Source organism: Lepisma saccharinum, chromosome 3 (assembly GCF_977018435.1).
Source record: "Lepisma saccharinum chromosome 3, izLepSacc3.1, whole genome shotgun sequence".
In the NCBI taxonomy this organism is placed as follows: Eukaryota; Metazoa; Arthropoda; class Insecta; order Zygentoma; family Lepismatidae; genus Lepisma; species Lepisma saccharinum.
The window spans coordinates 59,349,681-59,493,859 of record NC_139231.1 but is presented as its reverse complement, the minus strand read 5'-3'; the positions used below and the strand labels follow the sequence as shown (position 1 = coordinate 59,493,859).

Genomic DNA, 144,179 nt, shown 5'->3' with positions numbered 1-144,179 from the left:
ATTTTTTTCTGGATTATTTGAGTAATTTCTCCGATTCCGACATTCGCGTTGGAATTGCACATACTTGCAAACCAGAAAAGAAAGCATGGTGTACTTTAAGACTTTCGTATTGTCAATCTACAGTAGCTGGGAACGATCCAAATGGCATTCAGTTTGGTGTACTTTGTTCTCTATTTAGTCCGTTGAAGCAACGCAACCCACCTAAAGGAAATAGGTAAGGATGGAAAAGATTGGATCGATCTTGCCCAGAATAGGGACAGATGGAACGCTTGTGTTGCTGCAGCCATAAACCTTTGGGTTTAAGAAGGGTAGAGAGTCAGTTAAGGCCGAATTACACGGAACTGTAACTGTGGAACAGCCAATCAGAGCGAAGTTTGGCCATGTGAAGATAATCTGTGAGTTTGGCAAAGGAAAGTTTTTGTCTGTGGTTTCCGAGTGTTGCTTGATTTTGTTCCCTTCTCGATAAAAGAAAAAGTAACAGAGATTATTCGTATTCAGTTCATTAATATTTCTATACTCCGTCCAAGCTAACTGTGGAGCGGACAAGTCTCTACGCAAGTAGTGACGCGAGACGGTTCCACCAATGAACACTTGAGAGGAAAGGTGCTTTGCTTTGGCCAATAGATTTCCCTCGCTTCTCTGACGTTTTCCGCGGCCTTGCTCCACAGTTAGCTGGGACAGAGTATAGGTATTTATGCAAAGCGATGAGATTTGTACGTGACAAATATGATTAGCCGATAATGAAAATCATTATTATTACAAGTGTATTAAATGTTTGATAGGAACATATATTCAGTTGAACATTTTTTTTAATGAATGAATCCTGCGAATCCCATGTATGAATGTGCATACGCGAGTTCATTAAAAACCTTGTTCAGTATTTTGTTTCGAGTCAATTTCTAGTCCATGTTTTTCTTTTTGAATGTTTAATAACAGCAGTAATTCTCAACGTTCTTCAGATTGCTCGTCCATTACATTATCTCCTCTGCGCAATGTCTTGTGGGAACAGAAGTGTACCGACAAGTGTCGTGTGAGGCGAAAACTAACAGATGGATAGCCAGTCCAACGCCAAACTAGGGCATTCCCGTGGAAATCCAGATCCGTGTGTAACCCTGCCGTTTCGCTTTATATATCAATTCATAACTTAACATAAATTTCATTTACGGACTCGCTGTATGACATATGACTCGCTACATTAAGGTTTACGAACCGTAATTTTTATCACAGATTTTGGCGAGAAACTGCTTACATCGTTGAAAATAATGTTTGAATATAATAAGGGGAGAACCCCCGAAGTGAGCCTGCCTCCACCCGCATATATTGGAGGGTATGCGCACGTCAGTTGCTTGGAATTTAACCGCCTTTTTATGTCTTTTCTTATTTATTTATTATTTATAATACACAAAAAAACATAAAGGTGCGTGATAGAAGCAGTACAAAGTGTAGACCTATTCTGGAGCCCAGAACAGGCCTTGTGCGTGAGTTGATTAGTTTTAATATATTGAGAGTATGATAAAGATAAGTGTCTGTAGACTGTTATTGTAATTACACGTCCTTTTGGATATACTGATATTTTAGTGTTGCTTATCCATTTATTAACAAATATTCTGGGATCCAGAACAGTTGTTTAAACGTAATGACTTATGGAGTGTTGTGAGCATGAACGTCCGCATGAATTTTTCCAGGGAGGGGCAAGAAAGGTATTTTTTTCCAGGGGGGAGCAAACAAGGCACATTTCCCCCCAAAATAGTGCTGTTCACTAAAAAAACATTGCTTAAATTTGAATTTATGGTGTTCATGCAATAATTAACGCATATCATTGTGGCTAAAATGAAATTATATGTGTGAAATACATAACGTTTGGTTGACTTTCATTTTCCGGGGGGGGCCACGGTCCCCCCTTGCCCCCCTTCCGGACGCCCATGGTTGTGAGGTGAGTGAGTGCATGTTAGGACGGGATGAAATGTTGTTGTGGAAAAGTTGGATACGTTGAGATGTGATTTGACATCAGACGATCTGCATTCGCTTTGGATTCCAGAATAGCACACAACATTGCTCATCAATGTAAAGCTTAGGGCAACCAAATGACGAACGAAATAATTTTTGGATACAACTCTACTGGCGCAGCCACGGAGAATTTGCGCATTGGCAATATACCTCTTTCTACTTTACCCGCTGCGAAGTTGATTTAGTTCCAATTTTGGTCGCTGGTGGCTCTCTACAGTGCAAGATTTTTTGCAGTGCTTCCCTCTAGCGGAGAATTTAGGAACTACACGTGCAGATTTTCTGTCTCTTGTTCTTGATAGAGAAGGGAAAGTTCGGGGTATAGTCAATTTTTTTTATAGAGCTAAATAAAAGTTCATTTATCTTCACAATTTGGTCAACAAAGATTAATGATTGGAAAAGCATTTCATTCTATGTATTTATGTTACAAAATTGACGATAGACGCTCATGGATGTCCGGAAGGGATAGGGGGCACCGGGCACGGTATCCCACTGAAAAATCATGTCAACATAATTCACACATGTAATTTTATTTCAGGCACAGTAATTTATGCTAATTATTATAAGGGCGTTGCAAAAATATCATAACTTCAAGCTGAGGGGTGTCTTTTTGAGACGGCATCACTATTGTGGGGGTGGGGAGTTGAAAGAATACCTTGCTTGCCCATCCCTAGAAAAATCTTGTTGACCTCCATGTAAACGCTTTAGAGGAATTACATTTAGTTAGAGAAAAAGGTATATAACATTAGCCTAATTTCTTTTAAAAGCAAGTTTATGGAAGAAAGCTGATGGCGTAGATAACCAACAGATGGTAGGCAGATATACAGATGATAAAGTTAACATTAATGTGTGAGAAATATCAGATACCAATCTTGAAACATTGAAATGAGGTCGTCGAGGATGATATTCCATATGGATTTTAATGCCAAATTTTGGAAACATTTTAATCCAATAGAGATACGGAAGTTCAGTTGTATATTTCAATCTTATCAAAATACATTAATTCTGTATACTTGCTGTTATTATTGTTTCTCAAGCCGAAGGACACACAGTCGTACTCAGAAAACAATACGAACATTTTAGTAATTTTCAGGAATACAAGTCACAAAAATTTAGTCCACACTAAAATGTTGACTGTAAAAATGACCATAACCGTTTTTAAAGTATTGACGACCCATTATGTAGTTAAATTAATTAATGTGAATCTAAAGGTTGTTTTTAAAAATATATTTAAATTTGAAAGTTTTTTTTTCAAATTATGCGTCTCAATGCTCACTATAGACATTTATTTATACATGTATACATGAGCGTATGTCTGCATTTAATGTTCCGGGTTCGATGCCCGGTGGAAGAACATTGCACAGTGGTTCGGGTCCCACTTTAAACTGTAGGTCCAGACCAGATTAGCCTTTCTGCGCACAAAGTGGACTTTGAGAAAGTGGATTCCAGAATCCAGAATCTGCCACATATTCACTCCAGTTGACGGTTACAAATAAAATGCGAAACAAGCAAAATGGAATATTTCTTCCTAAAATCTCCCGCGTATTAACTTGTCCCCGTTGATGATTACGTCACCGTTATCATATGATTTTCGAGGTATGAATGACATTGCCTAAAGTTTTTAGTTCCTTTGTCCTTCCACCAAAAGTGTGCCAGCTATTTCGTAGTGAAATACTCAAGCAACGTTAGTTCTTATCTCGTAATTACATCACTATTTTGCAGTTCCCACGCCTTCCTAGTTCCTGAATCTAGTTTAGACACAATATGCTGAGTGAAGAGTGAGTAACATATCCGCCAAAGGCACGTCTGCGTAAAGCAAGGTACCTTTATTAAATAGGCTATTCCTACGAAGATTTTTTCCCATGATCCTCTGCGCGCTATGACGTCATGAAGAGGACAGAATCGAACTTACTTCGTTAGCGTACAAGGAAGTTTCAAATAAATGAGTTGATTTTTTATGTATACGCCTTTAGTAGTGTGATTTGACCTATAACCAGCACGAGAAATGATGAACCCCTCTCAGGCAGATTTGGCTACACTTAAAACTTGCTCAACATGCCCATATGAGCTTTTTGCTCAAGTGTGGAACCCTGTCTAATCCAAGATTTTTGTAAAAATGCCCTCGGGAAGTTCCTGTGAAATGATGAGCGCCCTCAGATTGATTTGTCCACACTTACAAAAGGCACTTCTGTCAGATTGTTTTCCATAAATTTGTTAAAAATATGCCCCTCTTGATATTTTTTTTGCCTACACTTAAAACTAATCCAAGATGCTCATAAAACCCACACCCACACCCACCCACACCCACCCATATTTACTTCTGGTTTAAGTTCAATTGGGCACCAGCCTCAACTTGCATATCTAGTACTAAAACAATGTAATTCTTCTAGAATTGCTCTGTGACTCTCTCATTTCTTACATCATAAACATATGATTTTTCACCTATGAGAATAACACTACATATGGTGTCATCAGGGAGTGTATCGTGGAATTCACAGATAATTTTAATGTTTGTCCTGTCATTAACCACAACTTGTTTCCTTTTTGAAGTGTTGATGACAAACATGGGTCTCTGTGCTTTGAATTCATCTGGTGTGTAATACATGTCAGTATTGCCAGTAGTGACCCTTTTGTATGCTGTAAATGCTTCATATAATTTGAGGAAATCATCCTTGGACATGTCTAAATTATAATTTTCTCTAGGGAATACCTCATTTCTGCCATTTTTAAGATATATGTTCTTGATGTTGCAGTTATCAAATCTACTTGAATTTTTTTCCTGATTATTGTGTCTTCCAGTCTGAAACAGTACCACCACAAAATCCGGCATGTCATATTGTATACTGGAGAATGAATTTGTAGCATCAAACTCATAATAAGTACCAGCGGCAGGCTTCTGTACACATTGATATGTATAAAATTGTAAAGGAATCTGTGGATTTTTTATTATATCTGCTTTGTATTTAAGAACATAACTGGCTTCATATTCAACAACTGGGATTCTTAGCTCCATAGTCTGAATAATGCATTTGCCTTCATCAGGTAGGGTATTGGGCAGAGCTTCCCCTGTAGAGTTTAATGTGCTGTACCTCATCAAAACATTATTATCATTGGCAGCTCTTCTAAATGAGATTCTTAAACCACCCTTCCACATAATGTCTTTGTAATCTGAGAAGAATCCTGGCAACAGGCGCATAGGGAACAGCACTGTGTGGCTCTTAGATGTAATTTTATCACCAGCTTCAAATCCACCTATTTTGTAGTATGATGCCTCGGTTTTGGATAATTTTAGTGTGGCCAAAGCTGTGGAGGTAATGCCGGGATAATCCACTCTGTTTATAACAACACCATGCTTTCTGATCTCAATTTCAGAGAACAGATGCGGCACAAAATTGTCTACCAATCTTATATTTGAATTTGCCGGATAATCTGTTCCATCGAGCTTTACAACATCAAATTTGATGTATAGATCTGCTCTGTGGGGGTGTATAAAGCCATCCCCTACATCAAGATCAACCTCAATCTCTGTGTTGGGTTGATTTAAATTTGCAAAGGTCCTCCTGTTTGGGGGGAATGATTGTAGCTCATAACTCTCAATATTTTCCATTTTTTTTTGTATGTATTTTTATTTAAATATTAATCTCTATGATTGCAGTTGTTGTGGCTCCAGCAAAATCAACTAATTCTTCTTTTTCATTAGTGACCATCAATTCAATGTTATCTATTCTGTTATGGCACACAGGAAAATATAATGTTGGGGATGGAGTGTAGATGATTGGCTCCATAAATTCAGAGTTAGGTTTGAATGTTGCAATGATGCCAGTTTGTTTGTGAGTGCCCATGCCATTTGATTTGGTGATCATACCCTCGGCCACATTACAGTGAATATTCAGAGTCTCTATGGCTAAGAATTTTGGTATATTAATAGCAGTGTGTTTGATGGCCGGTTCAAGTTTTGTGTTGTTCTCAAAGCCTAACAGCTCTCCTATAGTACCCAGATCCACTGTTTCTGTAGCAGATACAATCTCTACTCTGTGAGTGACAGAATTTTGAGTTAAAACTATACCTCTGGGTAATTGAGCATTTAAAGTGGACAGATTATATTGCCCTGGAGTGATGACAATTTTTTGATCCCCTACTGCAATTTTGTTGTTGTGGTGTGTAATATTAGGGATCAAGTACATGCCATAAAATGCTCTAAGAGCTATTGTTTTGGGATACACTATATCATCATGTAATTTGAGTTTCAATATTGAATTTTGGCTGGTGAGATGGAGTACCCCCATGATGTTTTAAATACCACAAGGCCTTTTGAAAATTTTCAATTGATGGTTTATTTATTTGAGACATATATCTGAGAACAGATAAACACAAATGTCCACAATTAACATCTTTGAAGTTTTGAACACGGGCATTATTGTAATAAAGATTAGCTGATTTTAGATATTTTATTAAATTTTCAGGTGGAACACCTCCAAATGAATCAAACACAAATGCCTCATTGTTTAAATATTTAAGATAACAAATCCAGTGAGTGCCCTGATTTTTGTACTTATCCAAGTTAACAATGCCACACTCTTTGTTGAGTGGTTGTTCTGGTAAAGAATCAGACATGCACACTCCTCTAAAATGTTTGATGCCCAGTGGCTTGATTAAAGCTTCAATATCTTGGTTTGTAAGCGGCTCTTGTTTTTTTTTAAACTTATTTATGGCTCTCTTAACACCTTTGCCTTGTTTCTCCATGGCCAGGTTATGGCGCTTTATTTCATCTAATTCTGCCCTATTTTTCTTGGCATCTATTACTGTTTTTGCTATGGCAGCTGATCCCCCAGCCAAGCTCCCAACAGCCCCAAGTGCTGCTAAGATGGCCGGGATAGTAAATATGAAACCCCCTGTATGCAATTTTTTTCTCGATTGTTGTAATTTTTTTAATTGGGGGGTACTAAGCAACAATTTCATACCATGGCCCTTGGCAATACAAGAGCTTTTTTTCTTGCGCTGCTTTTTGGTTAAAAGGCTATCAATAGTTTTAAGAGATTTAAGACCTGCATAAGGTATTTGATACATAACACCCTTGGCCTTCATTGTAGGTTTATTATATACATATTCACAGCCCCCACCCCAGTTTTTGTTTGGTGTTCATAGCTATGGTGGTTCCCAATGCTGCTATTTTTTCACTCAAAGAAGCATCTTTGCTTACAAATCTACCAAATGCAGCCTCTTCTAATTTTTTGTCTGCAACATGTCTCTTGTCAAGATCAGAATGTGTGTTGTATGCTATGTCATGGTCTCTACAATCAGCATCTAGGGGATTAACACCAGGATCACCTCTGTTTAATCTATGGTCCAATTTTGTGCCTGGACCACAATACTGATAGCCTGGAATGTGTAGTTCAAATGGCAGCTTGTTTATAATGTCATTAACCAACCCCCGACCCTCAGAAATATTGTTGTAATAAATTGCAATTGACCACCTACAGGTAATTGGTAATGATTTAAATTATTGTTAAATATGTACAATGTTTTACCTGTTTCATCATCAACATCTGTAAGTATGCTGTTCAGATGAATAATTAACAAAGCACTTAGTTTAGAGATTATATCAGAAGAGGGTTGTGGTGTTGGCAGGTCCATAATAGCCTGTTTTTTGAACCCAAATAAGTTCATAGGCATGTTTATTTATTTCAAATCATGCTCTGTAATTGGGCATTGATTACCACTTTTCAAATCACAATGACCCCATGGTAGAGTATGTATGCCACATGATAAAATGCATCTCTTATCATCATGTGGGTCCAGAGCCACTTTTCTTACAATATTGCTAGTCAACAAGTGATCCACACTCTGAATTCTGGATTCTGATGTTCTGATTGTGCTACATGATTTGAGGCAATTTTTGTAATCTTCAAATTCAAGCTCTTTGTCAACAATTACTCTGCCAATGCCCTTGGCCTTTTTGGCAACAGCGCCACTACATGTTTCAAAACTGTACATCTTGGCCCTTAACCCAGCAAATGCCACGATAACATCACCAAGTGTCTCATCTTTTAACTTGCCAGGCACCTTTTTGTTGTGGGGTTTAATTTTTGAATGTTCAGTGGTATCAAAATATTTAAACAATTCAGGCTGTGCTATATCTTGATAAACATCTTCTGTTTGAATATCAAGAACAAAACTATCTGTGTCCATGTACATCAGTTTTACACGATCCTTATAAAAAGGCTTCAACACATCATAATACAATTTTAACATGTGTAATTTGGCCAATTCCAATATCACAGCCCCTACATAAATAGGCTTATCAAACTTAATCTTTGTTTTTTTCATGTTGAAAAGTGCCATATTCTCATCATAAATTCTTCTGTAATTGAAGTTGGGCTTTGCAATCAATTTTTTGCTCCGGCTGGGGTCAGTAATTATTTTAACATCAATATGTTTTCTGACATTTTCAATTGTTTTGCCATACACAGAATTGACCATCAATTTAAACAAGGTCTTATCAAATTGGCTCATTGCAGATGTTCGAAGCTCTGTGTTTGTATCAATATATGGCTTCAACCATCTTGAGTGCCTGAACCTCAAAACTTTTCCAATTTTGGTCACTTGAACACCATGATGCATCAGGAACTGGAGGTTTTTGTAATATATGACATAATCCTGTTTCGGCTCCAGAGTCATCATCAATTTCTTCTGTTTAGAGCCAGGTGAACACTTAACCTCAGGAATTGGAGGCAGGTCAGAAAATGTGTTGTGTAAATCATCAGGAATTGTCAGATCAACCTCTAAGAACAGGCCATAGTTACTGTCATCAAAATCCTTAAGATCTTCAATATTGAAATCTTCAACCCACTCAAGCCCTGCATATGGCGATTTATCCATCATGGCATAACCATAGAGGCTGTTGGCATCTACATACAGTATATAATTTGATGGCAGTGCTGGATCATAATCAGGAATATATTTGTTATTTGCTCTGGCATATCTCTGAGAACATTGCACCATGCCTCCTCTTATACATTGTTCCATAAACAGATACATATCTTGATCCTGGATCAGATCCAATTGCATTTTAGTGTTTAAAAACATTGCAGACCATGCTAGGCCCGGAGCACTGTAAAAATACATTGGATCCAGCTTATAATTTTGCATGGAAGATTTTCTGAATGCCTGCAGTATATCAGCTAAGAGGGTAACATCAAGTTTTAAATATGCCTTGTGATAATCACCAAATGTCTGGCATTTTAAATTGTTCCACATTAATTGGGCATGGTGATAATCTTCATCAGTGATTCCAGATCCTCTGATTTTGCTGTAAAACTCTTGTTGTGGTGGCAGAGAACACTCATCAAATTTAGAAAAATATGTAACATAATCACATGGATATACACCCTTCCGCCTAATTAATTTCAGGTCCTGATTTGGAAACGAAGCACATGTGATTTTGAATTGATCATCAGATAATTGAGTGGCCAGTGTAGCCATGCTAGCCGATAAAATTCTGTATGAATCAAGAAATCTTAAGTGAATAGGAACACCATTAACTTTAATTATTTTGCTAATGGCAATATATTTCTCATTATTTTCAGCTAAAATATTTAAATTCTGCTTGTCAAACCCCTCGTACCTGATCAGATGATGAAAATCATAATTGGATGCACCATGGCAAAATATGGGGACAAATTTTGGTCTCTGGATCTTAATATTACAGCTATTACACAGGGCCATTAAGAATTTACCATCTGTATGGGAATGGTGATGAACCTTGATATTTGTATCTGAAAATTCAGAATCACATACCGGGCATTTTTCTGCATTGTTGAAATCTTCAATCTGTTTCTCTGTTAAAGGCAACATGGGTTTTGATTTTAATAAAACATTAGATGCTATGTCATGGCACTCATTTTCTATTCTTTGTGCAAATTTTTTGATGGCATCTGCTCCCATGTATAAATCTTCTTTACTAACAACACCATCCTGTACAACAACATAATAAAAACTAGAAGGTTCATGTAGCTGGTATGATGTAATTGAAGATTCCTCAGGATCTGGACTGCAGAATGCAAGGGGTTTGAGATTTGATTCAAAATCACAGACTATATATGCTGGGTGTTCCAACAAGGCTTCAAATTTTTTGAATTTGGCATTTTCACTTGGATTAGGCATCACCATATGAACAGGTTTATGGTTGCCACAGTATTTCAGATGCTCAATTAACTTGTTTTTAGCAATTTCTGCATTCTTTTCCCGAACCCCATTCACCATTTTTTGACCATCAAATACAGACAAACATCTTCTGCACAACTTGAATATTTTATGAGTTTTGTCTAGTTGTGTTCTGAGTAAAGCTTCAAGATTATGTATCAAAGTGTAATGATATGTGCCATCCTCTTCAATTAAGAGCAGATCAATCGGAACAGCAGAATCATCATCAAGTGTACTGATTCTGAGAGGATCTATCAAGCAATTGCCACGGCCAGTAGAACAAGTAAATACATTAATAGATAATTGTTTACCATTGATATTCCTGGCCTTTTTTCAAATTTATCAATATTCTGAACAGACATTGGATATTCTAAACCCTCCATTGCCTCATCAAAATCATTTTCATGTTGTTTATAATAAGTTATTCTATCAGGATTCCTTGAAACTGGATACAAAGCATATAAAATACACCACAAAAAGCATTTCTCATCATTATTTTTTATATTAACCACGGCTTGTTTGTTTTTAATATTGGCAGGTAATGGCAAATTTGTAGATCCTTGTAATGGGCTGAATTCAGAAATATTAACATAGAGCTTGTGTGGAGATCCGCATAGGCTCCATCCAGACTCTTTTGCAGCAAATTCAGAGTGTTTAATAATCAATTGATCTATCAAACTGCTTATTATTTTGTCTGAATTTGTATTTGAATATACAGGTACAGTTTCTGTTATGTGGGGCTGTGTAAATTTTGTGCCATTTGGCTTCTTATATTGTGTAAACAATTTGAGGGACAGCTTATAAGAGCCATTTTGTGCATTTAGAATTGCCTGCACATCTGGATTTATACTGTTCAAAAAATTCTTAATGTCACATTTTTGCTCTGATACAAACCGGTGATCCCTTAATTGGCCGTTAAAACTGCTATGGATGGGTTCATAGCGTGGCTGCTTTGCTGGTCCAGCATTAACAGGTGTTTCATGCTTCCTTTTCAGACCAGATGTAGATGGTTGTGGGGGCAATGTTGATGACTGTGCAGAGCAAGTACCTTTATGTTTATAAGTGAAGTATTCCATGCTATATTTTCTATGGCATTTAGGGCATATTTTTGTGGGAGTTCTGCATTTGTCTGGATTACAATTCCTTTGATGCCTGGCCCAATTGGGGCTGGTTATATTCTTATTGCATTGATTACAATATTTTTGATTTGGCATTTTTGTTGTTGTTTATTATATAAAATTTCCTGGGGTCCAAATCAAAATTCTATGCTTAATAAAAAATATCAGTTGGGTTCAGCAGTGTGATTTGTGTGTGTGTGTGTGTGTGTGTGTGTTAATATTTTTGGCTTTGGTATTTATATAAAATTTCTTGGGGTTCAAATCAAAACTCTATACTTAATAAACCTATGACAGGTTGTCAAAAATTCTGTCTATTAAATCAAATAGATTTGTAATTCAATTTATATAAATTTGCAATATTTTTGTGTTTAAAAAAATATGAGCAGCACTGCAACAACACACCCTTACTCTTCAACAACTCTCTCAATACTGGCTGATATGCAATGCAATATCTCTTTATATAGCCTAAGCACAGACCGCATTGAAAACATCTGAAACAATAAGCCAATCAGAATATAACACATCATCACATTATGTCATAACCAACCAATCAGAAAACAACACATGTCTAATAATTTGTTGCAAAACATAATGCAATATAAATAAACCAGAAATAGGCCACAAGTGGACCGGAAGTGGACCGGAAGTAGGCAAACCGGAGGTGGACCGGAAGTGGACCGGAAGTGAACCGGAAGTGGGTCGGAAGTGGACCTGAAGTGGACCGGAAGTAAATATGTGTGCGTGTGTGTGTGTGTGTGTGGGTAGCTCTTATGAGCATCTTGGCTTAGTTTTAGGTTTGGGCAAAAAAATATCAAGAGGGGCATATTTTTAACAAATTTATGGACAACAATCTCACAGAAGTGCCTTTTATAAGTGTAGGCAAATCAATCTGAGAGGGGTCATCATTTCACGGGAACTTCCCGAGGGCATTTTCACAAAAATCTTTGATTAGGCAGGGTTCCACACTTGAGCAAAAAGCTCATATGGGCATGTTGAGCCTGTTTTAAGTGTAGCCAAATCTGCCTGAGGGGGGTTCATCATTTCTCGCGCCAGTAATAGGTCAAATCACACTACTGCCTTTCTTGAATGCCGGTACAATGAGTACAAATCACCCTGTTTGTGCTATTGCCACGTGCAATAATAATATAAGATAATAGCCTTGAATAAAGTGATCATCGCTTCCCAAGAAACAAGTTGCCGTAGGACAAGCACGGAATTACGATGAGAGCGAAAGGGGCGATCACCCCTTCCAACTGCCATGCTTTTTGGATGTACTATTAAGTCTAATAATATTCAAGACTCATTCCTTCTGTATTTTTATTATCACGTTTAACAGGCTCGAGAAGTCCACTGTATGTTCATGATAGGCTAATTGGCGACTGGACCTACAGTTTAAATTTGGATTAGAACGAGTCTACAAGTTGCAGTAAAAGGAAATCAGACTTTCTTTATTCTTTTTACTCCTCATATCTGACCTTCAATTTACCGTGACAATAGGAGGAATTATGATAACAACAGAGGCGTAGCAAAGGGTGGACGAAGGGGCCTCGCGCCCCATGGGCTTATTATTTTTCTTTTAAAAATGTAATAAATAAAAGTGAGAATAATAGATGTAAAGGACTAATTTTTGTGGGCGGTAATACTACAACATTATGTATTTAACCGGTTATAATTTTCTAGTGAAACGTTACAATTTGAATGAATATGTCAACTACTTAGTATCAGGGGTGCCCACAGGGGGGACTATGGCGCAGACTGCGCCATCGAGATTTGTTTGGGGGGGATTTTTTCCCTCTCAATTAACATAAAATTCAACATTTATATATTTTTCTAAAATATATCTAAAAATTTTACATCTTAAATGCGCCATATTTAATCCATTAGATGAAGAAAAGAAAGTACTTAAGGGTATGGGTGCTCACAGGTGGGTTTGTGAACGCCCGTTGCGTCCACCCAATTTGGGGGGGAGGTTATGATAGAAATTTGACGTGAACAATATAGCATTGGACACAAGTTACCATTGCTGTTATATAAATAGTAATTTGTAGGCTTCCAAGGGAATTGTAATACGTATTATCGGGAGGGGAGATGGAAGGAAATATCCAACTCTTACATATTGACACGTGGATTCTGGGGGGATTCAGAATTAAACTTTTTGCGGGGGGGGGGGCAATATACAACTCTTGAAGATCAGTGTTATGTCTTAGATTATAGAGGATATTTTAGTTAGGGGGGGATTGAGCGTTAACTTGAGGGGATATCCAAATCTTGTATACTGTTGTAAAAATTCTGGGGACTGAGAATTAGGTTATCTTATCTGTGCAACATCCACTCTTCTACATAAACAGTAAGTATTAAATTTAGGGGGGGGATATGAAGCTCTTGATAAAATGTCAAATCTTAGATTGCCAATGGATTTCTGTAGTGGGGGAGAGTTCGAATATTATATTCAGGGGATTATTTCACAGATAAGATAACCTAACCTTATCTGTGATTATATTTAGCGCTATGGTATCCACACGTTTTTAGCGCCGAACGTGCGAAAAGAGAAGCTGGAAAAGAGTAAATATTGCGGGGTCATAAAAAAGTATTGACATTAAATTAATATTCTTGAAAGACTGCAAAGAAATGGCTGTAAAAATTTTCTTGCCTGCTTCGCTCGCAATACCCTGATACGAAATATCCCACCGCAAATTCTACCATACCCGACCTATGGTATTTAGTCCCCCCTCCACATTCATAGATACGCTTGTCTATCGCTAAGGGGGACGTTTTACATCATTGTACTTTATCCCTCCGAAAATTCTACCATACCCAACCAATTTATCTTGCCTGCAGTTATTGGCGATTTATCGTACTTCTATGACGAACTGTCATAAGGTATACTGGAAACTTAAGTTTCGTGTGTGTTTTGCTGGGGTAAAATAGCCCAACTCAGGTCCAAAGACGATGAACTCGTCTAGTGCAAAGAATTCACGATAGGTGGAATGCCTATGCAATATGAAAACTTTGTTGCTTTAATAGTTACGCGAAGAATCGCTAGATGGCTCTGACCGTTGTGCGCAGTTGAATTGTAAATTCCTTTGTTTGAGACCCGATTTTCTCGCGGTTTCCTTATGCACAAGGACATTTTGATGTGTCGGTCACTGCACGCATGGGCAATTCGCTGTTATGGCGCAAAATCATAAAATATACAGCGTTTTGGTCTAGATGCCTTTGGTTATTTATCAGCAAAAAGTTTATCTTATTGAGCATTACACTGGGTTCTTTAACGCATATACATATCTGTTATCGTGTGGTATTTAAATCATAAAAAATTGTTGTTTGGTAAAGACAAATGTGCTCTGCAAATATGACAAACAGTGATCGATAAGGGTGTGCAGGGGTGGAGAAGGACTTCCGGAAGAAAAACATGGAGTGAACAAAGCAATGTCACTACAGTGGAGAAAATCAGAATCGTTTCCGTGCTTTAGGGAGGAATCTTACATCGGCAGTTAGGACAAAACGGCAGTTAATGGTATGAAGTGAAAGCACATCGCAAAAATAAGTGTTGGAAAGGAATGGAGCTCTCGGAAAGAGAGAGGTAAGAGTGGACTCGTGCGTACTGGACTCGTCGTTCCCGACACACCAGGTGAGGAAATTTATCATCTTAAGTGACTTTGAGAGAAAGAAAATTCTCGAAGATCGTGTTACAACGTTTAAGCAAAGTTGTTTATGAGATAGCTATCTCGCGTGTGTTGAATTTTACGGGAAACGGTACTAGTACACGTCACAGACCATGCGTTATCTACAAAATGGCCATCGACGCCATGTTTGATAAGGGCTCTGTGCACACGTAAAACGATTTATTTTCGTGCTAGAAACGCACAGCTCTAGTCAAAATATGCTAGGAACATGTTCCAAAATTGGTTCAATGTCTAAATAAAAGGTAATTAGGACTTTTGTAATTCCTTATATGGTATTAATGGTGCATGTTAAATGACTTTGATGGGTAAATTTTCGTTCATGTATCGACAGTCTTTATTTTATGTTTCTTAACTTAATAAGGACAAATTGTCGATGCATTCATACGCAGGTAATATGTGTTAAATTGAAAACAATAAACAAGTTTACTGTTTCTGGTGTTCATATTTACGTGCTAAAACATTTTCTTCCATTTGTATTTGATGTTTATGAAAATGTTTAAATGATTAATTCTTCTCTTTCAGAAGGGGGGAATTTCACATGTGTAATTTGGGTCAATGCTGTTGCTATGAAAAGGGGTTATTGTTAGTTGTAAATTATTTGAAATCCTATTTGAAATCCGAAGGTATAAAATTTTAATCTCCAGCGATCTGTACGCGTCACCAGCGTTACTAGGCAAAGTGTATCAAAATAAATAATTCAAACCAATGACATATTCAACGTTTCAGGATCGTTGAGACTCAGTTATTGAGTCGTAGTTGTTGGGTTCAATCTAATAAATTTAATCTGATTGTATTTAGTCCGTCGCAAGATTACGAGGACTCAAGTGCAGAGGGGCTGCATTATTGAATTTCTTGTTGGGTTTCAAGTAGGTTAATCTTTAGTTGGTTAATTGCTGTTGTTAAAGATAATATTAATAATGGCAACGGAGCAGGAACCGGTTACATTAGATTCCTTGTTCGCCTTTATTAAACAGAGCGAGGAAAGGAACAAGGAATGCACTGAGTCACTCAAAACAGAACTCGCAGCTCATACAAGTAAGGTAGTGGGTAAACTGCAGTCTGATCTAGAGGGCACCAGTAAATGCATATTAGAGCTGCAGCAAGATGTTATAAAGACAAGTGAAGGTCTAAATGATCTCACGTTGTCGGTCTCTCAATATAGGGTAGAGTGTATGAATAGGGCTGAAGGGTTGGAAGCAAAGTATGAAGCACTAGCAAAGAGGTTGGATTCAGAAGTACTGGGAATGCATGAGTCCTTGGATCAGATGAAAATTGAGAAGGCAAATGATATTAAGTCACTGGAAGGGCAAATTGTAGAGAAAGTGTTAGACAAGATAGGGAGTAGGGATAGGAATTTAGATCAAATATCATCGAGCTCACAAATTGGAAAAGTTGTCAATGAAAGTGAGTTAGCTGCGATGAAGAAGGAATGTTCTTCTTCATCTCAGACTGTTGGACAGACATTCTCTCAGAACGTAGATTCGGGAACTACTGTTCTTAACACGTTGCCTACGGAGGTCATGGTGACATTGAAATCTCTTGAAAGCTCCATGGATAGGTTCAGTAAAGTTCTGACCAACTGGGAACAAGATGGTTCTAGAATTACTCAACATCTTCGAATCAGGGGCGGCAAACAATTGAATGAAAAGGGTCTCAAGGGTTTGGGGTCTGGGTTCGAAAGGGTGGATTGTGTAGATAAAGCTACCTCAACGGACGACTCAGACGTTGTTACTGTTAAGCAGAATAGCAGGACTAAATCATTTCCTTGTCATGATGTGGTGAGCACCGAATCCACATCTGATGCTGAAAAACCATGGAAGGTCAATTCCACTTTCAGCAAGAAAAGCTACATTAAGACTAGGCACAAAAGAGCTAAAGTTTTGGGGTCTCTAGTAAAAGCCGAGAGTGAGGGGAAGGTGTTAGAAGTTGTCAAAGAACGGTCTGATCGTAACCAGAATCAGGACGCGGTTCGTACCAAAGTGTACAGCATAAAGCCTCAAGACTTGTTGAAATTTCCGAAATTCAATGGGTTGATCACCACGGTAACTCCATCTGAATTTTTGGAAAAGGTTGAGGAACTGTTAGAATTATATGGTATAGACCCGATGCAATACATAAAGTATGTTCCGAAATTATTAACGGATAGCGCGAAACTTTGGTTTTCGGAGCGGAAAGCTCACTTAGTCACTTACGAATCATTCAAAACTGAATTCATTAACCATTACGAGAGTTCCAGGTGGCGTAGCTCCTGTCTTGCAAAGGTATTGAACTCGCCCTATCAAAGGACCTCGGAGGAGAGTGTATTACAATTCTTCTCGAGGAACTTTAAGTTGTTACGTTCCATTCAACCTAAGGCGGAGGACTCTCATATCGTGGCTCAAATTGGCACGCTCTTGCCTTATAAGTTGAGGGAACACATCGTGATGCAGGATGTTTCGTCCTTCGCGGAGGCGATACACATAATAGAAAACTATGAATCTTTACAGGATGTAAATGTTAAACGAGACGCCGCTCCACTTCCTAAAGGCAAAGGGTTTAAGGGTGGGGTGAGCAAAGTCTCAGTCACATCTGAGGTCTCTGAAGAGAAACTTAGACCAGGGTCACGGGAAATGATCACTTCACCGACGAGCGTAAGGAAAGAGGCTTACGTAAGTCCTAATTCGAAGCGACGCTTACGAAATAGAAAAAATTCTACAGAAGATTCCTCGTTGGGAAACGAGATTCTACCCACATCGTAGGAGGTGATGTGGGTTTGACCTTCAATAATCCTCCCGTAAATAAAGACACTTCCGCATTACCGTATAACCATCCAAGGGGTAAAGGCTGGTTTAATACTCTTGATCCTTTATTGGAAGGGAAGCAATTAATAGGTGACAGCATGTTTGTCAGACTGGCACAAAGGTTTGGTAATTACCAACTTTGCATTGATGAACGAGGTAATCGGAGAATAGGGTTATCTGTAAGTGGACAAACCACAGAACAGTTGAATAATAGGCTTAGATTGAGCTCTAAATTAGCTGATTCTGTAGTCGTAATGATAGGGACAAATGATATTCTGAACTTTCAGTCGGAGGAAACTATTAAACGCAACCTGCTGGAAACGTTGGAACTTTTGTCGGAAAAAACAAAGGAAATTCATTGGTTAACCTTACCTCCATTAGCAAGAATAATGCGAAGTGTGAGTTCTAACGTATGGTTGAAATGGCGAGGAATTAACGAATACATTGTATCGTTCCATAACGGTAGAAACGTCAAGGTGCATGATATTTCGCCCATATTTTTTAACAGTCAAGGTGGATTACGCATTGGTTTATATGAAGAGTATCTGGGTAATCCTTCGCGGGGAAGAACTGATCTCATTCATTGGAATAGGGAAGGAATGGTTCAGGTGTTGAATTTCCTGAGAAAAAAGGGTATTTTTACCATGGCGGGTCGTGGTAGTCCTGAACCAAGTTCTCAGATTGTAGTCGAGGCAGAGATACATGCTGTCGAAGAGATTTCCAATGAACCAATCAGGTCGGAAAACGGGAGAGGAGCTCTTACCAACGGGCAGGGGGTGAGGGTGAGTTAAAATTTCCTGCTATACAGTTTGTAAATATTAATGATACGTGGGAAGAGGAGAGTGATTTTCTTGATGCAATGAATTCAACAGTACCTGTTAATGTGGGTTACCAACGACATACGTCTGCTATGATTAAAATTACCATATTGGGTAAAGTTTTTAATGCTCTCTGTGATAGTGGTGCCGAGGTGTCTCTCCTCGAAGTTAACACTTGGAAATCGATTTCGTCGTTGATTTCGAGACCAAGATTGGAACCAGCATCCAATATTAAATTAGTAGATTATACTGGTTCGAGGTCTAAATCTGTGGAAGGTATCACGAAGTTGATGATCAATTTGGGGGGGCATGATTATTATGTACAGTTTCTAGTGGTGAAAAAACTAAATGTACCCGTTTTGCTAGGTTTAGATGTGATATATGGGGTTCACGGTGAACTAAACTTTGACGTAGATGCTTTCTTTTATCATACTCCCAATGGTAAAGCACTTTTGAAGTTCACACCTCTTAGAGAAGTAGATTCTTTGGGACCGGACTTGTCTTTGATGAACGTTTCAATGAATATAGATCTTTCAGCAAATGAACAGTCGTCTTTCATGCACAAAGTGAAGGGTTCGCTGAACTTAGAAGAAAATTTAAATTCTCGATTCATAGACATGTCAAGCAACCTCACTATCATTTTGGAGCCAACAGCTTTTAAGTGGGCAGTATCATTTTGAATTTGTTGTTACATGTGCATGCAAGTTTCATTGTAAAATTTTGTGCGAATTTCTCGGGTAGAATCGTGTTGATTGGCGTTCTAAAGAAACACAAGGGAACATCAGGGACACTGGATGTTGTATTTGTTCGTCCTTGGGAAAATACGTCTCCACACATAGAAAATGTGAGAACGATAGGGTGTCGAGGGGACATTTGCCATTAGTGTCGGCTTAGTCCTGACACAAGTTCGTCTGGAGTCTGTATTTTGGAGAGTTTAAGTAACGACATTCAATAGGTTTGATTTCTCTGTATACGTGACATGGTGATGGTAGGGGGTATCTGAGATATGCCACCCGATGGTAACAAGTATTCAAGAGGGAACAAATTAATTTCAATTAATCTTGCATAGCAGCGTGAAATTATAAGACATATAAAACGTATCTTTGGTTTACTTAAGGCGAGTATCCTGGTTCGGTTCCAGGATTAATAACAAAAATGGTAGTGGTACATTTGGTGGCAGTGATTGCGCGCCATGTAATTACGGGGCTGTTGACGTCATCTGTTTGATGTAGCTTCTGGCTTTGGTGAATTCTCCTTGCACAGTCGCAATTAAGGTTACTGAGTTTGTCCAAACAATTGTGTTTGTAAGAAAAACATATTTCTGGCTATCTGACACACCAAATTTTGAGTTTTATGGGATCTATTTTGAATGTAGATATTGTGTAAAAGAAATTTAACATGTTAAAGGGTTCTGGGATGTTTCAACTGGTTAGCAAAGTATATTCTCAATTATGCCATGGTGGCATACCCGGTGGTTAATAGCAATGCTAATACCATTATGAATAAATTGTCAAAAGTGTACTTTGTTCATTTGGGAATTCCTCAGAGGATAGTTTCTGATAATGGGCCACAATTTAAGTCGAACATTTTTCAGAATGCAATGAAAACATGGGGGGTACAACTTGTTTACACTCCGGTGTACCATCCGAGCTCAAATTGGGTAGAGCGCTATCATTCGGAGTTGAACCGTTTGATGAGAATACTCTGTAATTCCAATCATAACAAATGGCCGGAAAGAGTACCTGAAGCTCTGCGCCTTCTGAATGGTTCCATTTCGTTACAAACAGGATATTCTCCAATGGAGTTGAGATTAAACATGACAAAGAGATTGACCGATATACCGACTCTGGGGGTCGATGCTAACAATGTCACTTGGAATGACAAGCTAGTTATGGCGAATTTGTCTAGCCTCAGTAAAAGGCAAAATAAATTGAAGCAACAAAATGCTAAGATGGATGCTAAACCTGTAGTCGAAGAGGGAAAGCTAGTCTTTGTTAAGAATCAGACCTTAAGTGGTACCGGAGATAAGGTGATAAGAAAATATTGTGACCTCTTTGTCGGCCCTTATCTTTGTGTTAAGAACAGTAAAGATTCCACGCTTTCATTGATAGATTGTGTGACAGGAGAAAAATTGGATCACCAGTCGATAGAAAATTGTAAAGTTTGGAATTGTTCAGATGACAAGGTAAAAATTTGGGTGAAAAGATTACTAGATTTGAATTTGGAAGGTGTGGAAGAAATGCTACAGACGATGGGGTTTAGCTGTAAATCGGACGTTTTAGTTAAGAACAGTGCAAATAAGGAGGGGGTAGGGGAAAAGCAAGGTTAAAATTTCTCGTATGGGTAAAGTGAGATTGAGCCTGCGGCGGGCGAGTTGACCAAGTAGGTGAAATTTCTGCGGCGTACTAGCATGCGAGATGAGCCTGAAATCTTCCTGATTGCTCCAAAATAAGATAAGACATTTTCTATGATAGATTGCTCAAGGGTATTCATCTCACAAATATTTGGAACACCACTATTTGCATCGTTGTTGTGGTCAGGTCAAAGAAAATACCAACTGCAGCTCTTTAGGGTAGTAGCACACAAGGCTCATACTACGCCTTTAAATAGTGATTAGCTCATATAGAATGAATCCAGAAGCGAATTAGGAGTTGTTTAGGTAGTTCCATGGGGGTGTTGTTGAGTTTGCGGGTGGGGGCAGGTATGATGCGGTAAAGGTCAAGTTAGGTTATGCTTGCGGCGGGCTAATAGTCAAGTAAGTATAATGTTGCGGTGGGCCTAGGCATTCATTTGTTTCCAGCTCCAACCAAAAATATACAAGCCACTATGTTCTACAAGACGCCAAAACACATGCGGGGTTCCTTCTTTCTGGAGTATGATGTAGTCACCAGAGTTGGTGATCCGGGATGTTTTATATTGTAAACAATAAAGTAATATGTCTGTATATATTAAATATGTATATTAGTGGATATGTAGAATATGAATGTTTATTTGATGAAAGTCTAATTTTAGTATTGTAACAAAAGTATTATGTGAGGGTTCAGCCCTATGTTGGGCGCCATTTATGACGAACTGTCATAAGGTATACTGGAAACTTAAGTTTCGTGTGTGTTTTGCTGGGGTAAAATAGCCCAACTCAGGTCCAAAGACGATGAACTCGTCTAGTGCAAAGAATTCACGATAGGTGGAATGCCTATGCAATATGAAAACTTTGTTGCTTTAATAGTTACGCGAAGAATCGCTAGATGGCTCTGACCGTTGTGCGCAGTTGAATTGTAAATTCCTTTGTTTGAGACCCGATTTTCTCGCGGTTTCCTTATGCACAAGGACATTTTGATGTGTCGGTCACTGCACGCATGGGCAATTCGCTGTTATGGCGCAAAATCATAAAATATACAGCGTTTTGGTCTAGATGCCTTTGGTTATTTATCAGCAAAAAGTTTATCTTATTGAGCATTACACTGGGTTCTTTAACGCATATACATATCTGTTATCGTGTGGTATTTAAATCATAAAAAATTGTTGTTTGGTAAAGACAAATGTGCTCTGCAAATATGACAAACAGTGATCGATAAGGGTGTGCAGGGGTGGAGAAGGACTTCCGGAAGAAAAACATGGAGTGAACAAAGCAATGTCACTACAGTGGAGAAAATCAGAATCGTTTCCGTGCTTTAGGGAGGAATCTTACATCGGCAGTTAGGACAAAACGGCAGTTAATGGTATGAAGTGAAAGCACATCGCAAAAATAAGTGTTGGAAAGGAATGGAGCTCTCGGAAAGAGAGAGGTAAGAGTGGACTCGTGCGTACTGGACTCGTCGTTCCCGACACACCAGGTGAGGAAATTTATCATCTTAAGTGACTTTGAGAGAAAGAAAATTCTCGAAGATCGTGTTACAACGTTTAAGCAAAGTTGTTTATGAGATAGCTATCTCGCGTGTGTTGAATTTTACGGGAAACGGTACTAGTACACGTCACAGACCATGCGTTATCTACAAAATGGCCATCGACGCCATGTTTGATAAGGGCTCTGTGCACACGTAAAACGATTTATTTTCGTGCTAGAAACGCACAGCTCTAGTCAAAATATGCTAGGAACATGTTCCAAAATTGGTTCAATGTCTAAATAAAAGGTAATTAGGACTTTTGTAATTCCTTATATGGTATTAATGGTGCATGTTAAATGACTTTGATGGGTAAATTTTCGTTCATGTATCGACAGTCTTTATTTTATGTTTCTTAACTTAATAAGGACAAATTGTCGATGCATTCATACGCAGGTAATATGTGTTAAATTGAAAACAATAAACAAGTTTACTGTTTCTGGTGTTCATATTTACGTGCTAAAACATTTTCTTCCATTTGTATTTGATGTTTATGAAAATGTTTAAATGATTAATTCTTCTCTTTCAGAAGGGGGGAATTTCACATGTGTAATTTGGGTCAATGCTGTTGCTATGAAAAGGGGTTATTGTTAGTTGTAAATTATTTGAAATCCTATTTGAAATCCGAAGGTATAAAATTTTAATCTCCAGCGATCTGTACGCGTCACCAGCGTTACTAGGCAAAGTGTATCAAAATAAATAATTCAAACCAATGACATATTCAACGTTTCAGGATCGTTGAGACTCAGTTATTGAGTCGTAGTTGTTGGGTTCAATCTAATAAATTTAATCTGATTGTATTTAGTCCGTCGCACTTCCTTGGCCTCAACAAGGATAAGTGGCTTTCAAACGTGTAACTCTTCCCGCAGGAAACACTAGTCAGCTTCTACCATCTTACGTCTTCGCTTCCAAGAGTACATGACGGGAATGGCATTCATTTCACACCACTATGGAATTGACATGCATTTCATTCCACGATACGATTGACAAGTATTTTACTTCACAACGGAGTTAACACTCATTTCACTTCGTATCGGGACTGACTGCTTGTCGACTATCTAAGCATTTACGACTTAAAGAAACCTAATATCACAAGTAATTTAAGTGAAGACTCACAAAAATGGCACTAAATGTAGAGGAGACTGTTTTGTCACGAGAGAGATTAGCGTTTATTGGCAGCCATTACTGCCGAAGCAGCAGCACAGGTTACGCAGAGCATGGAGAAATGTCTTATTTTTCACCTGTCTGCTTATCTTCGCTCTTGCGATGATTTCTTTGCATCCATTCTTGAGCTCGAGACTCACACTTGTTGCAATTCTTCTCATGCAACCAGGAAGGCGCTTTTCGAGAAGAACGTAATCTACTCCACGACACCAAGCATCTGCGGCCGAGAATTCCAGTTTCCATATCTTATCGGCCAGACTCTCCTCCAAAATCGTATCCAGATCCAGAAGCTGCTCCAAGCATATCTGCTTCATATTTTGGGGTATGTCCTCCTTATTTATTCTTCTACGATAACGTTCACTCTTCCGGCTGAGATTTTCTTTCAGCTTCGTTATCTCGTCGTCAAGTGCGTCGTGCACGAAGAATTGGCGCGGCTCCTTTTCCTCCTCTTCGTCCACGTCCATCATTTCCACCGAGTCGTCTCTTATTTCAAAGCGAGACGGGGTGCGAGCACGCTGCTTTTCGGTTTCTAGTGATCGCACGAGACTCGGAACTCCGATGACGATCTGCCGTTTCGTTTGACTTCTAAAATGCTTCAATATAACTCCTAGCAAGAACAGAACACTTGCTGGAGGAATAGCAGGCCTCGCGGAAGCTTCTGCAAAAGGAAGCAGTTCATTGTTTGCTATTCTCCGCGTGTCTGTCACTGGTAAGTACAAGAGATTACGCACCCAGAAAGTAAAACTAACAGCTTCGAACTCAATCAGCAGTTTCAAAACTGTCTTCCCCTCAAACTGTTTCCTAGCGTCATCTGAACGTGGTGCGAACGCCTCTGCATCCTTTTCCAAGTGTCGCTCACAAGTGTCCCTCGTCGTCTCCGTTCGATAACAGTCAACACTCACGGCGGCCAGTTCCAGGTTCAAGGCTGACCTGCTTCCAACTTGGCGTGTGAATGCAAACTGTATTGGCTCCCATCCGGTGCGTTCCTTCACCTGAACTTGTGAAGGCGTCCCACTTATCTCTATATCAAATCCTTTCTCCTTGTACGGTCTGTAGTCGACATGCTTCGACCGACTGGACTGTTTCTCTGGTTCTTTACACACTTCTCTGCGGGCAAGGTTCGAAGTTCCTTCCTGCAACATCTTTTCGTCGACTCCACCGGTCATGCCTCGACGCCCGAAAACTCCTCGCGGACATCGGACGCGGCACTCGAAACAGGTCAGCTGATACTCGAGGGACCACAACAACCAGAGCGTGTCTGCAGTCACCCAGTATGCTCTGGCGAACCTCTCGCAGCTGAATTCGCATGCTGAGCAAGTGTCAGCAGCATGCGTGTACTCGTGCAACACTTGACACTTTGTGTCGCTTATGCATCGTAAGAGGTTATTTTTCAACGTTGATAAATCCATCACTGGAAGAATAAGAGTAAATGCGAATAAAAGCGTCTCAGTTTTATTCACAAAAAAGTGAAAACGTGATCCACTAAATCTCCAAATGGGAGTAAATGACACCCCCCCCCCCCTCAGAATTCAAAGGCAACCTACCTGGGTATACTACTCGATGAGGGCCTCACATTTAAAGAATACCTCAAGAATCTAGCGCGCAAAGGTAACACAATTATATCCAATATGAAAATGCACAGCACTTACAACAAAAAATAGACTGACAATGTTCAACGTTCTACTAAGAATAATGTTAACATATGCCCCACAGTCAGTGATCCAACCTTCCAAACGCCACTACAAAGTATCCAGAACAAGGCACAGAGAATAATCTCTGGTGTAGATCTATACGCACCTAACATTCAAATAAGAGAAGCATTAGATCAAGAAACGCTACTGAATTAATGCAACGCGAAAGGTTGAAATTCTGGGCACAACAATCTCACCACTATAACCCGACCATAAATACCTCATAAGCGAACGAGATCCAAGAAGACGCATTCACAAATTGCTTAGACTTAATTAAGAAACAAATCTAATATGCTAGTTGATACGCACCCACTTATTGTATCATTTTAAGTGTTTAATATGTTTAATATGTTAATTGTCTTTGATGACGTAATTTGTTTTGTTCAATTGGGTAGTCAGTCTGTTATGGTTATGGACTAACCTTAAAACATTTGATTGTGGGGTTGTGAGGTGAGAGATATTATGAATGTTGCTGGATAATGGAAGTGATTTTGGAAATGTGAATGTGTTAATTTGTGTAGTCAAGAACTATTATGATCTTAATACAATTTTGTTTGTAATAAGGAGTTTAATTGCGAGTGCAAGTGTAATATATTAACATTAAGTTACATCTAAATATATTTTTGGTGTGCGAGAGTTAGTAAGGTTTACGTAAACATATCCTTATCTGATTTCCCACTACCTGAGGGCTTCAAAGTAGGCTGATAAGTCTCATGCTCGCCGTTGAGGAATAAAAGTAAGTTGGTCCGGGGAACGTAACATAGTTTATAAATGTAATCCAATGAAAAGGAAAATCAAGCAGTGTTATGTCTGGAAAGTACTCAGATGAGTGACCATCTATTCCACCGAATCAAAACATTTGAATTACTGTTAATTAAAAGTTGACTACATAAAACTCGTCATGTTCGAAGAGGATTATATTAGGTCTATTGTTCCTGTTATCTGGTCCTAAGGCAATACGTGGCAAGAGAAATGTAACTATACAATGTTTCAAGGTTCCCATACCCTAGTAACACGACAGCCTACAGTGATCCAGAATGCTAAAAGAGTCGGCAAAATTGAAATTTTCACTTTCGATAAGGGGACAAAACATGAACACTTCTCCAAACTAAATGGGCCATGAACCTGCCAGAGAAATTTCTCTCTAAATCTATTGCTTGTTCTTGTTTTCGGGCCTCAAAATGGCTGTTTTTGAAAATGGAATTTTCAGGCCGTATTTTATACTTATCTTTAAGACTTTTCGTAGCAATACTTTTTTCGCCGAGAAATAAAATTGTGCTTGGTAGACTAACAACTTCTCAGTAATGTACAGAAAAGGAACACACATTTGAATTGAAATAAAATGTTTTTATTTTTGGCTTGAAAATACAAAAGTTATCTTTAGTTAACATAGATTTCGTCGCTATTTCCCGCGACGATTTCTAAAGCAAAGGATACATTGGAGCATTGTGAAAACGGTACGGGAGACACGTTTTACTACTTTTTGCTACTTTTGACAAAATTAGCTTGTATGTAAACGTATGCTCTGATGTTAATGAGTCAGCTGGCAACCCTGAATCAAACGTGATCACGTGTGCGCGGTCTGTGGAATGAGAGGTCTCCGATTTCGCCATCAGCTGATGCATAATACATATAGCAGTACTGAAGTAGTGCAGTGTGACAGTGATTTACACAAACACCCCCCTAATTCCCCAAAACTCTCATAAACACTCTCCCTAAAATTTTTCCCCAAAGACTCGCGCTGTGGAAATGTTACCCAGAAGCAAAATTACGTCGTAAGTCCGAATCATAATTACTTGGAAGAATATGTTTAACAATACATTTATTGGTAATTTTAATTGTATTGATTTTGAACATTCATTTTTTCGCAACTGATAAAAATGAGAGAAGAAAAGAACATGTTGTAATACCAAATTGAAACGTATAAGTGAAATTTGCGCAGGCGATGTTTCTACCGCCCTGTGAACGGAACAAACAAAGCCTCACAGATGATTCAAGGTCATGACACTGGAAAGGTACTGAGAAGGGTGTCCTCAGGCACTCATTGGAAAATATTACAAAATAGATTTCAAAATCGCTTTGGGTATTTTTTATTCATTCACGTGTCCTTACAGGTTAATGGTGGTGCATCATAGAAATCAACAAAACATTCTTCATCAAAAATCTGGAAAAGATAGGAATGATCAAATTAAGCATTTGATTGATTTGTTTTATTTTACTTCGCGGTTTGTACCTCTTGCCTAATTTGCGAAGATGGGGATCCGTGATGAAATGGTGAAATTGATGAATGGACATTTACAAACAACCACGCCCGAGCGGGATTGGAACCCGGCACCCCTGGCGTCGCAGAGATCAAATTAAGCATGTGTTTCATTCGTAAGATTCTGTAAATATTGGTAATATCTCTGAATATTGTGTCAAAAAGATAAGTGTTGATGTGTCGCGGTACCGCAGCAAAGTATTTTAAAAATATGAAAATTGTCGCCGAATAGAAGAAAAATATATTTTTTTAAAAAAATCATCTGTTAGCTTTAAAAATTGAGGTGTTTTGTGTTGCTTTTTCTTTTATTCTATACACACTGAAAAGTAGTGTCGGTTTTGAAGAAAGTGCCGACAGAAATGAAAGCGATAATCTGAAGAACTTCTCCGGGGAAAAAAATACATCCAAGGAACTAACATTCGCAACCAAAGTACATTTAAAGAAGGAAGGACAAGGAAAGGCATCGGAACTTGTGAATAAATATTATTTAGTGCCTTAAAAAACATTAATTTTTCTTGAAAGTGATTTAATGGGAAGTCTGTTTTCCTGTCATTAAACATTTTTTGTGCATAATTTCATTTTAACGATACTTTTCACAATATTATCATTTCTATTATTATTACCATTTTGGGGAATGTATTTCAATAACGATACTTTTCACAATAATAATAATAACAATTATTATTATCGTTATTATCATTATTTTTATTATTATTTAATCTATTTTTGGGAATGTATTTCAATCTTCCAAGTCAAGTTTACCATTACTGTGGTCACAAGTTTGTATTGAAATAGGTCTAAATAATCAGTGTCATGTCAATTGTGTGTGTCGATTTTTCCTTAAACATGCTAATTTTACACATTTCTATTGATTTAGGGCTCAAAAGGCGAGCTCCTCATTTTTGCCAATTTTTTAGGCACTCTGGATCACTGTGCAGCCATGCGAAGAGGAACAGAATAGACAAAAATAAGAATTACAACCAAGATAAAAAGCCACAACACGAACTCGAAGGCAGGGCAACATACTTAGTTGTAGAATCTTCAAAATAAATTAACCCTCCATGATAAGTCTTGACATTTATCAGTGGAACTACAGTTGCAATTCGCCAACAAGCAAATTAAACTTACCAAATTCGTATCTTTTTGTAAACTTATGGCGCCCCTCTAAATGCTAAGCAACGTTTCTATCACTCTTGACGTGGCAATCAATTGTCAGCCATGTCAAACTCGCAGCCCCCCAGTCCTACTGCGGCCCACCTTGGTCCTACGTTCATTTCATGCATGCAGGACTATCTATACATATGCAGTTGTCCCTTTTCTCATGGAACAAACCGCGACTCATCCGAACTTTACCAGATTGCTCTATCTTCCTTACACTTGCATTCCATTGAGGTGTATACTTTCTGTCACCCACTAGTGACAGTCTTGTTTCCTGATTGTGAAGGGTTTGCATTGAAGGAAAGTCAGTTTCTGGAAAAGTTTCAGATAACCTAACCGTGTCGCTCCCTAAGCCTTGTGGAAGTAAGAAAAGGACCATAGAAGAGGAATGTAGAATTTTTCAATTTAAATGCGTATTAATCCATAAGATTATATTTTATTTAAAGTCTCTCTGGATGCTTCATGTTGACCAGGGCATTCACTTGTTCACTTCAGTTGTCTCAACCTCTGTGGTATGTACATAATGCATAATCCATGGCCTGGGGAATATAGAGGTGAGACAGACTGAGAAGGGACTGACTTTTGATTTGGATTGAGGAGAGAGAGCAGCTTAGAGAAAGGAGTTGAGGAAGAGTGAGGAGAGTCCTGGTCAACGAGCAACGAAGCCTAGAGAGGTCTTAGTTTATTTTATTCTTCGAATCTATCATCACTCTTCAGATGGACAGGTAATTATCCTAACCCAGCCATGATCCAGGTTAAGAGGTTCATAAAACCCAATGAGTGACCATTGTCTTTTCTAATTGTTAAGCTGTTTAGTTTTAGTTGTGCCTTTCGCACTGCCAAGCGTTTGACTTGTCATGTTAATGACGAGTGCTCTCATCATCGAGGATGAAGGATGAATAAGTTACATCATCCATTGATTAATTGTGGGAGTGACTGGTTTTTATCCCCATCATTCTGTAGAATGATACGAATGGGAGATTGTCTATTTTGGTTGTGAAGTGAAAAGTGAAATGCATGGAAACGTTGTGGCCTGAAATAGTAAATTTATTCAGAAATATTTCTTTGTCAAGAAACAGTTAACGACCTACGTAGCGGAGTGATAGGTGTCCCTTCATCAGTTTAATTACATCTCATGCTCATCGTCGCCATTAACCAAAAGTGGAAGAAAAGCGACGTTAAATAACAAAAATGAAAACAAAATCAAAGTTCAAAAATCAGAAATATAGTTGAACAGAAGATCGAGATACCAACGAACAACTGAAAGCAAAAATTGCTGGTTTTGTTGCCCCTTCTCTATATATACGTATATTACGTAGGGACGGGAAGGGCCGTCTTCGTAGGTACTCAGATAGCTGTATTCATTCGTGAACAATTCTCGTCTCAATGTGACAGAACTGCTTGACATAATTCCTCTCCGTGACACAACTACAGGAGAAGATATTTTCAAGGAAGTGGAGGCCATATTGCAAAGGTACAGTAGTTATAATTTCAGTCATTTCATAACTTCTCTGGAATATCAACGTTCAATCTGTGAACCCGATTTAAGCCAATACTGGAACAAAGTAAAAATACAGATTGATGAATTTGAAAACAGGTTTCAAAACTTCAAAGAGTGTGATGGTCAGTTCCCATCCTTCAAATGGAATTTAGTGACTTACAATGTGACTCAATATTGAAAGACAAATATCGCAATGAGGATGTTCCTAGATTTTTCATACCTCCCAGAATAGTATCCTCGAATAAGATATTTTGCTACTGGAATTTTAGAACTGTTGGGCAGCCCTTAACTTTGTGAACAGGTGTTCTCCATTATGAAGATTATTAAAACGTCTTAACGATCAAAAATGACTGACAGCCTGCCTCCGTGGCGGAATGAATAGCACAAATCCATGCAATTCCAAGGGTTCCTGGCTCGAATCCCGGATTGGGCATGATTGTTCTTTGCTAGTATCCCTTCATCAATATCATCATGTCATCACTCATCCTCATCGTTACGATTAGCAAAAATGCCAGAAAGGCGACGCAGGATAACAAACATTAAGTTAAAGAATGACTGACAAACACTTGTTGTTGCATTAAGAGTTTCCTGTTCACAAAAACATAATGCCGAGATTGAAAAGGTAGTTTCTAAAGAAATGAAAGGTGTCAAATATCTGGGAAACGAAACTAGAATTGTCCACGTACGATTTCTTGCCAAAATGTTTGCACAAATGTAACCAATTTATACTTGGAACAAACATGTAAAATATATCACTGGCTATGAAAAATAAAATATTTGTTTCATTTTATTTCAATAAAACATATGAGGATTACAATATTAAACTATTTCTCATTGCAGTTACACACATATTGCATCCCATTCCGATTGCTAAGTTTTAGCACTTACTCTCCATATAATTTATATAATTTGTGATACTACGAGTCTAGTCACTGGAATATCCCCCTCCCCCCGTCAGGGGCGAACCTTTTAGCTTTAGACTTCAAGAAGTCGGGGTTCGAGATGTGCGGCCCGGAGTTTGACATGGTTTACCTACAATACCTCAGAAGCAATAATACAACCCGTCTGCGTTAGTTGTGACAATCGAAACAAGTGCGTATGCGCTGACTAGACGAGTCCAGTGGCAGAATGGGGTGGCCGCTGCAGGTGCGAAGTGAAAATGGTCTTTGATCTTCGAGGGGAGTTTATAGGAGTTTTTTAACAAGACATCACAACCACAACAATCGAGCCACAATAAAAAAGAACTAAACGGGAACAAGAGAAGATAACCACAGTGAAATTTCGGGCATGCCTCTACCTACTCCCCCTTTTGTGAATGGACTCGTCCTCTCAAAGCTAGCCTCGTCTTCCGTAGTTGGACAGTAGTAAGAAGTCTTGAGATACTATCCGTTCACATAATTTGAGTAAGGTAAGGATGACTAGAATGTTTTCAGAACTACTGTCGTAATTCTCCTACAAGTAAATTAATATTACTAAAATCCGGCACTTCAAGTAGACAGGCTTGAACCAGTAAATTCTCCAGCTTCTGTTTGTAGGCAACTGAACCTGCTGTTACGAAAAACACAGTCGTGTTTATCAGTAGCGGCTCGTGCCTAAAATAACAGGTGAAGAAGTACATTTATAGGCAATGAAAAACAAAAAGTAAGTGCCAGTGCCCCCCCCCCCCAACAATTTAAAACGTATTTTTTGTCTTCATCCGTCCATCTGGAAAATGGTGTCTGCAACAAATTACACAGTAAGTCATTTACTGGGTTCATTGTACAAACCACAGCTCAACACATGAACACAACACACGATAGGAAACGCGAAACACACACGCGGAACAAGATCTCGCGAGAACGCAACGATTTTGCCACAACCACTGGATGCAATGTTTTCTGTCGACGAGAGAACTGCTGCACCTAGATGGCGACACCCATTCAATTCCAACGCTAGGTGACGTCACCGTTGCCATGACAACCGGCTAAAGTCTTCCGCAACCTGGCGGCGTCTGCTCTTGGTTTGTTTAAGCTACGACGAACTCTTCACGTGCGTAGCGCCGAGCGGCGTATTATTTGAGTATTAAATTGTGCGTTCTGCTGGGAAATAGTTTAATTTAACAAGCAAATGAAAAATGTCAATATTAATTTCAAAATTAGGTGAAAACATCTGCACTTGTTTCACTTGGCCAACTGTTTATAAGTCAGTGTAGAGCGTACACGTGATAACCAAATCGCATAACTGTTATTCAAGCAATCACTGCCACAGAACTTCCAGATACCAAGTTTTTCTTAAAAGTGATCCCTGTCAACACTGTTTTCGTAGTATATTTTGTAATTGTTCTTAATGACATGCTCTATGTTTTCAAGAAAAATTCCGATTGTTGCAACAAATTAAATTCGAAATATAAACGTGATTTTATTGAGAGCTCTAGGAGGCCACGCTTTGATATATTTTCTGATGTGTAAATTGTATGCTTCTCCGTATGAAGTTGACGAGAACATGAAATAGAACATCATGTTAAAGGGACAATAATAGGAAGAATATTAGCTCGGCAACATCTGGGATACCTTGCAGAGTACTGCATGGGTCCACTTTCACTCGTTCGTACAGTGGGATGCATAAGTACTATTACCTAGCAAGTTGTCCATCACCATGTATATTCTCTTTGCATTACGCAATTAGATTTTCAGGAATTAAAAAAATGCCAAACTAACTGCTGAATACCTTTACACCACTATAGCTACATAAAAATCAAGCCCTTAAATCCACGTAGGATTCAAGAGAAAATTTCATTAAAAGAGACATGGGCAATTTGCCGAGCAATACTAGTACATCCCACTGTACCCGTTCTAGTCTCCCACCCACAAGCGTTTACAATGGAATATCATTTAAATGTGATAATAATTGTAGACACTTAAATGTAAAATATGCGTACTGGCAGTTTCAGCCCACAAAAACCTATTTATTTTTAATCTCTCCGGCGGGCACACTGGGGACTTTGTCACCCCACAAACACATTTTTTTTTTCCGTGTCGAGACATGACTGGCGCCACCCTGTCATCCGCTCTTGTATTCTTCAATTGGGGTTTCTGCTATCGACGGAGAAAGGCGCCGTTCTTCTGTCTACCTTTCTCTACATACCAGAAGCGTTTTTCCATATCTTTGCATTCTTGGGGTGACTGAGTCACCCTGCGCGCCTTCTCGTGTAACTAAAATTTTTATTATTATTATATTTTTTATGCTTGCGTTTGTATCTATTATTAGTTTTATGAGCGATCACTATTATAGCAATAACGTTTGGTTGTTATTTAATATTTATATCGATTCATTACGCCATTTATGGGATAAACAACAACTTCTTATTGTATACGTGAAAATAAATAAAAAAATGCACGTTTATATGCATTTGTAAACTCAAAGACACAAACATTGTGCGTAAGAACCTTATTATTGTACAAGAGAAAATAAACAAATATAATTGAAATATTTAAACTAAAATATAAAAATATATTATATAAGAACAACAACATGTTATTGTATGAGTGCAAGGAAACAAAAAAGAATAAACATTTGTAAACTCAGAGAGACAAATAAAGTTTGCAATAATCTTATTATTTTACATGCGAAAATAAATCAATATCATAAATATGTATAAACTCAAAGATACATATATATTACGTGAGCAACAACAACTTCATTGTATGGGTGAAAATAAATATACAAATAAATAAAAAATAAATATTTGTACATTCAAGGATACAAATAAAGAATGTAGGAACATGTCTAAATAAAGTTATTCAACTATAAAAGTTAAACAAGCAAATTTTTAAACGAAAAACGGCTGGGGTGAAAATTTCCCCCGCGAGTCTGCTCGTGATATAAAAAATAGCGCGCCCGCCAGAGGGTTAATACTATACTGTGTTGATAAGATAGGCTAAAATACATTATAACATGGAGATGACCATATTCACTTAAGTTTCAATTTCACTGCATCTTTCACTTCACGTTCCATTTTTGAAATCCCACTACCACAGTCAAATAACGATTGTAGGTGTACTAATGGGCTTCCGGCGTTTTGCCTGTTCGAGCGTTATTGGCCGAATACTTTGCTAATACCTTGCAATGTTTGTATTTTATCATAGAGTAGGGTATGTATTTCCATATTTTGCCAGGGGAAATTGAAAACACGCAGGAATATGACAGGAAACGATTATTTAATTCTCTAATACATTGGATATTGAATATGAGCAAACATAAGCGGATACTGAATTTATTTTGGTGGGATACAATTTTATCAATAGAGTAGCTACATTAACATGTATCGAACATTATACAAGACGAAATGAGTTATCATTAGTTTTATCTGGCCTTTCACAGCATTTTCCACTACAGGACTTCATGACGTCTCCTGTCTTCTTGTCTAACACTGGGTGCTTCTTCATCTCGCAAAGGCTTCGCAAAAACTTCAACCTACAAGAAATTAAAACATTTTTAACATCTTCCACGGAAAATGAGCCCTTTATTTTCTCAAATTATTTTTGTCCCCCCAATATAGCCATCATGTGATATACACTGCTCAAAACAATTAAATGAGCATGGAAAAATATCGTGGCAAAATGTGCATTACGCAACCTAATGAGTTACACTTGTCCCAGATCAAACCAAGAGGTAGGAAAGGCAAGATCAGTGTTGCGTAGACACATGTGATGCCAGAATAAAGTTTCATAGAATCGCACTTGTTAACACAGATTCTGGTAAGAAGTGCGCTGCTGTGTGAGCTCCAGTAGTCTGCCATGGGTAAAGTGACTGTCCGTTTAGTGAAGAGTAGTGAAGTATCGAATCGGAAAAAAAATGTTGCAACAGCAGGATTCCTCGGTACCTGTAGCGTGGAGGACCATAGGGAGGATGGCCTCGTGCAGGGTTTGAGTTGGTGTTTTAAGTCCACTTTATGCACAGTAAGGCTAATCGGGACTGGACCTACAGTTTAAAGTGGGATCTGAACCACTTGTGCCTCCACCGGGTATCGAACCCGGGACCCCTTGATTACAAGGCAATGACGCTACCACTGCACCATGGGGGAGGCCCAGGGAGCCATGGCATAAGCCAGTGGTTTCCAAAGTGTGCGCCCAGGAAATATTCTGACGATGTCAGACCAAGCTGCCAACGTGCAACTACAGTAAGAGTCACAGTGACGGCGATTGGGTTCCAAAACCGGGGGAGGGGGCAAAGACAGTATATTTCCCTTTGTAAATAAGATTTAGCATAGTGCAGGGGCAAAAGTGGCGAAAAGTGGGGAGGGTAATGCCCCCCCTAATCACCGCCACTGGTAAGAGACCATCATTACATAATGTAACCAACTCGTCAGAAAAGGCGGCAGGTTGTAGATGAACTGCAACATCTGCTTCGTACTGCAACTGGAAGCAGGGTGTCTGCGCCAACTGCCCGCAATCATCTTCAGGCATTTCTATGCATGTAGCCGGCCCCCGTGGCGGAGTGGTTAGCACAGTGCGCTGCGACGCCACAAACTCCAGATTCGAATCCTGGCCCGGGCGTGAGTGTTCTTTGTGATCGTTCCATTATCAATTTCATGTAATCATCACTTATCCTCATCGTCGCGATGGTCCAAGAAAAAACGCAGGTAGTGAGTTTACAGAACCTTTACAGCACAGGACTTCCAGGACACATTTTAAATATGGCAGAATCGCTGGGACCGGTGTGTACGTGCAGAAGGCTAATGGCGGCTGAGATGGTAGCACCAGCAATTCAAATATACGTACATACATATGATTACTAAAATCATTAATCCAACTTGAATTTGTAAAAAAATAAAAATAAGGTATTGGTCTTCAAATAGAACCCGAAATATGTTTCAAAAAATGCGAATAATTTCGAAAAAATTACCCGACGTGTACTCATTTCGTGGGATACCTATATTTTTAATAGGTACATATAATATCTCAGGACTCCCTACAACACAGAAACTTGAGTTTAACTGCATATTACCATTGATACAGTCTACCAGCATCCCAATAATTTTCGGGATGTAAGCGGAACAGTCTCACAACCAACATGAACAATTGGTGTAGGAAACTAATATCGTAACATCTTGAATGTTAATATATATATATATATATATATTGTAATGACTGCCTACCGGTAGATCCCGCCACCCCCCCCCCCTCCTAGAATGGAGGGTGTGGAGTCATCTAAGATGGAAGAAAATCACTAGATTTGGAAAGTTGAAAGAGGAAAAGACAGTGACTTATTTTGCGTACTCATGCCGGTGAAATTTTGACATGCCTGGCAACACTGACGTCCAGGCGCGCATTTCGTTGAGGAGACCTAGCTTTATTGTTACAGGTTTCTAGACTGGCTGCTGCATTCTGTCCCTCGGCCGTGAAAGTCGCATGATGGTAACTGTGACAGCACCATGCGTTGCGAAGGAGGTGGTCAAAAATAGGGGTGACGTCCCTGAGAGTTCCCACGAGCCACGCTAACTCTCGAAAATAAGGGAAACGAAGTTACAAGAAAAAAAGAAAAAAACTTGGGGTGGACGATGGGAAATGTCCATCACAATATGTATATATATATATATATATATATATATATATATATATATATATATATATATATGTGTGTGTGTGTGTGGGGGGGGGGGGTGGCCGCGGTGGCTCAGTCGTCAGTCTCGCGCGAACCGCGGAAGGAGGAAGTTGGATCGGTGCTCTCTCCCGTAGCGTGTAGTTGAGACAGCGCGCGTGTATTACGTAATCGTTCAGTCGAACAAAACTGAAGTCTTGAAAATGGCCATAAAGTGAGTGAACACGTTGAAATTGAACTTTAGAGAAGTGAGATATAAGCCAACGTCAAATGAACTACATCGTTGGATAAGTACGAAATTGAAACTGAAACCATAGCAGTACTTCCAGCTCCAATAACCAAGACGCAAACTGAATCAACTGGAGATGCCAGTTCCGATACAATACAGGATGTCCCCTTAACGCCGACCGAAGAAAACAGCACCCTGCCTAGTGTCGATCCCATGGAGGTTCCAGTATCTGCCAATGACGAGACTACAATCATGCCGCTAAGTATCCATACTACGCCGATGACTCCTGTGGAAACCATCGAGAACTCAACACCAGTAGATGCAGAATCTTCGCAGACGACAAACATGGACCTGACTCTAGAACCCCCATCATTGCCGACCCCATCTTCACCCATACTGGGAAAGAAGAAGAGGAAGAAGCAATGTAGCACGGACCAGAATCACACCCATCCGGCGAAGAAAACGAACGAACAGCGTTCACCATCGCCAGTGAAGTATACCCTGACCCCAATTGTGCCCAACCCTTTGGAAACACCCCCCAACCCCACGATGACGACCACTCTAAATACCGATTCTTCAGGAAACCTGTAAGTACATGCAATGTTTTGGTTATTTATATCATTAGTGTGTTATATGACGACTCCCGTGTATCATTTTGCCACACTAAATCTGAACAAACTATCCTCTACAGTCAAACACCATGCCTTGACTGATTATATAAAGCAAAGTGCTCTCGATCTTCTTTTCCTTCAAGAGGTCGGTACAGACGATTTTACATGTGGCCACGTCTACACGATATATAATAATTTCACATACAACGCCACAGGTACTGCCATTTTGTACGACAAGGTATACCTGTTAACAAGACTTTCCTGCATCCCTCTGGGCGAATTACGTGTGTCGAAATAGGTAAAATCTGGTTTTGTAATATCTATGCGCCTTCAGGATCAGTGGCCCCCGAGGCACGAAACACCTTCTATGCAACAGAAGTGGCGACAGCTTTAGGGAGCAACCACCCACATATTGTCCTTGCTGGGGATTTTAACTGTGTGTTACGACGACAAGATCAATATCCAGGGTTTAACTCATCCCTTAGTCTCTCTACCCTGGTCGAGGCCTTTCACCTAAAAGATGTCTGGGAAACCAAGCACCCACAACTGGAAGGATTCACCTTCATACGTCCAGACTCGGCCAGTCGATTAGACCGTTTCTATGTAAGTGCGAACTTATTACCCAAAGTGTCATCTATAAAGATTTTTCCCACTTGCTTCACCGACCACCTCAGTGTGCAACTAGACATGGCAATCGACGCCAAAACTGCAGTTCGGGGACGGGGATACTGGAAACTTAATAGTCGGATTCTTCAAGATGAACAATTTCGAATAGCCTTCAAACAGAAGTGGAAGGAATGGGAAAATATGAGCAGGCGCCAAACTGACATCATCACATGGTGGGACACATTCCTGAAGCCGTCAATCAAGCATTTCTGTATAGCATACACACGTATGATGCACACGGATTTCCATAAGAAATACAACTTCTATTATCGCGTACTTCACGAGTTGACGACACAACTCATACGGGGCGACCCCGTCCTGCAGGAACTGAAGCGCATACAATCGGTCCTACTGAGGATGCACCACGAGCGAATGGCAGGTTTCGTGGTGAGAAGTCGTCTCCCAACAATTGACCCCCAAGAACAAGCCAGTATTGCCCATGTAAGCGCAGAACAGCGAAGTGGGAAAAGGAAACTCGTAACGAGATTGCAACAAGGGAACGAATGCCTCACACAACTCTCAGACATTCGTGCATGCCTATGAACACTATGCAGCACAATGTAAGGCACCCCAGGCGGAAGAAGAACACGTGACATACCCCGATATCCCCACGCTATCAGGGGAAGATGAAGCCATCTTAAACCAACCGTTCACTAAGGAAGAAGTGGAAGCGGCCATCCAACAAGCTCAAAAAGGAAAAACCCCGGGCATAGACGGACTACCGATTGAATTATTTCAAACACTTTGGCCTACCATGGCAGACCTGCTTATGCGTTGGCTCAATGCCTGTTTTGCGCAGAAGAAGTTAGGTCGTACAAGCTCGACAGGGGTCATGGTCTTAATCCCGAAAGTGATACATCCCTTAACACCTGAACATTATCGCCCCATCACTTTGTTATGTGCCGATTATAAAATATTGGCACGAATATTAACGCGCCGACTACAACACTATACAGCTACCCTACTAGGCCCTCATCAATTTGTGCACGGAACTAATGGCAATATAACTACCGTTCTCACTAGCATACGAGACAATGTTACTGTAATGAATGAAGCCCCTGACTCGGAAGCAGCTCTAGTAGCTCTGGACTTCAATGGAGCATTTGACTCATTGTATCATCATTATCTATTTCGGCATTTAACTCAGGTTGGATGCGGAGAATCCTTCCTAGAAGCGATAAAGAGCCTATACACCCAGGCTCGGGTACATTTGTGTGGAAATGGAACATTATCCTCGCCGTTTGTTCTTCAGCGCTCTGTTAGGCAAGGTTGCCCCTTTTCACTCCTTGCCTTCTGTACAGCTCTTAGTCCTTTCCTACACCAAATAAATCAACGACTACAAGGAATACAAGCGTATGGCATGACCTACCGAGTTTTTGCATACGCCGACGATGTCACAGTGGCGGTGCGTGATCATCAGAATTATGTTAACCTAATGGAAATCTTGGAACAATTACGAGTAAATACAGGCTTGTGTCTCAACCTGAGAAAATCAAAAATATTACCCTTGGGGAGAATGGCAAGGAACTGGACAAAATCTGTCCCAATGACCGTGACGGACGTATTGAAAGTACTCGGGATCTACTTCTCGAGAAACCTGGTCGAGACTTCCAACCACACATTTCAAACCATAGTGCCCAAAATACAAGCAGTATTACATTTCAACCGACTCCGCCAACTGTCACTAAGCGCTAGAATCAAATATGTCAACACTTATGCACTCTCGAAACTATGGTATGTGGCGCAAATACTACCCGTGCCTACCCAAACGGCTGCGAGAATCCGGATAATGATCACACGCTTTCTCCGGCACGGTCACCTGTTCCATGTAGCTCATAACACACTATGCCTACCAACTCGCCTTGGAGGACTAAACCTGCTGAGTATCGACCGACAAGCGCAAGCCTTATTTTTGCACCGCCATATCACCATGATAGTCCAGAATCAAGATAGCATTACGGCTCGTGTGCTACGCTCCATGCTGGATGAAGTGGAACTATGTGCCCCAATTTACCCAGGTGTTATACCCACTAAATTTGTCTATTTACGAACAACCATAGTGGAAATTTGTTACATGTTGATGCTCCTTCCAAGTGTGGATCCTTCTGATATAACAGTCAAATCTCTATCAAAAATTCTGCAAACCCGGATGAAACATATTCCGCGTATTGTCCCATTATTCCCCAGTGTGCGCTGGAACATCGTGTGGAGAAACATAGCGGCGACCCACCTCCCCAATCGAGTGCGCTCCATATGGTACTTAACTGTACACGATGCTATCGTCACTAGAGTACGATTGCAGAGGTACCTTATGGCAGACAACTCCCATTGTACCAAATGTGCACAGGACGACACCTTAGTGCATCGACTGACGACATGTGTGACAGTCGTGGAACATTGGAAACACCTTAAGAAGTTACTTGGAATCATATGCCGCCGCTCTCCGAATGACTTCACGGTGAACCATTTATTAACTCCAGAGTTTCAGTATTTTCCTCTCACGAGAACACGTGCAGTGCAATTTCTCATAGGACATTACGTCTATTATGTGCTTGGCAACCAACCTCATGTACAAAAACTGGCATTCAAATTCTATGCCAGTGAACAATATTATCACAATGATCAGATAACCTGTAAAGCCTTGTATGCAAATTTCCTACATGTGATCCTTTGAAATTGACGTCCAAATGTAAAATCTGTGTAAGTAGTAGCTAATTTCAATAAAGAAAATTTAAAAAGAAAAAAAAAGTCGGTAACGCGTCTGACTACCATGCTAAAGGTCCCGGGTTCGATCCCCGGTCGGTTCAAATCCGGGAACTTTTCTAACGATGGAAGCGGCCCCGGTGCCCACCCAGTGTCGAATAACATGGGTACCTGGGGGAAACCCTGGGGAGTAAAGGCGGTCAGGGACGTGATGCTAATCACATCACCCCCACTCACGACCGGATCAAGAAAGTGTGAGGCGTTACCCCCACGCCCCCTATACGCCTTCATGGCGTAGTGCTATGCACAGGGGAGCACTTTACCTTATGTATATATATATATATATATATATATATAATGTATTTTATCATACAGAGGGCATTGCAACCAATGAAAATTACATCGTTCATGTACAGTTACGGACATTTCTGGTTTTTAATGATCCCATTGAAAGTCAATGTGATGGTTACAACCCATGAGTGTCCGTGACTAAAAAAGGAATCTACTGGCCTCATGTATCCAATGGCCTAGTAGATGCCCTGTTTTTCTTGGTATGTCACCAAATTCCGCTGATGTATTTTGCTCCAGGTTTAACCTGAAACAGTTCCGCCACTTCCGCGTCTCCTGGAAGATCTCTCCAGCTGGCCTCCCCGATGGCGTAGTGGTAACGTCGTCGCCCTGTAAATCAAGGGGTCCCGGGTTCGATACCCGGTGGAGGCACATAGTGGTTCGGATCCCACTTTAAACTGTAGGTCCAGTCCCGATCAGCCTTCCTGTGCATAAAGTGGACTTGAAACAACAATTCAATCCATTCAAAAATCTCTCCAGGTATCACATGATTTCTTCCACCCACAGACATTGGAGAGGGTGCTGCAACCACGTGCTTTGTTCTCTGCCATTTAGACCTCTCCCTTCGATTTGTGAGGGAATCCGAACATTTGGTTGTCACATTTATGGCAGACAGGACGAGAAGTTAACAGACATACACGAAGCAGATATTTCAAATGACGTGCAGAAAAGAATTTGCCCTCTGAGGCAAAGAATTGATAGACAATATTTTCTAGCCCTGTTGAAGGACTCTTGAAACAGCATGGTCAGTCGCCATGTCTGTAACAAACACACGTTTGGCAACACCAAAGCCCGGAAGCGACAGACCACACACACACACACACACACACAACACAGACACACACACAAAACTAGTGGTGGGAACTGCTTCAGTTAAGCCTTCTGAGCAATAAATAGTTTTACTTACCTCAGAAGAGTACACCCTGGCCATCTCGATAAATTAGCGCCACCATAAGACGTACCCTAAAATGCAAAGAATGGAGTATGAAGTCAGTTTAAGCCTCAGAAATATGTGAAGATATTCATAGGCGTAACTTGACGGGAGCAAGGAGGGGCACTTGCCCTCAGAAATTTTCAAGTTTATAAAAATTTACAATTTAGTGGTGCTTTTGTTAACCAACTGGAATCTGAGTGACAGAGTAACGAGTAATTTTTATGTTTTTGCAAATGTAACAGTTATTTATTAAAATAGTCCTGGATGATCTTTTTATGGGCTTGAAAATTTTTTGATTCTGGCTCCCACCCCATCCCTTCTTAAAGTTAAGTTCCAAGTTCGATTCTGTCCCTCAAAGTTAGGTCCCAAGTTACGCCTATGCAGATATGCTGCAAAAATCACCGTGCTGCAAATTATACTAATTCAAGAGTTTATGCAAAACGTTCTAGTGACGAATCTGGTGACATGTGAAGATAGGCACTTTGGAGTGTTTTCGAGTAGACAGTAGAAACAGATCCAAATTTAAGTGTTATTAGCATATTAAAATTATTAACAGTACGCAAACTGACAATGGCTTCTGAAGCTTTCTTATGAATTTCTGGTAAATAATTTTGTATTTTTCACTTCTTACTGAATTTCAGAACTACAGTACTATATCCTTGCTTACTATTATTTTCTAAATAGCGTAGAGTTTAAGAGGGCCACAAAATACTATCAGCAGTTCTCCGCTATGCAACGTTCCTCGTGTGTCTCCTACACCCAATTATCACACTCTAAACACTTCAATTAGGAGGACGGCAAAAGTCTACCCATAAGTTTTAACTTCTTACCAGTCGTTGAACATAGACTCAAATATCTTAGGGCTTACTGGGATAATGAAAGGTTACACCAGCTTTATATATATATATATATATATATATATATATATATATATATATATATATATATATATTGGTTTATTATAATCTTAATAAGCCAACCGGTGTCTCCTATGCAGGGACGGCAGGTTAGGAAGGAACGGTCCTGGTACTACCAGTCAAGCCGGGCAGGTAGAACCTGAGTACCTATCAGGCGAAGCGATTGGACCAGGTAGAAAGGATGCTGTTAGGCTCTTCTTCTTCTTTATTCTCCCTCATTCCTCCTAGAATGGCTGCTAGGATTCAGGCTGGGAGGCCAGTTTACCCTGCATGTTTGCCCGTTGACATCAGGGAACCAACTGAACTCTCGACCTCGCTGCGGTGGCTTCATACTCGCGGTGGCGCATGGGTGGCGAAAATCGTAACTAAGAGTTCGCGTTGCCAACTCACTTTTTGATTACATGTTGCTAACTCCGTACTGAGAATTTTCATGGTTTGATAATGAGAAATCACTAGATGCACGTGTTAACATAAACTAAAACTGTGTGCATTAAGACATTACAATTAATAACGGGTCGCGTAGGACTCTGCATTACTAATAATGGGTTTAACAAAAGACAATTATTAACTTTTAAAGAAAAAGTTGGATTTAAAAACAAAGCGTATGCCTTTAAGCTATCGACTACAAAACCATGAAATATCAGAAAGTCAAATTCAATGCCTTAAAAGATTAATCGAATGTGAATTTAGACTGCAGAAAAACATAACTATTGATGAGCAACAGGGACTGTGTATTTCACAGGAAAAGCAGCATTAGCGTGAGGCCTTGAAACGAATACTAGGCCTATATGTCATTAAGTATTTGGCAGAGCATGAAATTGTATTACGGGGCCTGGGGCATAAAATATTCGCGGGACATACTATACATATTTCAATTTTTCTTCCTTAGTCTGAAGTACAGGTGTCCTACAAAATCATAATGTAAACACTATTACATTTTCATGTAGTTTTCAGCCCGACCCTGTGGCCGAGTGGTTAGCACATCGCACTGCGACGCCAAGGGTCCCGGGTTCGAATCCCGGTCGGGCTTGGTTGTTTGTGAATGTCCATTCATCAATTTCATCATTTCATCACTCATCCCCATCTTCGCAAATTAGCCAAGAGGCACAAAAGGCGAAGTAAAATAAACTTAATCAATCAATCAATCATGTAGTTTTCATTCTGATGTACGTCGTTACCTTGTGGAGGCACATGGCACAGTCGTGCGGATCCCACTTTAAACTGTAGGTTCAGTACCGATTAGCCTCTCTGGGCATAAAGTGGACTTACAACAACAAATCAATCAATCTGACGTTCAACATATTTAATTGCAAAAACGGAAATGTTGAATATCATAGTGTTACTTTAACTAAAAAGTAGCAATATTTAATCATATCCAATAACATAATTATTTCCTTACTTTTCATTGAATTTTGACACTGTAGTGAATTTGCATTGCTTCCATAAAATAATATTTTCATATCATATTTTTTTCTATAAGTAAGCAAACAATAGCCTATATGTTAAGTATTTTTGATACAAATATTTGTAACATTATCTTTATGTCGTGGCCACTTTGTTTATAATTTCAGTAATTTTGGATATATTTAAGTATGTTAAAATAATACACGCATGCAGGCTATAACAGATTAGTTACTTAATCGGAAGCACCAACATCCTACAAACTCGTTAAAAAAACACACACAAGTTTCCACCCCTGTCTTGACCCCCTTTCCGTATTTAGTGCGTTTTCTGGCAGAAAAAAATTATATCAACAACAAGGGTAAATTTACAGTACATTCCTGCGAACACAAAGAATAAGAAAAACAATTCTGGGGCTTGTATCGCTAAAATTAGGTCTCAATCAGCAAAAGTCATTAAGAAAAGCTGGTTACCAAATTTTAAAATTTTATTGGTGCTAAACGGCGATACTGCGAACGCGCGCTCGTGCTTAACAATAGGTAATAATTGCACAATTCTAATAACCAAGTTGGCGTTAGAGAATAATTTCACAAGAAATGGATGTTATCGATATTTTAACATTACATAATACAAGGGCCTCGCGGATACAGTTCGCACAGGGCCTCGCGTTCCCTATCGGCGACCTGCGTGGAAGAGCATTCAGGAAGTCCTGGATGAGCTTTCGGCAGATAAGGAGCAGAAGGCAGATACGAGAAACCAGAGCGCGGGATTTTCACGCAGGATGAACGAACTTGAGACAGCAGTTATGGCGACTGCCTGGAACGATATCCTTGGCCGTCTCAACAGTACGAGCATTAGCCTCCAAGATCCTACAGTCAGAATGAATACGGCAATTGGCTTGATGGCATCACTGGTCGACACGGTTCAGTTTGCACGGGGTAGATTTGACGTGTATGAGCAGATGGCGACCGAAAATGTTCAACACTGCGAATGCAAAGATGAGCAGCGTCGAGGCCGTAAGCGAAAGCGAATGCCCGATGAAGGAGCTGCAAACGAAGCAGATCTCAGCCAAAAGGAAACGTTCAAAACTCAGACGTATCTGGTCATGGTCGACAGTCTGTTAGCTGAACTGGAAAAGCGGATGAAGGCATATGACGATATTTGTAAAACATTCGGATTTCTCTCGGAGCTAACGTCATTGAGCACATCGAAAAAAAGCAAAGAATCTCGTTTCCTCGTATCCAGATGACTCGGAAGACACACTGGCGGCTGAGCTGGTACAGTTTGCTGCATTTATGCGCACTCAGAAACCGGTGACTGTGAACGAATCAGTAGAGCTTACCATGTGCAGGCTTCTGTCATCGTTGAATCTTTCTCAGATATTTCCAAACGTCGAGATTGTATTGCGTATCTATCTGTGCATGATGGTGTCCAATGCCTCTGGCGAACGGAGCTTCTCAAAGTTGTGAATAGTCAAAGGAGAGCTGCGGTCTTCAATGGGGCAGGAAAGGCTAAGCATGCTGGCGCTTATCAGCATTGAGCATGAGCTGCTGCGCAGCCTTGACTTCGCTGACACGATCGAAGAATTTGCGCTTGCTAAGGCTCGAAAAACAGCAATATAAGTAAGCAGCACTAGCGCACCTCTCATAATCATTTCATGGTACATTATCATAATAACAAAAATAATAATAATAAAAACATAAAAACATGAAAATAGAATATATATATATTAATCACAGTTGGCACAATTGGCATCAGGCCCAATTTCGTCTTAATCCGGCCCTGGAAATCGAGGCATAAGAGAACCATATATATATATATATATATATATATATATATATATATATATATATATATATATGTATATATATATATATAGAGAGAGAGAGAGAGAGAGAGAGAGAGAGGGAGGGAGGGAGAGAGAATAAAGGATAAAATGGAGGATAGAAGATCTATGGTAAGGAAAACAAAGAAGAGCGACGAAGACATGGCATGGCCAACAAATATTAGTTCCAGAAAGACAGAAAGAAATTAATAAAAGCTAATCAGTCTTTCCTCATTGCATAGGGTCAATGCAATCACTAACTCTATCTGTTAGCATGGCCATCCCTTCTTAACTGAAAGCTAAGAAAGAAAATAAATGCTAAAATGGCTAGGCTGTAGAGGGTCATATAAAAGTATAGAGTCACGTAGCCATTTTGCCTCATAATAAAACATTCTTGCTCGGTGACTATGAAGTTTCTGTAGCTACCATACCAGGCAAGATTATACAGAACTCATTTTATACTGGCGGCTGACCTTTGGGGCTGTTTCTATCTGCCAATGCTCTTCGAGGGTGTGTAGAAGAACGTTGGTTGTTCTGCAGCAACGTTGCCAAGCGTAACTTCCAGCCCCGATTAGCCTTTTTGTGGATAAAGTAAACTTTAAAAACAAACCCAAGTCAAGCGCAACCTTGCCTCCTTGCTTCTTGCCGTTAAGGCCATTTTCCCAGGCGCTCTTTAGAGGGCTCTCTCGAAAGCCTCGGGTTTGCGATAATTTGGCAACACTGGACACAGCTGACCCAAGTTCGTATCGTACCGCGAGCGGCGTTCGGCACTTCGGAACACGGAATTGAACGATGAAAACCGAACACAGTCGAGCCGATTGCCGATTCGTCGCTTTCCAACCGCCAGTTCAAAATGCTGAGTTTATGTTGAAACCCTACTAATACGTACCTATGTGAATGAGGAAGCACATCAGCAGGGCAATTAAGAGAGCAGCCGAGGAGAGGATGAGCAGGCGCTTGAGCCGATTGACCTCTTTGGTCATTTCCTTGACTATTGTCTTCAGCTTCTGCGGGTCGGCTTCCATCTTTGGCTTTGGGTTGGCGATTGTGCTCTGCATGTAACACTAAGCTTACACTGAGCACCGGGTACCCTTTATATACTCTACGCATATCGCCATTCTGACGTCAGCAAGCTTGACGAAGAAATCTGAAATTAGACTGTCGATCAAAAATGTGAAGTATGTTGCTCGTCTCAATGGATCCATTGTCTAAGACGGCCGCACATTGTGAAAAGTAAGAAACGCGAATAGGGCATTACATATTATGTATATTGTTTACATACTGTGTTAGGTTATGGAAGCGTACAACAATGGCTGACGTGTTATCACTACACATGACACATTTCTTTCTGTGTCACTTCCTGAAAGACGAACTGCGCAGTTAGTGGAATGGCGTCCAAGGATTTTATTATCTATACAGAGAGAAGTGCATCAAAGCGGTGGCCTCAAGTAAGCATAGAAGTGAAATCTATCCGTTTCTTAAAGAAGTTGTAGATAATTAAAGACAAACCAAGAGATAGCAAAAACGGAAAGAGGAAAGAAAGATAGAAGGAGTACCAAGAAAGAAGACAGTGAGTGGATGTGTGTGTATGTCTGAAGGGGAGAAGAAAAGGAAAACGAGACTGATATGTGGAAACAAAGGAACTGAGGAAAGAAAGTCAAAAGCAATTATATAAGATACAAGAAAAGAAAAAGTTGCAAATAAAAGAGTCAATATTCCTGTATTACAGGAGGGGTCCCCGACTTTCTCGCATCCATGTGAAAGAACGATCACACTTCTGTCTGATGCAATATTTCAACCTTAGCATGGACATTGCCAGAAAGTTTTTAGTAGTAAGAGGGATCAAGGCTGTTGATATCAAGTAATCAGTACAAATAATAAATATGAATTATTATTAGCAACCAATAACATATCATTTTGTAAATTACGTAATTATTAATTTTTTTAAAATTTTTGAGTGATTTCTACTTGATACCAGGGTTGTTTATGTTCCAGGAACCAATAAATTCTAATGGGTTCAATTGGGTTCCGCTGCAGGACCGGAATCTTTTCTACTTGCACAATTTAAATTCGGTCCAAGTTGCGTATTGTTTCATTGAAAAGAAAGGTTCCTGGTCCGTATTTTAATTGATCCTGAAAAAAGGTTCCTCGACCGAATTTTAATTGATACGGGGAAAAAGTTCCTGAACCGAATATAAATTCATCCAGAAAAAAGGCTCCTGGACCCTATTTAAATTTACCCGGAAAAAAGGTTCCTGGACCGAATTGAAATACTTTAAATATGAAAATGTTTTACACTGTCTAGAACTGATTTACGTTTGCTGATTTTCTCTCCCAGTCCGGGATTGAATTTATTTACAATTCCTGGACCAGGGCTAACCCATTAAAAATTGCCTCCGTGGCTGAGTGGTTAGCAGAGTGCGCTACAAAGCATGGGCGTATTTAAGTGGGGGTTCAACGGGTCCACCCCCCCTCCCCTTTGGTTCAGTAAAATTACCAGATTACCTGTTCTATCCGCTATGCGCAGAGACTTGTTCGTAAAAATTTCTTCAGACTTATTTTGGTCTTATAAATTACAAGCGTATAGAACTGGATGCGGATGGGAAAGAAATTAATTCCACACACCAGATGGGACTGCAAAGCAAATGTCTGCAATTTCCTGATATTTTCGGAATTACTCTGGGAAATACTCAGAAAACTCCTGACATTTCACAAATTCTATAATGTCACATGTACCTAGGTAATTTATGCCCGAAGCAGCTGCTTGTGAACTTATAGCGCGAATATTATAATTTCATTAGAAGTTCCCGATATGGTTTCTTACCAGTGGCGTGCCCAAGGGGGGGTTGATGGGGGTTATAACCCCCCTTTCGCCTAGTATTCCTAAAAAAAGAACGTCAAAGGCACGAAAATATGACAAAATGAGGGCTGACTACCAAGAAAAAGTATACATAACCCCTCCCTTTCGAAAATCCTGGGCACGCCACTGTTTCTTACCGTTCAAGATTTAAGTATTCCTCAGTTTCTGCCCCCTCTATTCGCCGCCTCTGTGTGCAGGTAACAGTTTTGTTTAGAATTTTGTAAAACATCGTAGATTTGGAGGGGGAAAATCGACGGAAACTATGTTTCAAACACGCCAGTCATTGAATTATTTCGTCACCAAACCGAGTAAATGCCTCTGTGATACATAAAAATTCTGTAAAACCTAAAAAATATATAAAAACCTAAAAAGAGATTTAATTTAGGCACATAAACCTAATATAGGCTCTAACAAGCAAAATAGGTTATTTTAGGCACTACAAAACTTTGTCAGTTTGTTGCGTTTTTTAATGGAACGTTGACATAACTTGTTACTTCTTATTTACCTGCAAAGGAAAAAAATAGGTTGAAAACCTAAAATCCGAGGTCTAGTTATAACTAGACCTCGGATTTTTAGGATCTTAATAGTGTGCTTTTAGGTTTCTAAAATAGGCTCTAAAAATCCTAAAATAGGTTCTAAAAATCTTAAGTTAGGCTCGAAAAATCCTGAAGTAGGTTTAAAAAAACTTGAAATAGTTCAAAATTCCTGAAAAATACTGATTAGATATAGTCATCAGCAATAAAAATGGGACACCTATATCCTGAAATACGCACTATCTTGCATAACGTTATATGTGTTGCCTGACTCTTACCATTGGAAATTTGCTATTAAAATCCATTCCTCGCCGTATAAATAAGCAACAATCTTTTTTCATGTTACCCACAGTCAAACTCCGCAATTTTGTCTGTGAAGATCATCTTATATGCTGAAAATAATCTTTCAACAAAAACATAGTCAGTGGTGCAAACTTCAATGCTGAAATGTTAGTTTGCAAAGCCTGAATGCCAGAAAGCACCAAAGTGACGCAAAAGTGGGCAAGACCACACAGATCAGACCACTTTGGATTGTACAGGTAACAGTGGCACCAGACAATTTGCTTTGTTTAGAGCATTGAAAAATCACCATGGACTTGGAGGAAGGGACATCGACAGAGAGTACGTTTCAAACACGTTCGTCATTGAATTTCTTCGTGACCAAACAAAGCAAATGCCTCTGTGTGACATACAAATCCTGTAAAACCTTTAAAAATATATAAAAACCTAAAAATAGGCTTCATTTAGGCACATAAACCTAAAATAGGTTCTAACACGCAAAATAGGTTTTTCTAGACACTATAAAACTTCATCAGTTGTTGCGTTTTTAACGAAATGCTAACATAACTTATTATTTCTTACATACCTGTAAAGGAAAAATAGGTTAAAATCCTAAAATCCGAGGCTACTCTACCAGGAATAATATCAGAAACACGCACAAAGAAGGAAGAACAAAGAACAATGCCTGTCTCTGTGCAAGTGTTGCATGCTCTCTCTGTAGACCTGGTATGAGCAGGGGGTTAAAACATAGCACTATAGTGATACATTAGATTTTAAAATTATACCAAATTGGACTAGTAAGGAACGGAGCTGTAGCTGCGAAGAGGGTGGAGCGACGAGGCCAGGGGACGGTCACCCTAGGTGCTGAGGCGAAGAGCCCTAACTATAAGAACATTGAACCCAGCAATCCCTGGAACACAGAAATTAGCCACTGTTATGTCTTCTCTATTTCTCATTTCCTTTCCTTATAATTACATAAATAAAACATGTAATAGCATTTATATATTAATTTTGTAATGGGAAATTAATATCTTCTTGATGTCCTATATTTTTCACCCCACCACCTATGTAAAGCATTGTTCAAAGAATTAGTATATTAGAATTTTCAATTTGCATCGAAGTTGCAGGTATGAACAACACCACACATCACTTAAAATAACATGCATAGAGGGCGGGTTGTCAGGGGTGCCTGAGCACCTCCCCCCCCCCCCCCGATGTGTCCTCAAAAATGTAGAAACTACCATTAAAAAGATGGAAATAATATCCGCGTTTTAGGAATTAAGGAATATCGTTTCATTTGAGATGCTACTTTCCCTCTATTTCTTTTTCTCTGCGAAACAGTGTGATTCTGTTTACTATAATAATCAGCATGCTCGCAGTAAAGAAGATGTTTTTCATTTTATAATCGCACAGAGCTCCTCTACTAATTCCTCTCAGGAGCACAGCCTCGGTTGCTAATGCAACCTTCCTTAACAGGCTTATTTGTTTAACATATACACAGTAAAACACAAATGCAAAGCGAAGTATGAAATCTTATAGGTCAATATTAATAGAAAAGCATTAAATAGAGTCCAACAAAAAGAAATTCCAACTATTTTTGTATTTTTTTTACATTTTAAACCAGTACATGTGTGTGTGTGTGTATGTATATATATATATATACGTAAAAGTAAAGTAAGTAAAAAGTAAAGTGTTCCCCTGTGCATAGCACCACGCCATGAAGGCGTATAGGGGGTGTGGGGGTAACGCCCCACACTTTCTTGATCCGGTCGAGTGGGGGTGATGTGATCAGCATCACGCCCCTGATATATATACGAGAGCTATTTTTTTTAAACCTCCGATAGGGCATGAAACATACCTACAGTGAATAGCGAAATGGATTTATTGCAGTGACGTGCACGTGCGTAGCTAGACTAGCAGAGATAGATCAATGAATCTCACATCTCGAATTATATTCAAATCACAATATTTATTGCCTTGTTAAAGCCACAGTTCATATGCAACACTTTCTTTTCCATGCGCTTCTCACCCATCGGTTTGATCCGCGGGCAAAGCTGGCTGGATACCCTAGCTCGCTCTTCCACCGCCTGACCAGTTTCCAGGTAGAAACGGCCGGCCCAAGGAAACGGAAGATTTCTACCTCTACCTCCCTTGCCCCGTCTCTCCCCGCTGCAATGGTTGAAATCCCAGGCTTTCAGGTCCCCCAGTCTATCTCCTATAGGACAGATAGGGGATTGGTTTCTCATAGATTTTTTTGTAAATCCTCTAAAAAACTCAGGGTAAAATTTTCTGCAGTACTTATGTTCTCTATATTTACACAACCTTTTACACGTTGTACAATATGTATGTATAATATGGGATGCAGTTTTATTATTTATGAAATGGGAACGTGTTATGTGCAGACAATAATGTTGTGCTTTCTTTATTTTCTTTTCTTTTCAATAGTAGTGTTTTATTTAAATATACTACTCTCTTGGCCTATAACAGTCATACATACGGATGTATTTATTTGGGCAAGAGAACGTACGTTCATATTGTTGTTGGTTTGGTATATTTTACTTCGCTTTTCTGATACATTTGGTTATAGCGAAGATGAGGATGAGTGATGATATGATGAAATTGAAGGGACCTCATATGAACAATCCAGGCCAGGATTCGAACCCTTGATGAGTGCGCATTCTTGTCCTATGTGTTGCAGTGAATAATGAAATAATTTGGAATGAAAAATGTATCTCAGAACTCAAAAAGTCAAATGAATATCATTGAAGAAACTACAAAAAAGTGTGTTTGTTACCTGTTTTGTTTCTGTGCACAAAGTGTACTTAAAACACCAAATCAACCAACCGTGGGGGAGTGGTTATCACAGCTCGCTACGACACCAGGAGTTCCGGGTTCGAACCCCGACCTGGGCACGGGTGTTCTTTGTGTTTGTCTCTTCATTAATTTTATCGCATCATCTTCGCAATTAACCAAATGTGACAAAAAAGCCACGATAAGTAACAAAAATGAAATCAAATCATTGATTGATTGCTCAATTTGGTTTATTTTACTTCGCTTTTCCGCCACCTTTGGTACCACAAAATTGATGAAGGGATACACACAAAGAACACAAATGGCCAATCCGAGATTCGAACCCAGGATCTCTGGCTTAGAGTCAAATCAAATAGTTTTTTTTATTTTCGAATGTGGGTGGGGGTTACGTGTACTTTTTTTGTATTCATTCACCATTTTGCAATCTTTTCCTCTTATTGACATTCTTCAATTTTTTGGGAATACTGGGCCCTAAAGGGGAGAGGGGTTTGACACACACTAACCCTTAACCCTTGAGCACGCCACTGACTGCTACCCCAAGTGTCGACGTCACCGCACGTCACTGATTTATTGACAAAAGTTACGTACACGTATAATCTACTTTTCAACGTAATCACCAAGAAAATTAAGACATTTATCGTACCGATGCAGCAGCTTTCCAATACCCTCTGCAAAGAATTTGAATTTGAATTTTAAAAATTTGGGTGCGTCAGCACTGAGGCTATTTTGCACACGTCACACTATACGGGGTCCAGCACCTTATCATACTAACTAACTCCCTAGCCTTCTTAAACCCGAAGGTTCATGGCTGCAGCAACACAGGCCTTATATCTTTCCCAATCTTCAGCAAGTTCTATATACTCTTTAAAATCCCTACCGATTTCCCTTAGGTCCATCTCGACGTTGTCCCTCCATCTTCGTCTTGGCCTTCCTACTGGTATCTTACCATCAGGTTTCCCAACAAGAATCCTGTAAACTCCTCTTTCCTCTCCCATTCGTGCCACATGGCCTGCCCACCTAAGTCTTCTTGATTTAATTATTCTAATAACATCTGGACATGGATACAAATTATGTAGTTCTAAATTATGTAACCTTCTCCACTCACCTATCTCCTCATCCCTTTTAGGTCCAAATATTTTCCTAAGGATCTTATTTTCAAATACTCTCAATTTATGTTCCTCTTGCAATGTAAGGGACCAAGTTTCGCATCCATATAATACTACAGGCAAAATTACTGTTTTGTATATTTTAACTTTTAGTTTCTTAGATATTAAACGAGAAGACAAAAGTTTATGAAGAGAGAAGTAACATGCATTTCCTGAATTAAGCCTACTTTTTATTTCCTCTTTAATATAATTTTCATTTGTTAATATTACTCCTAAGTATTTGAATTTGGAAACTGGTTCAAACGAGTTGTTATCAATAATTAGATTTTGATTATTACCTAACACTTGGTTTCGGCCTGTAAGCATAAACTTAGTTTTCTCTTTGTTAACTTCCAAACCTATCTCTTTAGCAGTTTTGAAAAATATTTTAGCATTATCCTTAATTGTATTCACATCATCCCCAAGTAAGTCTACATCATCTGCATATGCTAACAACTGAGTCACACCATTTAATTTTAGTCCTTCTTTAGTTTCTTTTATCTTCCTAACAGCATATTCTAAGGCAAAATTAAAGAGCAATGGAGATAATGCATCTCCTTGTTTTAACCCATCATGAATTGTAAATTTGTCAGACATATTAATACCCACACGAATTTTACTTTCTGTTTCACTGATGCATATTTTTATCATACTAACAAGCTTCTTAGGTATTCCAAATTCTACTAATATATTATACAATTTATCTCTTTTGACCGAATCATATGCTTTTTTGAAATCAATGAATAGCTGATGGACATTTTGATTATATTCCCACTTTTTTTCAAGTGTCTGTCTGATGTGAAAAATTTGATCTGTAGTTGATCTGTTACGTCTAAATCCACATTGATAATCACCTATAATTTCATTAGCATATGGGGTTAGTCTTGTTAAAAGAATGTTAGATAATATTTTGTATGTTGTTGAGAACAGAGAAATTCCACGGTAATTATTGCAGTTCATTTTATCACCTTTTTTAAACACTGGAACAATTATGGATTCTTTCCACTGTTGAGGGATTTCTTCTTTATTCCATATTAAACAAATTAATTTATGAATTTGACATATTAATGAATTTCCACCATATTTAATTAACTCAGCTGGTATTAAATCAATGCCAGGTGCTTTGTTATTCTTTAGCCTTTTAATAGCATCTTTAACTTCAGTCAAGTTAGGTTCTGGAACTAAAGGTTCTGCTGTGTGGACTTCATTTACTTCTGATTTATCTCCTACATGGACATTTAAAAGGTCATTAAAGTAGTTCTTCCATCTATTTAGAATATCGCTTGGGTCAGCTAGAAAATCACAGTCTTTATCTTTTATCAAGTTTACTTTAGGTTGCCACCCCTTTCTAAACTCATTTACACCTTTATATAAATCTCTGATATTTTTATTTTTGCTGTTTGTTTCAATTTCGTTAATTTTGCTTTTCAGGTAATCTCTTTTTTTACTTCTAAACGTGCGGTTAACTTCTCGCTTTATTCTATTATAATTGTTTAGATTTGTATCATCAGAGTTATTTAACCACCTAAGTCTAGCTTGATTTCTTATTTCTATTAGATTATGACATTCATTATCAAACCATGGCTTACTTTTTCTCGGTTTATGGTATCCTATAATTTCTTTAGCTGCTGATTCTATTGCATTACGTATGTGTTCCCAATTCTTATTTACGTCTGTTTCATTTATATTTTCATCATCATCATCCTGCAAAACATCAAATCTATTTGACAGTTTAATTTGGTAATTTTTCTTAATTCTTTCATCAGTAAACTTTCCTGTATCAAATTTTAGAACTGTTAGATTTTGTTGCTTATGATTTATCACTGAGAGTCTTTCTCTTAATTTAGCAATTACTAAATAATGGTCACTGGCACAGTCAGCACCTCTATGTGTACGAACGTCAATTATACTAGTATGCCTTCTCTTATCAATGAGAATATGATCTATCTGATTATGAGTTTTACCATCTGGAGAAGACCAGGTATATTTATGGATATCTTTATGTTTAAAAGTGGTACTTTTCACAATTAAATTCTTGGAGGTTGCAAAAGTAATCAATCTTATACCATTATCATTACTTAATTCATGAAGACTTTCTTTACCAATTGTAGGTTTAAATGTCTCTTCTTTGCCAATCTGTGCATTACAGTCACCTAACACAATTTTCATATCATACTGAGAAAATTTATCAAAGACCTGTTCTAACTCTGTATAAAAATCATCTTTAGTATTATCATCTTTATCTTCCGTTGGTGCATATATGTTTATTAAAATAATTTTACACCACCTACCCTGTAAAACTGCATATGATATCCTATCATTAATAAATTCTACTGTTTTAAGAGCCGAGATAATTCTATTATTTATGAAAAAGCCTGTTCCAAAATTATGATTTTCAGTACCACCATAGAAAAAAGTATAATTTTTAGTTTTACAATTCCCTTCTCCTGGCCACCTAACTTCCTGGACAGCTACTACATCTAATTTATATTTAACTATCTCATTAACTGTACACTGAAATGCCCCAGGCCGGTAAAGGCTCAGAACATTCCAGGTGCCTAATTTAATATCCTTATTCCTAATGTAGATCTTATCCTTAGTCCAGGGACATCCCAAAGTAGTCCCCACCCGGAGATCCGAACGGGGGACTATTTTACCTCCGGAATATTTTACCTTGGGAACATCCATGGCACCTTATCATAACATAAATAAAAGCGTGTCTGAAAACTAAAATTTCCTAACCTTGGTTAAAAGCTGACGCGAAAAAGGGCGTTCAGCACAAATAAGGACCAAACACAAGACGACACACACTGGCCATGGGGCCAGTCGCCTTAGCCTCGTTAGTCTGCAGTCCAGGGTGTACTACGTTGAGTTGAGTTGAGTTGGTGTTTTAAGTCCACTTTATGCACAGTAAGGCTAATCGGGACTGGACCTACAGCTTAAAGTGGGATCCGGGTAGGGTGTACTACGTGGAAGTGAGGTTGACTATTGGGTACACTACGTGGATGGAGCACCCCTTACACCCCCTCTGCAAAGAAAGGTGCCGCCTATCTGTTGAGCCAGGTCCGCCGAAGCTCCACATTGGTGTGGAAGCACCGTCCTCCTAATCACATCTTCATCGCCGGAAAAAAATGAGAAGTCACTCGGCACGAGGTCTGGGATGTAGGGAAGGTGATGAAACACTTCCCAGTGGATTCGTTGAAGAAGATCTTGGGTTAATGCAGCAACATGCGGTCGGGCATTCTCATGAAGCAAGACAATGCCCGAAGACATGCCACTCCGGCAGACAGCTCTTTGGACGATGAATTTGCGCTGCATTGTGCTCCTCTGCCTGTAGAAATCGTATCACACTATGCACCTTGCACTTGGCGGGAGTCGATTGTAGCAGACATCTCTACGCGTCCATCCTCAGTTTCAACTTAAGCGTTGGCCTTGGCAGTGGAGGTGGTATTAGCAGGGGGGACGCCAATCACGCTGCATGACGCCCCGCTTCCTAGCGCTTCATGGGCCTCCTGGCGGCACCATCGGAGGTTGAAAACAAAATATCCCTGGTATGTATATATATAGTGTGTGTTTGTGTGGGTGTGTGTTCGTCTGTACAGCTACCGGCAAAAATAATGGGACACCTAGATCCTGAAATGCTCCCTAGCCCGTATGACGTTATGTGTGTTGCCTAACTCAACGGCAATGTGAGAAGGTCGTTACAAAGCGTCACTTTTACACTCAAGTGAGAAACCTAATATGCAGTGTTTCAAACGTCACGAAAAATCCGTAAAATAGAAATTAATTAATGAGGAAATCTAGAATAAATATTTGTCTATATTGTCAATTTCGGGAGAGAAAAATAAATTTCCATAGGATCGAAATTGAAAGTTTGTGAGTAACGTGGGGAACTTTATGGATTTTGGGAATATCAATTTCTTGAGCGAAACAACAAAGTAACACTTCACTGGAATATTGTTTTGTCTTGCAATTATCCTTCATTCCTCAAGACTTTTCTCTCTTATAACATTACCTCACGATCAATTTCAACTTCTATGGATATTGACAAGGTCCTCCTCGATGGTGGTAACGCTCTCGCATTGTGATCGAGAGGATCTGGATTCGATCCATGATGATACAACCAACATTCCTGAAGCACCATTTTCTGCTAGTGTTGCCAGATTCAAATAGATATACAATTGAAAATAATATTTTGGTTAAAATTATGGTTTATAATTTTTTATGCGATTTTTTAGTTACATGATTAGTAATTTACTGCATATTCCATCCCCACTTTTAGAAACCACTGGTTATCATGGAGCATGTCAAGATATTTTGAATTATGACTAAATTACGATTTTATATGACTCGAGTGTTTAATGTCTAACTATTCTCGTCTTCACAATTTGCACTTTGTAATTAAAATGTTAGTATGGGATGAATTGGTACTCAGAAGAATTTTAAAACATCTTTAAATGCACTAAATTCGATGTAGCTGTCTCTTAAAATGTTCATGTTAAACGACAGCAATTGGCTTTCAAAACATTATCTATATATTTATTCTAAAGACACATACTTATAAAAGTATAAGCAATAATAGGTTATAGACTAGAAATTGGCAACGTCATAAATATTGAGCGACATGCTACAACGATTTTGCATAAACATGAAACATTATTATCGTGATAAGCTTACGACTAACGTAACGGCTAAGATGTTCTTCTAGAGATTAACTTAGGGTAGTTTTTGTTACCATAGTGTTAATAGACTAATGTTGACATGAACAATACTTTTTCTACCGTTTCACATGATACACACAACTTGTCCTTGTCCAATCCTTTTCTATGGCTTGCTATCACAGTTAGTTTCAAAGTCCAAGGACGTGAAGAACGAGTTTCTTGTTATAATTGATCCCTTGGCAAGTACGGTCCCGTGTTCGATTCCCGGTTAAAGTGCCAAAATTTCGACGTTGATTCAGCACCAACAATAATTTGGCAGCTTACTTAAAAAGAAAAGTAGATGATTGTGGTCCAGAAAGCCAATAGACGAGATGGGACTCGAAGCACTGATCACACATTATCCAATAACAAACTGCTTGATAGGGTTGTCGCGTCACAGAATTTACAGTATATACAATGTGAGTCTGTATGTAGGTTCGTAACTGACTAATAGTTTCGATATGAATACCAATTGCCAAAAACTATAAATGTCACTTCGTGGAAACGAATGGGACAAGTCGAAAGATGGTATTTTGAAAGCATGTGATTCCACAGTAGGGAGTACTGATGATAATACCTTGGGAATGTAAATCGGTAAAGTGGATCCAGTTATACTGTAGCTACTTCGTGTGATGCGTCTCTCATTTTTAAGCTATTATATTACGAAATGACTTTCGGTTTGATTCACTATTTTTTATTATGTGTCGCACCAAAATCTATCTAACGGCTTCAACAAATCTCTGACTTCGTAATACTATTATTTTCAAAAAGAGAAACGGAACCACGAAAACCCTCTACGTTATACGCCAAGTTTTCTAACAATGAAATCCCCCCCCCCCCTCCGGTTCGGTAGTCGCTCGATCTTGCCACTGAAGTTCCTGGGCTCGAGTTCCGACCTCGGAATGAATGTTCTTTGAGATAGCCAGTAACCACACCGAATCAGCCATCACCCAATATGGTATGATCATGTAAGCATGCAAAGGTTTCTGCATACGTATGAGTAAATAGCCATCAAACAAATTAGAGCTGAGATTGTGGCACTAAGTGTATAATGTGAAAATGCTTTATTTGTAGGTTACTAGTGAAGTGTATGCGTTCCATATGCCCCTAGGAAACCTTTCATGCTACAGTGACAAGTGGTAGTTGCATTCTACTTAGGGTTATCAGATCGCTGTAAGGGAAATGTAGGACATGCTGTCCCAAAATGTAGGACATTAAGTCAAAATGTAGGACGCAACACATTCTCAATAAATAATACATATTTCTATAGAACACGTTAGGAAGTAGTTGAAAAATGACACTTTTCAGTTTTTAAAAAAATATTTCCCAACGACTGTTTAAATGCAAAATTTCAAAACTGCAATCATACTAATCAATGCACCTCTTACTACTTGATTTAAGTGGTACTTCTCAGAGGAGACAATTTTCATCAAAATTTCAGGTTTAATCAAACTATGTATTGATGTTACAGTGGACAGTCAAACTCGCTGAAATTATAGGGACCAATACCAAACATTTTACAGACTTAATGAAAAAATAATTCTCTCGTGAGTCTGTTGTGCTGATGGTAATGAAAGTACTCTCTCAACATTTGAATTATGACCTGTAGTGGCAAACAAATATTCAGCAATTACTGTAATTTAAAATGGTTTCATCTTGGGTAGTTTTTAGTTCAATAACAGGGTGTCTACCAAAATAATACATCCAGAAATCTTGACTTTTTCTGGACTTTTCTAGATCCTACTTAGGTAAAGTTGGAAATTAGTAATTAAGAAAATAAATATTTATTTAATGAAAATCCCTACCAAAGGGCCAGTTAAGATGAAAACTGAAGCTGAATTGAAGAAGAGAATTAGATCTGCTATTTCGTATTAATGCATCCTGAACTGTGTTTGGCAGACAAGCGAGGCTTTGGCGTCTACTCACAGCCAGTATAATCTTATGTGGGGTTTGTGTCGGTTGTCCCTATATGTTTATGACTATCCATTCATCCATTTTATCTTACCATCATTCATCCTCATCTTCGCGATTAGCCAATGGGACAGAAAAAAGTGAAGTAAAATAAACTAAATCAACCAATCAATAGCAAAAATTTTTGATCACAAGAATAATTTATTGCCTTTTTAGTTACTTCTTGACCTACTTGTTGATTTTTTACTTTTTCTTGACTTCCATGACTTTCTTGACTGGCAGACACCCCGAATAACTTTTTCCTATATACCCCTGCTTTACAATCAAATTATATTGAATAAGAATGGGCAACACCTTGCTCCATCAGTATAAACCCTAAGGCAAGAAGTTCTGCTCAGGCATTGAACAGTGACGTTATCAGAAAGTGGTCCCAAGACTTTGTTCATTACTTGCTTCCGTTTTCCCGTTTGTTTAATAGCAGGACAAACTTTATTCTTTTTGTGCAATGACTGAATCAAAATAAATTTCACTATTGAGTTTGGAAGCGCAGTCCATAGACTTGTAATTTGCATGACTTTTTTCTGTTACGTATTTTCCTAATTAATATTATGTGACGCTCAAAATGTAGGACATTTATGATATTTTTAAAATTCCTCCCGACGCCGGACATAAGGCTAAAATGTAGGACATGTCCTGGAAAATCTGGACGTCTGGTAAACCTAATTCTACTTGAGGACCTTAGGAAAAAAATGTAATATTTTACAAAGGTGTGAGGTTACTCTCTAGATACGCCTACAGTTTACGAATTGGAACTTCATTAACCTTGCTTTGTAACGCATATGATGTAGCACCCTGAAAGTTTTGTGGGTTGACCTCCTCCCACACACTTAGATCACTAAGCTCTGTCTTTCAATGAGCCACATAATAATGTGAGCCCATCATTTCATAAATCATCGTCAAATAACCTAAAACTGTAGAAACTATAACAAATTCATTGTTAAATCACATTCCTTATTACAGTTTCCATTCGATAATTACATTTCCCCCCTAAACATTCCAATGACGCAACGAGCATCCATCATGATACCCCTCCCCCTCTAAGCAATTTTGCACCGACAGCTCACATATCTCTATACAGTGAGACTTCACCACTGTTAAATATTCAACCTAGTTTCTGTACCAATTCATGTCATTGGACATTGTCCGTTTTGGATAATCTTTGGATTGCTCAAAGCTTTGGTTTCGAAAACTTTCTAACTTCTGCGAGTCTACTCCTAATATTCTATTCAGTTTCTCGCAATGGTTTATCAACACAATATGATGATACTCTATTTATGGCCCACTCATCATTTTCGTGAATCTAAGTTTAAGCAGTATAGTATCTCGAGAAGAACCAGCGATCGTTTCGTTCTTACATTATATTACCTATTCTTTAGTGCTGAATCGAGTTGAGCCTGTGCCAGCTAGTCTTACGTACAGTTTTAAATCTTAGATTGGTTAGGAAAGATCAAATCAAACTGTTGTTTGAAAAAGTGCATTTTTACCACTCGTTGCACAACGATTTGGAAACATGTGTGATTCGCCAATACTTCTACTAAAAAAAAGTATTTCAGTGATTTCAAGGTACGAATCAACAAAAGTTCGGAGAAAAAGCACTCGTGATGATCCTGTAGCATGTTTGCGCCTCTGGTCCTCCGTCCTTATCAACTGACGACATCTCAAAAAAATACAAGAGCTACGAAAAGTTTAGTGAACTGATAGACAAAGCAAGTAATAACTCAAGGCACCATAAATTTGTTGGAACAACTCGTCTGGCTGACCGTGAGAGACATCAACTGACCTAAAATGACCTGTCAATATCTCGACAAGCAAAAAACATAAAGATCCAAAATTTTCTGAAATTTCAGCGTGAAATGGTGCTTTAACAAGACATGCAATATTTTGATTGCCTGCCTTCTCTCTGTGATAGTAAAATAAATTAATGTCAAAAAGCTATGAATTTGCAATGTTGAAATATCTTTGCAACTACTCAACATTCAAATACGAGTGGACCCTGACTAAGACTCGCACATCATTGTGTCTATGTTAACTATCCCATCATTTCCGTACTACATAGACCCTCCCTTTGAATACGCCATTGACTTCGAGTGATTTATTTCAGTAGTCGGTGTCCTCCTCAATACAGAAAAGCACAGGCATCAAGGAATTGGCAGGAAAAAGTATTTAAAAAGACTGACCACGTAATATTCGCAGTGGGTAGAAAAACCTGTGTCTAAACAAAAAAAAAATGGGAGCATATTTTAACTTCTGTTCATACTTTTATGCACGTTAATCGTGTCCGTGCAGTTCGAACGGGTGTGGTATGCCTGCTTTGGCCTTGCAGTAGGTGAAGGAGCATCATGACTCACTGAGACGCTCACACAACTGCTGTACTACGTCTTAGTGTTGGAGGTAGGAGGGGAGGGGGTTAAATTCGAGTGAATGTCTGCAGTGTTTAGTTACTTTCACTTTCATAACTCTTCATTGATTCATTACATTTTATCTACTGAGAACTTACTGCAAAATTGTATGCAGCTCCTCACGCTGCACTAACGTATTCATTCTTTAGAAATATATATAATTTCAACAAAAACAAAATAGTATTAAATAATACATATAAACATCTTACATTTATTACATGGCGACAAGTTCATCACATGGCAAACATGGCAACGAAGTTACATTAGTTTCTAACGAAATGTTCTCTCACACACACTTAAATATACATGTATATTAATTTATATCTAAGGTCTGGATCTAAAAGAGCCAGTGCCATATTTTGATGAGCATGAGACTTGAGTGGAATGCAACTTCGCTGGAAGCTAATTTTCTTGTCAGAAAAGGTTCAAGTTCGTATATGCAATAGTTTCCAACCTAAAACATTGCCCATTTTATAATTATTACAATTGGGGATATTTGTTTTCGAGATCCACGCGTCCATTCGTTTGTCTAGTGAATAGTCGAAATCAATTGATGCGTCAGTTTCTCGGAAACTAGGCCTACGAAATATAAAAATATAATATTCGGTTGACAGAAAGATCTACCTAATATTAAGCTAATCCCGACCTGAGTGTCTCGTTTCAGTCAAAAGTAAAAATAAAAAGTATGCTTAACCTTAAATATTCAGAAGTAAATATTGCAAATATTAAATTGTGTGTGTGTTTTTGTATACACATATAGAGTAAGTAATCCTTAATTTTAGAAAATATTTCCGATTTTCTGTTAGTGCTGATGCCCGAACCATTGGATATCTGTTGGTTTCTCAGAAACTTCGATAAATGCAAGGAAACAGATGCATTTAGTAACACGATTAAATTCTTAAGGAAGCTGTAGAATATGAACCACATGGGTTCGATCCCGTGTTCAGTCTCCGGGAATTTTCTGCCTGTGTATAGGGCCGGTGGCAACCCACCATCGTGAGGAAATTGGGGAGCTCCGAGTGAGTGAGCGTAATCCGGTCGCGAGGTCCTACAACGACTGGGGGTTGGTCGGGCCGACCACCCGTCCCCCTAGTCTGGCTGCAGATCTCCACGCCCCCCTGGTGGCCCGCGTGGGAGGGAGGCCAGCAGTCGGTACGTAAGCCTTGGCCCCAGTGGCGTCTCGTGGCCTCAAATTTGGCCGGGGCTTATTTTTTATAGAATATAAAATATAATGACAATTGACATGAATTACAAAAAATAGGTATTTTTTTCTTCTAGACTACAAAACTGGACTTACTTTTTTGAAAGAATTTAAAATCTAATGACAAATTACATGAATTACAAAAGAAACGGGTATTTATCTTCTTCTAAACTACAAAACTGGACTTATTTTTTTAAAGAATTTAAAATATAATGACAATTCACATGATTACAAAAGAAACAGGTATTGTTGTGAAACATACGAACATTGACTCCTGTTCTTCTGCTCAGCAAATTTTGTTATTACTTTTTCGTTGAAGCCCTCTATGTTTGAAATGTATTCTTTCTATATTGTAAGCAAGTGCCAAGGCATTTGGTCTTTGTCCCATTGCATTTCTTAAGCAGGTTTTAATACGCTTCAATGTGCTGAAACATCGTTCAGATTCAGCTGTTGCCACTGGAGTTATTAAAACTATGTTTGTCATTTTTACTGTTCCTGAAAAGGTATCCTCTAAATAATTTTAAATAAAAAATGAATGCAATATACTGATAGAGTTTATGTTTTTCAACTCTTCACTACAATAAAGAACACGAAGTTCCCTCTTTAGTTTTCCCTCTTCTATGAAGGGATAATAAATCTGGGAAGATGCCTCTGTTTAAAGATTGTTCTCTTTCATTATGTCCTCGTAGAGCAAGTTCATGTCGACCACAGAATTTTAAGCAATCGATAATTCTATTTAATATATGCCTATTTTTTCCAGACAAATTCATTGTGTCTTGTAATTGACAGCCTATGTCCTTCATCAATTTGTGTTCGAACATCAACCCTGCCAAACTCACTCAAACATAGCGAATGAAAGCCACCACAACACTACAGTACAACACGCGAGATCGAACGCGACGCGAAGGAATTAGCCCCGAATCAGCACTCAAATCCATTGGACTCTCCCCTTCTCTCTCTGCTAGCATGTGACCTTCACTGTAGCGTAGTTGGGTGTAGGCCACGCCTTCCTTTGCGACGTGCCCCGGACATCGATAATTGGCATCAATGCCGCTAGGAGCGCTGTCGTATCCATTGCAGCAGACGACGAATTGACGTGGGTAAAAATCGCCTTTTAAGACTGTGTGATAGTTATGCGTTATGGTGATTGATAATTACGTGAATACGTCGGTTTTTCTTTAGGGGCTAAGCCCCGGAAGCCCCAAGGGACGAGACGCCACTGCTTGGCCCAATATTGGGTTGTAGCGCTATAGGGTTTTTAATAGGCATTTTCTTTAATACATTTTCTTTATATGTATAAACACGGAAATTATATAAATTGTAACTGTTCATAATCTCTCATTAATGGTTATTTTCTGTGGTCTTCCGTAAAAAAAATACATAAATAGATTGTTTGTGATGAATAAATATTCTCGCAATCTGCAAAGGTAAATCGCATTTGACTTGGTCTCTTATTGGGTAGGTGCAGAGAATGTACAAATTAGAAAATTCCGACAATATTTCTTAGGAGTACGAATCAACCTTTAAAAAAAACACCCTTATGCCATGATTGTGTATCATATCGGTTTGTATATGCCTCTTTTCCCCTCCATCCTCCTTATCAACTATCGATATTTCAAAAATAACAAAATGTTACTGAACTGGTAGACCTAACAAATAAGAGCTCAAGCCGACATAAATAAACTCGATCAACCCGTCTGTCTGGTAGTGGGAGGCAACACTGATATCAGTGACTGGTAAATTTGGCGATCCTAGTCCAATCCATTTGTCTCTGAACATATAATTGAGGTATTCTCTTAAAATGGCCACCCCGAAGTCCAGATCTGACATCTTGTGATAATGCGCTATAGGGGCATTCAAGCAGAAAGTCGCCCATAATCGCTATCGGATAACTGAGGAACTTCAAGAAGCTGTTCGCAGTGCGTTTGCTTCCCTCAAACCAGCCATGTTACGGAGGATTTCACATAGCACCTGGAGGTGAATAATACTGTGCCATGAAAATGGCGGTGTGCACACGAATCCTGTGAAGTTAATGGTGGTCATTTGTCTGATTTAATAGTATACCATCCTCTCTCATCATACGCATGCTGTTAAAATAACATTTTGCAGCTTTGTCTACAATTCAAAGGGGGGAATGGGACTTTTGGTACACCCTGTATAATTCAAGTGTTTGAACTCACCAAATGTCTTTCAAAAGTTGGCGCCCCTGGCTGTCTTTCTTTAGTGCGAATCTAAATGAGATTAAGTATTTGCTTGGAACATAGAATGCATCGTCGTAAATCAATTTCGATGATTTCGTTGTTGGTGTTTTATTTTCATGACATATGAGCTCCAATTACAATTTTAAACCTTTGTTTTAAAAGTTATTCAAACACAAAAATGGTTATCGGAGGTCATTTTAAGTTTTCTTTCGACTTCATTACTGCCTTCATTTGATTTTTTTATTTTCTAAAAGTTTCAGGGTGGGCGTGTAACCCCTTCAGCCTCCCTCTGCGTATGTCAGTGATAAGGATGAGTGATGATATGATGAAACTGGTGAAAAGACACTCACAAAGAACAACGATGCCCATACCAGGAATCGAACCCAGAACCCATGGCGTCTGACGGAGGTCATTTCCTTGTATGTTGTGATGAAGATCAGAAACATGGAAAAGGATATAAACGGGAGAGTGACTATCTCAGTGCCGCGACTAGATAGGAGGATTCTAAACGCCCAAAAATTTGGAATAAATTTACAAATTTCAACAAAATACATTTTTACTTTAAAATGTGACAATTTCATTGGCTACCGTTATGCAAAAAAAATTCTGAACCGAAAGAGAAGCCAAAATTAGTCATATTAGTTACGAAATTACCGAATATGGCTGCTTCGCTCAAGAATTGGATATTCCCAAAATCCATAAAGTTTCCCATGTTTCCCAAACTTTCATTTTCGAACCTATGGTAATTTATTTCTCTCTCCCGAAATTGACATTTTGGACAAACATTTATCCTAAATTTCCCCATTAGACCACCTAGAGTTAGGCAACACACATAACGCCATGCGAGATAGCGAGCATTTCAAGATCTAGGTGTCCCATTTTTCTTGCCGGTGGCTGTACGTACATGAAGACCTTCTTCGTATTACCAACCTGGTCTAATACTCCAATACTCCAACAATATTTCAGATCTGTTCCACTCTTTCGAAAAATCCTGTATACGGGTCTGCTCCTATTCTAGGATTCTAGGATTTCAGAACAGTTCTTATGCTAATATATACAGATTAAATTTAAACATACTAATAGGTAACAAATAAACTTTTGCCAACAAACTTGAAACAATCTGCCGACCTCTCTGTAGGAGTGGCGTTCCTTGTCAGTCTCCCTTCATACAATCACTCATTCTAATCTTTCGCGATTGGCCAAAAGTGGCAGTGGCTGGTATTCGAACTCGGGACCCAAGGCGTCGTAGCGTATATTTTCAGAAAAAAAAAACATATTAAAATTTTCATGACAACAGTTAACATTAGCTGTGAAAAATTGGATAATGTAAAGGCATTGATTGATAGTCTGATATTTTCAAAATCTCCTGTATTTTGGTAAAAATTTACTATCCTTCGGACACCTCTAATTTTTTCGTTTCGACAATTTTTGACATTCGTACTTACGTATCTGCTTCGCGGAACATTGCTGAAGGTGTATCAACGTTGTTTTGATGAAATTTGAACTATGTTTCCTAACCTAACAGAACTAACCTAACCACGTGCCAATGGTTCGTGGGGCTCGCACCAATGGTTTGTGAGGCTAGCGCCAATGGTTCGCAATTATTTCCAATTTCTAGATCCTGATACTAACACGACACCAAATTTTAAATATGTTTCCTAACCTAACAGAACTAACCTATCCATGCGCCAATGGTTCGTGGGGCTAGCTATTCTCCGTCGGAGAATTAATTTTCAACGAACAACATGAATTTCAGCTATGAAACATTCCCACATCACACAAAACACCTTCCCGATGTTCGACAATGCTACAGGAACTTATTACGGTAAGTAGTTTCTTCTGTAAAAATAAATAAATGTGTCCGAAGGATAGTAAACAAGTACCAAAATCCCAAACAGCAGCAAAACTAACACTCCTGTCGTAACAAAAACTTGAAATCACTATCTGTACCAAATATGGCCCTCCTAATCTAACAAAAATTTCCAATACGAACGAGAATACATAATTTTTGAAAGTATAAAGAAAACAAGGTGATATCACTATTGTGACCAAACCTGGCCCTCCTAACCTAACAACGATTTCCAATGCGAACAAAAATATATAATTTTAGAAAGTACTAATCTTAAAACAATACATTTTCTGCTACGTGGTTGCAGGGACGAAATGTGTCAATTGGCAGACGAATCTGACATTTTCATTGATAGCACTCAACACACTACAAACGCACGTCCAGCTTCCAAAGAAAATCCGGGGCAGTACCATGTAAACTATAACTGTAGAACTATTGTATAATTTTTGTATAAACATTTCTATCTTGTTAAATGTGTTAAGCTTTCATCCTGGAATGGAATGTCTCACATTTGTTTCCATTTCCAACACATTCGAATGAATACATATTAGTTTCAATGGCATTTACAAAATCACCTCTGACATTTTATGTTAAACAAGTAAGATTATTTTTGTGCACGAGTGTGCTAGCCGATGCGTAGCAAAGTATTTTAGGAACGAAAAGAAAATCTTGTAGGACTAACTAATGAAAAATTTCTTTGTAATCGAAGATCATAATACCTTTTAAGGTGTGGTAATAGTATAATGGGATTGAGATACGAAACTCTCTGATCCGGATTTTCGGACCCGGAACTTTCGGATCCGGAGCCGGAGTCATCCCAAAATAAAGGGGGGGATGCGGTGGATAATGTACCCACTGCTAGGAAAATTTAAACCAAAATTTTTGTTTAACCAAACTTGTGTTGCTAATTAAAATTTTTGGTAACTCTGATGCTGAAATTGTTGAAAAGACATCACAAGAACAGCCACGCCCAGGTCGGAATTCAAGCCTGGAATCCCTGGTGTTGTAGCGCGGTGTGATAACCACTCGACCAGGGACGTCGGCAATTATTTGGTTAGGAGGAACTATTTGTTGGTTATTTAAAACATTTTTTTCCCCAGCTGACTAGTTTGGAGCAAACATCCCCATAGGCACTGGCGTAAGCAGGTTTTTGCGAAGGGTTGGAGTGAACTTGTAAAATTGGAAAAAGCATGTATACCTATAATGTGGCAGCATGGGAAATTCCAGTTTATAATAGTACGCACGAATTTCCAGTTTTTAATGGAAAGTTTACATAAGATGATATTTTAGAACTTATGGTTTATTTCAAAAACAGGAGTTTTAAAAATTCATAATTCCAAAACCTGTAAAGCTGTAGACGTTCTGGGCTAATTTCGAATGTGGTGGAAAAGAACATCAAAAGTTTCCATGTGAAAGTAGCGAGCAAACATACATATATTTAATACAGGGTGCAATTTGAAGGGAGGTTGGGTGTCTCTTGAATGAATACGAAATCTCAACCAGGAATCATTATTTCCAACCCACTGGATATGTAAACTATATTATAAAACTTACCATACTTAGTATTCCAGTTTAGTTCAATTAAGTTTACAGCGCCATAGCTACATACGAAAATTTTGTTACACAATTCATGGCTGCTGTGTACAGTAACGCTAACATATATGGGCCCTTGGGGTCCGCGCCCACCCGATAATTTGTCGTGTTATTATTAAAGTGTTCGAGCATACACAATGTTTCTGAAAAGTTGGCGCTTCCGGCTGTCTATCACATTCAGTATTTCTCACTGTTTTTTCTCAAACTACCTTCTATCGAATATTTCTAAAACTGGGCCGTGTTTTTGACGTATGCTGGGTTCCTTTGTCGTTTAATCCTGTTCGGGTTCTTGTTGAGATCTACAGTTTTGTTGTTCTTAAAAAATGAAGTAAAGATGGTCCTCGATCGAATCGTGAGAGGTAAAATTTTGAAGGACTGGGAAAACATTTGATAAAGCAGTAAATAATTTATATTGAAATTTGCTACATTTTACGATGCTTTTAAAGTACTGAAAGTATTATTGTGTATGAAAAACCGAAATCCTTCAGTTCTTAGAACAAAGCAAGAAATTGACGCTGCTACTCTTGAAACATTGAAAACGATCAAATCACCGTGTAGAACGGTAGCTCAGGAGTTAGAGGAAAACTTTACGTTGAAAGCAATTCATTAAATCTAATCTTTGGACAATGTGAATAGCAGATTAGAAGACTTGAGTTTATTTTCGTAAAGTCAGTCCCATTACGTACACATACGTGGCGTTTAGATGATCGTGAACGTGTTGTATGGTGACATGACAGGTGAAATTTAATGTAAGCGAAAGCATGTGCGAGTTACTAGTAACGATTTTCACATCTACAAAGAATATACAAAACAATTTTCCACCTCACTCAAAGACAATGGCTGCAATTGGGGTGTGGGGCGTGAGGCGGAATTGCCCCCCCCCCCACTATGCTAAACCATATCTACAAAGAGAAAGAAAATTGTTCTTCCCTCCTCAGTTTTGGCGCCTGGACCCCCTACATTTGGAACCCAATCGCCGCCACTGCTACAAGATTATGTGAATTCAATCAAAATTGTACCAATATCTACAGCTGCATGTGAACTGGTTTGACTGGTCTGGTTTGACTGTTTGACTGGTCAGAGAAATCATCTAGAAGTTGGTTTACAATGCACTAGGCCTGCAAATTTTCAGGCTTACTAATTTTTTCAAGTTAATGGTCCTTTCGGTAACTTGTAGTATTCTTTGCTTGAGCATAGAATACATCGCCAAAAATCAGTTTTGGTGATACATTGTTAATTTTTCATAATGTGAGCTCCAATTACCATTCTATACCTTAGTTTAAATAATTGAAAGACAAAAATGGTTACCAGGTAGTTTGCACTTTCCACTTTGGGTTTGCAGACTTCTTTACTGATTTAATCTGATTTCATTTTTCTTTTTTGAAAATTTTGGGAAGCGTCTGTAGCCCCTTTAGCACCCTCTGCGTACGTCAGTGCCCATAGGTGTAACTGTGAGGGGAAAGGGTGCACTTTGTACCCAAGATTTAAAAACTTCAGATGCATTTTTTTTTTAAAAAAAAGTATAATATATGTTGAAACCTGAGGCTCATGTTCTGTTCTCCCAAAGTTAGGCCTCATGTTATGATGCTGCCTCCATTTAACAAATTCCACATCAAGCCTTGGATACAGTGACGTGCCAAAGGTGAGGTTAATGGGTGTTATAACCCTTATTGGTTCAGAATTTATATAATAAATAGAATTAAATGTAGGAAAATATGGCACAATACACGGCAGACTACTAAAAAAATAGGAAATAAATCACTTTTCGAAAACACTGGGAACGTCACTGTTTGGACTTATAATGGGACACAGCCGTTCGTGATTCCAAAGGAGATGGAGAAGGATATTCAAAAATTGTAAAATCTCATCCAGCGAAGAGAAATTTTGAGCACCTCCTATTCCTGACTGCCAAAGAATATCCCCATCTAAAACTTGTATTAAAAATTATTTTTGTCTAGTAGAAATAAAGTGAGATTTTGACTCAAATTCTAGAGTTAGAGCTCTGGCTTAGGCATGGGCATTCTTTACGAATTACCTTCATCAATTTCATCTAATCATCACACATGAGCATAATCTCAATTAGCCACCAAAAAGTGGCAGAGAAACTATCCAAATAAGAAAAAATACCAAAGACTACTCTCTTCTCATTCCAGGAATGCTTGCTTAGAACCAGAGTAGAACTTGGAATTTTCAACACCATAGATGAGATCGACACACATCAAATGAATTACGATGTAAGAAAGATTCCGTAGGGTAGCTAACGCTTCAAAATTAGTTACAATGCAAGGAAGGATCCGTAGGGTAGCTTGACGCTACACGATGAGTTACAATGTGAGGCAGGATCCGTAGGGTAGCTTGACGCTACACGATGAGTTACAATGTGAGGCAGGATCCTTAGGGTAACTTGACGCTACAAGATGAGTTACAATGTGATGCAGAGTCCGTAGGGTAGATTGCCGCTAGAAGACGAGTTACAATGTGAGGCAGGGTCCGTAGGTTAGCTTGACGCTACACGATGAGTTACAATGTGAGGCAGGATCCGAAGGGTAGCTTGGCGCTACAAGAATTATGAGAATGCTCACCTAGACGGAGGTCCAGAATGCCGAAGATTCCATCAAAGAGATGAGATCACAGGCGATAAGTCCTCTTTCCAAACGATTGTACGGCCAAGTTAGGTGAGTAATATTTTATATATATTATTTTATATGCAGGGTGTTTCTGTGACTTTGTTAAAAACGTTCAAGGATGATGGAACAGGACAAATGCATCAATATGGGATAAGAAACCTCTGGCCGGAGACGCCTCATTCAGAAGTTTCAAGGGTTCCAATACCATTCTGACATGAAAGGTAAGCAACCCACAAACTTGTTGGGAACCCCACAAGAGGAAAGAGGAAGTTACCTTGAGAAACTAGATGTTTTTTGTTTACGGACATAAGAGATAAAGAACCTCGGTCCGAAAATGCTCCATTCAAGAGTTATAAATCAAAACCGTTGTTGGAAGGTTGAAGGTTCTATGTAGTCCTTTTTTTCCAGGATGCAAAACTACTACAGTGGCTCTGGTCCACTTTACTTGTAGGTCCAATCCCGATTAGCCCATCTGAGCATAAAATAGTTTCAACAAAACCAAAATTTAACCAAAATTTCGGGTACTTATAGGAAAAAGAAAGGTCTTTGTTTGTAGCTTTAATAAGTAAATTACTATCTCCTACCATTACTTCATCATATATAACTAGCAAAGAATAATGAAATTATAGCAGTTGTTCAAATTTGTATCCTCCAGTATCGATGCAAGCAAGACAGCATCGCACGAAGCTTTGTCGCATACGCTCTATCATCCCTGGAGTCCTTCGGGTGATGTGTCTGGTTGCATATTCTTGCCACGAGTTGTTCATTATCTACAGGTATCTATACACAACACTTTCTATGTGGCCCCACAAAATAAATCAAGTAGGAACAGATCAGGTTACCCTTCATGTCACTGTGGTTTTGGCTTGTAACTTCTGAACAAGGCTTTTCCGGACAAAGGTTGCTTATCTCATATTGATGGTATTGTCTCCCTCCATCATCCCTGAAAGTTTGTGACACGGTCACGGAAACACCCTGTATATATCATACACAGTGTATACTAATATATCATATAATACACACACAAATATTTCATTTTTCCATCCATTTTTGCACAGATAATCTATTGCGATCTCCTTGAAGGTACCGTATCTATCTTCAGCTGAAGGTTCCAGACCTATTGATAAGACGTGCATCTTGCAAATTAGCTGATCAATTGTTCATTCACAATAGCGTTAACATTAAAATGTGAAGGTGATGTGGGTTATAGGCAAACTACATGTTTGCTGAAGTTGAGTTCCTACCGTAAAACTCAACAACGAAAGGATTAGAATGTTTGTACAGCTGTGATTTGACAGTATGCACACCTCTGCCACCAATATAAGGTAAGAAACATGTTAAACAGGGAGTTTACTCCACCTAATAAGTTCTGCTATTAAAGGATTAATACTTTTTTATATTACATTTGATAGGACAGTTGACTTCCACAAATATTAGTGATCTTCACTAGATGTATTCTAGATAATGAATAAGTGTTAAATCTGTTGTATACAAATTAAGGAAAACTTCTATTTTTACATTCTAGAAATGATCAATTAGAGGTCTACAATGCAGAGCTCTCTAGAATGCAGGGTTATGGCAAGGATGAAGTAGAGGTGTTCCCATGACGGAAGGGTCAACGCAAGACACAAGCAGATGATGCCAGACGCCGAGAAGTCTACACCAAATATCAATTAATGTCAGAGGTGAGTCAATGGCCGAGGTAAGTGCCTTATCTCTTGATTCCAATCTTGTACTATTAATCTACAGTATTCTCCTTACAGCTGCCATGTCTAAATTGTCATTTAGTACGAAAAACCGCAAGTTGAAGTTTGTCGTAGAAAGGACCGTTGTAGTAAGTTCGCGAAATGTAAAGTTCGGGAGTGGCTGGTGACCGATCTGCTCTGCCTCACCTGGCAACAGGTAGCCAGCAGCGCGTGTATTGGTGGGAACGGCCTCGCAGATCATTGTGCCATTCCACAATGGATGGAGGGAACTAGGAGAGGAGACATCCAGATGGGAGACTGATGCCATAGCTGGAGAAAGGTAGGTGCAGAATTCTTTTTATCATCTTAATAAAAGTTTCTTTTTTTCCAGTGAGAGTCTAACAAATTCATACATATGAGAAGAGACTCGCATCTGAGAATTATTTGTGTGGTGGACACAGGAGAGCAGCGAAAAGGACAAGATCTTGGTAAGTGGATGAGAGGCGAGTTAATGTTACTAGATACGTAAAGATATGTAGTGTTCCCTGTATGGGTTTTCCATCATGAGGTGCGTTAATTATCTTGCGAAGTCAGGCGCAGATGTGTCCCCAAAAGAGATGATGAGATAAATAAACAGCGCAGGCCAATCCCTAGAAGAGACGAGAAGGAGTGTGCAGAGAACAAATTTGTCCCCGAAGCACAATGCAGACGATTCTACAGCGCAGAAGATTTAACGTCACAAATGGCAGACAAGTCCAGAGGACAGATTGGTCGACGATGAAGAGATATGTATACACCGCTGATAGGTAAGCTTTTTAGTGTTCACTTCGTATGTTATCCAACGTGAAAAGCGTTAATGATGCTTTGTTGTAGAAAGTACTGCGTGGAGCCCTAAATTCAAAATTACACATTGAAATGCTCAAATATTTGAAATGTTAAAACCTTAATCTATTGATTTTGATTTAACTATCTCTTAACATTTGAAGAGTGGACATAGTTACATTAATGATGTTAATGTGTGTTTTTTATTCATAAGTGTTACTTCTTTTAGGTTGAGGTTGTCTGAGAAAATACCCGATAACTGCAAAAACAGGTGTGCCTAGTGTTGAGATTAATCTTCATGCAGGTGATATGGCAGCCACAGTGAATGGAAATCTAGTTCTACTCCAATATCATCCTGACGATTGTACTGAAGGAGAATTTATGGTTACAGAAATGAACAACCAATTATTGTAGGCAGGAAAACAATTTGTGAACAGAAAGACATTGAGGATAGAACAGAGAAAGTAATTTATGACTTTGTCACGTTTGTTTTACTTAGGGTTGAGCCGATACCGATACTCTTAGATTCCCACCGATACTTGAAAACCATAATACGTAAAAGCTGATCAAAATGTTCATTAACGTTTGCGTGAAAGTATTCCACTTGAATTACACGAGAGTATCAAACTACATGTATGTTATCAAAAAAAGTTTTTTCATGTAAAACCTGTGCAGAATAAAAATACCTTCGAATATTGCATAATTATCACGATAATTAAACTCCGCGAAAATATCCTGCGGCATTTTTTGCGGATGCCGGGGAAAATCTGCTGGGATCGGTATATAAATTCCAACCGATAATTTTCATTACCGATACATCGGCATCGCCTCAACACTAGTTTTAACGAAACATAATTGTTTATTAACAATACTAATATTAAAAGTATCAAGGACGTTTTAAATATAGTTTGCTTACAAGCAAAATGCTTCTTGATGTATTTCAACTGAACTTGCATAAAGACAAGGAGTAGATTTTTATCGTACAGCTTTTCCATTGACTGCCTCCCCGATATCGTTGTTGTAATGTTGTCTTGTAATCAAGGAACTCCAGGTTCGATTCCCGGTGGAGACACATTGCAAGCTGGTTTGGTCCTACTTTAAAATGTAGGTCAAGTCACGATTAGCCTTCCGGTACATGAAGTGAACTTAGATCAATTCAGCTTTTACGCTCAGTGACTGTGAGAACTCAATGCGTATGCTGCAAACCGCTAGTAGCTGAAGTCGCGTTGCGTCCTCCATATAATACCTTTCCATCTCGAGCGTTCATTGGTAGAGCACTCTAGATTGACTACTTGAGCAGAACACTTGTTTTGGTGACTCCACACTCTCCTGAGACCGAATATAGATACTTGCCTGGCAAATGAGACTTAAATGATCAAACTACGTACATTGTTTTATGTATCAGTATTCAATGGCATTGCTGACATATCTTCAACATGTGTGACTTAATTACATTAGATGGCGCAGAGGAGCAAATGAGTTCGCAGCACAGAACAACAAACGAGCAGATAGAAGAAGAGTTCACGCCACGTGCGAGCAGACGAATCAACAGCACATTCGTCTAATCAGCAGTAGAGGAATGGAGTCTATGCAGCAGCAGAGGTCCATGGTGCACAAAGGTAAGGTCTTTAATATTCACTTTGAATGTTATCAATAGAGCCCGGAAGTTCAGGCATTTATTTTCGTTAAAATAGGCAGGCAAAAAGGCATTTATAATGTGGAAAATAGGCACTAAAAATGAAAAAAAGGCAAAATAAACCGAAAAAGGCACATTTGGAAGTCGCTTACTTTTATCTATAATTTCTGGCAACATGTTAAAATCTAAATTGGGAAGAGCATTTCAATTTTCTCAGTCTTGATTGCACATAACTAGAAGGTGTTTTTTTAAATTACTCAACATTCATTGATAGTAGTCTGTCAGAGAGAATGTTTTTTATAATAGAAAATGATATTTCTACTTCGACAGAAGTTATTGGAGCATACATAAAACAAGCTAATGTAGCTGGACGCATTTCGGTAACAGCATTTTCACCTTTTATAATATCACAAATTGTTTTCAATTGTTTCAAGTCCTCATTTGCACTCACTACCCGTTAGCACTTTTCCGCAACAGCTCACCCCTTTTCTCCTGGCACTTCCATCATCTGCTGCATAGATTCCTCGAAGATTTTCATGGATGCTATAATTGTAATTGTTTCTGGCAATGCACCATAATGTGCAAAAGTAAACTTGAATAGCACAGGAGTTTTTTTTCACTTCACGAATTGAAGCCGCTTCATTTTCTGGAAGAGCATCTATCACCTCACAGATTTTTTCAAGGTTGTTAGCATAATATATAGCTGCTGATATCCAGGTTCCCCATCTGGTCAAGACTGGTTGCGGAGGTAAACTAAGCTCAGATGCAACTTCCTTATTTCGGGTTCGAGAGGGAGATTTCAGAAATATCTTCTTTGTGTTCGAAATCAACCTGTCCACTTCAGCAGTCAATCATACACAAGGAAATGTTAACCGAAAGGCAATATCCTAACTGAGCATGAAATACATTTTTCTCACACTTTTCTCCTTCAGCAATGTTGAAACATGCATGAGTTCAATATTACTTAAATAAGCCGAAAATTATTCACATAATAAACGAAAGAAAAATAAATGCCAACAACGTTTTTTGGGTGAAAAATAATTTATATACACATTTTTTTTAAAAAAATGGTCAAAAAAGGCAAAAAAGGCATTATAATTAAAAATAGGCAGTGAGTAGTATAGTGTCCGGGTTCTAAGCCACCCTCAGTGGGGCTCGTGGGGCTCGGTGGGGCAGAGCACAGTTTGGTTGCACATATTCACTTTCCCGGCACACAAGTACGACAGTGTCTTTGAAAATGTTGTAGTACAAGTGGCCCGGTACTGAATTTTCATTTGGGGCTCGTGGGGCTCGTCGTAGCCTTTTATGATGTATATTTTGAGGGGCACAGAGTTGGCGACACTGTGGGTTTTTACTGTAGCCTTTTATGATGGGGGGGGGTTTATTGCTTTTTGTTTACATCTGGTAACACTGCCGTAGTTTGACAGTGTTGTTAACCTACTGGGTTTTTTCACTGAGGCTCGAATCATCATGTGGGGCTCATCGTAGCCTTTTATGATGTATATTTTGAGGGGCACAGAGTTGGCGACCTGTGGGGGGCACTGTAGCTTTTTATGAGGGGGGTTTATTGCCCTCTGTTTACATCTGGCAACTCTATTGGATGTTCTTTTTTTGAGGCTCGAAATTATTATTTGAGGCTTGAAATTATTATTTGAGGCTCGTCGGCGTTACCAACCCACTCTACAAAAATTCTACTATATGATCTTTCACTGGCTAAGCTAACCTACAAATAGGAGTTGGCAGCACTGACTTATAAACCCATTGGGTCTTCTTGGCATGTTTTTTCATGATGTGTTGCTAGACTATTGAGCATCTTGGCGTATACAATGTATATATTTTGAGAGGGGGGTTATAGCTTTTTTATGCTGTACGAATACTGGAAGCTTGACAGTGACAACCAACAGAGTAGGTAAACCTACATCCAGGAACTGGCAACACTAGTTTCTGACAGTGAATTTGAAATAAAATATTAAACAAAATACATGAGTAAGCACTGTGATTACAAATAGTACCAGTGTTATGCCCCCAACTCCAACTGGACAACTGGGGAAAATAATTGTACAACAATTTGTACCTAATTGTACAATACTTGTACCTAATTGTACAACATATACACAGACATAAAAGAGAGAGCCTTCCCGTAACTTACTTCATGTAAAATTTATATGATTTTACAACTGTGAAAAGAAAGCATATGTGTTCTGTATGCACACATTCATTCTTATTTTTTCGAAGTTGAATGGAAGCACATGTTTTTACGCTCTCGTAATACTAACCTTACCCACTGATTTTAAATTGCTTCCATCCGCTTTTTTTTCTGTGTTATTTCCGCATGCACGCAACATTCGCTTTCAATAGACAGAAGGAGTTTTAGTATAGCAGGCTTTGAGTTTACAATTTATTAAATTAAACAATAATTTATGTAAGAATATACTTGTACTTACCGAACACAAAATAATAAAAAGCACATGTGAATATTTGCGTGTGTTCATGTTATATGACGACTGAGTAAAAAAATAATGTTGACTCCCCGAAAGATAAAAGTTCCTGGTTCGACATCAGATGCATGCAAATTTTATGTTTTGCTCTCCAAAATCTTGATTTTTATGTTTGTGCTATTTGTCATACAGCAGAGGAGAAGAGGGGAGAGGGGAGGGGAGGGGGTACTATTAGCGCCATCTATTAGCAAACAATAGAAATAAAAAGTAGGGTCAAACTTTTTCAACACCCAAACATTTTAAACGTCCTCGTTTAGTAATACGATCAGCAGAAGATGTTTGAAAGAGTACTCTTAGTCGATGAAGCTAATTGCTAGGGCCCTTATATTGCTAAAATATTCTTTGATTTGCATATTTCTCATACCGCCATATGTTGTTCTATTTGACTTCTTCCAAAAAAATGCTGAAGACCAAAGCCTATCAATGGGTTCTTCGTTGAGAGCATTGAGTCCCATCGCCGCTGTTATCAGACAAAAAAAGCTTGCAACGGTATAGAGAAGGGTCACAACTTCAAACTTTAGACGATTTTTCGTTAATCTGCAAAGGGCCAGGCCGTACGGTAAATTGATTTTATTGAAAAGTATGCAGAAGCAGTGTTGGAAGCAGTTTGAAGACTGAAACGGCTATGGAAGAATACTTATTATAATGTTAATATTTCAGTATAATGTTTTCAGAATTATTTTTCGATAATGTTCGGTACTTAATTTAATCAATTGTTAGACAAAACACACATTCGAATTCAAGAACGGAAAATATGAACAGCGAATGAATGCTTTAGAGTAGATGTGATATTTAAAGGAGGTGATCATTTTTTTACTTTCTCAATTCAAACAAAAATTCATGAATATTATTATCATTGAATGGTTGGTTAGGTGCTCGGTTTACCTTGTCCCTCCGAACGAAAGATGGAATGTATACAAGCCTGTGCCTCCTAAGTTTATCGCGGCTACGAGGATGAATCGCGAAATGAAACAAACTGGAAACTTTCAATATATATATTTTTTTATAACATGCTTCACTAAGGAGATCAAATGACAAGTTGGATTGCTATCCTTTTTATAACTTGTTAATTTTTATTACAAACGAAGAAAAAATGCATGGCACTTAATGCTGTAATGTTATTGATTAGATCATTGTTTATTTTGTCTGCATCGATTAATCTCCTTATGTTCTTCTTCTTTGTCTTCTCGTTGCGTCCATCTCTTCTGTTATCACAATCGAGACTTCTAGATTATTATTTCTTCTCCCTGCAATTTTAGAAATGTAATTTTTCATGATCATCTAGAGAACACCGGATAAATTTCAGCAATATCGATCACTCAAATGGATATCATCATCTTCGTCCAATACAATTCTTGAAAAATTTTATATAGCACTTCCAGGAGTAGGTCGGTTAAAAAAAAAAAAAAACATGAGTCCGAAGATTCCACTTTTATCTTGTTCTGTCTTGTTTAACCGATTTTGAATTTGAGATTTTTTATTTTTATTTGCCATTCACAACACGTTCGACTATTCGTGACAATACGTTTCAACCTTTCCGTATAAACGTTTCAACGTTCCGGTAAACGTTTCAACGTTCCGGTAAACATGTTTATCGTCAGCGAAGGTCTACCCTGTTAGGAAGTGATCGAGATTCCGGAAGTGATGGTAGTCAATGGAAGAGAGGTCGGGAGAATATGCTGGATGAGGAAGGGTTTTATATTGCAACTCATGGAGAGCCTGCACCGTCCTTTGTGCGACATGTGGGCGAGCATTGTCGTGCAACACGAGGACACCATGTCTGTGGACCATTGCTGGATGCTTGCGGAGAAGTTTGTGGTGCATTTCATGGAGTTCAGCACTGTAACAATTTGCATTGATGGTTTCACCTCGCCTGAGAAAGACATGATGGATCACACCCACCATAGACCACCATACCAGCAACAACACCTTCCGTGGGTGGTGAGGTGGTTTCGGAAACCGCCCCTGGACATTGATCACGATCCAACCATTGTCCTGATCGTTTACGATTGTCATAGCAGATCCATTTTTCATGTGAAGTGACAATGCGATGCGGGAAACCATCCCAGTTATTCCTTACACTCAGAGAGAACTGCACACCTCCAGGCGCCGAGTCTTGTTGACCGGTGTCAAATCATGTGGTACCCATGAGTCCAACTTTTTCACTTTACTGATTGCACGGAGACATACCACGACAGTGGTATGGTGTATGCCTAACTCGTCTGCAATGGCACGAACACTTTTCCGAGAGTCCACTTCCACGGCCTTCCTGAGGAGCTCATCCGAACATGATGTTGGTCGATGACCACTGGGTTCATTTTGCAATGCTGTGTCACCGGAACGAAATTTGACAAACCAGCGGCGAATGGTCCGATCATTTACCATGCCTGGCCCAAATGCACTGTTAGTGTTTTTGCCGGCTTGCTGACCAGAATGTCCCAGTTTGAATTCGTAAAGACAAATCGCTTGCAATTGTGTTTTCTCCATGGTGCACTTTCAGACGACCCTGTTCAGCAACACACTGCCTCCTGACTGTCTGGGTGCTCCAGCCTGTTTGCTGGACGTATACAGAGTTTATGACGTTAGACACGTGACCTCAGTCAATCCCTGTGTTGTGTTGTTGAGGTGAGTTTCCCAGCAGACGTCAAAGCGGGCATTTCATTCGCACCAACCCAATAGATCGTATTAACAAATATACTTCAAAGTTATGTAATAAGATTTTGGTTTAGTATTTAATCACAGCAGCAAAACAAACTCTCCATTCGCCTCACAACAGAAGTTAAGTGCATTTTGCATACATGAAGAAGCAGAAATTTACGCCCCGAGGTGTACTGTTGGAAGACTATACAATAAGACACGGCACCCCATTCTTTACAATAATAAGTAAACAGTGAAGTAAAAAATCCTCTGTTTTATTTTGATGTGAAGAAAAGTTTTAGTCCATGCATTGATCTGATCCCCCTTGTCCAAAATAATAATAATAATAATAAGCTCCGGTCTCATCTGGAGATTGCAACACTGATATGTCCGTCTATTCAGAAAAAAAAACAAAAGTTTTAACATCCATGGACAATGCCGTACAGCAGCTGTTGCGTCCCCCATATGTAAAGTTTCTTTTTTTCCTCGTTAGCTGAACGCGAAGATGAGGATTGGAAGATGCTCGAGACTCCCCGTTCATTCGGGTATAACATCTTTTCTTTCTAACACTCCATTTTTTTTTCTGTAAGAGGGGGCATTTCTTTAGATACCAGGAGCACCTGTCTGATGTGACCGCTCTCTGTTTCCAACTTCGCCACTGGACCGTTAACAAAAGCCAATTTCAACGCAATTCATAACCGTTGGTTGATATGTAAATATATTCAGCAATACTGAAAACTCACAGACGTGATGATGATTCAAGCAGATCACGATACAGCCGTATGCATGTAAAACTATTTTCGTCACACACAGGCAAAGAGGTAAAAAGTAACATTTCTCTCCTTCCCTCGCTTTTAGCCATCTTCAAATAAAGTAGCGTCCAGTATCCTTCTAGATAGGACTAGCGAAAGTATTGAAATCGAAGTGTGAATTATTTTGTTATGATCTCCCTCCCTTCTTCGCATGCATGTTTCATATCACGCTCGCTGACATTGAAATAAGCAAAAACAATTGCAAGACAGCACAGGTTATAACCCATCGTAACTAGGTCTGTTTTTTTTTAAAAAAATAATAATCGTCAGTCCATATGACAATGCTTTTGTGACGTGCACGGCCCTTTTTTGGTTGCTGTCCGTGATGAAATTTTTTATCATTGATAGGCCGGGGACTGAGCTTCTAACTTTCCACATTTACAAACAATATCGTTTACAATAATACCTTCGCTAGAAAGCACAGTACAATAAATATCCTTTTTTTATATATAAATATTTTAAGTTATGCAATAACTTTGGACAGCAGCTAATTATCATGGCGTTATATTCGCGTCCATGTCTGAAACTAGTCTTTATACACACAGCCAACTCACTCATGCAATATAATATCTGATGTAATATAATACAAACAGCTGTGGAAGGTTGTCGACAATTATTATTTAAGACTTGCCTTACAGTGCATAAAGCAAGGTTGCCAACCTACTGGTACTTTTACCATGGCCTTTTACAAAAGAGAGAGGGAAGAGTTAAACAACCGACAGCCTACCTACAGCTTTTTTTTTGTTGGTCTAACCTAGCCTAAAGCAAGGAGCTGGCAACTTTGATTGAGGCTTACCTTACAGTGCATAAAGCAATTTTTGCCAACCTACACACACTGGGCAAGGAGAGCCGGCACTGCCGTAAAAGAGAGAGATGGGTGGATGGATGGCAACACAGTATGTGTGTGCGTGTGTGTGTATAATATGTAGCATTATTAACTAGAGAGTGTTGGCAAACCACCTGCAACTAAAAAAATAGAGATGCCAACGTTGCTGTAAGATGAAGAGAGAGAGAGAGACCTACGGCTGGCAACAATGGTAAGCGAATGCACCTTATCGTAATTTTCCAAGTCTCCGGGGGACCAAATGTTTATATATCGTGATCTTTGTAAACCTCTCTCGGGGGAACGATGTGCCACACGCGCACGCGTGTTTTGCCAACTTGGAGAGTTGTAATATGTGGTGTGGTGTATGACCACGTGGTGAGTGGTTAACTAATCAAATGAACGTTTAAAGCAGCAGACAGGCATTTGTTGAATCTTCTGAACTTGAACACTGCTATTTGTCTACTTGGTTGAACGTTATTTCCTTTCACCAGCCTGACACCGGGATACACCTGCACTCCATCTAGTGTCAAAGAAGTGCAGCGTACTAGACGAGGATATTAAATTGCTCTGTTGTAAATGAGATGCATGATGTTCTTTCGTAAGTTGTTAATATGAATTGATGTTACTGTGAAGAAACTGAAGGCAGAATAACGCCAACGCTATCTGGACTCGCTTAGTTAATTCAAGATAGTCGCGACAAATGTAAACGGGCTGTGCAGGACTTGGACATTTTTTTCGATTGATGAAAATTTGGTTCTATGATGATGACCTATACTAAATTTTTTGGTATGGGAGGACAGGGGATACCGAGACTCGACCAACACACTAAACCACATACCTCTCTACGGCTACATGTTCGGAAGTTACGAGTGATTAAAATTTTTGGGAGGGTGTGTGCAAACATCCCTTGCCCTTGAACTCAGGACCACCAAACTTTGGCATACATACGCTACATCCCCAAAATCGACAAAGGGTGGTGTTTGGGGAGATTTTTCGATTTATTTTCGCGCAACATCTCACCGTTTTCGAGTTATTTGCAATTTTTAATGCTGGACTTGGAAAATTTTCGACAGAAAGGGGGGGGGGGTTCAACCATGATAACCTATGTTTATTTTGTTAGGAGCCAATGCTAACGCATGTCTCTACGATGATCCTATCGAAAAAAAATTGACAATTGGCCCACCCTTGACCTCCAAATTTCGTACACGTACTCTACATCACCAAAATCGACAAGGGGGTTGACCCTATCTTCTGCACAACTCTGACGTGTATGTTCTGTTTCGCGAAGAGTCGACAACCTTCCACAGCTGTTTGTATTATATTACATCAGATATTATATTGCATGAGTGAGTTGGCTGTGTGTATAAAGACTAGTTTCAGACATGGACGCGAATATAACGCCATGATAATTAGCTGCTGTCCAAAGTTATTGCATAACTTAAAATATTTATATATAAAAAAAGGATATTTATTGTACTGTGCTTTCTAGCGAAGGTATTATTGTAAACGATATTGTTTGTAAATGTGGAAAGTTAGAAGCTCAGTCCCCGGCCTATCAATGATAAAAAATTTCATCACGGACAGCAACCAAAAAAGGGCCGTGCACGTCACAAAAGCATTGTCATATGGACTGACGATTATTATTTTTTTAAAAAAAAACAGACCTAGTTACGATGGGTTATAACCTGTGCTGTCTTGCAATTGTTTTTGCTTATTTCAATGTCAGCGAGCGTGATATGAAACATGCATGCGAAGAAGGGAGGGAGATCATAACAAAATAATTCACACTTCGATTTCAATACTTTCGCTAGTCCTATCTAGAAGGATACTGGACGCTACTTTATTTGAAGATGGCTAAAAGCGAGGGAAGGAGAGAAATGTTACTTTTTACCTCTTTGCCTGTGTGTGACGAAAATAGTTTTACATGCATACGGCTGTATCGTGATCTGCTTGAATCATCATCACGTCTGTGAGTTTTCAGTATTGCTGAATATATTTACATATCAACCAACGGTTATGAATTGCGTTGAAATTGGCTTTTGTTAACGGTCCAGTGGCGAAGTTGGAAACAGAGAGCGGTCACATCAGACAGGTGCTCCTGGTATCTAAAGAAATGCCCCCTCTTACAGAAAAAAAAATGGAGTGTTAGAAAGGAAAGATGTTATACCCGAATGAACGGGGAGTCTCGAGCATCTTCCAATCCTCATCTTCGCGTTCAGCTAACGAGGAAAAAAAGAAACTTTACATATGGGGGACGCAACAGCTGCTGTACGGCATTGTCCATGGATGTTAAAACTTTTGTTTTTTTTTCTGAATAGACGGACATATCAGTGTTGCAATCTCCAGATGAGACCGGAGCTTATTATTATTATTATTATTTTGGACAAGGGGGATCAGATCAATGCATGGACTAAAACTTTTCTTCACATCAAAATAAAACAGAGGATTTTTTACTTCACTGTTTACTTATTATTGTAAAGAATGGGGTGCCGTGTCTTATTGTATAGTCTTCCAACAGTACACCTCGGGGCGTAAATTTCTGCTTCTTCATGTATGCAAAATGCACTTAACTTCTGTTGTGAGGCGAATGGAGAGTTTGTTTTGCTGCTGTGATTAAATACTAAACCAAAATCTTATTACATAACTTTGAAGTATATTTGTTAATACGATCTATTGGGTTGGTGCGAATGAAATGCCCGCTTTGACGTCTGCTGGGAAACTCACCTCAACAACACAACACAGGGATTGACTGAGGTCACGTGTCTAACGTCATAAACTCTGTATACGTCCAGCAAACAGGCTGGAGCACCCAGACAGTCAGGAGGCAGTGTGTTGCTGAACAGGGTCGTCTGAAAGTGCACCATGGAGAAAACACAATTGCAAGCGATTTGTCTTTACGAATTCAAACTGGGACATTCTGGTCAGCAAGCCGGCAAAAACACTAACAGTGCATTTGGGCCAGGCATGGTAAATGATCGGACCATTCGCCGCTGGTTTGTCAAATTTCGTTCCGGTGACACAGCATTGCAAAATGAACCCAGTGGTCATCGACCAACATCATGTTCGGATGAGCTCCTCAGGAAGGCCGTGGAAGTGGACTCTCGGAAAAGTGTTCGTGCCATTGCAGACGAGTTAGGCATACACCATACCACTGTCGTGGTATGTCTCCGTGCAATCAGTAAAGTGAAAAAGTTGGACTCATGGGTACCACATGATTTGACACCGGTCAACAAGACTCGACGCCTGGAGGTGTGCAGTTCTCTCTGAGTGTAAGGAATAACTGGGATGGTTTCCCGCATCGCATTGTCACTTCACATGAAAAATGGATCTGCTATGACAATCGTAAACGATCAGGACAATGGTTGGATCGTGATCAATGTCCAGGGGCGGTTTCCGAAACCACCTCACCACCCACGGAAGGTGTTGTTGCTGGTATGGTGGTCTATGGTGGGTGTGATCCATCATGTCTTTCTCAGGCGAGGTGAAACCATCAATGCAAATTGTTACAGTGCTGAACTCCATGAAATGCACCACAAACTTCTCCGCAAGCATCCAGCAATGGTCCACAGACATGGTGTCCTCGTGTTGCACGACAATGCTCGCCCACATGTCGCACAAAGGACGGTGCAGGCTCTCCATGAGTTGCAATATAAAACCCTTCCTCATCCAGCATATTCTCCCGACCTCTCTTCCATTGACTACCATCACTTCCGGAATCTCGATCACTTCCTAACAGGGTAGACCTTCGCTGACGATAAACATGTTTACCGGAACGTTGAAACGTTTACCGGAACGTTGAAACGTTTATACGGAAAGGTTGAAACGTATTGTCACGAATAGTCGAACGTGTTGTGAATGGCAAATAAAAATAAAAAATCTCAAATTCAAAATCGGTTAAACAAGACAGAACAAGATAAAAGTGGAATCTTCGGACTCATGTTTTTTTTTTTTTTTAACCGACCTACTCCTGGAAGTGCTATATAAAATTTTTCAAGAATTGTATTGGACGAAGATGATGATATCCATTTGAGTGATCGATATTGCTGAAATTTATCCGGTGTTCTCTAGATGATCATGAAAAATTACATTTCTAAAATTGCAGGGAGAAGAAATAATAATCTAGAAGTCTCGATTGTGATAACAGAAGAGATGGACGCAACGAGAAGACAAAGAAGAAGAACATAAGGAGATTAATCGATGCAGACAAAATAAACAATGATCTAATCAATAACATTACAGCATTAAGTGCCATGCATTTTTTCTTCGTTTGTAATAAAAATTAACAAGTTATAAAAAGGATAGCAATCCAACTTGTCATTTGATCTCCTTAGTGAAGCATGTTATAAAAAAATATATATATTGAAAGTTTCCAGTTTGTTTCATTTCGCGATTCATCCTCGTAGCCGCGATAAACTTAGGAGGCACAGGCTTGTATACATTCCATCTTTCGTTCGGAGGGACAAGGTAAACCGAGCACCTAACCAACCATTCAATGATAATAATATTCATGAATTTTTGTTTGAATTGAGAAAGTAAAAAAATGATCACCTCCTTTAAATATCACATCTACTCTAAAGCATTCATTCGCTGTTCATATTTTCCGTTCTTGAATTCGAATGTGTGTTTTGTCTAACAATTGATTAAATTAAGTACCGAACATTATCGAAAAATAATTCTGAAAACATTATACTGAAATATTAACATTATAATAAGTATTCTTCCATAGCCGTTTCAGTCTTCAAACTGCTTCCAACACTGCTTCTGCATACTTTTCAATAAAATCAACTGCCCTTTGCAGATTAACGAAAAATCGTCTAAAGTTTGAAGTTGTGACCCTTCTCTATACCGTTGCAAGCTTTTTTTGTCTGATAACAGCGGCGATGGGACTCAATGCTCTCAACGAAGAACCCATTGATAGGCTTTGGTCTTCAGCATTTTTTTGGAAGAAGTCAAATAGAACAACATATGGCGGTATGAGAAATATGCAAATCAAAGAATATTTTAGCAATATAAGGGCCCTAGCAATTAGCTTCATCGACTAAGAGTACTCTTTCAAACATCTTCTGCTGATCGTATTACTAAACGAGGACGTTTAAAATGTTTGGGTGTTGAAAAAGTTTGACCCTACTTTTTATTTCTATTGTTTGCTAATAGATGGCGCTAATAGTACCCCCTCCCCTCCCCTCTCCCCTCTTCTCCTCTGCTGTATGACAAATAGCACAAACATAAAAATCAAGATTTTGGAGAGCAAAACATAAAATTTGCATGCATCTGATGTCGAACCAGGAACTTTTATCTTTCGGGGAGTCAACATTATTTTTTTACTCAGTCGTCATATAACATGAACACACGCAAATATTCACATGTGCTTTTTATTATTTTGTGTTCGGTAAGTACAAGTATATTCTTACATAAATTATTGTTTAATTTAATAAATTGTAAACTCAAAGCCTGCTATACTAAAACTCCTTCTGTCTATTGAAAGCGAATGTTGCGTGCATGCGGAAATAACACAGAAAAAAAAGCGGATGGAAGCAATTTAAAATCAGTGGGTAAGGTTAGTATTACGAGAGCGTAAAAACATGTGCTTCCATTCAACTTCGAAAAAATAAGAATGAATGTGTGCATACAGAACACATATGCTTTCTTTTCACAGTTGTAAAATCATATAAATTTTACATGAAGTAAGTTACGGGAAGGCTCTCTCTTTTATGTCTGTGTATATGTTGTACAATTAGGTACAAGTATTGTACAATTAGGTACAAATTGTTGTACAATTATTTTCCCCAGTTGTCCAGTTGGAGTTGGGGGCATAACACTGGTACTATTTGTAATCACAGTGCTTACTCATGTATTTTGTTTAATATTTTATTTCAAATTCACTGTCAGAAACTAGTGTTGCCAGTTCCTGGATGTAGGTTTACCTACTCTGTTGGTTGTCACTGTCAAGCTTCCAGTATTCGTACAGCATAAAAAAGCTATAACCCCCCTCTCAAAATATATACATTGTATACGCCAAGATGCTCAATAGTCTAGCAACACATCATGAAAAAACATGCCAAGAAGACCCAATAGGTTTATAAGTCAGTGCTGCCAACTCCTATTTGTAGGTTAGCTTAGCCAGTGAAAGATCATATAGTAGAATTTTTGTAGAGTGGGTTGGTAACGCCGACGAGCCTCAAATAATAATTTCAAGCCTCAAATAATAATTTCGAGCCTCAAAAAAAAAACATCCAATAGAGTTGCCAGATGTAAACAGAGGGCAATAAACCCCCCTCATAAAAAGCTACAGTGCCCCCCACAGGTCGCCAACTCTGTGCCCCTCAAAATATACATCATAAAAGGCTACGATGAGCCCCACATGATGATTCGAGCCTCAGTGAAAAAACCCAGTAGGTTAACAACACTGTCAAACTACGGCAGTGTTACCAGATGTAAACAAAAAGCAATAAACCCCCCCCCCATCATAAAAGGCTACAGTAAAAACCCACAGTGTCGCCAACTCTGTGCCCCTCAAAATATACATCATAAAAGGCTACGACGAGCCCCACGAGCCCCAAATGAAAATTCAGTACCGGGCCACTTGTACTACAACATTTTCAAAGACACTGTCGTACTTGTGTGCCGGGAAAGTGAATATGTGCAACCAAACTGTGCTCTGCCCCACCGAGCCCCACGAGCCCCACTGAGGGTGGCTTAGAACCCGGACACTATACTACTGCAGTGGGGTCCCAAATAGACAAAATAGGCAAAATGAAAAGGCTTCTAAAACATTCGAAACAACATGAGAAACGTATATCCGCAAAAAAATTTATCAATATCTGCAGTAGATAAAAAGAGGCATTTTGCCAAACTTCCGGGCTCTAGTTATCAATGTGAAGTGCGTTAATGATGCTGTTAAGTTTTCTCACTTTGCTTTCTTATAGTTATGCTATGTGGGGTCTATCAAAAGTTGAGGAAGTTGAATTAATTACTTAAATAATAGCGTACGTGCGTGTCTAGTGATTTTTTTTTTATTCGTAAGTGCTATATGTATTCGTCTAGGTTGTGGCGGTAATAAAATGTTCCTGATGGCAGCGAATACCAGGTGTGACCAGTGTTGATGTTAATCCCCGTACCGTTGTCATGACAGTGAAGCGAAGTGAGTTCTACCTCAAAATCATAGTGACAATTGAACTGAATGAAGAATACAAAGGAAGAGATATGAGAAGCCAATTGTTTCAGTCAGGAAGATATTGAGGAGAGAACAAAAATGTAAGTTAAAGCTTTACCTCACATTCGTCGTAACGAAACATAAAATGTTTGTTTACATTAGTGCTAACATTACAAATATAAAGTTAATACTAAACAGTGGCGCAGGAACGGGGGGGGGTACAGGGGTACATTGTACCTCCCCAAATTTTTGAAGGGGGGTACTGTACCTCCCTAATTCCATAAATCGAGTTGTACCCCCTGTACCCCCCTTTGGTAATTTGACAGCAGACGCAAGGTGCTACTGTTAAAAGAACCTATTTTAAATTCGCCCAATAAAAAAGTGAATATTTTTTATAACTTATAAGCATTATCTTTACCACAGAAATTCAAACCATTGTAAACTGATTCTACTACTTTGTGCAATTGTTTAAAATGTGTGTGGAACGATGGAATGCATACGAATTCTCCTTTGCGTATGGTGGGTACACTTTTCTAAAGAAGTGGTCACGTCGATTCGAAGATGAAATACAAATCATCATCAGAAGAGTGTATGACTGACCCCATTTTCTTTTGAATATTTAAAATGGAATTTTCCTAAACGAAATACTTGCACGAACGAGACGAGGCACGACAGACCAACTTTGGGGGGTACAATAGACTCCTGTACCTCACACATATTTTTCATAACTTTGTTAGAGGGTGTTCGGAAAACTATACTTAAACTTATATATTAAGAGATTTTTTTGTAAAATAGAGTCCAGACTAGCGTACCTGAGCATGAAGTGAATCTAGAATATGTTCTAACAACTTCAGAGTGGAATCCGAAACAAAAATAAGCACAAACAAGAACGAGAAGGACCTCACCACACAGGAGACGATATGAAGCTGTGACAATTTTCGACTCATCACATTGCGATATCATTCGTAGGTGAAATGAAATTTTTCCTAGACATTTAAACAGGGTGCAATCTGCGATTTTATCAGAGAGGGGACTTATTTTACCTATGTATTAGGTATACTTATAATTGGACATTAATTGCTTAAAATCTGATTTTGATATCGAATGCAACACAAACACAACGCCAATTTAAGTTAAACACTAAAGTCAAACTGTAAGAAAATTACATTAGTCATATGAATGCACGAGATAAATTAGACTCACTGCAGATTCTATTGGTAGATTTTGGATTGGATTCGCTAGCTCTTTAGAGTGAGAGAGATATTAATGTTTGATTGATTTATTTGGTGTATTTTACTTCGCATTTCTGCCATGAGTGATGATATGATGGAATTGATGGACACTCACAAATAACACCCATGCCCAGGCCGGGTTTCGAACGTGGGACCTCTGGCGTCATAGCGCACTATGCTATAACCCTTCCGCCATGGAGGCCGGCGAGGCGGGAATGTGTTTTGGATTTTCTTTGTAGATTCAAAAATCTTTAACTATGACGCCAATGCTTTTGCTTACATTAAAGTTTACCTTTTCACATAAACAAGAAATTGACATGTCACCCTAAAACACTGCATTTAATACCACTCCATGCGAAAATAAACCTTGGCCGGCTCTTCATTTTGTCCACAAAAGATTGAAAACAAAACAAAAAAAACTTTTGAGCGTATGGCTTTCCTTGCTTCCTCTGAGATCTGAAGCATTTAGGTTTTGTATATGTAATGATAGTACTTTCAGTGCTTGAAGAGTGTCATTAGGTACAGCTAAATATATAACAAATAAATGCTTTGTCAAATGTTTCACAAATATTTCAAAGTTAGATTTCTTACGAGTTGATCGGGAACCATCTCAACTGTTATTTTTTTCTTTTATAATACAACGCCTATAGATTTTAAAAGGCATTGGATGTGGTGCACATCTGCCATAAATTGTTTAAATATATTTTTATGCTTAGCTATGTGTCTTTAAAATTAGAATGAACTTATCTGAAGTAGAACTCTATGAGTATAATATACGGATCCAGTGGGTGGAAGATGATTATTCTTGGTTGGGGTGGCTTAAGATCCTCCTCACCACCTATAATCTCAACCTGTATTAAAATGAATAGATTTATCTTCTTTCGTAATTTTCACATTTCAAACTCCTGATTTTCCGTTCCGTTAAATCCAAATAAGCCCAGAACGGGGTCCAGAGCTTTATATGTTTCAGAATTATTATCAGGTTTTAAAAGCTATTAAAAAAAATCTAAGAAAAACAAAGAAAAATATATTTATGCAAATTTTGAATTAAATAACAGGACATTCGTGTGTGCTGTTATAAAATAGAATGTTTCTCATGGCTTCACATTATACCTAGGTATCAAGGACATATTTGGAGGGGGTCCAAGAGATCCGGACCCACCCCCTAAAGACTTACCATGTAGTAAAAGTAAATAATCAAAATATAATTGTGTAGCATTAAATATATAATCGATGGCTATTTCCGCTCAACTTATTGGAAGGCAAGGAATTTCGCTCATACGGCTTTGAAGGGTTCCAAATATTTATGCACAGTACTAATAATGATATCCATGAAATATTGATCAGCAACTTTACTTTTCGTTAATTGGATCTAACTCCTTTTTTGTTATTCAATAAATATTCAATTCTTTTTCTATTTGACATTAAATGCTTACCAAGGCAGTTGTTTTTATGCAAATCTTGACGATCTTAACTACACGAAAGCTAGATAATGAGTACGTGCTGTTATACATCTATTCTTTTACTATCTTTTACCTATTCATGTAATAAAAATTAACATTAATTAATTTACATATTTAATTAATATTTTAATTTAATTATTATTATGTATTATTATTGCGACACTTGGTTGGACCCCCCAAAATGTATTTTTACATACGTGTAGGAGTGTGTGTGTGTGTATATATATATATATATATATATATATATATATATATATATATATATATATATGGGAGACTGAATTTTGTACCCCCCTAAATGAAAAACGTTCCTGCGCCACTGATACTAAATATATTTTGCATATAATAAAACTACTTTCGTACTGAAGTTGATCTTGCAGAATTTGCACAAGGTTAAGGACTAGTTACACTGCTTTTGAGTTCAGTGGATTCGAAAATGTATGACTGGACCTATCAAAGTTTTTGGTATTAAATATAGACTTCATTTTACATCCCTGTACATACATTTCTTTGATAAGACAGCTGATTTACACGAATTTATTGATATAAAATAAACATAATCTAGATAATGAATACATGCTTGTTTAGCATAGTATTGGAGCAAAACTGGCTTGAGCAATCCGAATGTTCTGTTTAAAAAAAATGCAGACAGCTCAAAATTAAGAAATTCCGCTTCCTACGTTTAAGAGATTCTCAATGAATCTAAAATACGAGGCGCATCCAGAAAGTAAGTTTCCCTATTTTTTAAAAAAAAACAACAACCCAGTTTCAGGAAACCATTTATTGGCAACAGGTACAGCAAAGGTTCAGCTATTTTTCAACATAGCAACCACCAGAATTGAAACACTTGTCGTATCGTGGTATCAACTTTTGGATCCCACTGTCGTAGAACTCTGCCGCCTGTGAATGGAACCAGCGTGTGACAGACGTCTTCAGCTCTTCGTCGTTGCCAAAACGCTCACCGGAGGACAGGAATTTCTTGAGGTGCAAGAAAACGTGAAAATCGCTGGGAGCCAGATCAGGACTGTAAGGTGGATGATCAAACAACTCCCAGCCAAATTCCGTCAAAACAGCTGCTGTGCGCTGAGCCGTATGTGGACGAGCATTGTCATGAAGGAGCACAACACCTGCAGTAAGCATGCCACGCCTCTTGTTTTAAATGGCACGTCGCAATTTCCTTAGTGTTGCACAGTAATGGTCAGCGTTTACCGTTTCACCTCTGGGGAGGAAGTCAATGAGCAAAATGCCCTTCCTGTCCCAAAACACGGTGCACATCACTTTCTGTACCGACAGCGTCTGTTTGAATTTCTTCTTGACCGGAGATCCACTATGCCGCCAATGCATTGACTGCTGCTTGGTTTCCGGGGTGAAGTGCGAAATCCACGTCTCATCGCCCGTGACGATCCTGTCGAGGAAATCATGGCCGTCATCTTGGTACCGTTGCAGGAATGTCAGTGCTGCTCCTGAACGTTTCATTTTGTGTTCTGGTGTCAGGTTTTTCGGCACCCACCTGGCACACAATTTTTTGAACAGCAGGCGCTGCGTGACAATCTCATGCAACACGGATCGCGATATCTGCGGAAAAAGGCTACTCAACTCCGTAATCGTGAAGCGACGGTTCTCTACGATGCGCTGCACCAGCTCAACCAGATCATCAGTGATGAGGGACGGACGCCCACTGCGCTCTTCATCATGGACACTTTGACGACCTTCCGAAAACTGCCGACACCAGCGACGCACCATCTGCTTACTCATAATGTTCGGCCCATAGACCTCACAGAGCTGACGATGAATGTCAATTGGCGCAATGCTTTGTGCATTCAGGAACTTTATCACCGACCGAACCTCGCATGCGGCGGGAGAAGGAATACGAGCTTCCATTTCGGACCACTGCTGCTTCGCTACTGGCGCCGGCGAGATCTGTCCGCCTGGCATATGATTGATACGTCTTAGCTCTGCTGCGCATGCGCAATTTACACGGCTCATTATGTTTACTTTCACGGGGAAAAAAAATAGGGAAACTTACTTCCTGGATGCGCCTCGTAATACTAATAATCTGTGACAGGGCGTTGAGTAGTGACTTTAGATCTTGTCACAGAAGTTTCCGGGTTAGAGTTCCGTCCTGAGCATGGGTTATCTGTACGAGTATCCTCCCATTTACGAAACACTCATACACATTGTCGTGATTAGTCAAAAGTGACGGAAATGTGACTGTAAAATAAAAAGGACAAATCATTTTATAGTGATAACAATGTTAGCAATAAAGTAAACAATTTTCATATTTATTAAAGCTGAAGATTTATTACATTAAAAAAATAATTTTGGGTCAGAATTTCCTTCTTTTGGGGGGGGTAGTCTGTAGACACTTTCCTTTCCCTATTGGCTCCATATAAGTCCTGATAATGATAGAGAAATGTTTCAAAGGCATGACAAAAAGGATAATTGTTTTAAACCAGAGGAATAAGGCATGGAAATATCCAGGAGGAGCGATTTCGCCTGGATATATCGCGTTAAATTTAACTTTTGAAAGCCAATTTTGAGGAATGTACTAGCTTTGAAAATCAGGGAGGAGTTTCTTTGTGAATTCTGGCTTATGTAGCCTTGTGGCTTCACACAATGTCGAATTCTTTATTTCCAAATGTCACGTGCCTGAGACTGTAAACAAATAAGTTAGTTGTTGCACCATTTCCTCCCATAGGCATTCTCTCAGGTCTAACACAAGCTCTGTAACCTTAGTTTTCTTTTCCGCTTTTCTGCCTTCCAGTATGGATTTGGAAATATTATTCTTGTGTTGGAATGACGTCTGTAAGGAATCAAAAACTTAACGTTATGGATAACACGATTGTTTTATGAAGTTCAACTGTAATATAGACGAAATGATCCCTTAAAGTTGCTAGATTCTCATTCACATTGGATCTGCTCAATTTGTAATTGTTACATTAATGGCCAATATGCAAAGTTCAGTTGTCATATTAAGCAACAGCGAGGGCACTTCTCTCACTTCGTGTGTGTTATTCAAGAATGTTACGGCTTTGTAGTGCCATGGCCGTAACTTGGGACTTAATTTTGAGGGGGCAGAATCGAACAGCCTAATTTTGAGGGGGCAGAATCGAACAGCCTAATTTTGAGGGGCAGAATCGAACAGCCTAATTTTGAGGGGCAGAATCGAACAGCCTAATTTTGAGGGGCAGAATCGAACATCAGCCTAATTTTGAGGGGCAGAATCGAACATCAGCCTAATTTTGAGGGGGCAGAATCGAACATCAGCCTAATTGTGAGGGGGCAGAATCGAACATCAGCCTAATTGTGAGGGGGCAGAATCGAACATCAGCCTAATTGTGAGGGGGCAGAATCGAACATCAGCCTAATTTTGAGGGGGCAGAATCAAACATCAGCCTAATTTTGAGGGGGCAAAATCGAACATCAGCCTAATTTTGAGGGGGCAGAATCGAACATCCGCCTAATTTTGAGGGGGCAGAATCGAACTTGGGCCTAATTTTGAGGGGGCAGAATCGAACTTGGGCCTAATTTTGAGGGGGCAGAATCAGATTTGGAGCCTAATTTTGGTGAGAAGGTTTGAAAAGTTTTCCATCCAATAAAAACAGCATCCAGGATTATTTGGTAAATAACTGTGACGTTAGCGAAATCACAAATATTACTCTTTATTACAATGCTGCTCAGGTCCCCTAACTAACTTGTAAATTCTAATAAATCTAAAAATTGGAGGGTCAAGCGCCCCCTTGCGCCCGCCAAGTTACGCCTGTGTGTAGTGACCTCAGTAAAATATCAAGTTGTGTGCTGCACTTGAAATCTCTCCACTAGTGGCGGCAATTGGGAGGGGGCGAGGGGGAACAGTTGCCTCCCATATCTTTCGTCACATTTGCCTCCGTACTATGCATAACCATAACCCCAGTTTTGGCACCTTCCCCCTGGTTTTGGAATCCAAGCGCCGCCACTGCTCGCCTCCATCCATCCTCATCATTAGTCGAAAGTTACAGAAAAGCAAAATGAAGCTAGAGAAACACTAGTACCAATATTTTCCACTTCAACAAAGTACTGGATTTTTAATTGTCCATCGATGAATGGTTATATTGTAAGGTGAGCGCTAATCGACATATCCAGTATCGCAGCATGTATACGCAAACTTGATTCATGGATGAAATAAGTCTAATATAATCTAAGCTAGCGAATCCGTTCAATTGTTGTTTTTTCTGTATTTTCCAAATAGTTGTCAAAATGTAAGTCTGCTTTAAGTATATATTATATGCTTGACAGTTGACGCAGTTTCAAGTTGGACTGATCCACTTTCAATCGGGCTAGATTAAAATTCGAGAGCGTAAATTACGTGCACGAGAGACTAATGTAATGTCAGCAATAAAATTAGATTTGCGTTAATTGTCTTGCTACTATATTAAGCATTTTATAATCTTAGACGAGACACACATTCTGCTCTGCTAATTCTTCACAGGTGAAAACTTTGGGAAGGAACTACAACTATTGACTTTCTCTATAAGCTAATGTTTTCAGAGAATGTGCACGGGAATTCCATGAAAATAGTCTTGAATTGGCAGACTTTAAAGTATCTTAATCTGAGTTTCCAGAAGAATTCCTATGAATATTATCTACTTAGATTCCACAACTGTACCATTACGTTATTGTTATAATTGTCATAGTCTTTAAAGAAACATCCAAGTTCTCACTTTTAAGATGGTAATTAGCATGCAATGTTAATTGCACATTATTCATTGTCAAGTGTTTTTTGAACTTTTATTATGGTTTCGTTTTGAGAGAGTAGCTTTTGCGTTTACTCTGTTCCGGTAATCTCTGCGTAATTATTGACTCTAGATGGTTCTACAAGTGAGAAGGGAAGTGAGTGCATGGAGGGGAAAACGCAATTATTTAAATCTGTACCAATGTGTAAAACTGCTGCACACGTTGGCTCTCCGTGGCTGCCCCAAGTAAATACGCTCGAAAAGATGGACAAACGATCTCTAGGTATTGAAGAGATTTTCTCGGGCAATCAGCCAGGTGATTTCCGGAAAGGCTTCCGAGCTTTCGAGAGCTAACGGCACTCTTATCTTCAGGGAATGAAACCATGATGAAACTCCCTGAAGATGAGAGTGACGTTAGCTCTCTGAAGCCTTTCCGGAAATCACCTGGCTGATTGCCCGAGAAAACCTCTTCAATATTCGCCGCCAGGAAAGCTTCAAGAATGATCTCTTAAGTAGTAGCATGGTAGTAGCATATGGTTACAACGCCTTGAAATGGTAATGGTAGTAGCGTCATAGAATGAGCGCAAAGCTAGCCTCACAACTTTGGAAGTTTCGTTTTTGCCTTAAACAGGACGCAGAGAAACGCGAGAATTTTCAGGGGTCATTTTTCCAGGGTGTAATTTTTGAAATTGCTGTAAAAGAGAAATGAGTGGAAATGTCCATTTATTTGATATCTTGTATTTTTTGTGTTCCTTCTAGTTATTCCGTCAAACATGAGCATCTGGCAACAGTGTCGGAAGTACACATTCTATTGTTTTATTTAATGTGGAAAAGTTGCACAGGAGGGTGAATCAGAAATGATTCATTCTTTTACACGATATTATTGTTCGTAAGGTTAGAATATTAAAGTTACACTCGTGTCAAATGTCTGGGGATTACCTGTGATTCAGCCTACATCAGAAGTGTAAGGAGGTTTCAAGAAAACCGAACAGTGTCGTTCATGCTCGTTGGATGTGCTAAAGAATTACGTAGTGTAATTAAGTGTATGGTTAATTACAGGAGTTGTGTTTAAAGTGCCAGAACGTGTGTGGAACAAAATGACAGCATCAGCTCTTAAAATGGGACCTTTGAGCATAGTTGCTCAAACAAATAAAGTTCATACGGGAACGGTTATTTTCTTGCATGGCTCTGGTAAATATATTTCATATAGGCCATTTGATATGTACATGTTTTATATTCCTATTGTTTGTAGGCATGCTCATTGTGATACATTGTTTGTTTTTTTAAATACAAAATTAATCTTGAGTCCAAAGGTTGGTAAAACTATCAAAGCCGGGAATCTGATTTCTTCAAATTTACAGGAGAAAGTACTAACGGAATTGAGTTTGTGTAATTTCGGAAGGTCGTAGAAGTGTTTTTTTCGCATTTTTCAATGTATTTGGCCACTAATTCATGTACTTTTCTACCCTTTTCATTAAATGTTAAGTATCCCCGAAACGGCTGAAGTTTCTTTATTTTCTTCTTTTTCACATTGGTACTTACATATTCTGCATTCCTAAGGATTCTGGAAGGTGCCATTTCGTTTTTTTCACGGAAATAATCTATATTTTGGAGGTATGAAATAAGTTTTGTTAGTTTCTTTTCCCTTCAGTAACACGCTAAATGGCAGTCAGTTTCACTACCGTAGTCAGCATGCAGTGTTTCCACCCCACTCCACCCAAAAATACCTACATAGCCACACAAACCATTGACCCATAGCTATAGCATTGACCATTTCCGGTAAGGTTAGGTTAGGTAGGGTCACGTATAGGTTACAATAGTTAAAAATTGGTTTTGGAAAAAAATATGCGTTGCCCCACACACTATTCTCGCATAGCCCCACAAACCATTTGCGGAAACGTAGCTTCTTCAGTTACAAAAACACGTGTTTGGAAACACTGACCAGGATTGGCTGGGATTACGTCATCACACACAGGCTACATCCACCTGGAAGTAAATGGATGCAAGAGCTTTCGTCCATCGGTCACACATTTATATCGAAAAAGAGATGATTACCAGCAAAATTGAATGAACGACGTGAGAAAACACTTCCCCGAACTTCCACAATTCTAAAGAAACTGCATTCGGTAAGTAATTTCTCCTGTAAATTTGAAGAAATGCGTTTCGGGGATACTTAAATTTTACAGTTTTATCCAAAGGTTTCCTCATCAACATTGCTTTTCACGATTGTTTTGCCAAAAAATGTTTTTATTATTAACTTGTATTCCTATCCATAGGCGGACCTAGGAAGTTTTCCTGGAAGGGGCACAGAATATACTGTAAGCATATGGTAAGACATGACACTTGAAATATCATGTTAAGATTTTTCGACGTATTAAAAAGGCTTAAACACCTAGGGCCTATGTGTATAAGTGTGTAACCAACAAGCCCCTGATTTGATTTCCGGTGTAGATTTATTTGTCCAGTAAATCTAGTCCATCTTAATGTATTTGTGGTAAATTTCGTTTCACTAGCTGCAAAATGATTGCTTCAACACTTTTTCTTCATTGTAATATTATGCTATGAAAACTTTATATATAGTTAATGCATGCACCTCTCGCTAAATCCTTCACTGTTCCCATGTGTGAACTAAAAATGTGATTGGGGAATGGTTTTGAATATTTAAATGATTTTTTTCAGTTTCATGGGAGAAGGAAATATTGCATAATTGTTACAATAAATTTCAACTGTGGTGAAGATAATTACCACTGTTTGGAGTTCAAAAACTTGCAATTTATCTGTAAAAGAAAGACGTAAAAACTACCTTATACAAACGTAACGTCCATGCTTGTCATCGACTAGGCTTTTTTTTTGTTCATAGAAGAAATAAAAAATATTCAGAAGAATAATGATTGTGAAGCTTCCTGAAAGTAATTAGCACTGTTTGTACTTCCAAACAATCCTATCGGCCCAAGTTCCTTTTGTTTTATTGCGATTTCATCATGCTACAAATGCAATTTTAACATGGTTCAATTTTGATTTACTTCTGTTAACACACACTATGGAGTTTTAGCGATTACTTAAGATGGGCTGAGAGTAAATACAGGAGTAGTCTGTGAAATGCCCTGTAGATGGGAAAGGGAGATATTTACATAAGGTAATTTCGCTGATAAATAGGATGGTTGTTTTACATTTTTTTTCAAATTATCCTAGCAGGAAGACTAATTATCGTAGAATTTTGGCAATCATTGTCACACAAAATTTGAACCTTCCTTAAAGTAATGAGCACTGTTTGGATTTCAAAAAAGAAGTTATTTATGTGGAAAAATGAAAACTTAAAAATTACGTAACGCAAGCATGCATGGTTCCGATGGACAATGTATTTTACATTGTCAAGTGACTTTAAGTATTGTAGGCTAGTGGGAATTAATGTAGAAGTAAATCAGAACCTTAGTATAATGCATTTACAGATTTTATTTTAATGCTAGGAGAACCAAACCTGGCCTGCCTAATCTAACTACCAAAGCATATATTGAACAAAATCAAGCTTCGTGAAAGTAATTAGCACCGTTTGTACTTCCAAACAATCATATTAATCGACGAAAAGATGATGTGAAAAGGACCTTATTCAAAGATTCCCCTTTTCCATCCACAGGGCATTTCACAGACTACTCCTGTATTTACTCGGCACATCTTAAGTAATCATTAAAACTCTGTAGTATGTGTTAACAGAAGTAAATCAAAATCGAACCATGTTAAAATTGTATTCGTAGCATGATGAAATCGCAATAAAATAAAAAGAACTTGAACCTAAGGTTTTGTAAAAGCAGAGTTAACCCGCACACAGTGCAGTAATGGCTGCCATCTGCAACTGGTAATGTATCATTTCAGAATTTAAAAACTAAATAAATGATGAGGAGGAAGTAACAGACTCAAACTTGCATATAAAAAGTGAGAAATATACAGTCTGTTACTAAATATATACTTGGGTAGATGTTTACTGTGCACATTCTGCAGTACAGAGTTTCTAAAATTGCATGTGTAATACAAACATAAACACACACGCAGAAACCTGACAAAAGGGGAACACTATAGTATTATGAACTAGCCTAGTGATTTTTTTATTACAAAATGTGTGTTTCATAATACATTTATTTTTAGCCTTCTTCACCCGAGCTTGATAAATAACATTAAATAATGTGCTCTTCAACAAGAACTACATCACTTCTATTTAAAACACGCAAAATATAATTTTTGAAAAAAGATTTTTCGTTTGGGTTCTACTTGTTACAATAGCAGTTCTTACATCGTGTACATAAGATTGAAAACTATTATACGTAGAATATTATGTGAAACTGATTCTTCAGTAAAACAAAAACGAAGGAAAAAATATGAAACACATTTCAAACTTCTTCACTCTAGCTTGATAAATAACGTTAAATAATGTGTTCTTCTTCAAAATGAACTACATCAATTGTATTTAAAACATATACAAAATATAATTTTTGAAAAAATGTTTTTTAGTTTTCGCTGTTGCTACATTGTGTCCATAAGATTGAAAAATTATTACACGTACAATAGTATACGAAATTGATTCTTCATTGGAACAAATTCAAAATAACGATGTAAACATTAACTATAAGATCTTTAATTCTACATGAAGGTAGATGCATATATTGAATGCTACGAGAACATTAAGGACATACTTGATATGTGGGTAGGAAACATTCATGCACCACTGCAATGCTGTTTTCTCATCTCAAAAACTTTCATGCAACCTGTGTTTATTCTACATGTCTCTGAAATCTGCAAAACAATTTCGTAAAGAAATTGCACAATAGCTCCCTGAGTAGGTAAAGGACCGATTCGGAAGCCCTTTGTATCCCATGCATGCGACCTAGATAGCAACAACAGTCCATAACTAAGAGAACAGTAATGGGATGACTGGTGACAAAAAGTGAATCCTATTGGAGTATAAGGAGAGTAAAGTTCATTTTCAAGCAAATGCACGCTAAGTAATCACTAAGACACTAAAGTATATGTTAAGAGATATAAATGGAAATCAAACCAAGTAAAAAAGTTACATTGACAACACAGGGCTTGAAATTCTTATTGTTTTATGGTATGATTTGTTACTTTTTCTACATGTAACATTAAATTTTAAGGTGCATGTTGAAATGAACATGTCAGAATGATTTAAAATTTTATATGTATTGGTAATTATTGGTTTTAACAGAGGTGTTTTAATGTAGGAGATACAGGAGCAGGCCTCAAAGAATGGATCAGGACTTTACTTGGAAAGGATTTCATGTTTCGTCATCTGCGGGTGCTGTTTCCAACTTCTCCAGTTAGACCTTACACACCAAGTAATGGCATGGTAAGTACTAAGACTTACTAACAGTTAACTCTGTTAATTTGTTCCCTGTCACATGTTTCTTTAATTCCATTTAGTTTTGTGAGGCTTTTTAAATTGCTTGACATTTTTTTAATTTATTAATAAAGCACAAACAACACTATAATTACACATATATACCTACATGTACATTTTCACCACTCATTATACTTACGTAGTAGCAACAGCCTGCCAAAATATGTAATTTATCTGGTGTCTTAGTAGATATTGAGCCATAAAATATTGAAAAATGTTGGATCCTGTATGGTTCAAAGTATTTTAAGTCTCGGACCACAGTAGTAGTGTTGTGCTCATTAAAAGAAAACTGTGCCATGACTGGCTATGGGAGAGTTCAATGCAAGGTACTATTTTTTATATATTTTTTAATAATTACCACTTCTACTTTTAAAATGACAATATATTTATTGGCTGTAATTAAATTAGTCAATAATTACATCAGTATTTGGTAAGTTTTGAGTTTAAGTTTGAGTTCGTGTTTTAAGTCCACTTTATGCACAGTACATTGTCTGGACTGGACCTACGGTTTAAAGTGGGATCCGAACCATTGTGCCACGTGCCTCCACCGGGTAATATTTGGTAAGTGTGTGTGTCATCTAAGCCAGTAATTTTTGATCTGCTTGTTTCAACTGTTTATGGAAGATCAAATTTATTAAAACAGTCTCACATATATAAATTTTAAAATGCTTATTATTGTGTTTTTGAAATCTTGTGCACTATCTATTTTTGCCTTATTTCAGATGCAGTCAGTGTGGTTTGACAGGATGAAAATTGCGCCAAATGTACCTGAGCACTTGGAGACCATTGACCCGATGGGCAAGGAGTTAGCAGAGCTGATTCTCAAGGAGGTGGCTGCTGGAATCCCACAGAACCGCATATTGATTGGTACGTTATGATCAGCTTCCTTTTGAGGATACTAATATTTAGGAGCATTGTCATAATTTTAATGAAGTTTTCATCAACTTTACATTTCACTTTGGGTAGCTTTTTTTATGGTCCTTCTCAACTGTGCCATGACTAACACACTTGGCATGTTTTCAACAGTTTTAGTGTTTGATTCCAAGTTTAACCTCTCAATCCGGTATGTAAATGTCTTGCCTGCTGTAGGTATCAGCTGGCATTTAAATTGCTGAGGTTATTGTGTTTGCATGCTACCTATCTTGCTTCATTATTTGTATTTAAAAAACACACACACACATTTGGTTGCTGTTCCTCACTGCATTGATTAATCATGCTTGTGAAAATCATAATTTTATTTTACGAACCAAATATTTCAAGCTGATTACTTTACCTTAAGTAAAGATAGTAAGTGGTTTGCAATCACTTAACACATCTTTTGCGGGTCTGTTTTACCATGAAATTCAATTAGCAACAATTATGCACTCAACTAATACGTTTGTTAATTATATGTAAAATTGTACACATGGCTTCAGAGGGAAATTGCATAGCTTTAGGAAGGAGATACATTTAACGTGTGTTTACAGCTGGCTGTGTGTGTTTAATAGGTTTCCTTTCGACCTTGCCATCAAAGGTCCTGGTTCGACTCCCAGCCTGGGCATGGGTGTTCTTTGTGAGTGTCCCTTCATCAGTTTCATCTGATCATTCATTATTGTTGTCCTTATAAGGTAAAGGCGGCTGAAAAAAATATATAGGGTTATTTTCACCCTCTTATCCTCTCCCATGAAACAGATTGTTGTGCATGATCTGGCGGTATGTAAAAGTCAAAATGCATTGCCTTTTTAAATGTTTTTATGTACTGATTTAAGGATATTTTGCAGGTGTCGACTCACCAGGAATTCCTGGAATAGTACATGACTTAGTATTGATGCAGGGAATTATGAAGGAATAGGGTTACCAGATCGCTGTAAGGGAAATGTGGGACATACTGTCCCAAAATGTAGGACATTGAGTCAAAATGTAGGACACAACACATTCGGAGTAAAAAAACATTTTTAATGATTTCTAAAAAAAATCAAAATTCATAAACTAAACTACTAGGTATACAATACACCTGTTACTACATGTGTTTTCAGTCATATTTCTCTGAGGAGCCAATTTTCCTCAAACTTTCAGGCTTATCCACACTGTACTTATAAAACTCACAACAATCAAAATCTTTGAAATTATATTGAACCAGCACCAACCCCTTCACAGAATCTGAGAAATTTATTCCTCTCATCAGTTCACTGTGCTGATATTAACGAAAATACTCTTTCTACATTTGCATTGTGGCCTGGAATGGCAAACAAATATTCAGCAATTTTCAAAAATTCTGAATGGCACTCATAATGCTTAGAGCTATTAAAATAACTTACCCACTTTTCACGGCATGCCATGTTTTCTACATTCGAAACATTGTGCTCAATGAACAAATTCAAATTACAAAATTGATCACAGCACTTTGAATCATCAATTACAATACCTTTTTTTTGGATAAAAATTAATAATGCAATTTTCAACGTCTTTCATACTTATTTTCTGAGTTAGTTCCATCCACCTAAAGCAATTAAATTCTGCAAAAGAAGTGGTCCACTTGGTTAAATAATGGCAGCATTCCTTATAAACCCCTAAAGTTTCCTCCACGAAAGAGTCAACTTATTTATCGAAAGCCTCCTCCCGAGCACATGATAATACCTCCTTTGTTTTGATCGAAATGAATGATGATTCCAACCTGTTTTGAATCAATTTGGTTACACTTTGAAGAGCAGTAAGAATGTCAAGAATAGATTTTTTTTTCTCTCAATTTCCTTTATCTTACCATAAAAAACTGACATCAAAGAATGCAAGTGCCATAAATATGCTTTACTTAAAGTATTTTCAAAAAAATTCCTCAAAATCTTTGGTGGACTAGAAATTGACAGAAAGTAAGATTTCAATGCATCAAACATGTGAAGTAGTCTCTCAATTGTTGGAAATAAAGATAACCACCTAGTTTTTGAATGAGACTGTAATTGTTTGTAGCTGATTTTCACAAACTCTCAGTACTCTTTAAGTTCTTCAGTTCTAACTGTATATATAGAAAACTAATTATACAACTTCAACACAATACATTCAATATCCACTTTTAAAGTATCAGCCCCATGCTGAATTGTATTATGAAGAATTAGTGCTGGGCAGCCTACTCCTGCCCATTTGATACCACCAAAATTTGTGTTTGTGTTATCTCCTCCAAATGCCACACATTTTTCAGCAATACCAAGTCTCCGTAATGTGTCATTAACATAAGATGAAATTGTTCCAGAAGTTTCATTGGGGGTGGTTTTTAGCTCAATAACTTTGCTGTAAATACCACCTGCTTTATAATCAAAAAACTGAATCCGAATGGGAAAAACCTTGTGGGACCCATGATTACTTCCATCTGTACACACTCCAAAGAAAGAAATTCCACCAAGACACTGAACAGTTACATCCACAGAATGTGGTCCCAAAACTTTGTTAATTATAGCTTCAGTCTTCATTCTAGCACAAGACACTTTTTTGGCAATGTCTGAATCGAAATAAATTTCACTGTTGAGTTTTGGAGTGTAGTCCATGGACTTGTAACTTGCATGATGCTCCACTGTATGAAAGGCCAGAGCTGCTTCAGCTGCTTTTACTCTGTGTGCTGACTTGGATGACTGACTATCCAAAGAAATCTTTTATATCTGGTATATTCTGACAACTTCTGATATTTTTTTGTGTTTCTGTGAAGCCAGGTGCACCTCCAAATCTTGTGCTCCTATAAAGAGTAAGTGCAAAGCAAGTGTCAGTTTCATATGATAAAATAAAGGGAGGTTATTTCAGTCGTTCACCGCCAGCGTGTCGGCCGTTCGGCGGGCTCTTCATGCAACAGGTCCCGGCAAATTGCGTTCAGGAAGTCCGTAACAGAAACCGCTTGTTTTGTAATGTTTCCACTTTTCACAATTACAGTTACAATTACAATTGAAATAAGCACGTACCTTGTCGCAAGGATGCTGTGTGTGTGTGGAAAAGGTGTCCTCCCAAATACAAATATTTCTGGCACCTTATTTCTGACAGAAAATCTTAGATTAGACATCGTTACTTTATCGTCAGTTGTCAGAAAGGGAAGACAGCATCCCGGCGCATAAAGCAAACCGAAAGCGTAAAATGATATTTAAAAGTAATAATAATGATGATCACTAACCTCCTGTGTTATAAGAGATGTTGAAAATGACCTCCTTTAACAGCAATACAACACGTTTCTTAGGTTCAAGAGATCCTGTCTATCTTAATTCCCTGACCACTTTTCTGCAAGAATTCGTTTTCACGTAATTATCGTACATAAAAACTCTCTGTTCAAGACTATATTTGTTTAACGACATAACTAATGAATGAATAACAATTAACACACAATAAAGCACTGGCCATGAGTAGCACATTACAATAACACAGTATAAGCAACACGTGTACTGATAAACGCAAACAGAAGTGAACATGAATGTACACTGACGTCTGGTAGCCGACAGTGTTGCTAACCATTTTTCGGCAATGTCCCTACAGACGTAGTCAAAATGTCCCTACAACTGACCAAATGTCCCTACGCCAAGTAAAGCGACTAAAAAAATTATCACCTCATGAGCATGCAAAACAGAAGATAAAATATACACATTTACTTACCAAATCTTTCTGCTCGGTGCTTCCACAATTAATGAAGGAGCGAATTTACATTTGCCTATCCTAACTTAACCTAACCGTACCTGGAAGCGGCCCCGGCGCCTACCCAGCGTCGAATAACATGGGTACCTGGGGGAAACCCTGGGGGGTAAAGGCGGTCAGGGGCGTGATGCTGATCACATCACCCCCACTCACGACCGGATCAAGAAAGTGTGGGGCGTTACCCTCACACCCCCTATACGCCTTCATGGCGTGGTGCTATGCACAGGGGAACACTTTACCTTTTTTGTACCTGAATGGTTCGTGGGGCTATCCGTCAATGGTTTGTTGGGCTACCCGTTTTTCGAGCCCAAATTTTAACTATGTTTGCCTTGCCTAACCTAACTTAACCTAACCTTACCGAGAATGCTCAGTGGGGCAATTCCTGAATGGTTTTGCGGTAATTGTGATTACGAACCGATAAAAAATATTTTTTTCGTAGCACTTTAACATCATCGAAGACGCCATTTTAGTATCCTGTAATTTTATGATTGATGTAATGTTGCCAAATTTACCTGTAATCAAATCAGTTCTTCTACATCGTGATTGTCGCTGTCACATGTAAGCACGTTCTTTGGGCAATATACTGAAATGAATAAGTTTATTAATTAGCCCTCCTGCACACTCCACCTAACAATCTGTATAACATTAACAACTTTTTTACTGTTCTCTTCCGCTATTCTTACACAATCCATGCTCTCCAAGTATGAAATCAACAGTGTGGCAACGCTGTAGACAGCGTAACTAATTGTAATTTGTTCATATCAACAAATATGGCTACCATACTTGTATACGGAGAATCATTGCGAGAATTGAAATGCTTATTTTACAACTTCTACACGTTAATTAACATTTTTTCCCCCTCACCCCAACATGTTAACTAGAGATAAATCATCACGAATAATTATTTCGTGAGTATAAGACGTAGCATAGAAATTACAGAAGGGTCCGGTATTGTAAATTCTTGCCTTAATGAATAATAGGGGTGTGCGGGACAGAATTTTTTGGGTCGGGACGGTAATTTTTTTAAATCCCGACATTCGGGACTGAAAAATTTGCAATTTCCCGACCAAGTCGGAAAATTTTCGGGACGGGAAATGTTCGAAATTTCCCGAAGCACTGGAAATCTCGAATTTTACAAGTCATTTTCACTTTAAGTGATTGTTTTTGCATTTCTAGAATAAAAACTTACAATTTTCGATAAGTTCCAGAAACTTACAAGGCAGAAAACGTCGAGAATTAACGACTTTTTAAAGTAAAGGATCCCGCACACACCTAATGAATAACGTTGAGTCGTTTACTGTTGATTATGTTATTTGAAGTCATACATGCTGCTGCTGTGCAGAGATAGATGTTGGTTGGTGATGCTGTATTTCCTGCAGTCTTTAACAATTCTGGTCCCATTTTATTTCCCTTTTTTGTTTTTGTATCACTTAACATAGAAAATATTCTTTCCGTTTCCGCTTTAGAATGTGGCAATGTTAGCACTATTTTCGCGAGAGTGGAAATGTTTTCAAAAAGGAACTTGCCTTGAAAGTTTTTGGCAACCGATAACATGTTCCAAAATTCTGATGGAGATTTGTTAGTTAGTTCTTTTTTCTCCTCTTCGCTAAAGTATCCAGATAAACTAATTCATAAAATGTCATTTACCAAGATTGAAAAAAGTACCTACGTTTTCCCTCATTTGGCAAAATCTGTCCCTACGTTCCTACGCGGGCGAAATTTAGTGAAAAGTCCCTATGCTTAGGGACATGTCCCTACGGTTGGCATCACTGCCGACACGTGCAGTATGAATCGCCCTCTCGCGGCTGACAACTCACCCAACCCCCGATAAGCTGCCGGCGCTGTCGCGACAACTGAGGATAAAGTAGCGATGTCTAATCTAAGATTTTCTGTCAGAAATAAGGTGCCACAAATATTTGTATTTGGGAGGACACCTTTTCCACACACACACAGCATCCTTGCGACAAGGTACGTGCTTATTTCAATTGTAATTGTAACTGTAATTGTGAAAAGTGGAAACATTACAAAACAAGCGGTTTCTGTTACGGACTTCCTGTAATGCAATTTGCCGGGACCTGTTGCATGAAGAGTCTGCCGAACGGCCGTCACTCTGGCGGTGAACGACTGAAATAACCTCCCTGTATTACTTCTTAACATAGTTTAAATTTCTTATCCATAATATTACTAGAAATTGTGAGACTGGTACATGAGACAGTACCCTTGACCCTCTGCACCCCAATGGAAAGTGAAAGTTTTTGTATGGTTTATCAACACCTTGTTGTTTTGGCACGCAGAGATGTGTTATGATGAATAAATGTACTTCTGTTACCTTAGCCTGAAGCAGCCTGGCCTGAAGGCTTCAAGTGTATATATCACCTGAAACGAAAATACAAAGCAACACCAGACATGATATTTGCTCACACCTCGTAAACAAAATATTAATGACAAAAGTCTGCAAATATACAGTAAATATTGATTTAATATTAAAATATAAAGTAAATCAAACCAAAAGAACTGAAAACTTATGACTCCTTGCATTAATAAAAGATCCCTAAGTGATTTAATTGTTAGTTTATGTGCATCAAGTTAGGGATCTTACCATTAAAATAACATTAAAAAATGCTTCCAACATCGGGCAACATCTCGTCTCAAGCATGAAACCCCTCAAAAATCTGCCAAACTGTGTGTAAACCAAGAACAGTTGCTCATGTAAGCTACTTTTCAAATTATATCCGGTAAATAATAATTAGTGGAGCCCGTAAGTGTGCCAATTCATTTCTCCAAGGGTAACGGCTCCAATTGTTTTATGATTTCTCCTAGCATAAAGACTAATTATCGTAGAATTTTGGAAATCATTGTCACTCAAAATTTGAACCTTCCTTAAAGTAATGAGCACTGTTTGGACTCGAAAAACAGTTATTTATGTTGAAAAAAAAACAACTTGAAAAATACCTTACGCACTTCTCATGGACAAGATATCCTCCGTCGACAAGCGACAGTAAATATCGTAGAAGCGTGGGAATGAATGTAGAAGTAAATCGGGACCTTAGTATTGGGTTGGTGCAAATGAAATGTCCGCTTTGACGTCTGGTGGGAAACTCACCTCAACAACACAACACAGGGATTGACTGACGTCACAGGTCTAACGTCATAAACTCTGTATACGTCCAGCAAACAGGCTGGAGCACCCAGACAGTCAGGAGGCAGCGTGTTGCTGAACAGGGTCGTCTGAAAGTGCACCATGGAGAACACACAATTGCGAGTGATTTGTCTTTACGGATTCAAACTGGGACATTCTGCTCAGCAAGCCGCCAAAAACACTAACAGTGCATTTGGGCCAGGAATGGTAAATGAACGCACCATTTGCCGCTGGTTTATCAAATTTCGTTCCGGTGACACAACATTACAAAATGAACCCCGTGGCCATCGACCAACATCATGTTCGGATGAGCTCCTCAGGAACGCCGTGGAAGCGGACCCTCGGAAAAGTGTTCGTGCCATTGCAGACGAGTTAGGCATACACCATACCACTGTTGTTCGGCGGCTCCGTGCGATCGGTAAAGTGAAAAAGTTGGACTCATGGGTACCACATGATTTTCACCGGTCAACAAGACTCGCAGTCCGGAGGTGTGCAGTTCTCTGAGTGTAAGGAATAACCGGGATGGTTTCCTGCATCGGATTGTCACTTCAGATGAAAAATGGATCTGCTATGACAATCGTAAATGATCAGGACAATGGTTGGATCGTGATCAACGTCCAGGGTGGTCTCCGAAACCACCTCTCCACCCACGGAAGGTGCTGTTGCTGGTATCGTGGTCTAGTGGTCTATGGTGGGTGTGATCCATCTTGCCTTTCTCAGGCGATGTGAAACCATCAATGGAGATCGTTACAGTGCTGAACTCCATGAAATTCACCGAAAACTTCTCCGGAAGCATCCAGCAATGGTCCACAGACATAGTGTCCTCATGTTGCACGACAATGCTTGCTCACGTGTCGCGCAAAGGATGGAGCAGGCTCTCCATGAGTTGCAATATGAAACCCTTCCTCATCCAACATATTCTCCCGACCTCTCTCCCACTGACTACCATCTCTTCCGGCATCTCGATCACTTCCTGACAGGAAAGACCTTCGCTGTTGATCGGGCGGTGCAACATGCCGTTGATGAGTTTTTTGCGTCGCAGACTCCAGACTTCTTTCGCCATGGAATCCAATTGTTGGGTGAGCGATGACAAAAGTGCGTGGCTGCAGACGGTGACTATTTTGATTAACCAGGTATTGTAGTTTTGATTTTTTTGGCCTTTGGCAATGACGCACCTGGGCCGGACATTTCATTCGCACCAACCCAATAGAATGCATTTAGGGACTTTATTTTAATGCTAAGGGAACCAAACCTAACCTGCCTAACCTAACCACGAATGCATATATTGAAGAAAATCTTAAGTAATCGCTAAAACTCCGTTAACAGACATACATCAAAATTGAACCATGTAAAAATTGCAGTCGTAGCATGATGAAATCGCAATAAAACAAAAGATACTTCGGCCAAAAAAAAAGAAAATCATTAAAAGAAAGAACTATACAGATGGGAAAAATCATTCTTCAGAAAACATGCAGTAAGTGATGACTAAGCTTCTGACGTGTGTGTTAACAGACAAACAGAAATTGAGCAATGTAAAAATTGCCTGTGCCCCATGTGTAGTTGGGAATTATACAATTGGAACTCGGGCTTCCAAGGTAGATAATACATAATTAGTGAAGCTTGTAACCATGCTAATTAGTTTCTCCAAGCTTCAAACTTACTTCTACAATACTTTCCAACATTCTAAAGAACTTCCAAACACTCTTATAAATCTTGCAAAATATCAGTAAACACCCGTAAATAATATATACAAAACTAAAAGAAGATGCAAAAGAGTGTTAAATGTAATGATTTAATAATTTTGCATATTTGCATTGGGAGTAATAGGTTCGATGCTGCTAGCGAGGTTTCTTTATTCCTTTTGTGTTAAATTTACTAAGTTTCATGACATTATCATTTACACGTGCTTTTTTTTTCGTTATACAAATAAAAATCTGTGAAAGTATTCAGATAGGTTTTGTACTTACATGGCGATATTTTGTGGCGAAATATCTGTTGTTTTCAATTTTCACACACATAAAATATCAACATCAATTGAATAAAAAAATTCAGACGTAATTCTCCAGGAGATACAGTAGATCAAAGGTTTGTAATAGATTTCCCTTCCCTTTAGTTTTGGAGGAATCACATTCACTCAGAATCATAAATGTTTTTAAGTTACTGTGAAAAGTTTTAGAGAATGGAAATATACAACCGTTAAAATAGTTGAGTGCACCAGTCCATTCCAAAAAGTGAAAAGCATAATAAGCTTTGAACAAAATGAACCGATTGAAAATACACTGAATTTGTCTACAATCCACGTGCTCTGATTTCAGTTATGGTCACTTTGTTTACTTGAAGACTGCAGATATGAGCATGCTTTTATGTACTAAAACTTTTCCAACAATCTGCTGCTTACATTGCATAATGCTTTGCAGTGGCAATAAAAATAAACCCTCAATACACCATTTGTGATATAGGAGTTTTATAACTAAGAAAAAAAATAGTCAGTTGCAATTGCTTACCTTTGTGTGCTACAGATACATATGTTCTGGCAGGCAAATATGGCACTCCGCTTCAAATTCATTTCGTCTGACTTGGAAGAATTTGTACTTGGTTTCCGAAACATCCTTGAATTTGCATTTTCTCTTCGGCATCCTTGCGAAATCAACTAAGTTGCACCAACCAACTACCAATAAATGCAAATGCAAACAAAGCTTCCGTCCGAGGAGAGACTGATTATAATGTATCAGTACACAGATTAGAAATAGGTTATATGGTAACAGTATTTCTACAGCGCTGTAGTGGCGATAGTGATAAGTATTTAACATATTGCTACTCGGCAAACTTGTAGATTATCAAGGTTGGCAGGTTGTAAGGGGGAAATTCCATCAGCAGATAAATAATTTCACTCTGATTTCTATTTGTTCAACTGAAACATATTTTTTTAGTTCAAATTACATGACGTTCAAACAGTAGGACATTTGTGATGTTTTTCCAATTCCTCCCGGATGCCGGACACGAGGCTAAAATGTAGGACATGAGCATATGAACATCGCATTAGGGTTGGTTTTTGGATACACTTGAAACAACTAAAAATCCTTTTAATATTGATATTTGTGTACAAAATAGTATCAGTTTTAGACTGACCTTGAAACATGGAATTATACCTGAATTTCATCTTGATCTCTTGAGTATAACCTGCTTTGTTACCATTCAGACCATAGGGTAAGGCTACCAGGTGTCTCAATTTAGTTAGAACAAACCTTTTCTTTTAACCCCTGACCCAACTTTCTTTTTATTCCAAATGTTCCGATTTTTATGTTTATACATATTTGTTTCTTTTTACTACAAGGGTTGATCAAATGAAAAGGTACAAAACGACACTGACAGTGTAAATGAATACTTTATTCAAAGTATCCTCCATAGGCCTGAGCACATTGATCCCATTGATGAACGAGCCGAATGATTCCTTTTTCCCAGAATTCCTTTGGCCGTGAGGCGACCCAGTCCTTCACAGCGTCCTTGAGTTCATCGTTCGAGGTGAAGCACTTTCCTTTGAGATGCTTTTTCAGGGGACCAAACACATGGAAGTCACAGGGGGATAAGTCCGGACTGTAGGGCAGATGGTCTAGCTGCTCCCACTTAAACCTGGCCAGTTCCGCGTGTGTGACCCTGGAGACGTGTGGACGTGTGTTATGGAGCAGAACCACACCCTCCGTGAGCAGCCCCGGTATTTTGTTCTTGATGGACCTGCGTAGGCTGCGGAGTGTCTCACAGTACACATCAGAGTTAATGGTTTGTCTGTGTTCAAGGAATTCCACAAGTAGCGGACCTTGCACATCGAAAAACACGGTAAGCAACACCTTGCCAATGTTAACGCCATCCTGTCCTAACACGCACTGCCACGTCACTTGGACGGCACTCTGTATCGGAGTCTCTGCTCTCTCCTGCGCATGCGCGTTCCCCTGCATGCTCCGATGCCGCGTGGCGACTCCAATCGCACCCCTACATATCACGCTAAGTTCTCCCATCGCGGCATCGGTATTATATAAACGATTCCGTTGTTACGACGTTTCGTACCTTTTCATTTGATCAACCCTTGTATAAGATCATTGCTCATGTGAATAAATTTATATGATTCTTGTGTTTTTATGAACTGTTGATGTTGTCAAAAGCTATTATTTTAAATCTAATTGTATTTTTTCTTAGTTTAAACTTTTGATGGGAAATTAGAATCAGTTTTAATTTATTAAGTACAGTATTTACGTGTGTGTAATGCGCACCCAGGTTTTTGATGGGGAAAAGAGACTAACTATTATATTTTCTATATAATGCACAGTACAATTCAGGTTCAAGAAATGGCTTTCTTAATTGTAGGTCTTAAAGCTGTTGCTATGCCCATCAAGAGTGAATGACATAGTGCCTATTCAATGAGTCACCTGTTGTTAAGAGGATAATATGTCTTGTGTATACGATGAGTCACCATCCCACACCACCTCCCTCCTCTCCCTCCACTGTGTTTAGATCAAAATTATGTTAATTTGCAGCACTCAGTGAATTATTTTCTATTATTTCTCACCCGACAAACTCTACTGATAAATATTCCCATGTGACAGGAGGTGCATGCTCGAATTCTGCCAGAATGGCGCAGCTTTTCTGGTGTTTCAAAACGTTCTATTACAAGGTGAAAAATCATGGGCAATGGCCATTTCACTTTGTGTTTTTTATACAGGGTGATTATAAAGTTTTGATCCATTTCTGTGAAAAACGGATATTAGAATCAAACCAATAATGAGAATGGAAAACCTAACACTTAGTAACACTCAATCTATCAAAACTTCTACAGATAATGTAAACCCAACCTCAGAGTAACACATAATCCATTACAGGTTGCACTGAGCCTTATTCCAAATGACCACACTGCACGTCCGCGTCACTGGGAGTTTTGTGTGGACGTGCAGTGTGGTCATTTGGAATAAGGCTCAGTGCAACCTGTAATGGATTATGTGTTACTCTGAGGTTGAGTTTACATTATCTGTAGAAGTTTTGATAGATTATGTGTTACCAGGGGCGCCGACTTGTCAAAATTATTGGGGGGGGCTGTGATCACTGAAATAAATGAATGAATGACTCACTCCCTCCCTTTTTTAAAAATAAAAATTACTTCTTCGTATAGGAATTTTTAAGCAGCTATTATATTCCTCATGCAAATAAAATGTAACATGAAAAACGTTTATAAAATTTTTCAAAGTCTCTTTGTCTCTTTTGTCTGCTCATTTGTTTTTTTAGATAATTAACATTTTTATTAACATTTTTATTGAAAAGTATGTATTTACATTACGAGGTCAACCTAACAGTCTTATGCCGGCCTCGGTAGCCGAGCGTGTTGGGTGGTCGACTCAACTCGCTTTGATCCAGAGGTCTCGGGTTCGAGTCCCGGCGAGGACATGGGTGCATTTTAATGTCCGCAACAGACATGTGACGGGTTGAAAATAACCTTAGTGTTGACGTACCCATAAAATAACGAATATTTACAATATTTAACAGTTTTATTTAATTATTTCCATAAAAGCTAACACAAATCGCAGGAAAATAGATTTACTTTTTTGTTCCTGCTACAATATTTTACTTTTTAAATTGAATTTTGCAATAATAATAAAAATAGCATGTAGATTAACATACTCAACAAAAACATATGAACATGATTTAAAAATAAAGCAGAAGTTGCTCTACGCACTGGGTTATTTGTTTATGAACTCATTAACGAGCGGTCTCAGGTCCAAATTATCAAGCACAATTTGATGTATGTGGACTACCGCTAAGCTGCTTAGTCTCTTCTGCCCCATTGTAGATCTCAAATATGTCTTTAGTCAGTGAATAGCACTGAATGACCTTTCGGCTGTGGCTGTCGTCACTGGCACAGTGCAGAGGACCATCATGAATTTGGCAACTTCAGGCAGAAGCTCCTGGAGGGTGCTGTCTTCCAAAAGAAACTTCCTTATGTCACGCATGGTAGTTAGAACCACTTTCTTCTGTTTGGCAATATCACCAAGCATGGACATGTGTAAGGAGAGCCTATCGGCATCCAAATCTTGGCGAAATAATTCTCGCATTTGCTGAAATTTTGTTGTGCAAGTGTTCACAGCTGAAATGCAATCTTTCTCTACGGCTGTTACTTTTTGTAGTCCTGTAGATTCATGTCCTTGTTTAACACATGATTTTGTTGTGTCACACACGTCAGTGTATATTGATTTATAATGCTATTTTGGAGTGTAGAACTTGTGAGTTTTGGCAGCATCAGGATTTTCAAGTCTTTTAGGGACGTGACGTTGCCGGGGCAATTCTGGCTCATCAACGAGGCTGAGTTTGCCCTCTGTGCATTTCTGCCAGAACTGTTCAAAACCCATTCGCTTTTCTTGAAAGATGTCAGTCAAGTATTTTAGTTTTGATTCCACTTTTGTAGCACCAATGCGTGGAAACTGAATCATACAGTTTACCTCTTCTATTGGACGCATCACATGGCAGTAGAGGGAGAAAAAGAAAAATGTCTTGAAGTGAAGCATTGTCTCCAGGTATCCAGTACATTTTGATGCTGCGTCAGTAGAATCTTCAGAAAATTTCTCAAAAAATTCTCATAGTTCCTTAAGATCTGTTGCATACTGGAGGTACTCAACGTCCACCGATGAGGGCAAAGTGGTCGCAGTCCAGTATGGCCAGCCTTCTCATGCACATCAAAAATATTCCTAAATATTTGCATTCTTTTAGGAGTTTCCTCGTTGGCTAAATTCATTATGTCTCTGATTAACATATGTATATTACTAAATAATAATTATATACTTAGTATATAGTAATAAGTCATGTGATTTGCTGTCTCCAGTCATAGCCCCCCAAAGTTCATGGTCTAGAACATTTCAAATGTGTATTTAAAGTTAAGTTCATGTGGCACAATTCAGAGTAAACTTTACAAGAGAAGCAAAATAATACATTAGATCCTCTTAAGCAAAATTATTTGGGGGGGGGCTCTGCCCCCACATCGTTAACATTGAGGGGGTGGCTTTAGCCCCCCAAGCCCCATGGAGTCGGCCCCTAGGTGTGTTACTAAGTGTTAGGGTTTTCCATTCTCATTATTGGTTTGATTCTAATATCTGTTTTTCACAGAAATGGATCGAAACTTTATAATAACTCTGTATTATTATTATCATTACCGAAGAAATCCAAGCTGGTAATTGTGCCTGTTGATATATACATACATGTTATATGCAGTGACATAGTAAAAATATGTATGGTTTCATGCGGGCTGTCGGAATTATTCCATTCAGCACAGTTTTCGGGGGCAAAAATTTTTGAAAGAAAGTGTGCATTATACACACACACTATTTGGTTTTATTTGCTTACTTAGAATGTCTCAAAAATAGATGGAAAAACTTGACTGTAGTAAAATGAAAATTTTCTTGAGTCATTTGAAAGTTTATTTCTTGTGAAAGAGTGCATCAATTTTATCCAAAATGTAATAGTTTCAGAGCTTGTGGACTTTTTGCAGCACTAGCTTCAACAGTGGGTGTCAGAAGAAGGAAGCCTGAAATAGATTACAACAAGAGGTTGGGTTGGGGGTTGAGTGATGATTTGACCATTTTACTCCATTTCTGTATTCCATTTCCTGTGTTTCACATTCAGGCCCATGTCCAGCTTCCAAAATAATAATTATAATTAAAAAACAACTGATTTCACGTTCAGAACATGTATGATAGGACGAAGTGTTTGCACTACGTGCAACTTACACTCGAACATTACTCAGTAACCAAACTAATTGATGCAATGGATGGAGCATTCATTCTTACATGTAAATAGTTCATTAAATTTTATAATGTTTGAAGTGTTATGTGTAGTTCTTTTATATATAACTATAATCTGGCTCACTTAGTAGCGGGAATAATAAAATAAATGTCACAAAACACATTAAAAACTTAGGTCTGACCTATGTTTTTAATGTTTTGTGCTGTTTATTATTTCAACCACTATCTGAGTTAGGTCTTGATTCTTCTGGCGTAAGAAGTTTTTAAAAATATAATGTTGAATTGGAGTTTTCTTTTTTTTTCCAGGAGGATTTTCTATGGGAGGTGCTATGGCGATGCATGTAGGGTACAGACTCTTACCACAAGTTGCAGGGGTGTTTGCATTGTCATCATTTTTAAACAACAATTCTGTGGTGTATGAGGTAAGTACAGGTGTCATGAATTATTATTTGCACAATTGTGTAACTTCCTTGTTCGCATAATAGTCCTGTCTAGTTTGCTGCACTTTTTGACTCTTTGCACTCACGTGTCTAGTTGGTTACAAAAGGCAACACCGAGCCTGTACTTCGTTGATTTTGTGCCACGTTGTGCATTGAATGTCTGCTCTGTTTTTGCACTACATTCTGGAGCTGTGTATAGTCACGTGGTGTGTGCTAACCAATGAAATGTACGTTTAAAGCTGCAAACAGACATTTGTTAATTTGTATGATTTCACAGTGCATTTTCAACCTGGTGTTGAAAAATGTAGTGTGGAGAACTAGACGGTCCTTATTAAGTCTGTATATTCATTATGAAAATATAACAATTTTGAAAATTATTTTTTAAGAATTTTGGTAGGGTAAGTATTAGATAGAAATAAAAATATATGCTATAGGATTCCTTCAGTTTTGGAAATGTTTCAGTTCAGAATATTATGTGATATTTCATTTCTGGAAACATACATGTTTTTTCTACACCATCTTGAAAGTTTTATGGAACTAAGAAAGTATTCAAACCTGCTTAACCAGTCTCTTGTCATTAACATAGACATCTCTAGTGGCTACTACAATTAGTGTTTACATTGTCAGGTTGATGTTTTTTTTTCTTGCCTATGGACAAAACCAGATCTCCAATCTTAAGTTTCAATATTTCAGTGTATATATTGTTCTTGTAAAAATTAATAATATTGACTACATAATAAATTAAGCACATGCGTTATTCAATTTTAATTCAATATGTAGTAGTAGTTTTTAATATATACACACTACATTTACATTTTACTTAGTTAATATCCTCAGAAGTATAATACCTCGAAAGATGAAGCTGATTGTGATCTACATGCAACATTTTATAAATAAATAATTTGGAGGTTCTTTTTAAAATTTCCTCTAAGCAATGGAAATTTGGTGATGTGGGGGCAGTGCACCATACAATGATACACTCCACAGAAGTAACTTAATTAGTATCTTCCTTAGTTCAAAGATTCACAGCAGGCCTCTGTGGCAGTGTTTAACACATTGTGCTACGATGCCAGGGGTCCTGGGTTTGAATCCCAGCCTGGGCATGTATGTTTGTGAGTATCCATTCATCAATTTCATCATGTCATCACTCTGCCAGACACAAAAAGAAGTAAAATAAAGCAAATCAATGAAAGGTTCACAGAAAAACTAAGTCTATTGAAGGTTTCCTCTGTATTGCTATTATTGCTATTCTTCTAATGTCATTGCCTACTATACAACCCAACTACCTGAAGCTGTCGACTTGTTAAGTTCTCCCACTTCAAATTCTCATTTTAATGAGTGTCTTTTTATTTTTTATAGTGATGTGCCTGTCTTTCACAAAATGTTCTCAATTCATCATTACCAGATACATGCATCCTCTTGTTGGTAGATTCTGTTCACTAATGGTGGAATAAACTGGAATGAATCAGCCATAGGGAATTAAAACCCACTTTTGAGAATAATATTGACTTTTTTGATTTTGCACTCTTAGTGACTGAATGCTTTTGTGTGTGCTGCTAAGGTGATGGACGTATATGCAGGAGCAGGCTTTTATGTATGTGGAGGCTTGGCGCTAACAATACAGTGAGGCTAACATCTCTCCATATATAATTACTTTTTCTGCCAAGTTATGTCAGATTGTTATTTATATTTTTACCACATTTCAAACTTATTTTTTCCGGTACTGGCCCTTTTCAAAGCTATTTTATTCCAGTTTATGAGCCCTTTGCAGCTGGAGTTCCCACTCCCCTCCACTATAAAGAAGTTCAAATCTCATTGCTTGTCATGATGACAGATTTTGGTGTGGTTTCTCTCATTAACTTCAGGAGATCTGCATATGATCCTTTAACAAAGGCCACAGACTTTCCACTTCTCTCCATTTCTTTCAATCTAACAGTATGAAAATGAGAAATTAATTAAATTAGCCACCTTAGTGACAGATTTCTGCACCGAAGACAATGAGTCCATGAGTCCATCTCCCAGATGGAGGATACAGTCAGTCCCTTTCAAATTAATCTGAGCAAGATATTTTCTTCAGAATTTTCCCAGTGTGCTATGCATTGCTTATTCTTAGATCTTGTGCTTTTTGTGCATTATTCGTTCTTTGATACAATAGTACGTATCTGCCCTGTGTGAGGATTGTGTAAGTTTAAATGTGCATTTCTTTACATGTGTTTTACTGATTATATTTCCTTATGAGATTTGTAATATCTTTCTTTAATAAATATGACTTCCAGAAAGCATAATGCAATTCTAACATTATCAGATACATATTTGCATGATACAAAGAGAAATTGCTATTTTTTGTTGGTGTAGCCACTTTAAATAGAATATATAAAATATTAATGGAAAGATTATTCTCAAGCCCAGAGGCAGCGATTGGGGGGTGAGGGAGGGCATTTGCCCCCCCCCCCCAAGTTTTGTAACACAATTGCCGCCACTGCCCAAGCCAGTTTTAAATCATAATTAAGTTTCATTTGGGGCAAGTAAATTACACAATGATAGGAACCACAATATATGATACACTCGAATGAGCTGTAATTTAACATACGAAGCAGTTGTGGTATTTTTTCGTGAAATTTCTCATTTTTACATTCACATAAAAGTCTGCCCTTGATTTCACTGTGCGAAAGGAAATTTCCCTCCATGTGGCATGAAATACTATCTTATTAATTTGCTGTTTTCTGCCCACCGTTCAATTATCTTTCTGATCATGATACAATCGAGGACACTTCTGTTTCAAGTGATCATATTGTTATCAGTGGAGTTATTACATTACAACCCAAGTTGTAGGAAAATATGCATGCACATATGTCATGAAAATAAATTTTGCAAAATGAAGATGAACAGGAGTGGCAATAAGGAAAATAGTTACTCCGCTCTTCTACAGAATATAGACCAAGTAAAATACTACATCTACAACTCAAAATATGTGAAGTAATTGATTTTTAGCTGGCTCAGTAGTGAAGTTCATAACTTTTGATCACTTGCATATAATCATCACTGCTCCCCATAATTTCGATTAGCCAAAAGTAGCAGAGATCAGACACTAAATAACAAAAATACAAACAAATTATCAGTTTTTAGTGACTGTTATATGAGCACCAGTTTCAATATTCATGTTACAATATTCAACTAAGGTTTTTTTTTCTTCAAAATTTACAAAAGCAAATCTCCTACACACAAGTCTGTAGCCACAGAGAAATCTCTACATCACATGATGCAACAAGAGTGAAATTTATGTTGCTTCATTACAATCTCAATTAGGCCATCCTAGATTACCCAGAACATACAGTACACAGTTGTTTGGTGTTATATATGTTCTAAATTTCTGGTCCTGAAGAACCGTCTCATAATTACGTAGAAACTTAGTACTGAAGGTTTCCATGAATCTGTTTTTAGTTTGTTCTATTAATTTTGGTGGCCACTGCCACCATCCTCATTGGAACTTATTGGGGTTTTTGTTTGTCTTTTTTTTCTGTGTTTTTTTGTTCCATGATTGCTGTCTGGGGTGCTGTTGTCGCATGTCTGCCTGCGTCATCTTCCATTCACCGATGTTATGGATGCAGGCAGACATGCAACAACAGCACAACTAGCAGCAATTGAGGAATAAAAAGCAAGAGAAATGCACCAAGCAACAATGTAACAAGTTCCTATGAGGATAGTGGGTTCAATACCTGGTGGAGGCACATAGTGGTTCGGATCCCACTTTAAACTGTAGGTCCAGTCCCAACTAGCCTTACTGTGCATAAAGTGGACTTCAAACACCAACTCAATCAATCAACAATCCAATGAGTATATTGGCCACTGGCCACCGAAATTAATATAAAACTAAAAACAGCTTCATGGAAACCTTGAGTACTAAGTTTCTCTATAGTTATTTACTGCTGCATCTCTCATTCCCATAATATGAAAGCTCCTCATATTCAAGGGTTGAAACATGATATGTTTTATGATTGCATTGCTGCAGATACATGTACCTGTTCATGATGACGAGTACAGTAACATTTGGAATTACCAAGAATTGTAATAAGATCGATAACTTCTGAATATCATAATTAGTACAAGTATTAACTTTGTATTCAAATATTCCTACGATTAATACTAATTCAGTGCTAAATAAGCATGCAACAGTAACCTTAGTTACATAGTCTCTAAACGTACAGTGTAAATTTGCCCCAATCTGAAAGAAATTGAAATTTTTACCTGTCTTTCGTAGGCATTAAAGTCAAAGATGGAGTATGAGAGTATACCACCCCTGTTCATGTGTCATGGGGACAGGGATACTCTAGTTCCACCAGAATGGGGTGAAATCACTTTCAAGAACTTGGATAAGTTGGGAGTCCTTGGTCAATTTCACACACTGAACAACACCTTCCATGAATTGAAACGGGGAGAGCTGCTAGACCTGTACAACTGGATTAACGAGTGTCTACCAATTGAAGAAGGTAGCTGAAAATAAGACTGGTGATATGGTGTGTGTGTTAGGAAGTCTTTACTAGCAAAGTCAACAGTTACCTCTAGAGATGAGTCAGTTTTATTTACACTTTTTGTTTTTGAATGTATATATCATGCAGTCTTCTGCCCAACATTTTAGTCAGCAGAATGCATTATACAGTCAGGAGTAAATTGTCATTCTTAGAGATTTACTGTGAAACACCCTGAAATGTCCACAAACAATTTTGCATCATGTATGACTTGATTTTTACCATTACCTGGCTTCTCTGCCAAAAAGAAATATGAATTATCGGAATTTTATGGCATGTATTACTGATTCCATAAAGATGACAATTTTCTTCTGACCAACTTGATTTGTGTTGCTAGATCTGTAGGCGTATGTGTATCCTTCGGTATGCATTCTCAAGAAATCTGTATTAGATAACATGGCATGCCTATGAAGAAGTTGGTGGGGGATGTATATCCCTTCTATTAATCTCTGATGGGTAAGAAATGCATGGAATGTATGTAAACATGGGTCAATGTACAACAATATAAAAAATATTGAGGCATATTCACCATACAGAATTTTTGGGGATGCTGATGTTGGGTATCAATAGTGTCTCTGGTTTTTCATGTTTACTGTGAGTAAAAGTGACTTCTCACAATATTTGCTTCAGCATTAGTAAACAAGATGTGGCATGAAGGTTGTGTATGCAAGAGCCAGATAAGCTCACGAAGTTATGGATCTGGATAATTATGAACTGAAATAATATTGTATTTGAATGCATGACAATGCCTGGAGCTCCATCAAAAGTGAATGAACGCCATAATCCAATTCCCCTTTTAACCTGTTAACCATGTTCTTTCTTTCCTCCCTTCAAAATAAAGAAAATGGTGCATTTTTTTAATTTCCTGGGTACTGATACATGGGTTTTGGTATCGGATCAGCCTAATATTTAGTTCTCAAAGTAGTGTTTGCCCTACTCAAAGAACAAGAACCTGTCAGTTTTAAGTGACAAAAGTGGTATTTTTTTTCCCCTGATGATTATTTAAGTGAAAACCCATTAATGATGAGACAACTTCCCTGTTCCTTCATGCAATACATTAAATGGACATGTCCGATTACCAGTTGCATCAATTATGAAGTAATAGTAACGGTGAAAATGTCATGAATATGAAAAACCAGTGGCCCTGAATGTAGATTATTTAGTCCTTTTTACGTAGATATTGAAGCAACTGATAGTCAATCTTTATAATAAGCACAGGTGGGATTTGTGGGTGAAATGGTGGCCAAATACCTCTTTCCCCAAGCTTGTGATAAAATGAGGCAAGTAATCTACCGAAACCACTTACAACAGAAGCATTCATTTTATATGTGAAAAACCCTAAATACTTTCTACCTTCCCCAATAAAAGTGTTGAAATCTAGCGTATGATAATGCAAATATTCTCGGATCTGGAAATGTTCAGCTTTACACAATATTTACTATAGGATATATATTTTTTATATAACTGTATTGAAGTATGTTGGTATACTTTGCTTAGAACTAAAGTTGCATACAGCACATATACAAAACTATGGCAGATTTGCAATTCACTAAACAAAGCATACTATATTTACCTGTTACGAATTGCCAAAGATTGTAAAAAAATAGTGTTGAGAAGATTTTTATGGTGTAATGATTATGAGCAACATGGTATTTTTATATGTAGTATTTCATATTTATGTGAAGCAATGTATTGATTGCCAGTGCCATTAATGGTTATGCAGCTGTCGTATGCACTATATTCACAGTACTTGGTCATAAATTATAATGTATATTTTAAAATTGTTTTTAGAGGATTGACTTGTGCCAATGTTTATGGGCACAAGATATGTGCAAATACATTGTCATAAGATACTTTGATAATAAATACATACCTAGTATTTATGGTACCTTTTCATGATAATTCCAAACTCTCAGTATCTATGCGATTTCAGTTTTAACAAAAGGGGAGGGGGCTATAGATGGCCTTGGTTGGAAGAGTTAGGGAGTGGCCTCTTTTAAGTCAGGGGGTATGTTTGTACTGATGACTGATATGTAAACCTCCTCCCATCTCTTCCATACTGAGGTTTTGGTGGATTGGGATAAAGGGTGGATGATCATTACCTGGAAACAGTTGTTGAGAAATTGTACACCTGGTGTGAAGTGCTGGCAACTACCCCTGTCATTCTCCCTTTTCTCTCCACCCTCTCTCTTTCTTTCTTTCTGTATCTCAAAGTGGTTGCAGAAGCAAAGTACACTCCCGCAACTAGACAAGAGACAAAGTGCTCAGGAAATAATTTTTAATAATTACTATTTCTCAGTATAGTTTAAGTTGAATAATTTTCTACATAAGTCCAGTGGTTTGCATAACTTGACAAAAATCCTAAAAACATTATAACTGTTGTCTAGACATGTTCCTGTGAAGTATATCCAAATTTTTAAAGTTACCTGTGACAACCTACTTGTCACAGCTCCGGTACAGAGGACAGTGATAGAACTATCCACCAGGAGGTGGAGGTCGTGCTGCTGCTACAAAGCCATTGGTCACATGCCTGGCATCATTTGGAGTGATGCAAACAACACTGTCATTAAACTATGGAGCAGTGGAAGAAAGTTTTATCGAGTGACTAGTAACGGTACATGATCTGGCAGTTGGATGGGAGTGTGTGGACCTGGTGGGTGTCTGGCGAACGGCATTTGCTGGAGTCTGTTGTGTGGACAGAGAAATTTGTGTGGGGGAAGGGCTAATAATCTGGGGCTGGTCTTCCTGGTTTCAACTTGGGACCTTAGTTTTAGTCAATGGGTCCACGACCTTTGGCATGAACAAAGACATTTTAGAGAATAACAGGCCCTTTTCTGTATCAACACGATAATGCTTCTGCCCACACCAAGGTTAAATGTACCGTGGTTTGAAGGAAATGAGGTGGAAGTGTTTAACTGGCCTGCCTAAAGCCCCACCTTGAACCCAATCTAACATATTTGGGATGAGCTGGAGTATCAGTTACCTACCAGAACAACTAGACCAACAATTACCTAGCAAGTATTCACATTGCTACAGGGAGAATGGAAACACATTCTAGCAGCAGTTTACCAGAACTTAGTGGTGAGCCTACCCAGAAGAGTAAATGCTGCAATAACAGCAAAGGGAGGTTTGACATCCTATTAATAATATGACTGGTGCCTTCAGAACCAAGAGTAATTGGTGTCCAGTGACTTTTGGCTACATAGTATAGGTTAACTCAAAGTTAAATTTAGATGTAAAAAATTCTTAATGATGGAAGATAATTTTCAGCCATGTCATCATCCCCTACCAGAGTGTTATTTATACATTTTTAAGATTTTAATGACACATGGCATGAGATTTTACCTTTTTTATTCATTAATCCTTAGCAGACTGAAACCTCTTCTGGTCAGAACTTTTTAAGTGTGCTTTTCAAACTTGCCATGAAGTACAAAAAAAGTAGCTCAAGAACTTATTGTCAGAGATGAAATCCATTTTGTGTTAATTTGTTTTCCAGGAGGTGACATTTATACATTGTAGCTCCCAATAATGCAAGTTAAAAGGAAACATAACGAAAATGGAAATGTTACCAAAAATTATATGTAGCAGTGTACATTCCTACAACCATGCAAAGTTGCTTTTTATATAGACTATGTGCTGACACACCCAAAAATTTTAACTCAATGAATAATAATGTATAAGCAAAGCATTGTTGCCATTTTATGAAAAATAAAATCTGGAAAATTGCTTCTAGCATTGCCCCTGTAGACATCATATGGACCAAATTTACATAGCAGTTCATGTAATGTCCATTCCCTAATTAAAAAAAAAAAGAGTGCATAATTTTAGAAAAAATTAATTTTCGGGAAATTTTGAAAATTGTACATTTCCAGTCATCCATTGGTGAATACATGTGGTGGTAAACATAACTACTCATACTCATGCTTATCGATTATGGATTTTAAAAGCATTTTCGTCAGTTTATTTATGGAATTGGAGCATACAGTGATGAAATCAGTGGGTGGTCTGGAAGGATCCCCTTCCTGAAAATTTCCATAACCTAGCAAAGCATTCAGACACTTTGTGAAATTTCTTAGCTATTATCTCCCAGACCTCACAGCTATTTGCCCCTTAACCAGCTTTTTGGTCACATCAGGTAGCATGTCTAGTCTGTTTGATCTCGAGGTACCTATGCCATTTGTTTGTCTTTTCAAGATTGGTTCAAAGAGATCTGGTGATGTTTACCAATTGTCCGTGACAATTGTGTGATCTTTGGCAAACGGTGGTTCACACATATCTAATGACAATGTTGGTGCTAGGAGGCATATAGAATTTGTCTTGTCATTCATTTCCTGTATAAATTCGAAAATACATTCGAATCGCACACTTTGTACAATTATAAGGCAAATCGGGCATGCTTTGTCTTCTTGCTTGCACAATTGTTTGTTTCTTTCACGAGAACATGGAAGAGAGGGTCCATAAATTCCAAAAAAATTGTCAAGTTCACTGGGGTCATTATCTTTAAATGTCTGCAAGATTTCATGAGAAACATTACTATAAGCTATAGAGGAGAATGTCTGGGGCACATTATTTGAGGTGGTCCCCTTCCAGTCACTTACATATTTTGATGTCCACTTGCATTTTGCGTAGACTGTTTCTGTTACATCAACATTTTCACTTTCATTTTCTTCAAGTTCAAAATGCAAACTTTCTTAATCACTTTTGTCTTCACTTTCCTCAGACTTTTAGAAAAATAATCTTCGCTTAGCAACAAAAAAGATTATATCGGCGTTACTAATATATTTTCTTCTGCTCGTAGCCATGCTGCTCGCGATCATAAACAAAGTCGCAGTTCAACAACTTCTAGAGAGCTTCATAAAAGCTCGAACAGAGGAAAAAAAGTAATGCAAAGCCCAACATCTACACGACACAGAAAATGCACCATAAGCGTGATCTGCGAGCAAAATTGAGAACTAGAAGCAAATGCAGCATAACCTACGTGCTTGCAAAGGCTAACTGGAACCCTGTGGGTAAGAGGTGTCAAACTGGTCGAATGAGTTAAAAGTCAAAGTAATGAACAAATTTAAGTTATCGTCCATTTTAATAATTGCTAACTAGCAATACATAATGTAATTTCATTTCGTTGAAGCTCGACAATGGACACGTGTAGAGCAGCAGGGCTTCCATTGTTGTAACGAATTTCAACTTATTTCACCTATTTTAATGATTAGTCGGTTAACAGTTTGCTTTTGAATGTTGGAGACGTACTTGTGTAGTCTTATAGAAATTTACACTTAATTTCATTTAATTGAATTACATATCAGAGGTAAGGTGCAATTTTAAAAGTTAGTATTAGGGATGGGACCGATTAATCTGTACTCTATCGGTATCGGCCGATATAGGCATATCGGATTATCGCTAAAATTACCGATTATTTTACTGATCTGATATATCGATAAATATCTGATAATTTAGTGCAAAATTTTGCCATTTTGTTATAATTTTTATGGATAATCTCCATGCCTACTTTCCAAAAAAAGTAATGTCTAAATATGCAACTTCTCTTTCACTGCAGTCACCTCGAAATACACATTTATTAAGGAGGTCAATGAACCTTTCAGGTTCTTCAAAGACCATTTCTAAATTTGAGGAATGGGTAATCAGAAATATAAAAGTAGGTTTAAGATGGTTTTGGTCAGACAATCAAATACATGGCTTAAATTTCTCTATGAGATTCTGTTGGGTTTGAATAACACATCATGACATAGCTCATAAATACCACTAGAGTTGAATTATTTTAGTTGATCAAAATATTCCACCTCCCTTTTTTTATAACATTATACATTCATGACTTGGTTTGTAGCTTGTTATTATCCCTTGTAGGGCACAAAGATGTGTAGTTTTATTTTATTTTCTACGTTTAATTTTGAAAGGATATTATACTACCAATTTACATATTTAGTACTTTAAACTGATGCTGCTTCTGCACAAAAGGTGCTTCACAGTCACCTCGAACATGCAATCATACAAGCTGAAAGGGAAGTTGCAGATATTTGCCGGCTGGAGGAGTTAACGCCAAAAAGGGGCCAAGGTATTTACTTGTTCATATTTTTCACACTGGCTGCTAAGGAAATGAATGTCACTACATTGTACACAAGGTGCTGTACTTAACAAATTCAAAGCTGAAGAACGCCCGTGTTGTATGGGCAAGCACCTGTGAGTTTTGTATTGCCTTGGGCGAAGGTTCGATTCTTTCCAATAATACTAACAATGATGCAGAGATTTCTACAGTTTGTTGAGAAATGTGTGATTCCCATAATGTGTACAGGAGAGAGAGAAAGGAAGGATTCAGTTAATAGAAAGGCACCCGATAAGTAATGTTCATAGCAGATTAGGTAGTTCAGAGTATGCCAACGTGTTACACTGTACAAACAATGAAATATGGTCAAGAAGCTTTGATGTTATCGATTCAACCCGTATCCATTATGAAATCATTGAATTCTGAGCCAACCGAAGATCGTGCTATGGCTAGTACGAGTTTTGTCCACATGCGGATACCAGATGAAGCGACAATTTTGAAACGGAACGTACTGAAGGAATTGAATACACAAGATTGACGGGACAGTTGTCTCCATCAGGCGATAATAATAAAAAATGTTCCTGAATTGGTACAGGCCACTCCTTGGCTACTGCGACCTTTGTGAAAGAGTACAGAATTTGCTCTCACACGTTGTATTGTTACTAAAATTGAATGCACCTTTCTGACCTGCAGTGACGTATTCTCCATATTACCGCGTTTACCACCGGTAAACAATTTTTTTTTTCATATATTGTTTCTTATACATTCAGCTTTAGTATGTGGGTAATTGCTTATTATACACAGTCCGTCCAGTAGGAAAGGTGACTGATTTTTTTGCCATGGAACCACCAGTGCCATCTATGGAGAAGTATATGTACTACGTAGCGACACATTTTGATTTTCTTCCAGCAAAGTTGCAAAGCGCTAGCATCAGCGGTTGACTCGTGCGGATCTTGTGACTGACAGTACCTGCTGAACATCGGTCAGAAACAGAGCAATGGAGCAACGTGCCAACATTAAATTCTGTTTCAAATTGGGTAAAAGTGCAACAGACACATTTCAAATGATTCAAACTGTTTACGGTAGTGAGGCATTGAGCCGTAAGAACGTGTTTAAGTGGTATGCAAAATTTCGTTATGGTCGGGAGAGGATTGAAGACGATGTGCGACCAGGACCATCAGTAACTGTGCGAACTGACGAAAACGTCCTAAAAGTGGCAGAGATTGTACGCAAGGACCGTTGTGCTTCTGCAAGGTTCATTGAGGATGTCACTGTAATTCTGAAGTCCACATGTCATTCTAACCAAAAATTTGGGCAAACTGAAGGTCTGTGCGCGGTTTGTGCCACACACACTCTATGACAAACAAAAACAGTGCAGAGTGGAACACTGCAAAGACATGAAACAAGCAGCTGATGTGGATCCAGGATTCATTGCAAGCATTATAACAGGTGATGAAACATGGTGCTTTCAGTATGAACCACTCACAAAGCGTCGGAGCTCGGAATGGAAGGGTCCAGGCTCTCCAAAACCGAAGAAAGTGTGCATGCAGAAGAGCCGAATCAAAACTCTGCTCACGGTTTTCTTTGATTCCAAAGGCATCATCCACAAGGAATTCACTCCAGAGGGTCACACTGTGAACTCTGAGTATTAGGTGGGTGTTTTGCATTGTCTATTGGCCAGGATTCGTAGAGTTCGGCCTGAATATCGGGAACAAGGCTCATGGTCTCTGTTGCATGACAATGCGCCCGTGCACAAGAGCAGGTTTGTACGCCAATTTTTGGCGTAGAGGAGCTTGGTACCCCCATATTCTCCATGCGACTTCTGGCTATTTCTAAAACTGAAATTGGTGTTTCGACACCATTCCAGACATCCAAAAGGCTTTAACCGCGATTTTGGATGCAATTCCGAAACAGGAGTACCAAGACTGCTTCACAAAGTTCTACAACCGCTTCAGTGCATGTATTGACTCACAAGGTGTCTATTTCGAATAAATGTTATTGTAAACTACCAGTCCACAACGTCTTTCTTTCATTTCTCATTAGTCACCTTTCCCACTGGACGGACTGTGTATACAGAGTTATTCAAAATGATGGATACACTTTCATTCATATTGTAGAGATATGGAGACCATTAAACCGAGAAAACCTCGTCACGTTAACATTCACCCTTGTTCATTTCCCGAACTTGTCCGACCAGCGAGCGATCTCAAGAATGCGCTAACTTGTAACTTCCGTAAAACAAGGAACTGGAAAGGCAAACGCGTGGATCTAAGCAGGATCTACCGCGTTTGAAAGGTTTAACAACCTTTCGACGCCTAGAATGATAAAAGCAAGCTCCTACCCGGAGCTCGCTCTCTTTTGATTCTGACACTCATCGACGCTACATGGATAACTAGTCCGATTACAACACGTTACACTGCTAACCACGACGATGGAAGACGGAGTTACCGCTGCCTAGCATGCTACAAGGCGCAAGGGATCGCTTGGCTTGGTGAACTGAGGGTCGCTGGATAGAACCTTGGAACTGTCACGATTCGGTCTGCGAGAAGCATCAGGACAAGACATCACACACATCTACCAGGTATGAACAAGCGTGAATAACCTTACACCAACTTTCCATATCTCTACCCTCCTAACGGAGCAGGTTCAGCCATCAAACATTATTAAGCTCTACCTAAATGTTTAAATGAAACTTCCCTGTAACCTCTCTAACCCCAGGAAAACGGGGTTACAACATGGTGGAGATGCTTCAGGCCCTTTTTGCAATTAAGTACCCTCCTGTACGAATTGCTTTACATTAAATTATTCTCTCCCCCCCTCCCTCCCACTTTGGAAGCATTTTTAAAGTCAATTTTTAGTAATTCCAATTCATACTCCCACAGTACGCTTAAGATGCGTCAGACCCAGTGACAAGTTTGTGTATTACCCTATGGAAAACAACCCCTCTTTTTCTTTTATGCCGAGCCCCCCCCCTTTTTCAACAAAATCTAGTTCTTCTGCATAACATGTATTCAAGCATCATTCACACAGGAATGAGAACACTTGCTTATACTTATTTGACCAGCGATATATTCATGACATAAATAACTGTATGCCCATACTTTCATTTGTTCTTTGGTCAGCACGACGAACCTTCGTTTATGAATACGTCACAGATAGCGTTGCACGAACACCTAGATTCCTCCCTCGACCAAATCATAGAGTTAGCAACTGCAATCACGGCAAATCCAATAAATTCACGACCTTTATCCCCAATTCCCTCCCCTCCACTAACACGGTTAAGGTCTGCTAATAGAAATTACCCTCAATTTGTCCTTGGACTACAAACACCCAACAAAAACCAACCCCAACCCTTAGCGAGTACCCCGGCTCCCGTTTCAACTTCCTCTAACACTGTTAATAACTCTGATCACTTAACTGTAGAAATTCCCACCACTAACATGGCCACCCCAATTCCAACTGCATTATACCCGGCACCATTTAGCGGAAATGACCCTAAGCACATTGACTCATTTTTCCTTAAGTTCCAAAATGTAGCACATGCCGCAGGATGGTCGGAAGCTAAGCGTAAAGAGATGTTACCTTTATTTTTGACGGACACCGCTTTAACTTATTTTCATGACATACAGAAACGACCCAATTTTGTAGACTTGACATATACCCATATCAAAGACAAGCTAAGTACGCTATTTAAGGGATCATACTTGTCAGCAGATCCTGTACAGATAATTCTCCAGAGAAAACAAGTGGTAACCGAGCCCATTCACACCTACGTTATTGCTAAAAAGGCATTAGTCCAGCAATACTTCCCGAACGCCACTGAAGAACAAACTCTCTCTTACATCATCACGGGACTGCGAGCCAAATACATTGGCTGTTTAACCAACAAGCATTTTGCTAGAACAGAAGAATTAATTGCCCACCTACAGAATTTCGAACGCCAGCAGTCATTAATTAATTCACGTATGTTGGAAGAGAAATTGGAAATAGATCAGGCAATCGCTCAGGCGAGCTTGCCCCAGACATTCACCCCGTCACCACTTCACAGCTGTTCGCATGCACAGGTCTATTCCCCCCTCCCCAGTAATTCTCACCCCTTGACTCAGCACTTTGTACCATACAACCAATGTCCGTCTCCTTCTCTCCCACCATTGACACATCAAGTCCAAAGTCTACAGTCCGATCCCGCTTCTGTAAATAGTTCCCACACAGTGTATCAAGGAATGTATCATATACCGAGTTCTGATAGTGCCCGCTGCGCGGCGATACCAGCCGTACCCAGAGTAGAACACGCTCCAAGTGCTACCTCTGGTGACGAAATAAACAAACTTTCGTCACAAATCTCGACCTTAGCTTTGCATTCAACCGAAGAGATGAACGCCAGTTCTCTTTTCAACCTTTGCTCAAATGTACTGGAATTTGCGAAGACGGCTAATCAAAACGCACATAACAGAGGTTTCAACAAGGGGAATAATAAGTCCTCTTCCTACAGAAATAATAATAATTCTAGGGCTAATCACAGAGGTAACTTTCGATCGAACTCAAGAGGCCAGTTCAGAAGTAATGGTAACAAGAGGTTTCAACGTCGAGATCAGGCTAATCGCGACGATGCAAATACCTCAGCCTGCAAGTTTTGTGGTCGTTATAATCACGAGAGCGACAACTGCTTTTACAAGCCACAACGAGACAGTGATTTAAACTAAAATCATCTTCGACTTGCAGGAACGAAATCGAAGATAATACCAGATTAGATAAAGTTCCTATAATTGAGAGAAATGGCCTATATTTTATCAATAGTAGCATACAAGGAAAACAGGTAGATTTACTTATTGATGTGGGTTCCCAAATCTCAATTTATCCTTCCCACCTTCTCCCTACTGAAAGAAAAACATACAAGGTACAATCCACAATCCAAGGTGTGTCCGGATCGAAACTGAGTGTGTCTGAAATTGTAGTTCTTCCAATCATAATTGGAAAGCGTAAATATTCGCACCCATTTAGAATAGTAGATTCAACTAATGTCCCTCCCCTTTTAGGAAATGACTTTTTACGAACGCAGAGGTGCGAAATGTCGTTAAAAGACAACACAATAACTATTTATCATTTAGGACGTACTCCAAATTATAGTATTTTAAGATCAAAGTACAAGACTCACCAGCTGTCCCATGACATATTCACCCAAATTGAAAATGCAAATGTGTATGAGGGAAAAGCTACCCTTTCAAACACAGTTCAGTTAAGTCCACGAACAGAAACTTATATCAATTTGAACATCACCACTACGACACCTAATACACCTAAGCCTGTACTTTTTACACCATCTGCTTCCCTTATAAGCCAGCATCCAGTTGTCCTTCCCAATGATACAGTAAACACTCAGTCACCTGTCATTCCCAAAGACAACCCTATAGAAAAGACTAATCTTGACAAGAAAGATGATGATGATGATGATGACTTATTCTTTCATCAAGTATTTCATGCACAAGCAGCAGATTTTGATATTAGTTCAGAACAACGTAAAGACCCCTATTTTAGAGACATTATTAATGTTTTAGAAAACAAAGATAAAGCTAGTGACCCTAAACTAGAAAAGCTTTCGTATTCTTATGTACTCAAAAATGGAGTCTTATACAGGACTAATAAAATCAAAACTGGTAATAGGGATAGACTTTGTATTCCCCATGCATTAAGAAATCAAGTTTTCGACCTTATTCATGCACACAAAATGAATGGAAGTCACCAAGGTGCACAAAAGACATATAATTTAATGCTTATGCGTTACTTTTTCCCCAATATGAAGAAATTTGTGTACGATAAGGTTAGACATTGCATCCCTTGTCAGATCTCAAAGAAACCACAAGGTTCTAAACCGCATACGCTGCAAACATTTCAACCAGCCCAAATTCCTTTCCAACGAATTCATATTGACGTATGTGGTCCTTTAGTCTCTTCAAAAACGCACAAATACAAATATTTCCTATCAGTAGTCGATAGTTGTACAAGGTACGTCATAACAGCTCCTTTGGCTAATCACGATGCACAAAACATAGCAACAGCCCTAGTTGAGAAAGTCTTTTTAATCCATGGCATCCCGGAAACGATCTATTTAGATCGTTCAACACCCAATTCAAGTTTACTCTTACGAGAGTTGGCTAATCTTACAGGCGTACAACTAAAATATGTAGATACTTGTGCCCATTTCACGAATGGATTAGTTGAAAGTTCATTTAGTTACTTGAAGAAAGCTATGAGAGTTTTTGTGTTAGAAAAGAAAGCTTCATGGTGTGACTATTTAGCTAGCGCAGCGTTCAGCCACAACGTTACAATCCATTCTGGATCCCTCCAGAGCCCGTATTTTACTTTATTTGGCTACAACCCAAGGATCTTAGCTGACGCAGTCCTTCCTTCGAACCCCGACAATGTTTCCCAGACGAACGCACAGAGACTTGAACTCCTGACTTCCATACGTAAGACAGCACATGACAACCTGCATAAGCGTTACGAACAGCAGAAAAAGTACGTAGACAGCACTTCTAGGAAAATGCAGTACTCACCAGGACAACATGTATGGATTCTAGATGCCACTCCAACTCCAGGCGTGTCAAAAGCTTTTGCGTCCTCTTATAAGTACAAAGGAACTATTCTTCGCAAAGTTAACGAGAATTCCTACGAAGTAACTTTCATCGACGGCAGAAGTAAACAAAAGACTGACACTATTACTATTTCTAGACTCAAAGCCCGCTACGACTAGTGCCATGATAACCCCACTAACATTCATTAACACGCCATTCCGTTGTCACTCGCTTTAGCCTCCTCGCTCCTCGTTGCGTACATTGCACATGCATGATCCAGCATTTTCTCACGCTCATCGACTCCCCTCCCCCCTCTTTCCACTTCCAGTGCTCGCACTGCATTTCTGCGTTAGAACGAACTCATTTTTATTTTTAATACATCATGGTTATTTTTATTTTTAACAAGATCAGGATTATAGAATGCTATTTCAATCGTCGGAACATTTATAATACATCTCTTGCCTAATAATTAATTTTTACTGATATTTTAATGTTATTTTATAATATGCGATTAAACGCATAGTAATAGTCAGAACATATCACTTAGCTGATTTGACTAATAAGTACTTAGTGTGTTTATGATCCTAACTAGCAAATATTTTTTTTCCCCATTTGCTGGTACATATACGCTCAAATGAAGAAAAAAGTACAAAGAAACAAAGAAATAAAGAACGAATGAACTAAGATAGAACAAGATCAATGATTTAAAGAACAAATGAACTGCGTAGAACTTGCTTGAACTTTTGGCTTTTTGGCCATAGCAATTTTTATTTACGCTCAGGTGTAACGCGAACTGCTTCTTTGAAAGCTGCAATGCACTAAATATGTTAATAAAGCATATCATAAATAAATATAGGCAAATGTTCCCACTCTCTCCTTTAATTTTATAGTTCAAATATTGATAGCATACAACATGGTATAGCTCATATCCCATGAAATTACAATCTACTGTATTTTTCAACGAACTATTACACAAATCTATTACTTACTCTTTTTCACTTCTTTTTCATTTTTTTTTATTAGCAGCGAATCGAAGGCGCTTAAACCTTTGTCCACAATACACGTAAAATTCTTGCAATTGCTTTTATAAACGACATTTACACATATTACAGAAGGAAATGTCTCGTAATCACTTAGTTCGTTCTATCATCGCTGAATTCTCCTTTCTTTTCTCATTTCATTCCCGGCTAAGCCGACTATTCAAATTTCCCCCGTTGCGCCCCGGCGAACTTTCCCGACAACATGGTAAACCTGTTAATCAAAAACAGGTCCCCTTAAAAACTCTACGTCAAATAAGCAACAACGCCCCTTCGCCGTCATTCAAATCAGATATTACCTCCCCTCCCCCCCACAATAATTCACCAGCTTTAACTGAAAGTCCCTTTTCAATTGATTTCATAACCCGTCATCATTTATTGTAACCCTGCTCCACTACCTTTTGCTTTTTCCTAATTTTTCCCTTTTTTGCGCTTGTTTCATTCTCATCGCCACGGATGTTACTGGACCCATGACGACCACCGGCTTGTACCATCGAGCGACAGACCTAGGCTCATCGCAGAGACCGACGACGATTTTGTGGAGTTCCAGCACCAACAAGGACCCGTTCCCGTCTGGACCCATGGCTGATTTTTCCATCTCCTACGCCGCGACCCAGGACGTCTCTTGACCCAAAGCGCCATCGCAAAGTTGACTTCCAGACTGCCTTCCCATGACGATTTACATCGACAAGGCCCCGCCCACTGAGTGCATTGTGCTCTTGTTTCCTGACGTCATATGATGCATATGTTATTTTTCATCGGCTACAAGTGTTCCGGTGCTCAGCTACTTCAACTACAGTAAGGCACATGCTATTAGTACACACGCATGTTCTTTACAGTGCCAAAGTTTGTGCCCATGGGTACTGCCCATACTGGATTAGAGATACGTCTCTTTCTTTTGTGTTTTTTTTTTATCGTCAGCTGCACAGAACGTCCAGCCTATGGCGGCATGCAGTTTACAGAGTTGCCATAGGTAACATACCTCAAGGCTCCGCCCAGCATCGTGTATGTTCCGCCGAGTGTACTTTGAACTCAGCACACAGTAAACACAACCGCTTGCGGTTCCCGGCGTTTCTTCACACGGTGCTGACATGTGTTTTATTATTATTATTATTGTGCTGTCATCATTCAATCAAAACTAGTTCAGTGTCACACTTACGTAATTATTTTATCCATGCCTCAAGACTTAGTTAATTGTGCTCGTACTTTTTGAGTTTATAAGAGGCTATGACCTACAATTTAATTTTTTTTTTATTTTTCTACGTGTTTTTATATTTTTTTTCTCAACGGTGTTTAGTGCCACGTTATTTTCGATGATATGACTATTCTGGTGATTACAATTTTTTTTATGGTGATGCGATTCTTCTAGTGATTTACTGTATTGGTTTTTTTTTTACGAGTTTGATTTGTTAATAAATCATAATTTTTAAATATAACCTACTCCGGCCGAGGTAGTCGACCATCACAGAGTGGTTCGATTATTTCAACAAGGGGAATGTAGAGATATGGAGACCATTAAACCGAGAAAACCTCGTCACGTTAACATTCACCCTTGTTCATTTCCCGAACTTGTCCGACCAGCGAGCGATCTCAAGAATGCGCTAACTTGTAACTTCCGTAAAACAAGGAACTGGAAAGGCAAACGCGTGGATCTAAGCAGGATCTACCGCGTTTGAAAGGTTTAACAACCTTTCGACGCCTAGAATGATAAAAGCAAGCTCCTACCCGGAGCTCGCTCTCTTTTGATTCTGACACTCATCGACGCTACATGGATAACTAGTCCGATTACAACACGTTACACTGCTAACCACGACGATGGAAGACGGAGTTACCGCTGCCTAGCATGCTACAAGGCGCAAGGGATCGCTTGGCTTGGTGAACTGAGGGTCGCTGGATAGAACCTTGGAACTGTCACGATTCGGTCTGCGAGAAGCATCAGGACAAGACATCACACACATCTACCAGGTATGAACAAGCGTGAATAACCTTACACCAACTTTCCATATCTCTACCCTCCTAACGGAGCAGGTTCAGCCATCAAACATTATTAAGCTCTACCTAAATGTTTAAATGAAACTTCCCTGTAACCTCTCTAACCCCAGGAAAACGGGGTTACAACAATATATATTTCCTTGAATATACATTGAATATGAATAATATACATACAAGAGAGAGGGGAAGGTCTAAAGTTTTGAATACTACCGCTAGAGCGCTGTTGTGTAACCAACCACTAGAGTGCGCATGCTCGTGCCACCAAGGACCCTTGAGTTTGGCAAAACTGAATCTGCAACAGCAGTGCAGCGAGCATTCAGTCTTCGATTCGACATAGAATCACCAATTAGGAGGAGCATATACTGTTGGTTTAACTAATTTCAGCAAACTGGATGTCTCTGCAAAGGAAAAAGCACGGGCCGACCGCGTGTGTCAGAGGATGTGAGACAAATTGGCAGTTTTGTGCGCAGTCCTAGAAAGTCAACCAAAGCAGCAAGCAGAGAACTTGGAATACCTCAAGCAACTGTAGGCGAGTTTTGAGACACCGTTTACTGTACAAATCATACCAGTTACAACTTGTACAGGCGCTTCTCGAGAGTGACAAACAAAAGCGTATTGAATTTTGTGAGAACATGCTAGACAAAATGGAGGATGACACATTTCTCCCGCACGTAGTGTTCAGTGACGAAGCGACATTTCACGTTAGCGGAAGAGTCAACAGGCACAATGTTCGTATATGGGGTCTGGAAAATTCCCGTGCCACGCTGCCACGTGAGAGAGACTCACCAAAGGTAAATGTGTTTTGTGCCTTATCGCACAAATATTTACTGACCATTTTTTTTTCTTCTTCGAAGAGCACTGTAAGTGGGATTTCGTATCTCGACATGTTGGAATGCTGTCTTGCTCCTCAACTGAATGAAGCTTCCCAAAACTTTATTTTTCAACAAGATGGGGCTCCACCCCATTGGCACCGTGCTGTTCGAGGATTTCTGAATGAAGCCCTTCCTCACCGATGGATAGGTCACATAGGAAATGAAGACCTGGCTCTTCTGTTGTGGCCACAGAGATCTCCTGATCTCGCACCATATGACTTTTTCCTGTGGGGGTATGTCAAACAAGCCGTGTACGTACCACCTCTACCACAAACTCTGGGTGACCTGCAGAACCGTATCACAGCTGCAGTGAACTCAGTTACACAGGAGATGCTTCTTCGTGTGTGGGATGAGTTCAGCTACCGCTTAGATGTTTGCCGAGCAGCAGGCGGTGGCCATATTGAACATCTGTAACCTCTATTGTAAGTTTGTAAACTTTAGACCTTCCTCTCTCTCTTGTATGTATATTATTAATATGTAATGTATATTCAAGGAAATATACATGAATGAAGGTGTATCCATAATTTTCAATATCCCTGTATTATGCAAACTATTAAAACAAGCTTCTAAACCAAAATTTAAGTAATTATTTAAGGAAGCATTAAAAGACTGTTTGTGTACGCCACTCATCGTTCTCCATCGCATCCTTCTGACGACCAAGTTATCTCCTCGATTGTTTGCGGGGAGGGCGAAGGAGCCGAAGCGAGTGACTATTTAAAAACACGAGGCCTGTCGGCGCCAGTTCCACCGTTGGCAGAACACTTCTTGTTCCTTCCTGCTTTCTGTTCCGCGCTTGGCTGAGGAAGTGTTGCTGCATGAAGAGAAATTTCCCTCCGGTACAGGAAAATCTAGGTCCAATTTTCGGAAAAAGGAAATTTTATTAAAAATGTAGAAATTGCCGGAAAATATGAAGTTGTCGGACTGTTTTTTATTTACTTGCATTGGCGTTTTATTTTCCTAACATCTTGATAGATGTATAATAAATAACCTCGGATTTTAGGTTTTTAACCTAATTTCTTTGCAGGTAAATAAGAAATAAGTTATATCAGAGTTTCATTAAAAAACTAAAACAACTGACGAAGTTTTATAGTGCCTAAAATAACCTATTTTAGGTTTATAAGCCTAAATTAAAACTTTTTTTATGTTTTACAGGATTTTTATATCTCGTAGAGGTATTTACTAGGTTTGGTGGCGAAATATTTCAATGACTGGCGTGTTTAAAATATGTTTTCTGTCGATTTCCCTCCATCCCAAGTATATGATGTCGATCAATGATTTAAACAAAACAAAAAATGTCTGACGTCACTCTTACCTGCAGACAGTGGCGGCGAAAGGGGACAGTTCTCCCCTACGTTTTACCACTGCACTATAGACTCGTAATGCTAAGCCTTGCCTACTAAGATAAAGTAAACTGTCCTTGCCCCCCTCCCCATTCTCAGTTTTGGCACCCAATCGTCTCTACTGCCTGCACAGTCCAAAGGGCAAACTTCTGATCTGTGTGGCCATGCTCACTCTCACATCAGTTTGGTCCTTTTGTGGCATTCACTCCTTGCGAAGGAATGTTTCAGCATTCAAATGTGCACTACTGACTATGTTTCTGAAAGATAATTTTCAGCACATGAAATTATCCTCACAGACAGAAGGTGGAGTTTGAGTGTGGATAACGTAAAAAGATTCATGGTTGTCACTAGGATCATGAGAAAATTCAAGTATAATTCCTGGTTTTCAATTCGAACTTTCCAAAAATTCAAGGATACAAGCAGATGTTTTCTCTATTCCAACCAGTGACGTGCACTGAGGAGTAGCTAGTCTAGCAGAGATAGATCAATCAATCTTAAATCTCTAATTATTTTCAAATCACAATATTTATTGTATTGGTGAAGCCACAGTTCATATACAACACTTTTTTTCACGCGCTTCTCGTCCCTCGCTGTGTTCAGCAGGCAAAGCTGACTGACCTAGCTCGATCTTCTTCCGCCTCACAGTTCCAGGTAGAAACGGGTTTCCGAAGGGAAAGGGAAGATTTCTGCCTCTACCTCCCTTGTCCCCTCGCCACCCCTCAAATGGTTGAAAGCCCATGCTTTCAGGTCCTCCAGTCTATCTCCTATGGGACAGATAGGGTATTGGATTCCCTTCGCTTCCTTTGTAAATCCTCTAAAGAACTAAGGAAATTTTTTCTGCAGTACTTATGTTCTCTGTATTTACACTACTTTTTACACGTTGTACAATATGTATGTATAATATGGGTTGTACTTTTATTATTTATGCAATTGGAACGTCTTATGTGCAGACAAAAATTTTAAGCTTTTTTTTTTTCAAATATGGAATATATAATGGTAAAATAACAAATATTTGCTCACGCTCTCTTTTTAGTAGTGTTTTATTTAAATACACTAATCTCTTAGCCTCCAATAAAAAAATGGAGAAGCTAAACAATCATAAATACGGATGTACTTATTTTGGCAAGAGAACGCGCGTTCTAATTCTTGTTGTTAGTTTGGTTTATTTTACTTCGCTTTTCTGCTAGATTTGGTTATCGCGAAAATGAGGATGAGTGATGATATGATGAAACTGATGAAGGGACCTCACAAAGAACAATTCAGACCGGGATTCGAACCGTGACGAGCGCGCATTCTTGTTCCTGTGTGTTGTACTTTGCCTGCAGTGAATAATGAAAAAAATAGAAATGAAAAATGTATCCCAGAGCTCAAAAAGCCAAATGAATATCATTGAAGAAAGTAGAAAAAAGGTGTGTTTTGTTACCCATTTATCCCCCATCGGTTTATCTAGCTGTATAGATTTAATAGCAATAAGTAGCTAAGAGCTTGGAAAGTCGTGAGGGACAATCATAAAGAGAGAATTCTAGGCTCCTGATTTCAGTGCCCTGCAGATGCACTGGTGGAAATTATTTGTATCTTCTTCTCTCTTCCATTGCTTTACCTAATTTCTGCTGACAATGAACGTTGATTAAATTAAACGGGTAAAGAGTGGTTGCAAAGAAACAATCATACAAAGGCCAGGGATCGAGACCGGATCCTTCAATAACGAGATCGAGAGATGGGGAAATTAGGGAAATCAAGCAATGCAAATTTTTTTGAAAAAAAAAACAACACGTTAATCATATATAAAGATGGTATTTCAAAAATTCCATTGAAAATTACTACTCAGGAAAAATGCAGTTTGCTTTACCGATACTCGCGTATCCGAGTTTTTAGCGCCTTCCTCTCATCTTTGTTGTCGGCCGACCTCCGTGGGGGAGTGCAAGTGGCCCCGGATCTGTACCCGATGGAGGCATATAGTGGTTCGGGTCCCACATTAAACTATAGGTCTAGTCCCGATTAGCCTTTCTGTGTATAAAGTGGACTTAAAAACACCAAATCAACCAAACGTGGGGGAGGTTATCACAGCGCGCTACGACACCAGGAGTTCCGGGTTCCAACCCCTACCTGGACATGGGTGTTCTATGTGTTTGTCCCTTCATTAATTTTGTCGTATCGATTTTGAGTTGATGTTTTTGAAGTCCACTTTATGCACAGTAAGGCTAATCGGGACTGGACCTACAGTTTAAAGTGGGATCCGAACCACTTGTGCCTCCACCGGGT

General features: G+C 38.7%; 2 protein-coding genes across 2 annotated transcripts; one reads left to right on the top strand and one right to left on the bottom strand.

Moving 5' to 3' along the window:
• Positions 1–23,658: 23,658 nt before the first annotated feature.
• LOC145985550 (uncharacterized) lies at positions 23,659–28,750 on the bottom strand. The gene is made up of 2 exons (XM_083119619.1): positions 28,733–28,750; positions 23,659–25,064 (listed from the first exon to the last, which is right to left on the bottom strand). The coding sequence occupies exon 2, from the start codon at positions 25,060–25,062 to the stop codon at positions 23,659–23,661; it is 1,404 nt and encodes a 467-aa protein (XP_082975745.1). The 5' UTR covers positions 25,063–25,064; positions 28,733–28,750.
• Positions 28,751–98,945: 70,195 nt separating this feature from the next.
• On the top strand, positions 98,946–125,909 carry LOC145985073 (lysophospholipase-like protein 1). The gene is made up of 5 exons (XM_083118645.1): positions 98,946–99,312; positions 103,353–103,477; positions 104,251–104,395; positions 119,387–119,502; positions 123,779–125,909. The coding sequence occupies exons 1-5, from the start codon at positions 99,219–99,221 to the stop codon at positions 124,013–124,015; spliced, it is 717 nt and encodes a 238-aa protein (XP_082974771.1). The 5' UTR covers positions 98,946–99,218; the 3' UTR covers positions 124,016–125,909.
• The last annotated feature ends 18,270 nt before the right edge of the window (positions 125,910–144,179 follow it).

Coding starts and splice junctions, on each gene's coding strand:
- LOC145985550 (XM_083119619.1), bottom strand. CDS start 25,062: ATGGATTTATCAACGTTGAAAAATAACCTCTTACGATGCATAAGCGAC.
- LOC145985073 (XM_083118645.1), top strand. CDS start 99,219: ATGACAGCATCAGCTCTTAAAATGGGACCTTTGAGCATAGTTGCTCAA. Junction 99,313..103,352: donor TATTTTCTTGCATGGCTCTG/GTAAATATATTT, acceptor GTTTTAATGTAG/GAGATACAGGAGCAGGCCTC. Junction 119,503..123,778: donor ACAATTCTGTGGTGTATGAG/GTAAGTACAGGT, acceptor TGTCTTTCGTAG/GCATTAAAGTCAAAGATGGA.